This window comes from Rana temporaria, chromosome 2 (assembly GCF_905171775.1).
Source record: "Rana temporaria chromosome 2, aRanTem1.1, whole genome shotgun sequence".
In the NCBI taxonomy this organism is placed as follows: domain Eukaryota; kingdom Metazoa; phylum Chordata; class Amphibia; order Anura; family Ranidae; genus Rana; species Rana temporaria.
The window spans coordinates 16,205,649-16,344,751 of record NC_053490.1 but is presented as its reverse complement, the minus strand read 5'-3'; the positions used below and the strand labels follow the sequence as shown (position 1 = coordinate 16,344,751).

General features: G+C 47.2%; 2 protein-coding genes across 3 annotated transcripts; one reads left to right on the top strand and one right to left on the bottom strand.

Annotated features, from left to right (window-relative positions):
• The first annotated feature begins 29,743 nt into the window (after positions 1-29,743).
• Positions 29,744-104,373, top strand: HPX (hemopexin). Of its 2 annotated transcripts, XR_005747316.1 has the most exons (11): positions 29,744-29,852; positions 45,082-45,152; positions 48,533-48,610; positions 56,620-56,762; positions 61,559-61,712; positions 92,449-92,664; positions 92,860-92,976; positions 96,738-96,868; positions 101,363-101,516; positions 103,526-103,813; positions 104,297-104,373. XR_005747316.1 is itself a non-coding variant. In XM_040339878.1 (10 exons), exons 1-10 carry the CDS (start codon positions 29,761-29,763, stop codon positions 103,741-103,743), a joined length of 1,374 nt encoding a protein of 457 aa, XP_040195812.1. In that variant the 5' UTR covers positions 29,744-29,760; the 3' UTR covers positions 103,744-103,827. The 2 variants fall into 2 exon arrangements, 1 of the variants encoding a protein (XP_040195812.1); XM_040339878.1 differs by lacking the exon at positions 104,297-104,373 and having other exon boundaries at positions 103,526-103,827.
• A 9,604-nt stretch (positions 104,374-113,977) lies between these two features.
• On the bottom strand, positions 113,978-125,984 carry LOC120928850. The gene is made up of 2 exons (XM_040339877.1): positions 125,885-125,984; positions 113,978-115,249 (listed from the first exon to the last, which is right to left on the bottom strand). Exon 2 carries the CDS (start codon positions 115,224-115,226, stop codon positions 114,099-114,101), a length of 1,128 nt encoding a protein of 375 aa, XP_040195811.1. The 5' UTR covers positions 115,227-115,249; positions 125,885-125,984; the 3' UTR covers positions 113,978-114,098.
• Positions 125,985-139,103: the final 13,119 nt, after the last annotated feature.

Sequence of the window (139,103 nt, the reverse complement as noted above, 5' to 3'; positions counted from 1 at the left end):
GAGGACACGTGAGCCGTGTGTAGTATGATATGTCATGTATGATCGGAGAGGAGGAGGACACGTGAGCTGTGTGTACTGTGATATGTCATGTATGATCGGAGAGAGGAGGACACGTGAGCTGTGTGTACTGTGATATGTCATGTATGATCGGAGAGGAAGAGGACACGTGGATTTCTGTATGATCGGAGAGAGGAGGACACGTGAGATGTGTGTACTGTGATATGTCATGTATGATTGGAGAGAGGAGGACACATGAGCTGTGTGTAGTATGATATGTCATGTATGATCGGAGAGGAGAAAGACGTGTGAGCTGTGTACTGTGATATGTCATGTATGATCGGAGAGGAGGAGGACATGTGAGCTGTGTACTGTGATATGTCATGTATGATCGGAGAGGAGGAGGACATGTGAGCTGTGTACTGTGATATGTCATGTATGATCGGAGAGGAGGAGGACATGTGAGCTGTGTACTGTGATATGTCATGTATGATCGGAGAGGAGGACACGTGAGCTGTGTGTAGTATGATATGTCATGTATGATCGGAGAGAGGAAGACACGTGAGCCGTGTGTAGTATGATACGTCATGTATGATCGGAGAGGAGGACACGTGGATTTCTGTATGATCGGAGAGAAGGACACGTGAGCTGTGTTTACTATGATATGTCATGTATGATCGGAGAGGAGGACACGTGGATTTCTGTATGAACGGAGAGGAGAAGGACACGTGAGCTGTGTGTACTATGATATGTCATGTGTGATCGGAGTAAGGAAGACACGAGAGCTGTGTGTACTGTGATACGTCATGTATGATCGGAGAGGAGAAGGACACGTGAGCTGTGTAGTATGATATGTCATATATGATCGGAGAGAGGAGGACACGTGAGCCGTGTGTAGTATGATATGTCATGTATGACCAGAGAGAGGAGGACACGTGAGATGTGTGTACTGTGATATGTCATGTATGATCGGAGAGGGGAAGGACACCTGAGCTGTGTGTAGTATGATATGTCATGTATGATCGGAGAGAGGAGGACACGTGAGCTGTGTACTATGATATGTCATGTATGACCAGAGAGAGGAGGACACGTGAGATGTGTGTACTGTGATATGTCATGTATGACCAGAGAGAGAAGGACACGTGAGCTGTGTAGTATGATATGTCATGTATGACCAGAGAGAGGAGGACACATGAGATGTGTGTAGTATGATATGTCATGTATGATCGGAGAGGGGAAGGACACCTGAGCTGTGTGTACTGTGATATGTCATGTATGATCGGAGAGGAGGAGGACATGTGAGCTGTGTACTGTGATATGTCATGTATGATCGGAGAGGAGGAGGACATGTGAGCTGTGTACTGTGATATGTCATGTATGATCGGAGAGGAGGACACGTGAGCTGTGTGTAGTATGATACGTCATGTATGATCGGAGAGGAGGAGGACACGTGAGCTGTGTGTACTGTGATATGTCATGTATGATCGGAGAGGAGAAAGACACGTGAGCTGTGTACTGTGATATGTCATGTATGATCGGAGAGGAGGAGGACACGTGAGCCGTGTGTACTGTGATATGTCATGTATGATCGGAGAGAGGAGGACACGTGAGCTGTGTGTAGTATGATATGTCATGTATGATCGGAGAGAGGAGGACACGTGAGCTGTGTGTAGTATGATATGTCATGTATGATCGGAGAGGAGAAGGACACGTGAGCTGTGTGTACTGTGATACGTCATGTATGATCGGAGAGGAGAAGGACACGTGAGCTGTGTGTACTGTGATACGTCATGTATGATCGGAGTAAGGAAGACGCGTGAGCTGTGTACTATGATATGTCATGTATGATCGGAGAGAGGAGGACACGTGAGCTGTGTGTAGTATGATATGTCATGTATGATCGGAGAGAGGAGGACACGTGAGCTGTGTGTAGTATGATATGTCATGTATGATCGGAGAGGAGAAGGACACGTGAGCTGTGTGTACTGTGATACGTCATGTATGATCGGAGAGGAGAAGGACACGTGAGCTGTGTGTACTGTGATACGTCATGTATGATCGGAGTAAGGAAGACGCGTGAGCTGTGTACTATGATATGTCATGTATGATCGGAGAGGAGAAGGACACGTGAGCCGTGTACTGTGATATGTCATGTATGATCGGAGAGGAGAAGGACACGTGAGCTGTGTGTACTGTGATACGTCATGTATGATCGGAGAGGAGGAGGACACGTGTATTTCTGTATGATCGGAGAGGAGGAGATGGGCACTGAACCTTCTGTATGACTGTCGGGGAGAGGACACGTGAAGTTCTCATACTGGGGAGGGGGGGGAGGGGTTGCGGTATACGGACATGTGGCATGGTGGGAACAGATCTTAAACTCCACTTTAATATCCCCTCTGTATCCGTGTCCCGGGGTCACGACCTCCACCGCCTCGTAAAATTCCACGCTAAATTGGAAAAGAATGCTTTAAAAAAGAATGTGCACGCAAATCACACGTGGAGATGACACGCGTAAAGAGGACCTGTCAGTAGGACAGTCTCTATGAATACTCCGTGTACTGGACAGACATTTTCAGGCGCGGTCAGCAGTGGCATCCCCCGTATTCCTCCCATTCCTCTAATAATGGCACGCAGGGGCCACCATGTATGGAGGAAAAGAGCTCAGGGGCCCCGGGGGGCCGCTAATCCCCCCCGCGCCTGTCACACACATGTCGCTCTGGCCCAGCAGCACGAGGGACTAATAAAAGGATGTGGGATTCTAATATAAGAGCTGCGTGTGTGCGCCAGAGAACAGCTGTTCCTCCCGGGTGAGGGGGGTCCGCCTTTAACCCTCTCAGTGCTGCTCCGGACGAGACCCGAGACCCCACCTGTGGAGGGCCGAGACCCCGGAGACCCCACCTGTGGAGGGCCGAGACCCCATCTGTGGAGGGCCGAGCCCCGAGACCCCACCTGTGGAGAGCCGAGACCCGAGACCCCACCTGTGGAGGGCCGAGACCCCATCTGTGGAGGGCCGAGCCCCGAGACCCCACCTGTGGAGAGCCGAGACCCGAGACCCCACCTGTGGAGGGCCGAGACCCGAGACCCCACCTGTGGAGGGCCGAGACCCCACCTGTGGAGGGCCGAGACCCCACCTGTGGAGGGCCGAGACCCGAGACCCCACCTGTGGAGGGCCGAGACCCCGGAGACCCCACCTGTGGAGGGCCGAGACCCCATCTGTGGAGGGCCGAGCCCCGAGACCCCACCTGTGGAGAGCCGAGACCCCACCTGTGGAGGGCCGAGACCCGAGACCCCACCTGTGGAGGGCCGAGACCCCACCTGTGGAGGGCCGAGCCCCGAGACCCCACCTGTGGAGGGATGAGACCCCACCTGTGGAGGGCCGAGACCCCACCTGTGGAGGGCCGAGACCCGAGACCCCACCTGTGGAGGGCCGAGACCCCACCTGTGGAGGGCCGAGCCCCGAGACCCCACCTGTGGAGGGCCGAGACCAGAGACCCCACCTGTGGAGGGACGAGCCTGAGACCCCACCTGTGGAGGGCCGAGCCCAGAGACCCCAACTGTGGAGGGCCGACCCCCGGAGACCCCATCTGTGGAGGGCCGAGCCCAGAGACCACACCTGTGGAGGGCCAAGCCCCGAGACCCCACCTGTGGAGGGCCGACCCCCGGAGACCCCATCTGTGGAGGGCCAATTCCAGAGACCCCACCTGTGGAGGGCCGAGCCCAGAGACACCACCTGTGGAGGGCCAAGCCCCGAGACCCCACCTGTGGAGGGCCGACCCCCGGAGACCCCATCTGTGGAGGGCCGAGCCCCGAGACCCCATCTGTGGAGGGCCAATTCCAGAGACCCCACCTGTGGAGGGCCAATTCATCCTGGAGCATTCCCCCGAAGCCCCGGATTGTGGGCGGGAAGTCGGGAGCGGCACGTGTGCGGAGGATCTATAATCCTGAGGAGCGGCCATAATTCTCCCAGAAATACCAGCGCACATCTGGTCACCATGTCAGCCGTAAAATCGCCGAGATTTAGAGGCTCCTCCATTAATATCTCCCACTTGTGTCTTCCCGACACCTCTCCACTCACCCCTCACACCGGCCCCCTGCCCCGGGGCCCCTCTGCTATGTCCCCCCGGGGCCCCTCTGCTATGTCCCCCCGGGGCCCCTCTGCTATGTCCCCCCGGGGGCCCTCTGACCCGCAGTGTGTGGAGCTACCTCAGCATGGCGGACCCTCTGTGCAGGACGCGGTCAAGAGCGTCGCGTTAAACCTTCTACGGTACCGGCTCCTCTCCTGGACTGAAATTGCTTACTCTGATTTCACCGCACACTGTGAGCTTCTCACAATGTGCACTAGAAGCTGCAGCAAGTCAGAGAGACCCCGCCTCATATCCTGGCTGGAGGACGTCCAGCATCATCTAGTCATGGCTCCCCCCCTCCCATCTCAAATCCTCTCCCTCCCCAAATCACCCCCTCATAACAAAAATTCCCCCTCCCATCTCAAATCCTCTCCCTCCCTAAATCACCCCCTCCTAACACAAATCCCCCCTCCCATCTCAAATCCTCTTCCTCCACAAATCACCCCCTCCTAACACAAATCCCCCCTCCTAACACAAATCCCCCCTCCTAACACAAATCCCCCCTCCTAACACAAATCCCCCCTCCTAACACAAATCCCCCCTCCTAACACAAATCCCCCCTCCTAACACAAATCCCCCCTCCTAACACAAATCACCCCATCTAACACAAATCACCCCTCCCATCTCAAATCACCCCTCCTAACACAAATCCCCCTCCTAACACAAATCCCCCCTCCTAACACAAATCACCCCTCCCATCTCAAATCACCCCTCCTAACACAAATCCCCCTCCTAACACAAATCCCCCCTCCTAACACAAATCCCCCCTCCTAACACAAATCCCCCCTCCTAACACAAATCACCCCCTCCTAACACAAATCCCCCCTCCTAACACAAATCACCCCCTCCTAACACAAATCCCCCCTCCTAACACAAATCCCCCTCCTAACACAAATCACCCCTCCTAGCACAAATCCCCCCTCCTAACACAAATCCCCCCTCCCATCTCAAATCCTCTTCTACCCCAAATCACCCCCTCCTAACACAAATCACCCCTCCTAACACAAATCACCCCCTCCTAACACAAATCACCCCTCCTAACACAAATCACCCCCTCCTAACACAAATCATCCCTCCTAACACAAATCCCCCCTCCTAACACAAATCACCCCATCTAACACAAATCACCCCTCCCATCCCAAATCACCCCTCCTAACACAAATCCCCCCATCTAACACAAATCCCCCCTCCTAACACAAATCCCCCCTCCTAACACAAATCCCCCCTCCTAACACAAATCCCCCCTCCTAACACAAATCCCCCTCCTAACACAAATCCCCCTCCTAACACAAATCCCCCTCCTAACACAAATCCCCCCTCCTAACACAAATCCCCCCTCCTAACACAAATCCCCCTCCTAACACAAATCCCCCTCCTAACACAAATCCCCCCTCCTAACACAAATCCCCCCTCCTAACACAAATCCCCCTCCTAACACAAATCACCCCTCCCTTCTCAAATCCCGCCCCAAATTACCCCCTCCTAACACAAATCCCCCTCCTAACACAAATCCCCCTCCTAACACAAATCACCCCTCCCTTCTCAAATCCCGCCCCAAATTACCCCCTCCTAACACAAATCCCCCTCCTAACACAAATCCCCCTCCCTTCTCAAATCCTTTACCTCCCCCATATCACACCCCCCAGCACAAATCCCACCCATGTCAAATCCTCTCCCTCCCCAAATCCCCCCCCCCCCCTAGCACAAATCCTCTACCCCTTAAAATTCTGAGCATAAATCCCCTCTTTCCCCCAATCCCTCATCCTGACAGAAATCCACTCTCCTAGTTCTAATTCTCCCCTCCATATCACCCATTTTGGCACAATCCCCCAAAAATCCCCCACCGCGCCCAGGGCAGCCCCTCCTCCTGCCCACCCCTTGTCCCCATCCTGACTACCCCCTGACCCCGCCCCTCTCATTCATTGTCCTGACTAGGAACGCCCACACACTCCCCCAGACTGACAGCTAACCCATCAAGACATTGTGATATTTGCATAACTCCTCCCACTGCCTTCATCATTACTGGGGCCCGGGTGCGGAAGCTGTGCACAGTGCCCTGCTGGCTCCTCCCACCAGCCACGACCCGCCCGCCTTGCATAGAGAAGCACAGAGACCCAGCGATGCCGTCACATGGTACAAAAGGAGGCGTGTATTAGAAATGGAAAGGTTTTATTTAGAAAATGTCATCACATGTTTGATGGGAGGAGAAGGAGAGACCAAGCAAGGCCAACGATAGGCCGATTAAACTTCAGTTTATAAATATGAGTTGGGGGGAGGGGTCAGGGGGTGTTGGGGGAGGGGCCAGTGGGGTATTCTTCTCCCGCCCTGCACTGAGCTGTCGCGGGGGAATCTCCGCCTGTTTCCTATTACTGACACTCTTCCTTCCCCGATCTGTCTGACCCCCTCCCCCGGCAGGTAGCCGTCACACATCCCGCCGCATTCACCTCCACCGTACTGGAGATCCGTCCGTCTGCCCCTCACATCCGCTTCCTCCTGTGTCCAGATCACTTAGCCGGGCACAGGGTGGCAACATTCCGGGCAGTGGCGTCACTAGGGTTGGTGTCACCCGGTGCGGTAAAACACGGTTTCACCCCCCCTCTCTGTCTAGGCTGCCCAGCACCAAGCAGGCAGCGCACGGGGCGCACCCCAAACCAGCCCCTGTAAATGATAGTATGGGGCAGTATAGTGGCGGGTTAGGGTAGTATAGAGTGGTATAGTGGCAGGTTGGTGTAGTGGGGTGGTATAGGACAGGTTAAGGTGGTATAGGGCATGTTGGGGTGGTACAGGGTAGTTTGGGGTGGTATAGGGCAAGTTAGGGTTGCATAGGGCAGGTTGGGGTGGTACAGGGCAGGTTGGGGTGGTATAGTGCAAGTTAGGATGGCATGGGAAAGGTTGGGGTGGTACAGGGCAAGTTAGGGTGGCATTGGGCAGGTTGGGGTGGTACAGGGCAAGTTGGGGTGGTACAGGGCAGGCTGAGTGATACAGGGCAGGATGGGGTGGCACAGAGCAGGCTGGGGTGGCACAGGGCAGGCTGGGGTGGCACAGAGCAGGCTGGTACAGGGCAGGCTGGGATTGCACAGGGCAGGCTGGGGTGGCACAGGGCAGGCTGGGTGATACAGGGCAGGATGGGGTGGTACAGGGCAGGCTGGGGTGGCACAGAGCAGGATGGGGTGGCACAGAGCAGGCTGGGGTGGCACAGGGCACGCTGGGGTGGCACAGAGCAGGCTGGGGTGGCACAGGGCAGGCTGGGATTGCACAGGGCAGGCTGGGGTGGCACAGAGCAGGCTGGGGTGGCACAGGGCAGGCTGGGATTGCACAGGGCAGGCTGGGGTGGCACAGAGCAGGCTGGGGTGGCACAGAGCAGGCTGGGGTGGCACAGGGCAGGCTGGGGTGGCACAGAGCAGGCTGGTACAGGGCAGACGGGGATTGCACAGGGCAGGCTGGGGTGGCACAGGGCAGGCTGGGTGATACAGGGCAGGATGGGGTGGTACAGGGCAGGCTGGGGTGGCACAGAGCAAGATGGGGTGGCACAGAGCAGGCTGGGGTGGCACAGGGCAGGCTGGGGTGGCACAGAGCAGGCTGGAGTGGCACAGGGTAGGCTGGGGTGGCACAGAGCAGGCTGGGGTGGCACAGGGCAGGCTGGGGTGGCACAGAGCAGGCTGGGGTGGCACAGAGCAGGCTGGGGTGGTACAGGGCAGGCTGGGCATGTCAGCTAAAAAAAAAAAAACGGGATGGTGTCACCCCTCTAGCAGGTGTCACCCGGTGCGAACCGCACCCCCCTAGCAACGCCTCTGATTCCGGGGGAAGGGGGAACACGCTGCACCTTCTTCAGGGGCTTATCTGTGTCAGACATCTGTGAACACACAGCCAAGAACTGCACAGGCACCAGGGTTCCCATGTCTGACCTGGAATCTCAGTCCAGGAAGTAGAGGGTGACTCTGGATGATGCCTGAACAATGGTGGCGCCCACCATAAAGTGCGCAGGAGTTTCCAGGTCTGTACACCCGCTGTGCCCATTATGAGGGGTTCCCACCATCCCTGCTGAATATTTGTTACCTTACACACGATGCCCGGTACCCGGCAGACATTCTATGTATTATTACGTTGTGTGTGTTGTGAGCGCACTATGCACATGTGATGGATCGCTGTATACGATTGGCGGTCTGCGCAGCTGTCAGTGACAACGTTCTGGCGTTTTTTGGCGGCACGCCGAAGGGCGGGGGTCACACGCGAGGGTTTATTTACATTGCGATTATTCCCCTGACCGCCGTCTACTATGCCGTCCGGGAGACGAGGTCCAGCTGGATGACATTCCCTTTCCGTCAGCCAATCGGTGATAATGAACGGCGTTCTCCGCAGAAAGGCCGAATCAGAGACGCCGATCTCCCTGAACGGGAAACTGTCATTCGGTAATTAAATAAAGAAAACGAGAACAGGTTATCCAGGAGGGGGCAGCAGTGCTTCCTGAACACCTATCAGCTGCTGCTACACCACCCACCCTCTGAAAAGCGATCCACTCTGAGTAGCTTTTCAGAGGGTGTTAAGCTAATGGCAAATGTGAAAGAAGCCGTAAGCTCCCCATGCACTATACAATCTGATTGTACAACCTCCTTTATATCAACAATCAGTTATGTAGCGCAAGAGCCCGCCTGATTGGATACAAAGTGATTGGATAGACGACGATGTGGCCTCCTATTATACAGTTTTGGACATCTAAAGGAGATCGTACAATCAGATTGTATAGTGCATGCCCACCATTGGAGAAACTTAAAACGGAACTTCTAAGCTGCGCCGGCGTATCTTCTTTCTGTATTCAGAAAGCAAGATACGCCAAAATTTGGCTAAGATCCGACTGACGTAAGTCTCTTACGCCGTCGTATCTTAGTTGCATATCTACGCTGGCCGCTAGGTGGCGCTTCCGTCGATTTCCGCGTAGAATATGCAAATTAGGTAGATACGCCGATTCACGAACGTTGTTGCGCCCGGCGTATCTATATGCGTCATTTACGTTAGGCGTCGGACCGGCGTAAAGTTACCCCTGCTATATAAGGAGTACGCAATGTTAAGTATTGACGTCGGGACAGCCTCGAATTTTCCGTTGTTTGCGTAAAACGTTTGCGAATAGGGCTTTGCGTAAGTTACGTTCACGTCGAAAGCATTGACTATTTGCGGCGTAATTTGGAGCATGCGCACTGGGATACGTTCACGGACGGCGCATGCGCCGTTAGTCAAAAACGTCATTTACGTGGGGTCAGCCTTCATTACCATACAACACGCCCACTGCATGGAGAATTTGTATTCCGTGGGCTTACGCCGGACCGCATACGCTACGCCGCCTTAACTTAGGGCGCAAGTTCTTTCTGAATACGGAACTTGCGCCCCTGCTATATGAGGCGCAGCCAATGTTAAGTATGGCCGTCGTTCCCGCGTCGAAATTTAAAAATGTACGTAGTTTGCGTAAGTCGTCCGTGATTAGGGCTGGACGCCATTTACGTTAACGTCGAAACCAATGACGTCCTTGCGACGTCATTTAGCGCAATGCACGTCGGGAAATTTTAGGGACGGCGCATGCGCAGTACGTTCGGCGCGGGAACGCGCCTAATTTTAATGATCCACGCCCCCTACCCGGATCATTTGAATTAGGCGGACTTACGCCGGAGGATTTACGCTACGCCGCCGCAACTTTACAGGCAAGTGCTTTGTGAATCAAGCACTTGCCCGTAAAACTTGCGGCGGCGTAACGTAAATGAGATACGTTACGCAGCCGCATTTTTAAGCCAGTCTACGAAAAATCTGGCCCCAATTTCCTAGTCCATGGAATGGTGGCGCCACCTGCTGTCAACATATAGAGCTGCACCCTGATGAGAAGAGGAAGCTGGGCGGAGGTGATGGGTAACATTACAGGAAAGCCCGACCAGGGAAAATGCCAGCTCTAGGGATAAACAGACCATTTCAGGAAAATTGGCACAAATACAATTTTTTCATAAAAAAAAAAAATGTGGACTGCTATCCATCTCATATGTTTTTGTAACAATTTTTATTTTTTTTGCTGTTTTTGGAAGAAAATGTGAAATACATTACACACAAAAAAGGTACAATAAAAAGCACAAAAAATACACATATATACACAACCAGTAGCTAAAGACAGAGCAGTAATGGTAAAAATGAACCACTTCAGCCCCGGAAGGATTTACCCCTTTAATGACCAGGCCATTTTCTGCGATACGGCACTGCGTTACTTTAAATGACAATTGGGCGGTCGTGCGACGATGTACCCAAATAAATAGAGCACAAATAGAGCTTTCTTTTGGTGGTATTTTATCACCTCTGCAGTTTTTATTTTTTGCGCTATAAACAAAAAAAGAGCGACAATTTAGAAAAAAAATATATATCTTTTTTTTTACTTTTTGCCATAATACCTATCAACCCCCCCCCCCCCCAAAAAAAGAAAAAAAAATATTATTCATGAGTTTAGGCCAATATGTATTCTACAATAAGCGTATATTGATTGGTTTGCGCAAAAGTTATAGGCCCGGATTCACAAAGCACTTACGCCGACGTATCTCGAGATACGCCGCGTAAGTGTAACTATGCGCCGTCGTATCTGTGCGCCGTGCCCACAATCTGAGATACGCCTGAACATAGGCTTCCTACGACCGACGTAACTTGCCTACGCCGTCGTATCGTGGGCGCATATTTACGCCGGGCGCATTTGCCGCTCCCATAGATTTTCTATGCACATATGAAAATTAGGGAGATTCGCCGATTCACAAACGTAGTTGCGCCCGGCGCATCATATACGCGGTTTGCGTAAGTCGTACGTCCGGCGTAAAGTTATTCGCCATATAGGAGGCGCAACTCATGCAAAGGTATGGACCAGGGAACACAAGCCGTCGTATCTTTTGTCGTTTACGCTGTACGTGAATATGACTAGGCGTAGGTTTCGTTCACGTCATAGGCAGTGATCCGTCGTATCTTAGGCAGTTGTTCCAACGTGATTCTGAGCATGCACACAGGGATGCGGCCACGGGACGGCGCATGCGCCGTTCGTTTTAAGTACTTCTATGGCGCTTGGCCCATCATTTGCATGGAGTCACGCCTCATTAGCATGGCTCACGCCCACTTCCACCTACACTGGCTTACGCCGAGGAAACCCAGCGTATCTTTAACAGCGAGTGGGAGCAAGTGCTTTGTGAATCCAGTGCTTGCCTCTGTGCGCTGCGCCGGCGTAGCGTAAAAGAGATGCGCTACGGCGGCATAAATATGCGCCGATGTATGTGAATCCGGGCCATAGAGTCTACAAAATAGGGGATAGGTTTATGTCTTTTTTTTTTATTTTTTACTAGTAATGGCGGCGATCAGTGTTTTTTAGGGGGACTGAGACATTGTGGCGGACACATCGGACACCTAACTGACATTTTTTACACTTTTTTTGGGAACTGGTGACATTAACCACTTCAACCCCAGAAGGATTTACCTCATTAAGGACCAGGCCATTTTTTTGCGATACGGCACTGTTATTTTAACTAACAATTGCGCGGTCGCGCGACGTTGTACACAAACAAAATTGATGTCTTTTTTTTCCCACAAATAGAGCTTTCTTTTGATGGCATTTGATCACCTCTGCGTTTTTTTTTTTTTTTTTGCGCTATAAACAAAAAACTGCGACAATTTTGAAAAAAATATATATTTTTTTACTTTCTGCTATGATACATATCTCCAAAAAAACTATATATAAAAAAAATTATTCATGAGTTTTTGGTTAAAAAAAACCAAAACAATAAGCTTATATTGATTGGTTTGCACAAAAGTTATAGGGCCAGATTCTCATAGATCAGCGTATCTACGAGCGGGGCGTAGCGTATGCCATTAACACTATGCCACCGCAACTTACTGGAGCAAGTGCCGTATTCTCCAAGCACTTGCTCCGTAATTTGCGGCGGCGTAGTTTAAATGGCCCGTCGTATCCCCGCGTAAATCAAAGGGGGCGGCTTGTATTTAAATTAAGCGCGCCCCCGTGACGAACGAACTGCGCATCCGTAGTACGCTGCAAATACATTGGTTGTGACGTGAACGTAATTAACGCACTGCCCTATTCGCGACGAGTTACGTAAACGACGGAAAAACCTGACGCTGTCCCGACAGCCATACTTAACATGGCATACGGCGGACCGACGTAAGGTTACCCCTCATATAGCAGGGGTAACCTTACGCTTACGGAAACGACGTAAACTATGGCGAAGCGGTGCAAAAACGATTGGGAATCGGCGTATTGGCTCATTTGCATATGCAACGCTGAAATCAACGTAAAAGCCACCTAGCGACCAGCGTAGTATTGCATTTAGGATCTGACGGTGTAAGTGACTTACACCAGTCGGATCCTAGCCTAATTCTGGCGTATCTTGTTTTGAGAATACAAAACAATGATACGCCGGCGGGATTTTCGAATTACTCCGGTGTATCAGTAGATACACCGGCGTAATTCTTTTGAGAAACTGGCCCCATAGCGTCTACAAAATAGGGGATAGATTTATGACATTTTTATTATTATTATTTTTTTACTAGCAATGGCGGCGATCATTGACTTTTAGCGGAACTGCGACATTGCGGTGGACAGATTGTACACCTAACTGAAAGTTTTGACACTTTTTGGGGAACCAGTGACATTAATACAGTGATCAGTGCTAAAACTATGCACTGACATTGTACCAATGGTACTGGTAGGGAAGGGGTTAACATTGGGGCGATGAAGGGGTTAAATGTGTTCCCTGTTTGTGATTACTAACTGTATGTGACTGGGGAAACACACAGGAAGATAGATCCAGTGCCAATCCCAGTGGCGGCACGTCCCCCCCCCCCCCCCCCCCCCTCCTGTAGTCACAAAAAAAAAACGGGCCCTTTAAGAATTTTTTTTGCCTTAAAATGCGCCGCCCCCTCTGGCTCTCGCAAATAACATACATTCATGCATTGCATGAATGTATGTTGCTGTGGCCAGCTGACGCTGGTCTATTCAGGTGGCCGGATGTTGAGTGCCGGCCACCTGAATAATGGCAGCTGGTTGGCTGTGTGGAAGTGCCTATCAGAGCCAGACCCCCCGGCTCCCGGATGTCTTATCCTCCTCGGGACGTACGGGGGGTGTGTTCCTTGGATAAGACTGACGGCCGTCTCAGCCAATTAGGTTCCCCGATTCTGGTTATCGGTAACCTGATTGGCTGAAGCGTCACCAAGGCAGGAGAAAACATCGAGGGACGTGGAAGCAGAAAGGCAAGTGCATTTTACAGGGCACCGCGGCGACAATGGGCAGAAAGGCGACAAAGGGCACAGTGGCATCAATGGGCACAGTGGTGACAATGGGCACAGCGGCAACAATTAAAGGGCACAGTGACATGCACAATGGCAACAATGGGCACAGTGGCGACAATTAAAGGGCACAGTGGTGACAATTGGCACAGTGGCGACAATTGATGGCACAGTGGCTGCGTTTGATGGCATGGCACAGTGGTGACAATTGATGGCACAGTGGCTGCATTTGATGGCATGGCACAGTGACTGTGTTTGATGGCATGGCAGAGTGGCTGCATTTGATGGTATGGCACAGTGGTGACAATTGATGGCACAGTGGCTGTGTTTGATGGCATGGCAGAGTGGCTGCATTTGATGGCATGGCACAGTGGTGACAATTGATGGCACAGTGGTGACAATTGATGGCACAGTGGCTGCATTTGATAGGCACAGTGAGGCTGCAATTTTTTTGTTTTTTTGTTTGCGCTACCGACAGTGACATGTCACATTATAGATTAAAGTTGAGAAGCGGGGGAGGGGGTGTTCTGCTGTCGGAAATGACATCTCACATTAAAGTGAGAAGTGGGGGGTGCTGACTTCTTACCTCTTCTCCCATGCAGCCAGCGAGTTGAGAAGCGGAGTGAGGGGCCGAAAATGACTTCTCACCACTGTAGTAATTTGGGGGGCCCTCCGCAGCTTTTCGGGGCCCTAAGCGGCTTGCATAGTGAGCCTATAGGGCGGATCGGCCCTGGATAGATCTCAGTGTCATCCCCTGTCAGAACGGAGATCTGTCTAGTTTACTTCGGCAGATCCCTGTTCTGCCTCTGCAGGGAACAATCGCGCCGCCAGTGGACATCGTGTTCATTAGACCCGCTGATTGGCTTCCCCGCTGGCCAATCGGAGCGCGTGCGCGCCGCCGGCGGCACTCGCACGCCCACGGATGCTACTGCAAGAATCGCCGTACCGGTACAGTGATTTGTGAAGCTGAGCCACCTTACCGCAGTACATCTGCGGCGGGTGGTCGGCAAGTAGTTAAAGGTGAACTCCGGGATCTGCAAATATTGTCTAATGGCCAGATTCAGGTAGGGCAGCGTAACTTTGTGCGGGCGTAGCATATGGTATTTACGCTACGCCGCCGCAAGTGCTGTATTCACAAAGCACTTGCGTCCTAAGTTACGGCGGCGTAGCGTAAATGTGCCGGTGTAAGCGCGCCTAATTCAAATGAGGAAGAGGGGGCGTGTTTTAGGGAAATTAAGCATGACCCCACGTAAATGACGTTATCAACTACGGCGCATGCGCCGTCCGTGGACGTATCCCAGTGCGCATGCGTCGGATAGAATGCCTAAGATACGTCGAACACTGCCTACGACGTAAACGGAACTTACGCACAGCCCTATTCGTGTACGACTTACGCAAACGACGTAAAAAGATAGGCTTGTTCCGACGTCCATACCTTGCATGGGCTGTGCCACCTAGGGAGCAGCTTTATCTTTACGCCGGCGTATCTCTTACGTAAACGTAAACTAATTGCGACGGGCGCACGTGCGTTCGTGAATCGGCGTATCTTGCTCATTTGCATATTCGACGCGGGAAAACAGCGGAAGCGCCACCTAGCGGCCAGCGTAAATATTGCACCCTAAGATACGACAGCGTAGGAGACTTACCCCGCTCGTATCTTAGCCTAATTTAAGCGTATCTGGTTTCCAGAATACGCTTAAATTTACGACGGCGTGGATTCAGAGTTACGACGGCGTATCTACTGATACGCCGCTGTAACTCTCTCTGAATCTAGCTATAAATGCGTTGGTCATGTGTATTCTTCCTTGAATCCTAGTGTGCTTTTGTGTGTTTCTTTCAGATGTGTGCAGTCATCCAGTGTGAGGCTTTACCTCTGTGCAGGAGCTTCCTGTAATAAAGACCGGTCACTGCGGCTTGATCTCCTTGTGCAGGGTGACTGGTCTTGTCTCCACCCCCTCCTGTAGTTTTCTCCAGGCAGCCTGTAGTGGGTGGAGCCTGCTGGACCCCTCCCACAGCTCTGCTCTCTGCACAGGCTATATGCAGCCCGGCGATGATGTCATTGGGCCACATTCTCAGAAGAGTTACGACGGAGTATCTCAGGAAACTCTGTCGTATCTCTCTTTTTTGACCCGTGTATATATGCGAGTGATTCTTAGAATCATTTTCGCATAGATACGCTGAAGATCCGACATGTGTAAGTCACTTACACTGTTGGATCTTAAATGTAATTCGCCGCCGGCCGCTAGGTGGCGTTTACGTTCAGGTATCATTTGTTTATGCATATGAGCCTGATACGCCGATTCCCGAACAAAATTGTGTCGCGTAACCGTCCCACGTATGCCATGTTAAGTATGGCGTCGGGTCCACGTCGTCTTTTCCCGTCGGGTACGTCGTTTTCCTAAGTCGTTCTTGAATACGACTTTACGTCAATGACGCACACGTCGGCGTCATTGACGTTTTCCGTCGAGAACTGGAGCATGCGCACTGGGCTATTTTAAGCCCGGCGCATGCGCAGTTCGAACGGCACGGGGGCGCGCTTAATTTAAATACAAGCCGCCCACTTGGAATTACGCGGGGAAACGCCAGGGCCTTTTACACTACGCCTCCGCAAACTACGGAGCAAGTGCTTGAGGAATATGGCACTTGCTCCAGTAAGTTGCGGCGGCGTGGTGTAAATAGCTTACGCGATGCCGCCGCATAAAGTACAAGAATCTGGCCCATTGCTACTTTTGTATTTGGGTTTGTAAAGGCGTTTGGTGCACACAACATGGATTTATATCTCTGTGGTAATTGAAGGAAAATATTTGAATGAAATGTTTTGTGCCCAGAGTTTAGCTTTGAATTAAACGATGACTGTGGATACATTACACAGTTGTTAGTATTGTTCTTTAGCTCCATAACGCCCTTTTCCGGGAGCAGTTAGTGTACTTTGTGTTGGTTCACTTTAGTTCCTCCAGCTTCCTGATCCCCTCCTGGCACACTGGCCCACTTGTTGGGCTCCAATTCCTGTAATTTTCTAAGAGTAAATGCCAAATCCGGGAAACCGCTGTGTACAGAGCACCGAGCCGCGCCAAAGAACACCAGCCAGAGGAGAGTCCAATGGGGCACAGATAAAAATATCTCAACCATTACATCACTCTCCTGCCAGGATCAGAAATTGGTTCTGGTGGGTTGGTGGACATCAATGTGTGACCAGGTGAGCTTCTGATGATCATTGATGAATCTACATTCCCAGGTCCGATCTGCCCTATAGGCTCACTATGCAAGCCGCTTAGGGCCCCGCAAAGCTGCGGAGGGGCCCCCCCAAATTACTAGAGACCCCGCCTGGTGAGAAGTCATATCTTCGGCCCCTCACCTCGCTTCTCAACTCGCTGGCTGCATGGGAGAAGAGGTAAGAAGTCAGCACCCCCCGCTTCTCACTTTAACCACTTAAGACCCGGACCTTTAGACGCGGGAACGACGGCCATACTTAACATTGCGTACGCCACCAGATAGCAGCTTTAACTATACGCCGAAAAAAGCCCGAAGGGAAACGACGTAAAAGAATGCGACGGCCGCTCGTACGTTCGTGGATCGTCGGAAATAGCTCATTTGCATACTCGACGCGGATTACGACGGGAACGCCACCCAGCGGACGCCGAAGAATTGCATCTAAGATCCGAAGGCGTACGAAGACGTACGCCTGTCTGATCTAACCCAGATTTCGTCGTATCTTGTTTTGAGGATTCAAAACAAAGATACGACGCAGGAAATTTGAAAGTACGCCGGCGTATCAGTAGATACGCCGGCGTACTTTCTTTGTGGATCTGCCCCTATGTCTTTATGAAGCTGGCCACCATCTTTGAGATCAGGAGCTGACATTGGATGAGAAGACCAGGCTCACATTACAGGCGTGTACTCACCATGCTAACCTCCATATAAATTTGGAGGTGGGTGGCCAGGAGGTTGGTAAAAATACAGATCAATAGGCCTGTTTTTATTGCCCCCCCTATCAGTGTGAACTAATGCCTTGTACACACGATCGGAATTTCCGATGGAAAAAGTCAGACGGAATTCTTTCATCGGATATTCCGACCGTGTGTATACCCCGTCGGAATTTAGAAAGAGAACGGAAATTCCGTTTGTCCGTAGGGAACTCCAACTGAGAAAAAAACATGCATGCTCAGAATCAAGTTGACGCATGCTCGGAAGCATTGAACTTAATTTTTCTCGGCTCGTCGTAGTGTTGTATGTCACCGCGTTCTTGGCAGTCGGAATTTGGTGTGACAGTGTGTATGCAAGACAGCTTGAACGGAATTCCGTCGGAAAAATCAGTTGGAATTTATCCTGACGGAAAATCTGATTGTGTGTACAAGGCATTAGCCTAACATTACCCTTCACTGGAAATGCCTGGACTCTGTGGTCAGGAGGACAATTGTTTGGCCATATTTATACAGTGTGGGCTAGATTCAGAAAGACTTACGACGGGCGTATCAGTAGATACGCCATTGTAAGTCCGAATCCGCGCCATCGTATCTTTAAGCATATGCTCAAATTGAGATACGCTTAAATGTTGCTAAGATACGACCGGCGTAAGTCTCCTACGCCGTCGTATCTTAGTTGCATATTTACGCTGGCCGCTAGGGGCGTGTACGTCGATTTATGCCGAGAATATGTTAATGACGTAGATACGCCTTTTCACGAACCTACGCTCGCCCGTCGCATGTAAGATACGGCGTATACGTAAGGCGTTTTCAGGCGTAAAGATAAACCACCAAAAAAATGGCGCAGCCAATGTTAAGTATGGACGTCGGAGGGAGCTGCGGTGGCTCAACGCGATTGGCACTGCGCTGACAAGCCATTCACCTCTGTCTCGGCTACATGTGAATTTGAGTTTGGTGGTCTCAGCCCGACTCCCGGTGGGTGTGCTATGCGAGGTAAGCCTGCGCTTAGTACGCCCACCCCCCTCCCACAAAAACCACCACACTTACACGCACTCGAAATTGAGTTAACATGCACGCACTTTGACCACGCGGTCTCTAAAAAGAGAGGCGAAGGACTAACGGGGCTGGTTGAGCGGGCTAGATCCTCTCACTCCCTTATAGGGAGTCCCTCTGCCCCGTTGGGCTTCAAAGCGGAGCAGGAAGGGCGGGCTGTGTGGGAGGACCCCCTCACACACCCACCATTGCCACCCGGGGCATGGAGAAAGGTGGCAGATTGCCTCTGGGGGAGGCCTGCCTACTTCCAACTCCTGCAGTCCAGCTCCTCTCTCGAGCACACGCACAAAAATACACTTAAAAAAAAAAAAAAAAAAAGTCAAAAGTATGGACGTCGGATCAGCGTTGAATATTCCACGTTTTACGACGTTTGCGTAAGTCGTTCACGTCGAAAGCATTGAGTATTTGCGACGTAAGTTTGAGCATGCGCACTGGGATACGTCCACGGACGGCGCATGCGCCGTTCGTTAGGCGCGTCATTTACGTGAGGTCACAATTCATTAGCATACAACACGCCCACTACAGCCTACTTTGAATTACGCAGGGCTTACGCCGGCCCATTTACGCTACGTCGCCGTAACTTAGGACGCAAGTTCTTTGTGAATACTGTACTTGCCTCTCTTACTTACGGCAGCGTAGCGTATACGAGATGTGCTACGCCGACCTAAAGAAGCACCGCCGTACGTGAATCTACCCCTATGTATATGAATGTATTGCTGCAAAAACATAAATAAATAAATCTGTATATACAATACCAGAAAGGGGTTGGTGGTTGGTATAAGGAGCAATGGGGCTACTCAGGTGATACTGATGATAGTCAATGGATAAGGAAAGGGTGCAGAAGACCTTTATTAATCAGGCAGACTGTAATGTGCAAAGCTTTTAATCACTAAAGTTATTCTGGAGATTAAAGTTTTATGAACTGGGTTCATTGTGTGCCTGGCTGCGACACTGAGAGCCAAACACGGCAAAAACATCCCGGGGAGGAACAGCGAGGAAAATCCGCATTGCAGTCACCCAGGTGGAAAGGTCAGCGGCTTCCAAAATCAAACAATACAATCATTGTGCAATGCTGGCAATCGCCGGGAACTCTGATCAATATCGCAAACACTGCGCAGGGGGAGGGGGCTAGATATGAATGGGGGAACAGCACACTACAATACTAATATCAGCCCTCAAAATTTACACTCGCCTGCTCGCATTCTGCGAGTAAATTTTGAGGGCTGGCGAGCAGTGCCGATCCTGACCTCCCTGGGGCCCTAAGCAAAATGACATGGCACATTAAAAATGAGAATCGGGGGGGGGGGGGGGGGGGGGCGCTGACGACAGTGACATGTCACATTAAAGAAAGTTGAGAAGCGGGGGGAGGGGGTGTTCTGCTGTCGTAAATGACTCAGCCAGCGAGTTTAGAAGCGGGGTGAGGGTGCGACTTCTCACCAGGCGGGGCCTCTAGTAATTTGGGGGGCCCTTTGCAGCTTTGCGGGGCCCTAAGCGGCTTGCATAGTGAGCCTATAGGCAGGATCGGCCCTGCTGGCGAGTGTGGGCTGCCTGGGAGCAGGGGGGGGCGAGCAAGGAGAGGAGAGTCGCGTCACCGCCAGGTTGTTCAAAGCGCAGGGAACTTTACAGCTTTCAATTCAATAGCTGTGTTCCCTGCCGCGAGCGTCATATAGAGCCCCTCCCCCTTGTCCGGGCACTTTGATAGACAGATCACCCATCCCAGGATTGGACGGTTGATCTGTCTATCAAAGTTTCCCGGGCAAGGGGGAGGGGCTGTATATGACGCTCGCGGCGGGGAACACAGCTATTGAATTGAAAGCTGTTGCCCGCGCTTTGAACAACCAGGCGGCGGCGGCGGCTCCTCTCTCTTACCCAGCACAGGTAGGCTGCGATATGGGGACATATGGCTGCGATATGGGGACATTTGGCTGCACTGGGGACACGTGGCTGCACTGGTAGACATGGGCAGGCTGCATTTTTGGGCACGGATAAAGTTGTTGTTAATATTTATTTTTAGAACTTAATTCTGAATAAAACATTTAAGTGTCATTTCATGAGATCATTTATGAGGGCGTGTCTAGGGGGGGGGGGGGTAGGGGGCGGGGCATGGTAGGGGTTGGGCTGGGCAACTGGTGGAGAGTACGCCTTGAGGCCTGGTTAGTAGCTAAAGACTTGAAATTTTGAGCCCTGCTAATATTAATAGTAATTGTTACCGTATTTATCGCGGTATAACGCGCTCCCGCGTATACCGCGCACCCCTAAAGTTGCTCTCAAACCTGTGGAAAAAAAGTTTTTTTTGTACTTACAGTTTTGGTGTCTTGCGTGACGTCCATCGGCGGCCTCGCCGGGTCTGGCGTCCTTCTGCGGCTTCGGGTGTCCTCTTCGTCGGGTCTGGCGTACTTCTGCGGCTTCGGGTGTCCTCTTCGTCAGGTCCGGCGTCCTTCTGCGGCGTCCTCGCGTCCTCCCCGCTCGTTTCCTGCGCCGAGTTTGAATACTGCGCCGACATATACAGAGCGCAGTACACTCGTGTATTGTCGGCAATGCTCGACAACTCTCGCGCTGACGTCCTGTACGTTCAGGACGTGAGCGCGGAAGGAGCCAAGACTGCCCGACTATACCCGAGTGTACTGCGCTCGGTATATGTCGGCGCAGTATTCAAAACTCGGTGCGGGAAAGCGGGTATCGGCGTATACCGCGCACCCATGATTTTGCCCTGATTTTCAGGGCAAAAAAGTGCGCGGTATACGCTGATAAATACGGTAATTGCTAGGATAGGGGGTAGTACAGTTTTGCAGCACTTGACTTGTGGGAGCATTATCCACTAGGGTGCATAATCTCTGACATTAGAGTGTTAGCTCCTCTGGTACAGAGACTGATGTGCCAATAAGGAGAAAAGAGGAGTTTGGGACTTTATATGAGGCACGGTGCTTGTGCCTCCATCCCTAATTGCTGAGATACATGGGAGAGGGGTTTGGGACTTTATATGAGGCACGGTGCTTGTGCCTCCATCCCTAATTGCTGAGATACATGGGAGAGGGGTTTGGGACTTTATATGAAACATGCAGCCAGGGAGGCATCACAACATGAATGTGAGTTGTGGCCATATATATTGCATAGTAACATAATACATACAAAAATGTAAAATAGGTAGAATTTATTCCATGTATAATACATAATAACATGGTAGCATAACAGCATAGCAACATATTGGTTCACAATGATATCAACATATAAAACACCAAACTCATTATTGCGTGTCTCCACAATAAAAAATAAATAAAAATGATTTGAATTGGTAAAATCCAGTAGAACATAAATGTTGGTAACAATCTTGAGATGTAACCAAAGGGGTATCTAATAGCTCAACGCGTTTCATGGCTATCTTCCACTCGTCAGGAGCAGATGCAGATGCAGGATAAAGGAGTCTATAAAAATGTTAAAAATCAAATATTCAATTGAGAACGTGGGAAAGAAAGATGCATAGGTGAATCCCCCACTCATACTTACAGACCAACTATGAGTCTGGGCACAGGCCTGAAAAGCTGGAGGCAAGAAGACAAGACAGCCAAGCAGCGCCAATCTATAGTGCAGCAATATAAGTAACACATTTAATTGAGTAGTATTGCACTCACTGGGGTAGATTCAGGTACATTTGTGCATTTTTTACGGAGTCGCAGGGCAACGTTTATGCCCTGCGCCCCCGCAAATTTTCTGCGCTACCCGCGATTCACGGAGCAGTAGCTCCGTAAATTGCGTGGGCGCTCCGGCAAAATGCCCGGCGTAAGCGCGCGCAATTTAAATGATCCCGTAGGGGGCGGGAATCATTTAAATTAGGCGCGTTCCCGCGCCGATCATAGAGCGCATGCTCCGTCGGGAAACTTTCCCGACGTGCATTGCGGCAAATGACGTCGCAAGGACGTCATTTGATTCAAAGTGAACGTGAATGGCGTCCAGCGCCATTCACGATTCACTTACGCAAACTACGTAAAGTTCAAATTTCGCGACGCGGGAACGACGGGTATACGTAACATTGGCTGCCCCTGCTAATAGCAGGGGCAGCCTTACGCGAAAACCGCCGTACGCAAACAAAGTAAACTGCGTACGCAGGGCTCGCGTAATGTTGTGAATCGGCGTTAGTATGCAATTTGCATAATATACGCTGAGCACAACGGGAACGCCACCTAGCGGCCATCGCAAGAATGCAGCCTAAGATATGCGGGCATAAGAGCCTTATGCCACGCATATCTTAGGCTGCAGTCGGCGTAACGAGGTTCCTGAATCAGGAGCATTTGTTACGCCGGCGCAAGTAAGCAATTGCGCTGCGTAACTATGGTTACGCAGGCGCAATTGCTCTCTGAATCCGGGCCACTGAAAATAGGATAAAAGTAGGCACATCTTTATGAGTATCAGATGGACGTCAGAGATCCAGAGCAGTATCCAAGCAGCGTTGTGGGGTCTTGCTCGGCAGTGCCAGTGGTTTCCGGTTTCCCGGGCTAGACGTTAAGGGCGCAGGAGGAAGCCGTCATGCAGGATGAAGGAAAAAATACCCCTAGGGGCTTTGAGTTGCAGCAATGGGTGAAAGTAATAATAAAGATGGAATTTGTAAAAAAAAGTATACATTTTATTGAACTAAACAATAATGTAAGGTAAAAAGCACCATCTAAAAAGGACATGAGCTCTAAAGGACATCAATAGAAACTAGTACATGTGTATAAAGACAGCCATTGTCAAATTGTACAATACTGTATACATTTACTATGGGCGCAAAACCCAATGCGTTTCGACCTTTGTAGTAATAGCGGTCTTCTTCAGGGGGAGAAAAAGATTTGCGAACATAGATTCTATAATAAAACATATGTGTATCAGTGAAAATTGTTACAAAACAATCAACAAAGAGAGGAAGATACACACCCACGTGCATGTATACCGCGCATACGTGTGCATGATCCTCACACATGCATATAGTCATCATTGGTTATGGTTGTAGAATACATACCATGGTGGATGTCGGGAGCCGGGACCAGCGATCTGCCGGTGAACCACGCCACCAGGAGCAAACCCTACCAAGGGTCCAGACAGGAGAGAGCTCAGTCCTCTCTGAAGCTGCACTGATAGGACTGAAGGTGTAGAATTATGTGTGTCACAGCCTAGTGACCGATGGCAGATTGAACCAGGCAAATTTCCCTGCCCAAGCTGCTACAGCGCCGAAAGAAGTTCTTTCCCAGCCATCCACATGCCCAGCGGTTGAATGCTAGCTTAGCTAAATTGCTAGCACTTCAACTGCTGCCTTTTCAGTTGGTAGATTCTGCCCCTTCCGTGAGTTTGTGGAATGTGCGGTACCTCAGTGGCAAGTTCCCAAACGCCACTTTTTCTCACGGAAGGCGATTCCGGCTCTCTACCGCCATGTGAAAGGCAATGTCCATGCCTCGCTGGACAGGGCAGTCAGTGGTAAGGTGCATATTACCGCTGACTCATGGTCCAGCAGGCATGGACAGGGACGTTACCTATCTTTCATGGCCCATTGGGTGACTCTGCTGGCAGCTGGGAAGGACGCAGGACAAGGTACAGTAGTGTTGGAGGTTGTTCCACCACCACGCCTCCAAAATGCTACTACTGGTTGTGACACACCTCTCTCCTCCACCCCCTCCTCTTCTTCCTCTGTTGCCTCTTCCTCTGCCAATGTATCCTCAGAACCAGAGGTGCTCCGTAGGCGTTCAAGGGGCTACGCAGGTACGCAGGCAAAGAGATGCCATGCGGTGCTTGAGCTGGTGTGCTTGGGGGACAGGAGCCACACTGGGGCAGAGGTTCTGTCAGCTCTGCAGGGGAAGGCTCAGAGGTGGTTGACGCCACGCCAGCTTAAAGCGGGGGTTCACCCTATCAACGCAAAAAAAAAAATTTTTTTTTCTTTTACCATAAAATCAGGCATTGTAGCGCGAGCTACAGTATGCCTGTCCCGATTTTTTTACCCCCGTACTCACCTTGTACTCGTACATCGAAGATACCGGGGAATGGGCGTGCCTATGGAGATGGAGGATGATTGACGGCCGGCTCTGGCGCGTCACGCTTCTCCGGAAATAGCCGAAATAGGCTTGGCTCTTCACGGCGCCTGCGCATAGCCTGTGCGCAGGCGCCGTGAAGAGCCGAGACCTACTCCGGCTGTCTTCGGGGAGAGTGACGTGCCAGGGCCGGCCGTCAATCATCCTCCCTCTCCATAGGCACGCCCATTCCCCGCGGGAGCCGAAATCTACAATGTACGATTACAAGGTGAGTCCGGGGTTAAAAAAATCGGGACAGGCATACTGTAGCTCGGGCTACAATGCCTGTCTCGATGGTAAAATCAAGTCAGTGAGGGTGAACTACCGCTTTAAGCCAGGAATGGTGGTTAGCGACAATGGCACCAACCTCCTCTCCGCCCTGCGACAGGGACAACTGACCCATGTGCCCTGTTTTGCTCATGTCCTTAATTTGGTGGTGCAGCGGTTCTTGGGCAGGTAACCGGGCTTACAGGATGTCCTGAAGCAGGCCAGGAAAGTCTGTGTGCATTTCCCACTGTCATATAATGCCAGTGCTCGGCTGGCAGACCTACAGGGGGAATACAACCTGCCCAAGAACCGACTAATCTGTGACATTACGACCAGGTGGAACTCTACGTTGGCCATGCTGCAGTGGCTGCACATGCAGCAGAGGGCCATCAATGAGTATCTGTGCCAATATGGCAGCAGAACTGGGTCAGGGGAGCTTGTTTTTTTTCCCCACCACAGTGGGCCATGATCAGGGATGCACATTGCATGCACTGTCCTGTCACCATTTGAGGAGGCCACGACGATGGTGAGCACCGACAGTGCATGCATCAGTGAGACTGTCCCTCTAATTCACATGTTGGAGCACACGATGCATGGAATAATGGACAGGGCCCTTGAGGCAGAACAGAGGGAGGAAGAGGAGGACTTCCTTACCTCTCAAGGCCCCCTTTATCCAGACAGTGTTCCTGCTTGCCCACCTAGCACACAGGAGGAGGAGGAGGATTGTGTCAGCATGGAGGTGGAGCCTAGCACTCAGCATCAGCAGCAGTCTTCAAGGGATCAATTACAGTCCCAAGGAACCCATGGACTTGTACGTGGCTGGGATGAGGTGGCTGCGGATCCTGTCGCCCTCAGTGACCCAGAGGACTCTGCACCGAATGCCCCAGCAAACCTACGTTGTATGGCCTCCCTGATCCTGCAAAGCCTGCGGAAGGAGATCCTTGTATTCGTGCTATCAAGGAGAGGGATCATTACTGGCTGGCAACTGTCCTTGATCCACGTTACAAGAATAAGGTTGTGGACCTTATCTTATCGGCACAGAGGGAGCAGAAGATTAAACATCTTCAGGAGGCCTTGCAGAAAGGTCTGTGCAACGCATTCCCAGAGACTGGGGGGTTACAAAATCCTGGTCCTGGACAACGGCTTCGGTCAGTCACAGAAGGAGCGGTGGAGAAGGTGGCCGTCTGACCGATGCGTTCAGACAATTTTTTAGTCCGCAGCCCCAAGGTATGACCGGTTCCAGCAACCAATCGCCAGCGTCTGTTTTACATGGTGCGGGAATACCTAGGGGCAAGTTCAGACTTGGACACCTTTCCCACCGAAAATCCTCTGGCTTACTGGGTCTTGAGGATGGATCACTGGCCAGAGCTTGCACAGTATGCAATTGAGCTACTGGCTTTTCCTGAATCCAGCGTTCTTTCAGAACGCACATTCAGTGCTGCTGGAGGCTTTGTAACCGATCACAGGGTGCGCCTCTCCACCGACTCGGTCGATCAACTGACCTTCATAAAAATGAATCAGGCTTGGATCAACACCAGCTACCAAGCACCTGATGCTGATGTAACTGAATAATTTGTTTTGAAATGTCAGATCCCTTCAAGACTGTCTATGCTGATGCTGAGTGACTATACTGTTATGCTGAGTGACTATCCTTTTCCTCCTCAATGATCATGCTGATAGCGTGTAAGAACATTTTTGGTTCTGGGCAACGCCACCAGTGCCTAAGGCCCAATTTTTCTGCCCCTGTTTAACAGGGGCGTGTAATTACAATTTTTGATGCAATACTTTGCAGCGGGCTCATTCCTGCGCTCCAACTAGAGTATCTGTAAGGTGTTGCAGTGTTGTGGCACCAGCACCACCACCAACAAAGGCCACATTTTTCTGCCCCTGTTCAACAGGGGCATGTAATTACAATTATTGATCTAATATTTCACAGCAGGGCCCATTCCTGTGCCCACCAAGAGTAACTGTGAGGGCTTACAGAGTTGTGGCACCACCACCACCACCAACAAAGGCCCAATTTTTCTTCGGTCAGTTTAAAGGTTCTGGTGAGAACCGAACCGAACGGCTCATCCCTACTGGACTGTTTCTTGAGTCTGGGAACCTGTGAAAATTTGGTGTGCCTGGCTGTGCAGGGTGGGGGATCCAATTCACCAGCGGCTCCTACGTGGGGTGTGGTACCATAATAATAATAATAGTGTGTGACTGTGGGAGACATTAGAGCGTAAGAGCCTCTGGTGCAAAGATTGATGTGACTGGCTCAGTACTTTGTGTACAGCACTGCGGTACATGTCAGAGCTATATAAATGTATAATAACAATAGTATCTGACTGTGAGGGGACATTAACCACTTCCCGACCGCCGCATGTAGATATACGTCGGCAGAATGGCACGTACAGGCACATCAACGTACCTGTACCTGCCTGCCTAGACGTGGGTCGGGGGTCCGATCGGGACCCCCCCCCCCCGCTACATGCGGCGGTTGGGTTCCCTCGTCGAGCGATCTGGGACGACGGCGCGGCTATTTGTTTATAGCCGCTCCGTTGTGATCGCTCCCCGGAGCTGAAGAACGGGGAGAGCCGTATGTAAACACGGCTTCCCCGTGCTTCACTATGGCGGCTGCATCGATCGAGTGATCCCTTTTATAGGGAGACTCAATCGATGACGTCATTCCTACAGCCACACCCCCCTACAGTTGTAAACACACACTAAGTGAACACTAACTCCTACAGCGCCCCCTGTGGTTAACTCCCAAACTGCAACTGTCATTTTCACTATAAAGAATGCAATTTAAATGCATTTTTTGCTGTGAAAATGACAATGGTCCCAAAAATGTCTCAAAATTGTCCGAAGTGTCCGCCATAATGTCGTAGTCACGAAAAAAATCGCTAATCGCCGCCATTAGTAGTAAAAAAAAAATAATAAAAATGCAATAAAACTATCCCCTATTTTGTAAACGCTATAAATTTTGCGCAAACCAACCGATAAACGATTATTGCGATTTTTTTTACCAAAAATAGGTAGAAGAATACGTATCGGCCTAAACTGAAGGGAAAAAAAATGTTATATATGTTTTTGGGGATATTTATTATAGCAAAAAGTAAAAAATATTGAATTTTTTTCAAAATTGTCGTTCTATTTTTGTTTATAGCGCAAAAAATAAAAACCGCAGAGGTGATCAAATACCACCAAAAGAAATCTCTATTTGTGGGGAAAAAAGGACGCCAATTTTGTTTGGGAGCCACGTCGCACGACCGCACAATTGTCAGTTAAAGCGACGCAGTGCCGAATTGTAAAAACCCCTTGGGTCATATAGCAGCATATTGGTCCGGTCCTTAAGTGGTTAAGGGGGTTGTAAACCCTCATGGTTTTTCACCTTAAAGCGGTAGTTCACCCTCTCGTACTTGATGTTACCATCGAGACAGGCATTGTAGCGCGAGCTACAGTATGCCTGTCCCGATTTTTTTAACCCCGTACTCACCTCGTAGTCGTCCATCGTAGATTTCGGCTCCCGTGGGGAATGGGCGTGCCTATGGAGAGGGAGGATGATTGACGGCCGGCCCTGGCACGTCACTCTCCCCGAAGACAGCCGGAGTAGGTCTCGGCTCTTCACGGCGCGTGCGCACAGGCTATGCGCACGCGTCGTGAAGACCAAGCCTATTTCGGCTATTTCCGGAGAAGCGTGACGCGCCAGAGCCGGCCGTCAATCATCCTCCGTCTCCAGAGGCACGCCCATTCCCCGGTATCTTCGATGGACGACTACAAGGTGAGTATGGGGGGAAAAAATTCGGGACAGGCATACTGTAGCTCGCGCTACAGTGCCTGATTTAAAGGTAAAAGAAAAAAAAATTTTTTTTTCCTGTCGATAGGGTGAACCCCCGCTTTAATGCATTCGAAAGCATTTAATCTGACTTTTTTCTCAACCTCCTCCTGAGATGACCCAGGCTGCTGGGAAGGGAGGGGGGCAGATACTGACTCAGACATGACAGATCCTGAGACAGGGGTAGCACTGGGGCAACCATGTGAAGCCATTTTCTTACCCCCCATCCATACTGTCGCGGTTGTTCTGGCATCCATCCTCTGGCTGGTAGTGGCACAGGCACTTATCTTCATCTGTTGCAATCTCTCCTCATTCTCACACTTTTCTCTGAACACACCGCTGCTCTCCTTCAGAGAGGCGAACAACTTCTCCTGCTTTTTCAATGCCTCTTCCAGAGACTTCAGACTTCCCTCTTACTGTTTCCAGACTTACTGTACAGGGATTTATTTTTCCTGAGATCTTCTTTCATGACAGCAAGTTTCTGTTCCTCCTTAGCAATGCGGCACAGTCTGTTCACCACTCTATCCTGGAGCACTGGTAAGGACTCCTCTTGCATAGGGACATGCCCAGGATCCACTGCAGCTTGAGCACATGGTGTAGGCCTCAGTGCCTCTGGAGAGAGCCTTCACCTTCGTCTTCCCCAACATGGTCCATGCTTGCCTGGGAAAAGCCTGCTGGACAGGCCCCAGGATTGCTGCTTCTCTCAGTTGAGACCAAAGCAGAATGAGCCAACAGCACCCTGCAGAACAGCACCACCTAGTGGAGAAGCTCAGAGACTGATGTGACTGGCTCAGTGCTCTCTGTACAGCGCTATGGTATATGTCAGAGCTATATAAGTGTACAATAATAATAATGTGTGACTGAGGGGGACATTAGAGTGTGAGCTCCTCTGGTACAGAGGCTGATTTGACTGTCTCGGTGTTCTCTGTACAGCACTGTGATATATGTCAGAGCTATATAACTGTATAATAATAGTGTGTGACTGAGGGGGACATTAGAGTGTAAGCTCCTCTGGTGCAGAGGCTGTACCCTTTCCAGAAGGAGTTCAGTCCTCATATTTCTTTGATGACAGGTTCCCTTTAAATGAAGTGATGTAGACTATGTCAGTGTGCCTAGCAGGGGGAGGCGGTGGGGGTTTTGTTTTCCCAGATTGAGTAATTTGGGACAGAGATTGTGTCTCAGGTGCTGCCAGGAAGACATTGTGCAATGTCCATCCACCTGTATAAATCCCTCTGAGCGATATGCGGACAGTCACAGCCACAGTCACCATGAGGGTCCCCATCACACTGTGCTCCCTCCTGAGCCTCCTCTGCCTCTCTGACACCTATCCACTGTGAGTATGCTGCGTGAGTGTGTGTGCTATATTCTGGTGTTCTATAGCTCAGCTATGTGAACTCTTCCTGTACTCTGTGTGTCACCCTTCACATATAGATGATTTATTGGTGAATGTTGAAAATGGTGTTTGTGTTTGGGAAACGAGCTCTAAGGCTCGATTCACACCTATGCATGTTGCTTTTGAGCGTTTTTGCAATGCTTTTTGTGGTGCTTGCTGCGTTTTTTGATGTGTGTTTTTACCGCGATTTAACCGCGATTTGCGTTGGTTTTTTTTTTCTTTGCCAGTAATTTTTTTTTTTTTACATTTCCTTTAACTACTTGGTAACCGCCCTATAGCCGAAATACGGCTACAAGGCGGTTCCCTAACTCTAGGAGGGCGTCAATATACGTCCTCCCAGAGAGTCAGAATTGCGCGCCCGAGCGGGCGCGCACACGCGATCACCGGCGCTCGCTGGGTCCACGGGACCCGCAGCAACACGGATCGCGGTAAGGAGCCAATGGAAGCGGCTCCTTACCACGTGATCGCGCCGTCCAATGACGGCGCGATCACTTGTAAACAAACCGGCGTCATGTAATGACGCCGGTTCCTCCCTCTCCTCTCTGTACCGTTCGGTACAGTGTGAGAGGAGAGGGAGGGGGGGGGGATCGGGCGGCAGCAGCAGCCGCCGCACTGTGGGCTGGATCTGTGACAATTGCAGTCACAGATCCAGCCATCCCTGCGCAATACTCTGCAATAAAAAAAAAATGATAAGCGCTAAAGTAAAGTAAAGTGCAATACTCTGCAATACCCCCCATACTCTGCAATACCCCCCATACTCTGCAATACCCCCCCCATACTCTGCAATACCCACCCCCCATACTCTGCAATACCCCCCCCCATACTCTGCAATACCCCCCCCCCATACTCTGCAATACCCCCCCCCATACTCTGCAATACCCCCCCCCATACTCTGCAATACCCCCCCCCATACTCTGCAATACCACCCCATACTCTGCAATACCCCCCCCATACTCTGCAATACCCCCCCCATACTCTGCAATACCCCCCCCCATACTCTGCAATACCCCCCCATACTCTGCAATACCCCCCCCCCCCATACTCTGCAATACCCCCCCCCATACTCTGCAATACCCCCCCATACTCTGCAATACCCCCCCCCCCATACTCTGCAATACCACCCCCCCCCCCCATAGTCTGCAATACCACCCCATACTCTGCAATACCCCCCCATACTCTGCAATACCTCCCCATACTCTGCAATACCCCCCATACTCTGCAATACCCCCCCAATACTCCGCAATACCCTCAATACTCCAATACCTTGCAATACGTCGCCTATGGGGATTTTTAAGTAGCAACGTTTGGCGCAATTTCACGAGCGTGTGCAATTTTGAAGGGTGACATGTTGGGTATCTATTTACTCGGCGTAACTTCATCTTTCATATTATGCAAAAACATTGGGCTAACTTTACTGTTTTTTTTTTTTTAAGCACAAAACAGTTTTTTTTTTAAAAACACGCGTTCAAAAAATTGCTGCGAAAATACCGTGCAAGATAAAAAGTTGCAACAACCGCCATTGTATTCTCTAGGGTATTTGAAAAAAAAGCATATATAATGTTTTGGGTTTCTATGTAATTTTTTAGCAAATAAATGATGATTTTTACATGTAGGAGAGAAATGTCAAAATTGGCCTGGGTGCTCCAGAACGCCTGATGGTGCTCCCTGTATGTTGGGCCTCCGTATGTGGCCACGCTGTGTAAAAGTCGCACACATGTGGTATCGCTATACTCGGGAGGAATAGCAGAATGTGTTTTGGGGTGTAATTTGTAGTATGCATATGATGTGTGTGAGAAATAACCTGCTAATATGACAGAAACTAGATTTTTTTTTTTTTTTTTACAGAATTTTCAGTCTTTTTTCTTTTATAGCGCAAAAAATAAAAACCGCAGAGGTGATCAAATACCACCAAAAGAAAGCTCTATTTGTGTGAAAAAAAGGACAAAAATTTCAGATGGGTACAATGTTGTATGACTGAGTAATTGTCATTCAAATTGTGAGAGCACCGAAAGCTGAAAATTGGTCTGGTGATTAAGGGGGTTTTCGTGCGCAGTGGTCAAGTGGTTAACAACCAGCTATAAACAGGTTTAAAAAAAAACGCAAATCGCGGCAAAATCGCGGTACTTGCGTTTTGGATGCAGTTCCATTGAATTCTATTGCATGCAAAACGCTTCTTTTTGCAGGAAAAAAGGTCCCTGACCCTTTCCAAAAAACGCAGAGGCACAAAAAAGCATTGATGTGAACATGTTCCATAGGAAACCACGTTAAAAAATTTCCCTGCATTTCTGCAAAATGCATCAAAAAAAGCATTAGTGTGAATGGAACCTAAAGGGGTGCAGGCCTTGCAATTTTCCTCATTATAGCTTTGCAGGTGCAGCAGCTGGTTGATAATTAAGAAACCCCTCCCATTAGAGTCACTTTCCCAAATGGACACAGACAAACACGTAGGGCTAGATTCATAGAGAGTTACGTCGTGGTAACTCTGAATCTACGCCGTCGTAAATTTAAGCGTATTCTGGAAACCAGATACGCTAAAAATTAGGCTAAGATACGAGCGGCGTAAGTCTCCTACGCCGTCGTATCTTAGGGTGCATATTTACGTTGGCCGCTAGGTGGCGCTTCCGTCGATTTCAGTGTAGAATATGCAAATGAGCTGGATACGCTGATTCAGAAACGTACGTGCGCCCGGTGGAATTTTTTACGTCGTTTGCGTAAGGCTTTTTCCGGCGTAACATTGCTCCTGCTATATGAGGAGCAACCAATGTTAAGTATGGACGTCGGGCCAGCGTTGAATTTTGCGTCGTTTACGTTGTTTGCGTAAGTCGTTCGTGAATAAGGCTTTGGGTAAATTACGTCCACGTCGAAAGCATTGACTATTTGCGACGTGATTAGGAGCATGCGCACTGGGATAGTTCACAGGCGGCACATGCAGCGTTCGTGAGAAACGTCATTTACGTGGGGTCATGTTTTATTTACATAAAACACGCCCACCTCTTCAGAATTTGAATTTGGCGCGCTTACGCCGGCAGATGTACGCTACGCCGCCGTAACTTAGGGCGCAGGTTCTTTGTGAATCCAGCCCCAGCCTCACTAAGTTACGGCGGCGTAGCGTATCTGAGATACGCTACGCCCGCACAAACTTACGGCGGGCTTTATGAATCTAGCCCATAGTGATTTCCTTCAGAATAACAAAAGGTAGGAATCTGCAACAAAGTTTGTCAAAATCCTTGTAATGTGCAGAGATCACCCAGAAGGGGAATGTTTTTTTCTCGACAAAAGTGGAGTTACACTTTAACCACTTCCATACCGGGCACGTATGCACCTTCCCGCCCAAGCCAATTTTCAGCTTTCAGCACTGTCGCAATTTGAATGGCAATTGCGCGGTCATGCTACACTGTACCCAAATGAAATTTTTATCATTTTGTTCCCACAAATAGAGCTTTCTTTTGGTGGTATTTGATCACCTCTGCGATTTTTTTTTTTTTTTTTTTTTTTTTTTGCGCAACAACTAAAAAAAGACCAAATTTTTTTTTTTCTGTTAATTTTTTTGTAAATAAGTAAGTTTTCTTCTTCAATTATGGGCACTGATATGGCGGCACTGATGGGCACCGATGAGGTGGCACTGATGGGCACAGATGAGGTGGCACTAAAGGGCACCGATAGGCGGCACTGATGGGCACCGATAGGCGGCACTGATAGGCGGCGCAGGTATGCGGCACTGATGGGCACTCATAGGCGGCACTTATAGGCAGCACTGATGGGCACTCGTGGGCAGCACTGATGGGCACTTATGGGTGGCACAGATGGGCACTGATAGGTGGGCACTGGGCATAGATGGGCACTAAGAGGTGGCACTGATGGACACTGGGTGACACTGAGGGGTGGCACTGATGGCATTGCTGGGCATCATTAGTCAGTGCCCATGTTGCCAGTCAGTGCCCATTTGTGGGCACTAATTGGCATTGATTGTATTAAATGTTGTTTTATTTTATTTATTGATTTTTTTTTATCAATCTGTGCTCTATTGAGCACCGGGGGGCACTCCCTGGTGGTCCAGTGTGGCGATCAGAGGGGGGGCTGCGCTGATAAACAATCAGCGCGAACCCCCCCTGTCAGGAGAGCCGCCGATCGGCTCTCCTCTACTCGCATCTGTCAGACGCGAGTGAGGAAGAGCGGATCAACGGCTCTTCCTGTTTACATCGTGATCACCCGTGGTTGGACACGGCTGATCACGTGGTAAAGAGCCTCCGCCGGAGGCTCTTTACCGAGATAGGAGATGCAGGGTGTCAGACTGACACCCCGCATCACCGATCGCCACGCTGCGCGCTCCCACGGGCGCATCGCCAGCATTAAATCCTGCAGGACATCAATAGACGTCCAGTCAGGATTTCAGAACCACTTCTCGGACGTCCATTGACCGGGCGGGAAGTGGTTAAAGCGGAGTTTCACCCTGAAATTTATTTTTAGAATCCTCTAAACCTATAAAAAACATTTGTCGGAAAAAAAAAATTTTTACGTACCAGAATCGCACTGTTGCTAGGTGGTGGCTCCTAATCTGCCACTTCCTGGTTCACGGACCTCTTCGTCACTTCCTCCCTGGCCTTTGCTCCTGGGAAATGATGTGTCATCGTTTCTCAGGAGTCTGTGGGCGGTACTGTGATCAAAAATCGCATTATTTCCTGACAGGAAATGACGCGATTTAGGGCGGATCACAGCGATAACATGTGTTTATCTATGTTGCCATAACAACGGGGCGGACGTCCTTCTATTTACATTCCCCGCGCGCGCCGCCGAGGGCGCGCAGCGGGGAAAAACTGTGCCCGGCGTGTCACCTGATTCCGATGCGCGTGTCTGGCGACCGCGATGTCCGCCAGTTACCCGCGATTGGCAGTGACAGAGCAGGGACGTGGAGCTCTGTGTGTGTAAACACAGAGCTCCACGTCCTGTCAGGGAGAGAGGAGACCAATGCTGTGTCCACATAGGGTCACAGATCGGTCACCTCCCCCAGTCAGTCCCCTCCCCCCACAGTAAGAATCACTCCCAGGGAATACATTTAACCCCTTGATCGCCCCCTGGTGTTAACCCCTTCCCTGCAAGAAACATTTATACAGTAATCGGTGCATATTTATAGCACTGTTCACTGTATAAATGTGAATGGTCCCAAAATAGTGTCAAAAGTGTCCGATACGTCCGCCGCAATATCGCAGGCCTGACAAAAATCGCAGATCGCCCCCATTACTAGTAAAAAAAAAATCATAAATCTATGCCCTATTTTGTAGGTGCTATAACTTTTGCGCAAACCAATCAATATACGCTTATTGCGATTTTTTTTTTTTACCAAAATTATGTAGAAGAATACGTATCTGCCTAAACTGAGGAAAAAAAACTTTTTTTTAAAAAAGAATTGGGATATTATTATAACAAAAAGTAGAAAAGAAAAAAGAAAGCTCTATTTGTGTGAAAAAAATGATAAAAATATCATTTGGGTACAGTGTTGCATGACCGCGCAAATTGTCATTCAAAATGCGTCAGCGCTGAAAGCTGAAAATTGGTCCGCCAGGCACGCGCATCGGCATCACAAAGCACTTGCCTCTTAATTTACGGCGGCGTATCGTAAATGGGGCCCGCGTAAGCGCGCCTAATTCAAATGAAAGAATTTGCGCCGTAAGTTACGGCGGCGTAGTGTATCTCTCGCGGCGTAACGGCGTGTAATTCAAATCGGCGTGTAGGGGGGTGTGTTTCATTTAAATGAAGCGCGTCCCCACGCCGAACGAACTGCGCATGCGCGTCCCTAAATTTCCCGCCGTGCATTGCGCTAAATGACGTCGCAAGGACGTCATTGTTATGACGTGGACGTAAATTACATCCAGCCCCATTCACGGACGACTTACACAAACAAAAAAAAATATTTTCAAATTCGACGCGGGAACGACGGCCATACTTAACATTGCGTACGCCACCAAATAGCAGCTTTAACTATACGCCGAAAAAAGCTGAACGGAAACAACGTCAAAGAATGCGACGGCCGCTCGTACGTTCGTGGATCGTCGGAAATATCTAATTTGCATACTCGCCGCGGATTACGACGGGAACGCCACCCAGCGGACGCCGAAGAATTGCATCTACGTTCCGAAGACGTACGCCTGTCGGATCTAACCCAGATGCCGTCGTATCTTGTTTTGAGGATTCAAACTAAAGATACGACGCAGGAAATTTGAAAGTACGCCGGCGTATCAGTAGATCAATATACACTTTTTTGGATTTTTTTTTTTTTTTTTTATCAAAAATATGTAGCAGAATACATTTTGTCCAAAATTTATGAAGAAATTATATATTTTTTAATTATTTTATTGGATATGTTTTATAGCAGAAAGTAAAAAATATATTTTTTTCTCGTGCGACGTGGCTCCCAAACAAAATTGGCGTCCTTTTTTCCCCACAAGTAGAGCTTTATTTTGGCGGTATTTGATCACCTCTGCGGTTTTTATTTTTTGCGCTATAAACAAAAAAAGAGCGAAAATTTTGAAAAAAAAAATCAATATTTTTTACTTGTTGCTATAATAAATAGCCCAATTTTTTTTAAAAAAACTTTTTTTTTCTCAGTCTAGGCCGATACTTATTCTTCTACATATTTTGGTAAAACAAATAAAAAATCGCAATAAGCGACTGGTTTGCGCAAAAGTTATAGTGCCTACAAAATAGGGGACAGAATTTTTTATTTTTTTGTATTATTTTTTTTTTACTAGTAATGGCGGCGATCTGCGATTTTTATTGGGACTGCGACATTATGGTGGACACATCGGACACTTTTGACACATTTTTGGCACCATTCAAATTTATACTACGATCAGTGGCCCAGATTCAAAGAGATCTGCGCCATATTTGCGGAGGCGCAGGGCAACGATTTTGCCCTGCGCCCACGCAAATATTTTGCGCTGCCCTCGATTCACGGAGCAGTAGCTCCGTAAATTGTGAGGGCGCGCTGGCAAAATTGCCCGGCGTAAGCGCGCGCAATGTAAATGATGCCGCCGGGGGCGGGAATCATTTAAATTAAGCGCGCTCCCGCGCCAAGCGTAGAGCGCATGCTCCGTCGGGAAACTTTCGCGACGTGCATTGCGGCAAATGACGTTGCAAGGACGTCATTTGCTTCAAAGTGAATGTGAATGGCGTCCAGCGCCATTCACGAATCACTTACGCAAACTACGTGAAATCCAAATTTCACGTCGCGGGAACGGCGGCTATACTTTAGCATTGGCTGCCCCTACTATTAGAAGGGGCAGCCTTACGCTAAAGATGCCATACGGAAACTACGTACCTTGCGTACGCAGGGCCCGCGCAACATTGTGAATCGGCGTAAGTATGCAATTTGCATACTATATGTTGACCACAATGGGAGCGCCCCCTAGCGGTCAACGCAAGAATGCAGCCTAAAATCTGCGTGGCATAAGAGCCTTATGCCACGCAGATTTTAGGCTGCAGTCGGCGTAACGAGTTCTCTGAATCAGGAGAACTCGTTACGCCGGCGCAAGTCAGCAATTGCGCTGCGTAACCTATGGTTACGCAGGCGCAATTGCTTACTGAATCTGGGCCAGTGCTATAAATATGCACTAATTACTGTGTAAATGTGACTGGCAGGGAAGGGGTTAACACTAGGGGGTGAGGAAGGGGTTAAATGTGTACCCTGCATAGTGTTTCTAACTGTGGGGGAAGGTGACCGATCTGTGTCTCTATGTACAAGGGATACAGATCGGTCTCTTCTCTCCCTGACAGGACGTGGAGCTCTGTGTGTTTACACACACAGATCCACGTCCTTGTCTGTGTAAACGTCGATCGCGGGTGCCTGGCGGACATCATTGCGGCCGCCAGGCACACGCATCGGCATCTCAGTGATGCGGCGGGCACGCGTGCGCCACCGTCGGCGGTGCTCGCGCGCCCCCCATCTAGTGTCCACAACTGGAATTACAAAAAAAGTATTGGCCTTCACCCGACAGCCGCATACAGCTGTTCACTTTTTTTTTTAAGTGTAGACCCCCCCCCCTTTTTTGCTCGCGCGCCCCCCAGTGGCTGGAGGCCGGAGGCAGTCTATAGACGTATATTTGGACGCAATTCGCATCCACACTGCGGCCGTATAAAGTCATACGGCCGTCAGGAAGTGGTTAAGGGAGACCCCATAAAAGGAGGAGAACCTGACCAAAAAGGCTAAATGCCCAACCCCCCCCGCCATAACTTTCAGGTGGGGTTTCCACCTGTTTGGGATTCACCCTGACAGTCCGGGTATTGAAACGTGTTCAGATTTCAGGCGGACCAAAATCCAGACACATTATTCAGGCCAGGCTGTGGCTCCCCAAGTAACCAAGATAGTCACGCACAAATCTGTTGCTGTCCGGGAGTTGCGGGCAGTTGTCTGGGGGGCTTTACTGGGGGGCAGGACAATGATGTCAGCAAGAGCAATTTGGCCACACCCACTGTTCACTGCGGCACGCTATGCGCACTGCATTACTATTCTCCTTGGGGCACCCAAAGTAGGGTGACCACATTTCCAAACTGCCATTCAGGGACACCGCCCTCCTTCACAAAAATTTGCCAATTTTAAAAGGTTATATGCAAGTAATTGGCCATAATAGGGGTATGGGGGTTCCGGGTACTGCCTTGGGGGACATGTATCAATGCAAAAAATGTTCTTAAAAATTTTCAGGAGCAGTAATTCTAATTATGCTTAAAGTGCAACAAAAAAAATGAACAATTCCTCTAAATATAGTGCCTGGGGGGGATCCCCTTAGTCTGCCTGTAAAGTGGCGCATGTGTACCATGTATGGAACCTGCTGAAGCAAAAAAAATACATTTCTAAAAACACAAGTCAAATCACATTTAAATTTGACTCACCGTTGCAATTGCATGCATCCGGCTATTGAACAAAAAAAAGCACAAAAAACATAGTGCCCCCTCCCCCTAGTCCATACCAGACCCCCTCGGACTCTGCCCCCCTCCCACCCCAAATCACCTTGTCCCCATCTTACCCTGGCTGGTGGTTGTGATGGCATGCAGGTAGGGGAATTATCAGAATCTGGAAGCCCCCCAAAGGGTCTGGAATGCACTAGGGGAGGGGGGACCTGCTTTTACTGCGCTCTGGTTGGGCGCAGTGCATTGCAGGGCATTTGGCGGGGCGAACACCCTGGGTTTGGAAACAGACAGTTTCCACCTGTCGGCTCATCAGGTGGCTGTGTCAGTTTCATTCCGGGACACTGTATTGACCTGGATTAAAGGTGCCCGGGACCCGGGACAGAACTGCAAAATGCGGGACTGTCCCGGGCAATCTGGGACACATGGTCACCCTAACCCAAAGGTGTCCCAGGCCTCTAAAGGGTTCGGGTTTGGCTTGAAGAAAAGGTAGCAACCCTACTTTCAGGTCAAGCCCGGGAACCTACACCCTACTAATTGGGAAGTAAAATGCATCATGCCGTGCAAAAAAAAACATAAAAAAATGGGGGTAAGAAATAAAGAAGTGCTTCGGTGACAATGTACAGACTTGTGTACTTGCATGAATTTCTTGTAGATGTGTGTAGGACATCTAGTGTCCACAACTGGAATTACACAAAAGTATCGGCCTTCACCCGACAGCCGCATACAGCTGTTCACTTTTTCTTTGTAGACACCTCCCCCCCCCCCTTTTTTCAGAGCTACAAGCTAAACCAACGGAATTTTAATCTCTGCTTCTACAAGACGGCCCCCTCTGTTACACGTGGTCTTCCAACTATACTCAATGCTGCTGCCAGCGTCATCTCCAGATCTACCTTCTTAAGCCCCGTACACACGGTCGCAATTCCCAACAGAAAAAGTCCGATGGTCTGGAATTCCGTCCGTGTGTACGCTCCATCTGACTTTTTCTGAATTCCGACAGAAATAGATCATTGAGAGCTGGTTCTCAATTTTCCCGTCTGAATTTCCGACTGACTTTTTCCCGTTGGAAATTCCGGGGGCATCAGGCCCAGGTCTGGGAACTTGAGCTCCATGATTCTACCCCACCCCCCGATTGGCTGAAATGTTTCACCTTAACCCATAAACTTTCTTTAGCTACTAAACTAAGGTGACTAGGTTTTTAAAATGAAATCCGGGGACATATTTTTACTAGTAATGGAGGCAATCAGCGACTCTCTGCCCATCGCCGCCGCCACCCGCCTTTACAGCCTGTCAAGATTTATAGCTGGATTCAGATAGCTTTACGCCGGCGTATCAGTAGATACGCCGTCGTAACTCTGAATCTACGCCGTCCTAAATTTAAGCGTATTCTGGAAACCAGATACGCTTAAATTAGGCTAAGATACGAGCGGCGTAAGTCTCCTACGCCGTCGTATCTTAGGGTGCAATATTTACGCTGGCGCTTCCGTTGAGTGCGGAGTAGAATATGCAAATGACTAGATACGCCGATTCAGAAACGTACGTGCGCCCGGCGCATTTTTTTCGTTTACGTACGGCTTTTTCTGGCGTAAAGTTAGTCGAACAAATAGCTGGCCTAGTCAATGTTAAGTATGGCCGTCGTTCCCGCGTCGAAATTAGAAATGTTTACGTTGTTTGCGTAAGTCGTCCGTGAATGGGGCTGGACGTAATTTACGTTCACGTCGAAACCAATACGTCCTTGCGGCGTACTTTGGAGCAATGCACACTGGGATATGTCCACGGACGGCGCATGCACTGTTCGTAAAAAACGTCAATCACGTCGGGTCACCAAACATTTACATAAAACACGCCCCCCTCATTTGAATTGGGCGCGCTTACGCCGGCCCCATTTACGCTACGCCACCGTAACTTAGGAGGCAAGTGCTTTGTGAATACAGCACTTGCCTCTCTGACTTACGGCGGCGTAGCGTAAATACGATACGCTACGCCGCCTGAAAGATGCGCCGCCGTTCCAGAATCTAGCTATTACTCTCTGGGCTCCGGCTACTACTGGGTGGGGTGCGGAGGAAGATCACTCCTCCAGGGAAGGCAAGGAGATAAACAGGCAGGCGGCTGTCTGGGACCTGAGCCAAGGCAGAACAACATGTGAGCGAAGCTGAAGAAATATTCCCTCCGCTCCGACCAGGACATGATCATCAGAAAGGGGCACATATAATGGAAAAAATACACCCCACCCCCCTAAGCTAGTAGGAGCGGTGGAGCCGGGGGGGGGGGGGGGTGTAATTCAGATTTTTTTATTATTATTATTCTGCACTGACTGTCCTTGAAATTGCCCCAGCCCCTGTCCAAATCCAATCCGGGGACAAAACCGGGGACAGACTTGGTCCGGGGAAAGTGTCCTCAATCCGTGGATGTCTGGTCACCCTACACTAAACACCAAGAAACGGGATTCAGATGGTATAGGTGTTGGTTGGTTATGCTCCATATCAGATACTTGTTGGCCATGTGGTTCCTCCAAGGGTACTGTGACCCACACGTGGTGGGAATGCCCCTCTATCAGATCCTTCTGGCAGCATATCTTCGAGCTTTACTACAATCTGATGGCAACCTTCATACAACCCTCACCTAAAATAGCTCTACTGTCAATACTTCCTGAATCCTTCAAATCCATTAAAAAAAGGCGTCATTATTATTATACAGGATTTATATAGCGCCAACAGTTTGCGCAGCGCTTTACAACATGGGGGTCCTTAGACATTTCTTATCCGCAGCTAGAATGGTCGTACCTCCCCATTGGAAGAGGACCGGCATACCTTCTCTTAGGGAGTGGTCCATGTCAGTTGACTCGATCAGAGACCTTGAACAGCTGTTGGTGCAGGAAGCTAATCAATGGAGGTGTGTCCATAAAGGGCGCAGGAGCGCCGCCCCTCTCTCCTGTCACCCCTCTATCACCATAGATAGATTCATGCATAGTAGTAGAACATCCACCAGATATCACAAATATGTGTTTACCAGATGAGAATGACCCTCTAATTAAAGAGAAGTCAAACAGGCATCAGTGTTATAATTTCACAGGCATCCCCTCTTAGGTGGTCCACACATGGCTAGATATGACAGAAATCCTCAGTACCAATAGATGGCACTGATGTCCATGATCACCCCTCCATCCTCCAAATACATACAGGAAAGGAGAGCAAAAAGCCAAACATAAAACCATAAAGGCAATTTTATTAAGAATATTTTTAATGTACTAACATTTAAAATACTGTAAAAGCACTTTTGAATTGCAAACAATGAGAAAATGGCTTCCGGTAAATTTCTGGGGACGTGATGAAGTCACAGAAGGCTCCTCCCTACATGTTTTGTCACATCTGACGTCACCCGGGACAATGCTCAAAACGTCTATGGCCACCATTGGGAAGATTTCCCCTTGCTGCTGAGAATATATTACCAGACAGGAAGTGAGGGGATCTCTCCAATAGCAGCACCGACGGAAATAGTTTGTTTAACGACTTCCGGACCGCCGCATGTACATATACGTCGGCAGAATGGCACGGACAGGCACATTGGCGTACCTGTACGTCCCTGCCTAGACGTGGGTCGGGGGTCCGATCGGGACCCCCCCCGGTACATGCGGCGGTTCCCATGGCTGTCCGAGCGATCTGGGACGACGGCGCGGCTATTCGTTTCTAGCCGCCCCCTCGCGATCGCTCCCCGGAGCTGAAGAACGGGGAGAGTCGTATGTAAACACGGCTTCCCTGTGCTTCACTGTGGCGGCTGCATCGATTGAGTGATCCCTTTTTTAGGGAGACTCGATCGATGATGTCAGTCCTACAGCCACACCCCCCTACAGTTGTAAACACACACTAGGTGAACCCTAACTCCTACAGCGCCACCTGTGTTTAACTCCCAAACTGCAACTGTCATTTTCACAATAAACAATGCAATTTAAATGCATTTTTTGCTGTGAAAATGACAATGGTCCCAAAAATGTGTCAAAATTGTCCGAAGTGTCCGCCATAATGTCGCAGTCACGAAAAAAATCGCTGATCGCCGCCATTAGTAGTAAAAAAAAATAATTAATAAAAATGCAATAAAACTATCCCCTATTTTGTAAACGCTATAAATTTTGCGCAAACCAATCGATAAACGCCTATTTAGATTTTTTTTACCAAAAATAGGTAGAAGAATACGTATCGGCCTAAACTGAGGAAAAAATAATGTTTTATATATGTTTTTGGGGGATATTTATTATAGCAAAAAGTAAAAAATATTGAATTTTTTTCAAAATTGTCGCTCTATTTTTGTTTATAGCGCAAAAAATAAAAACCGCAGAGGTGATCAAATACCACCAAAAGAAAGCTCTATTTGTGGGGAAAAAAGGATGCCAATTTTGTTTGGGAGCCACGTCGCACGACCGCGCAATTGTCTGTTAAAGCGACGCAGTCCCGAATCGCAAAACCTGGCCTGGGCATTTAGCTGCCTAAAGGTCCAGGGCTTAAGTGGTTAAAGAGAAGTCAAACAGGCATCAGTATTATAATTTCACAGGCATGCCCTCTTAGGTGGTCCACACATGGCTAGATATGACAGAAATCCTCAGTACCAATAGATGGCATTGATGTCCATGATCACCCCTCCATCCTCCAAATACATACAGGAAAGGAGAGCAAAAAGCCAAACATAAAACCATAAAGGCAATTTTATTGAGAATATTTTTAATGTACTAACATTTAAAATACTGTAAAAGCACTTTTGAATTGCAAACAATGAGAAAATGGCTTCCGGTAAACTTCTGGGGACGTGATGAAGTCACAGAAGGCTCCTCCCTACATGTTTTGTCACATCTGACGTCACCCGGGACAATGCTCAAAACGTCTATGGCCACCATTGGGAAGATTTCCCCTTGCTGCTGAGAATATATTACCAGGCAGGAAGTGAGGGGATCTCTCCAATAGCAGCACCGACAGAAATAGTTTGTTTAACGACTTCCGCACCGAGAATGGCACGGACAGGCACACTGGCGTACCTGTACGTCCCTGCCTAGACGTGGGTCGGGGGTCCGATCGGGACCCCCCCGGTACATGCGGTGGTTCCCATGGCTGTCCGAGCGATCCGGGACGAGGGCGCGGCTATTCGTTTCTAGCCGCCCCCTCGCGATCGCTCCCCGGAGCTGAAGAACGGGGAGAGCCGTATGTAAACACGGCTTCCCCATGCTTCACTGTGGCGGCGTATCGATCGTGTGATCCCTTTTATAGGGAGACACGATCGATGACATCAGTCCTACAGCCACACCCCCCTACAGTTGTAAACACACACTAGGTGAACCCTAACTCCTACAGCGCCACCTGTGGTTAACTCCCAAACTGCAACTGTCATTTTCACAATAAACAATAAAATTTAAATGCATTTTTTGCTGTGAAAATGACAATGGTCCCAAAAATGTGTCAAAATTGTCCGAAGTGTCCGCCATAATGTCGCAGTCACGAAAAAAATCGCTGATCGCCGCCATTAGTAGTAAAAAAAAATAATTAATAAAAATGCAATAAAACTATCCCCTATTTTGTAAACGCTATAAATTTTGCGCAAACCAATCGATAAACGCTTATTGCGATTTTTTTTTTTACCAAAAATAGGTAGAAGAATACGTATCGGCCTAAACTGAGGAAAAATAATTGTTTTATATATGTTTTTGGGGGATATTTATTATAGCAAAAAGTAAAAAATATTGCATTTTTTTCAAAACTGTCGCTCTATTTTTGTTTATAGCGCAACAAATAAAAACCGCAGAGGTGATCAAATACCACCAAAAGAAAGCTCTATTTGTGGGGAAAAAAGGACGCCAATTTTGTTTGGGAGCCACGTCGCACGAGCGCGCAATTGTCTGTTAAAGCGACGCAGTGCCGAATTGTAAAAACCCCTTGGGTCATTTAGCAGCATATTGGTCCGGTCCTTAAGTGGTTAAGTAAAGCAGAGGAAGATTAGAACCCCTGTCAAATTTTTATTGCTGTCATGTCCCTGTTGCAGATTTCCTGGTAAAATCGTTGTCACCATTACAGGAAGTCGGAGGATATCTCTGTAATGGAGTCCAGAATAGAAGTAAAAACCCCAATAGGAGTTCTAAACCTTCACCATTCTATTGAACATTTCAAATAAAATAAAAATTGTATAGAGATTGTATAGTCAGGTTGTACCATGTGTAGACTCCTTCATGCATGCAAGTAGGAAGTGCACAGTACAATTATGAGCCAACCATAACATCACCTTTTCATTCCAGATTAAAAGGCCGGCACAATGACACCGGAACCAACTTGTTTCATTCTCCTGACCCCGCCCACAACGTCACAGGTAAGTCCCGTTGCCTTCACACCGGGAGGGTAGGCATGATTTCCAAGGTCATCGTTGGGTGATTTTGATGTACACAAAATACGGCAAATGTTTGTCACATTTGTACAGCAAGTTATTTTTTTTATATATATATATATATACATAGGCCCGGATTTACGTAGGTGAGCGCATCTTTGTGCGGGCGTAACGTATCCTATTTACGTTACGCCTCCGCAACTTTGAAAGGCAAGTGCAGTATTCTCAAAGCAAAGTTGCGGCGGCGTAGCGTAAATAGGCCGGCGTAAGCCCCGCCTAATTCAAATGTGGAAGATGTGGGCGTGTGTTATGTAAATTTATTGTGACCCCACGTAAATGACGCTTTTTACGAACGGCGCATGCGCCGTCCGTGAAAGTATCCCAGTGCGCATGCTCGAAATTAACCCGTAAAAAGCCAATGCTTTCGACGTGAACGTAAATGACACCCAGCCCTATTCGCAAACGACTTACGCAAACAACGTAAAACGTGAAAAATTTGACGCTGTTCCGATGTCCATACCTAACATTGGTACGCCTCATCTACGCCTCATAGGGCAGGGGTAACTTTACGCCGGAAAAAGCCTAACGTAAATGGCGTATCTGTACTGCGTCGGCCGGGCGTACGTTCGTGAATAGGCGTATCTAGCTGATTTACATATTTCTAGGCGTAAATCAGCGTACACGCCCCTAGCGGCCAACGTAAATATGCAGTTAAGATACGACGGCGTAGGAGACTTACGCTGTTCGTATCTTAGTGAAATTTTGGCGTATCTGATTCTTTGAATCAGGCGCCAAGATACGACGCCTCAGAGATACGAGGGCGTATCTGGAGATACGCCGTCGTATCTCCTACGTGAATCCGGGCCATAGACCTTAAAGTGTTAAGTTTGATCCTGGAAAGCATCGGGCAATAATTTTTTGGGGAAAAGTCGATGGATGTATGGCCAGCCTATCACTCTTACCTTACAGTACTGGGGTCCTCAGTTTGACTGAAACCAAGGACATTATCACAATGGCGTTTGTAGCACCCCCTTGTTTGTTGGTTTCCTACCTGAAACATTCCGGTTAACTGGCATCTGACCAAACTGGTCCTGTTCTGTCTCTAGGACAGATAGCAAAACCTTCTTATCTTATAAACTTCAGATGCCATATTTCTTTGATCTCAGTTTATTAGAACAAGCCAGGTGAAACTACAAAATAACAGAAATAGATCTCAATAAGTACACTATTGCACACAATACAGCATATATAAACAACGATATACAATACAAGATGAGATAGTAAAAACATATAGGCCCGGATTCACATACATTGACGCATATTTATGCCGCCGTAGCGTATCTCCTTTAACGCTACGCCGACGTAGCGCAGAGAGGCAAGCACTGGATTCACAAAGCCAGTGCTGCCAAATCTGCGCTGGGTTTCTTAGGCGTAAGTCGTCGTAAGTGGAAGTGGGCGTGAGCCATGCAAATGAGGCGTGACCCCATGCAAATGATGGGCTGAGTCTCAAACAGAAACGTATAATGAATGGCGCATGCGCCAACCCAGTGCGCATGCTCAGAATCACGTCGGAACTACTCCATAAGATACGCCGGATCACTGCCTACGGCGTGAACGTAACCTACGCCTAGTCATATTTACGTCCTACGTAAAATACGTCGGCTTGTGTTCCCTGGTGCAGCCATTTGCATGGATGCTGCTGACTTACACCTCCTTTATGGGGCATAACTTTACGCCGGACGTAGGACTTTACGCGCACTGCGTCGGACGGACGTATGTTCGTGAATCGGCGTATCTCCCTCATTTGCATACGTGAATAGAAAATCAACGGGTGCGCCAAATACGTCCATCGTAAATATGCGCCCACTCTACGCCGTCGGTCGGATGAAGCCTATTTTCAGGCGTATCTTGGTTTCAGAGTCCGGCGCATAGATACAACGGCGCATATTTACACTTACGCGGCGTATCTCGAGATACATCGGCGTAAGTGCTTTGTGAATCCGGGCCATACTATTTAAGTTCTCTAAGGGGTGATGGCGATAGATTGAGCAAGACGTGCCCTGCTCCCTGCAGTGTCTTCTCAAAGCATGGTTTACTTCCTGTGAAGATTCTACCCAGAATTACCTGCTTACTAACAACTTCCTTAACTACACACACAGTGGGGTAGATTCAGGTAGCTTTTACGGCGGCGTATCTCCAGATACGCCGCCGTAATTTGCAATCTGCGCAGGCGTATCGTTACGCCGATTCTCAAAGGCAGATACGCTAAAAAAATAGGCTTCCTCCGCCAACGTAACTTGAATGCGGCGGCGTATAATTGTGTGCAATATTACGTTGGCCGCTAGGGGCGCTTCCGTTGTTTTCGGCGTAGAATATGCAAATTACCTAGATACGCCGATTCACAAACGTACGTACGGCCAGCGCAATTTATTTACGTCGTTTACGTTAGACTATTTCGGCGTAAGGTTGCTCCTGCCATTAGGTGGCGCAGCCAATGTTAAGTATGGACGTCGTTCCCGCTTCGAAATTTGAATTTATTACGTCGTTTGCGTTAGTCGTTCGCGAAATAGGCCTGGACGTAATTTACGTTCACGTCGAAAGCAATGACGATTTGCTTCGGAATTTCGAGCATGCGCACTGGGATTTTTTTTAAAAAAACGTAAAATACGCGGGGTCAACCTAATTTAAATAAAACAGGCCCCCCTCAACATCATTTGAATGACGCGCGCTTACGCCGGCCCCATTTACGCTACGCCGCCGTGAGTTAGGAGGCAGGTGCTTTGTGAATACAGCACTTGCCTCTCAAACTTACGGCGGCGCAGCGTAAATACGATACGCTGTGCCGCCGTAAGAAGGGGCGCAGCTACCTGAATCCAGCCCAGCGAATCAAATAACAGAACTGAAGCAATACCAGAAAAGAACACTAGATGGAGCCTGCACTCCACATATGATTGTCTTATGTAAATTACAACACAGATACAGGTAATCAGAATATAAGTCTGGTGGTCCCATTATGTCTATCCCCTGGAGAGCTTTTTTTCAAAGGGGTTCAGCCTTCTCTGTACTGCGCTATGGAAGAGGTTGGCACCATATACATTTGGGGAATTAACATGTTTAGATGTGGCTCCTCCTGTACACATGGGGAGGGGAGTGAATATCACATGCACTATTTTATTCTATCAATGTGTGCTGAAGCTTACAGTGGGCAATGACGATCTTCACTGGTGAAACGCCAGTTGGATCGTTTGGGGTTCGGGTAAGAGTCTATGGCACAGCATGGAAAGATATCGTTGTTACATTGTATTTAGATTGTGGTTACGTTGCAATCTTAGGCCTCACTGTTGGCTCTCTGTGTCCTCCCCTAGGTTTGGCCGACCGTTGCACGGATGAAGGATTTGGTGCCATGGCACTGGATGATAAAGGAGTCATGTATTATTTCAGAGGTAACCGACTGCCACCCGTCAATGTGCTGATTTCTGTTAATGAGATGTGCTCTGTGTGGTACAAGCAAGGAGTGGCATGGGGCATCTCAGAGCTGTCTATCGGATCAGATGGGTAAAGTGGAATTCAGTTAGCATCCCTGCTAAAGGACTGTTGAGCTATTGATATTAAAGAAAAAAATATGGGCCAGATTCTCAAAGGGCTTACGACGGCGCAACGCCATGTACGCCGTCGTAAGTCCTAATCTGGGCCGTCGTATCTAGAACTCTTAGAATCAGTTACGCATAGATAAGCATTAGATCCGACAGGCGTAAGGCTCTTACGCCGTCGGATCTTAAATGCAATTTTTTTTTTGCCCGCTAGGTGTCGCTTCCTTCGTTTTCCCCGTCGAGTAGGCAAATTAGCTAGATACGCGAATTCCCGAACGTACGCGCGGCCGACGCAGTGAAGTTACAACGTTTACGTTAGGCTTGTCCCGGCGTAAAGTTGCCCCTGGGTATATGAGGCGCAGCCAATGTTAAGTATGGCCGTCGTTCCCGCGTCGAAATTTGTAAATTTACGTTGTTTGCCCGTGAATGGGGCTGGACGCCATTTACGTTCACGTCAAAACCAATGACGTCCTAGCGACGTCATTTGGAGCAATGCACCCTGGGATATTTTACAGACGGCGCATGCGCAGTACGTTCGGCGCGGGAACGCGCTTAATTTAAATGCTCCACGCCCCATACCCGGCTAATTTGAATTAGGCGGGCTTGCACCGGGTGATTTACGCTACGCCGCCGCAACTTTACAGGCAAGTTCTTTGAGAATAAAGCACTTGCCTGTAAAACTTGCGGCGGCGTAACGTAAATCAGATACGTTACGCCTGCCCAGTTTTGCGCAATTGTACGAGAATCTGGGCCATAGTGTATATATATACCCCTCACATTTTTGTAAATATTTTATTATATCTTTTCATGTGACAACTAGTGTTGCTCACGAATATTCGTATTGCGAATATTCGGCTCGAATATGGCATATTCGAGTATTCGCGAATATCTCGAATTTCGCGGCCAATATTCGCAATTCCGAATATTCGCATTTTTTCAATTTTATTTTTAAAACAGATCACATCCTATCGACGTCTAAAAGCATTGCTTGTATGATTAGAGACCCTGGGCCGAGTAGCTAAGCTGAGGCGATCCTTTTATGTTGCCGAATATAAAAAAAAAAAAAAAAAATTCGCTAATGCGAAAATGATTGCGAATTTTTGATAACTGTGGTAGGAGAACTCTGATTGGCTCTGATGCAAAAGAAGGGCGGAGAAAGTATTCTCGAATATTCGGAAATCGAATATTCGGAATATTTTATCAAAAAAAAAAATGTTGTGAAATATTTTGACAACTGTGGTAGGAGAACTCTGATTGGCTCTGATGCAAAAGAAGGGCGGAGAAAGTATTCGCGAATATTCGGAAATAGAATATTGGTGATATTTTATCGAAATTTCGCGAATGCGAAATTGATTGCGAGATTTTGACAACTCTGATTGGCTCTGATGCAAAAAAAGGGTGGAGAAAGTATTCGCGAATATTCGATTTCCGAATATTCGCGAATACTTTCTCCACCCTTCTTTTGCATCAGAGCCAATCAGAGTTCTCCTACCACAGTTGTCAAAATATTTCACAACATTTTTTTTTTTTATAAAATATTCCGAATATTCGATTTCCGAATATTCGCGAATACTTTCTCCGCCCTTCTTTTGCATCAGAGCCAATCAGAGTTCTCCTACCACAGTTATCAAAAATTCGCAATCATTTTCGCATTCGCATTAGCGAAATTTCGCAATTTTTTTTTTTTTTTTATAAAATATCACGAATATTCGATTTTAGCGAATATTTCACGAATATTCGGCTATATATTCGTGATATATCGCGAAATCGAATATGGCGTATTCCGCTCAACACTAGTGACAACACAAACACTGAAGAAATTACACTTTGCTACAATGTAAAGTAGTGAGTGTACAGCTTGTATAATGCCGCGTACACATAAACGTTTTTCATGTCATGGAAAAAAACAAAGTTTTTCTCGACGTGAATCCTCTCAAGCCTGCCTTGCATACACACGATCGTGATAAAAAATGCTCGAGCAAAGCGCGGTGATGTACACCGCGTACCACGGCACTATAAAGGGGAAGTTCCATTCGAATGGCGCCACCCTTTGGTCTGATTATGCTAATTTCCCATGTCATAACTTGCTTCTGAGCATGCGCGTTTTTTTTCCCCGTCGTTAAAGCGTGCACACGACCGTTTTTCACGAATAGAGAAAAACTACGACGTGAAAAAACGAAGAGAAAAAATTGAGCAGGTTCGAAATTTTTAATGCCCATTTTTCTCGTCGAGAAAAATGCTCTGGAGCCCACACACGACCGTTTTTAACGACCAATTTAAAAAAAAAAAAAATTCTCGTCATGAAAAATGGTCGTGTGTACGCGGCATAACAGTGTAAATTTGCTGTCCCCTCAAAATAACTCAACACACAGCCAATAATGTCTAAACCGCTGGCAACAAAAGTCAGAACACTGCTAAGTGAAAATGTCCAAATTGGGCCCAAAGTGTCAACATTTTGTGTGGTCACCATTATTTTCCAGCACTGCCTTAACTCTCTTGGGCATGGAGGTCACCAGAGCTTCACAGGTTGTCACTGGAGTCCTCTTCCACTCCTCCATGATGATATCACGGAGCTGGTGGATATTAGAGACCTTGCACTTCTCCACCTTCCGTTTGAGGATGCCCCACAGATGCTCAATAGGGTTTAGGTCTGGAGACATGCTTGGCCAGTCCATCACCTTTACCCTCAGCTACATTAGCGAGGCAGTGGCCGTCTTGGAGGTGTGTTTGGGGTCATTATCATGTTGGAATACTGCCCTGCGGTCCAGTCTCTGAAGGGAGGGGATCATGCTCTGCTTCAGTATGTCACAGTACATGTTGGCATTCATGGTTCCCTCAATGATCTGTAGCTCCCCAGTGCCGGCAGCACTCATGCAGCCCCAGACCATGACACTCGCACCACCCTGCCTGACTGTAGGCAAGACACACGTGTCTTTGTCCTCCTCACCTAGTTGCCGCCACACACGCCTGACACCATCTGACACCAAATACGTTTATCTTGGTCTCATCAGACCACAGGACATGGTCCCAGTAATCCATATCCTTAGTCTGCTTGTCTTCAGCAAACTGCTGGCTTTCTTGTGCATCATCTTTGGAAGAGGCTTCCTTCTGGGACGACAGCCATTCAGACCAATTTCATGCAGTGTGCGACATATGGTCTTAGCACTGACAGGCCGACCCCTCCCCCACCCCTTTAACCACTTAAGCCCCGGACCATTTTGCAGCTAAATGCCCAGGCCAGGTTTTGCGATTCGGCACTGCGTTGCTTTAACAGACAATTGCGCGGTCGTGCGATGTGTCTCCCAAACAAAATTGGCGTCCTTTTTTCCCCACAAATAGAGCTTTCTTTTGGTGATATTTGATCACCTCTGCGGTTTTTATTTTTTGCGCTATAAACAAAAATAGAGCGACAGTTTTCAAAAAAATTCAATATTTTTTACTTTTTGCTATAATAAATATCCCCCAAAAAAATATATAAAAAAAAAAATTTCCCTCAGTTTAGGCCGATACGTATTTTTCTACCTATTTTTGGTAAAAAAAATCGCAATAGGCGTTTATCGATTGGTTTGCGCAAAATTTATAGCGTTTACAAAATAGGGGATAGTTTTATTGCAGTTTTATTAATTTTTTTTTTTTTACTACTATTGGCGGCGATCAGCGATTTTTTTCGTCACTGCGACATTATGGCGGACACTTCGGACAATTTTGACACATTTTTGGGACCATTGTCATTTTCATAGCAAAAAATGCATTTAAATTGCATTGTTTATTGTGAAAATGACAGTTGCAGTTTGGGAGTTAACCACAGGGGGCGCTGTAGGAGTTAGGGTTCACCTAGTGTGTGTTTACAACTGTAGGGGGGTGTGGCTGTAGGTCTGACGTCATCGATCGAGTCTCCCTATAAAAGGGATCACACGATCGATGCAGCCGCCACAGTGAAGCACGGGGAAGCTGTGTTTACATACGGCTCTCCCCGTTCTTCAGCTCCGGGGAGCGATCGCGACGGAGCGGCTATAAACGAATAGCCGTGCCGTCGTCCCGGATCGCTCCCCGAGGGAATCCGCCCGCCGCACGCAGCGGGGGGGGGGGGGTCCCGATCAGACCCCCCACCCGCTAGAAGGCAGGGACGTATATATATACCCCCATCTGCCTGTACGTGCCATTTTGCGGACGTATATAGTCGTGCGGCGGGCGTTAAGGGGTTAACCTCTGCAGCAATGCTGGCAGCACTCATACGTCTATTTCCCAAAGACAACCTCTGGATATGACGCTGAGCACGTGCACTCAACTTCTTTGGTGGACCATGGCGAGGCCTGTTCTGAGTGGAACCTGTCCTGTTATATCGCTGGATGGTCTTGGCCACCGTTCTGCAGCTCAGTTCCAGGGTCTTGGAAATCATCCTTTAGCCTAGACCAGGGGTCTCCAAACTTTCTAAACAAAGGGCCAGTTTAATATCCTCCAGACTTTAGGAGGGCCGAACTGTGGTTATCGGGAGTAAAAAGTACCCTGGCATCAGTGGGGGTAAACAATGCATCTTTGGTATTAGGGGATATCAGTGGGAGGAATAGTGCCCCATCACTGGTGTCAGTGGGATTAATAGTGCCCCCTCACTGGTGTCAGTGGGATTAATAGTGCCCCATCACTGGTGTCAGTGGGATTAATAGTGCCCCATCACTGGTGTTAGTGGGATTAATAGTGCCCCCTCACTGGTGTCAGTGGGGTTAATAGTGCCCCATCACTGGTGTCAGTGGGATTAATAGTGCCCCCTCACTGGTGTCAGTGGGATTAATAGTGCCCCATCACTGGTGTCAGTGGGAGGAATAGTGCCCCCTCACTGGTGTCAGTGGGATTAATAGTGCCCCATCACTGGTGTCAACGGGAGGAATAGTCCCTTATTGTTGGGGTTAGTGGGATTAATAGTGCCTGATCGCTGGATTCAATGGGAGAAATAATGCCCCATCATTGGTATCAGAGGGAGGAATAGTGGGCCAGATTCAGAGAGAATTACGTTACGCTGCGGCGGAGTAACGTATCCCTTTTACGTTACACCGCCGCAGGTTTACAGCGTAAGTGCCTGATTCATAAAGCTCTTACCTGTAAACTTGCGGCGGTGTAACGTAAAATCGTTCGGCGCAAGCCCGCCTAATTCAAATGGGGCGGGCACCAAACGTTCTGCGCATGCTCCGTTAGGAAATTTCCCGACGTGCGAAATTACGGTGCCCCAACGTTTTTTTTGAACGGCAACGTGCATTACGGCGTTTCGCCTAGAATTGCATCCTAAGATCCGAAGGTGTAAGTCAATTACACCTGTCGGATCTTAGGGCTATCTATGCGTAACCTGATTCTATGAATCAGTCGCATAGTTAGGACGGGCGGATCACAGAGATACGACGGCGTATCAGGAGATATGCCGTCGTATCTCTTTTGTGAATCTGGCCCAGTGGCTTGTATCAGTGGAAGAAAAATGTCCCCAAGGGCCGGATAAAGGCAAGCAAAGGGCCGCATTCGGCCCCAGGGCCGCAGTTTTGAGACCCCTGCCCTAGACCATCTTTATGTGGAGCAACAATTCTTTCAACAATTTTTTTCAGGTCCTCAGAGAGTTCTTTGCCATGAGGTGCCATGTTGAACTTCCAGTGACCAGTATGAGAGAGTGAGAGCGATAACACCAAATGTAACACACCTGCTCCCCATTCACACCCAAGACCTTGTAACACTAACAAGTCACATGACATCGGGAAGGGAAATTGGGCCCAATTTGGACATTTTCACTTAGGGGTGTACTCACTTTTGTTGCCAGCGGTTTAGACATTCATGGCTGTGTGTTGAGTCATTTTGAGGGGACGGCAAATTTACACTGTTATACAAGCTGTACACTCACTACACAACATTGTAGATACAAAGTGTCATTTCTTCAGTGTTATCACATGAAAAGATAGAAGAAAATATTTACAAAAATGTAAGGGGTGTACTTACTTTTGTGAGATACTGTGGCCCAGATTCTCGTAGATCGGCGTAAAAATGGGCGGGCGTAACGTATCTGATTTACGTTACGCCGCCGCAAGTTTTTCAGGCAAGTGCTTTATTCACAAAGCACTTGCGTGTAAAGTTGCAGTTAAGATCCGACGGCGTAAGAGACTTACGCCTGTCGGATCTAATGGATATCTATGCGTAACTGATTCTGATGCCTCGTACACACCATCACTTTATGTGATGAAAAAAAACGACATTTTCTGTGAAGTAAAAAATGACGTTTTTGAAACTTCAATTTTCAAAGACGAAGTTGCCTACACACCATCGTTTTTCTCACAATGTTCTAGCAAAGCGAGGTTACGTTCTCACCACTTTTTCCATTGAAGCTCGCTTTATAACTAGCTTCTGGGCATGCGCGGGTGAAAAAACTTCGTTTTAAACGACGTTTTTTGCTACACACGGTCAATTTCTGTAAAGTAAAAGTTGACGTTTTGAAAAACGACACATAAAATTGAAGCATGCTTCAATTTTTTTTGGTCGTTTTTTAGAAGACATAAAACGACGTTTTCCCCCACACACGGTCAATTAAAGTGACGTTTTTAAAAACGTCATTTTTTTTCATCACATAAAGTGATGGTGTGTACGCGGCATGAGAATCAGGTGCATAGATACGACGGCCCAGATTAGGATTTACGACGGCGTACTCCGATTTCGGAAAATTCGGAAATGAAAAAATTCGGAAGTACGAAAAAAATGTAATTCGGGATTTCGGAATTTCTAAAATTCGGAAATTATAAAAATCGAAAATTCCACAATTTCGAAAATTCAAAAAAAAAAATTTTTTTCGAATTTTTAAAAAAAAAATTTTTTTCGAATTATAAAATTTTCCATTTTCGAAATTTCGAAAATGAAAATTCGAAAATGAAAAATTTCGAAAATGAAAATTCGAAAATGAAAAATTTCGAAAATTCATGAATTCGAAATTTCGAAAAAAAAATAGAAAATTGAAAATTTCGAAATTTGAAAGTAAAAATTTTGACAATTCGAAATTCGAAATTTCGAAAATTGAAAAATCGAAAATGAAAAATTCGAAATTTCTAAAATTGAAAAATTCGAAAATAAAAAATGAAAAATCAGAAATTTCGAAAATTCTGAATTTCTAAAATTAAATTGAAAATTTCGAAATTCGAAAGTAAAAAATTTGAAAATTCGAAATTTTGAAATTCGAAATTTCGAAAATTCGAAAATTGAAAAATTTGAAAAATCGAAAATTAAAAATTCAAAAGGAAAAAAAAATGAAAAATTCGAAATTTCGAAAATTTAAAAATTCGAAAAACAAAAAATGAAAAATTCTAAATTAAAAAAACGGAAATACGAAATTGAAAATTTAGAACAATTTGAAAATGAAAAATTAAATTCAAAATTTTGAAAATCGAAAATGAATAATTCGAAAATGAAAAATTCGAAATTTCTAAAATTGAAAAATTCGAAAAAAAAAATGAAAGATTCGAGATTTCTAAAATTCTGGATTTTTAAAATAAAAAAAATCATTTTTCGTATTACGAAAATTCCGAAATTTGGAAATTAAAAAATTCGGAAATTCGAAATTTCGCAAGTCCGAAAATTCGGAAATTGAAAAATTCAGAAATACGAAAATTCGGAAATTCGAAATTTTCGGAAGTCCGAAAATTCGGAAATAAAAAATTTGTGAAAACGAAAATTCGAAATTAACGAATTTCCGAATTTTCGTTAAAAAACGAATTGCACATGTCTGCGCCGTCGTAAGCCCTTTGAGAATCTGGGCCTGTGTGTATATATATATTCTTATTATATAATATATATTATATTACTTCAAGGCTTGTGTATTGTGTGACGTGCTGAATTTCCCGCAGATGACTTTGTGTGGTTGGGATTTCATGGTCCTGCGAAGTGGATAAACGAGACCTGGCAGGGCATTCCCGGATCTATAGATGCCGCATTTCGCAACCACAACCAAGAGCACCCTCTGGAACATCAAAGAATTTACCTGTTCAAGGTGAGTCTGGACACCGCAGCGCACTCCACACAGCCTGTATGCTACGCGGCACTCACCCTAGAACTCATCTCTTCTCTCTCTCCATACCACAATCTGACTCCCGATTGCAGGGACAGGTCTGCCACATTGATCCCTGATATGCTGCACCTTCACATACCGGTTTATTTTCATTTTGGATCCTATAATCCTCACCAGCGCCAACCAATGGCCATAATGGGGTATTTTCCTGATTGAGCTACTTCAGGACAATACTGCACTAGATAGCCACTAGAAGGTAGTAATTTATTACAGTTGGGCGAATGCATGATACATCCATGCAGTTTTTTTATATATATATATATTCTGGCCGCGATTCAGATCCAATGTCGTATCTTTGAGCGGGCGTAACGCATCTCCTATGCGCTACGCCGACGTAACATTGAGAGGCAAGTACTGTATTCAGAAAGCACTTGCTCCCAAAGTTACGTTGGCGTATCGTAAATGGGCCGGCGTAAGCCCCGCATAATTCAAAGTAGCAAGGCAGTGGGCGTGTTGTATTGTAATGAAGCGTGACCCCATGTAAATGCATGGCCGATCGAACGGCGCATGCGCGCGCATGCTCAGAGTCACGTCGCAAATACTCCCTAAGATACGTCGGCTCAATGCTTTGTTGACGTGAACGTAACCTACGCCCAGCCCCATTCACGTACGACTTACGCAAACGACGTAAAATACGACGCTGTTCCGACGTTTCCGACGTCCATACCTTAACGTGACTTACCCCTGCTTTATGAGGGGTACACTTACGCCGGACCGACGCCTTTACGTAAACGGCGAAGCTGAATCTGACGGGCGCAAGTACGTTTCTGAATCGGCGTATCTAGGTCATTTGCATATTTGACGCGTAAATCTACGGAAGCGCCCCTTGCGGCCAGCGTAAATATTCACCCAAGATACGACGGCGTAGGAGACTTACGGCGCTCGTATCTTGGCCAAATCTATGCGTAACTGATTCTAAGAATCAGGCGCATAGATACGACGGCTCACATTCGGACTTACGACGGCGTACGTGGAGATACGCCGTCGTAAGTCCTTTGAGAATCTGGCCCAGTATATATATATATATATATATATATTATAATATATAAAGATTGTGTATTTCTAGCTAAAACCTAGGAACTAGGGGCCATATCCTCAAAAGGGATACGCCGGCGTAAGCCGTCGTATCTCTGGTTCTAACTTTGGAACTGATCCACAGAATCAGTTTTCCAAAGTTAGGACGAAGATCCGACATCTGTAAGGGACTTACACTGCCGGATCTTAGGATGCAGTACCGCATCCGCCGCTGGGGGCATTTCGAGTCGAAATGCCGCTTCTGGTATGCAAATTAGCACTTAGGGCGATCCTCAAAGCTTTTCAGCTTCGTTTTTTCGCCGTAAGTTTTAGTTTGCAAGTGTAAAATTAGGGCTGCTTTTACATGGTGTAAAGTTAGCAACACCATGTAAAAGCACATTCAAGCGACGGCATTTGGTATGCATTCCCGAGGGAGAACTCCACGGCAATTTGTAAAATCAAAACCGGCATGGGTTCCCCCCCCCAGGAGCATACCAGGCCCTTAGGTACGTAGGGGGTCCCCCTACAATCCATACCAGACCCGTATCCAAAGCACGCTACCCGGCCGGTCAGGAATGGGAGTGGGGACGAGCGAGCGCCCCCCCCCCTCCTGAGCCGTGCCAGGCCGCATGCCCTCAACATGGGGGGGTTGGGTGCTCTGGGGCAGGGGGGCGCACTGCGGGCCCCCCCACCCCAGAGCACCCTGTCCCCATGTTGATGAGGACAGGACCTCTTCCCGACAACCCTTGCTGTTGGTTGTCGGGGTCTGCGGGGCGGGGGCTTATCGGAATCTGGGAGTCCCCTTTAATAAGGGGGCCCCCAGATACCGGCCCCCCACCCTAAGTGAATGGATATGGGGTACATCGTACCCCTACCCATTCACCTGGAGGCAAAAAGTAAAAGTTAGTAAACACACAACACAAGGGTTTTTAAAATAATTTATTAGTCTGCTCCGGAGGCCCCCCCTGTCTTCTTTATTAGCTCTATTACCAGGGGGGGGCTTCTTCTTCCGCTCTCCGGGGGTCTTCTCCACTCTCCGGGGGGGGTTTCTTCTTCCGCTCTCCGGGGGTCTTCTCCGCTCTCCGGGGGTCTTCTTCTATCTTCGCCGCTCTCCGCTGTTGACTCGGCGCACCCCGGTTCTTCTGCAGATGTCCGGTGTCTTCTTCTTCAGCGCTGGCTGCCTGCTATCTTCGTGTGTTAGCTCAATTACTAGCAGGCAGCCAGCGCGGTCTTCTGTGACGTCATCTTCTTCTCTTCTCTTCTTCCGATGTTGACTCGACGCCTCTTCTCACTGCAATGATGGAAGCGCGCCTTGCATCCCATTTATATAGGCATCACCGTCCCATCATGCTCCGGTAGGTACCCACGTGATGGGTGCACGTGGGTAGGCACCCACCACGTGGGTACCTACCGGAGCATGATGGGACGGTGATGCCTATATAAATGGGATGCAAGGCGCGCTTCCATCATTACAGTGAGAAGAGGCGACGAGTCAACATCGGAAGAAGGGAGAAGAACCTGACGTCACAGAAGACCGCGCTGGCTGCCTGCTAGTAATTGAGCTAACACACGAAGATAGCAGGCAGCCAGCGCTGAAGAAGAAGGCACCGGACAGCTGCAGAAGAACCGGGGTTCGCCGAGTCAACAGCGGAAGAGGGGAGAAGATAGAAGAAGCCCCCCCCCGGAGAGCGGAGAAGCCCCCCCCGGAGAGCGGAAGAAGAAACCCCCCCCCCCCGGAGAGCGGAGAAGACCCCCGGAGAGTGGAAGAAGAAGCCCCCCCTGGTATTAGAGCTAATAAAGAAGACAGGGGGGGCCTCCGGAGCAGACTAATAAATTATTTTAAAAACCCTTGTGTTGTGTGTTTACTAACTTTAACTTTTTGCCTCCAGGTGAATGGGTAGGGGTACGATGTACCCCATATCCATTCACTTAGGGTGGGGGGCCGGTATCTGGGGGCCCCCTTATTAAAGGGGACTCCCAGATTCCGATAAGCCCCCGCCCGCAGACCCCGACAACCAACGGCAAGGGTTGTCGGGAAGAGGTCCTGTCCTCATCAACATGGGGACAGGGTGCTCTGGGGTGGGGGGGCCCGCAGTGCGCCCCCCTGCCCCAGAGCACCCAACCCCCCCATGTTGAGGGCATGCGGCCTGGCACGGCTCAGGAGGGGGGGGCGCTCGCTCGTCCCCACTCCCATTCCTGACCGGCCGGGTAGCGTGCTTTGGATACGGGTCTGGTATGGATTGTAGGGGGACCCCCTACGTCGATTTTTCGGCGTAGGGGGGGGTCTCCTTACAACCCATACCAGACCTAAGGGCCTGGTATGCTCCTGGGGGGGGAACCCATGCCGGTTTTTTCTTTGAAAATTGGCATGGAGTTCTCCCTCTCAGGAATGCATGCCGAGCGACGCTGACAATTTGTCTTTTTTGTTTTTGTTTTCCCGGCGCTTTTTTTTTTTCACCCGTCGCAACTTTAGTGTCCCGTCGCAATCCACAAAGCCCGGCGTAAATTACGTTCACGCGCTGCACGTCGGGAAAATTACGTCACACGCATGCGCAGTACGGCCGGCGCGGGAGCGCGCCTCATTTAAATTTTAAACGCCCCCCGGAGAGGAGGACCGCCTTGCGATGGAGGCACTTAAGTTACACCGCTCAAAATTTCTAGGTAAGTGCTTTGTGGATCGGGCACTTAGGTAGAGATTTTGCGGCGGTGTAACTTAAATGTCAAAAGTTAAGTTACGCAGGGTTTTTGTGGATCAGGCCCTAGGGGCCTGATCCACAACGAGCGGGCTTAACTTAAATATTCGGATTTAAGTTACACCGCCGCAAAATCTCTACCTAAGTGCCCGATCCACAAAGCACTTACCTAGAAATTTTGAGCGGTGTAACTTAAATCCGTTCGGCGCAAGGCGTTCCTAATCTAATGGGGCTAGTCCCATTTAAATTAGGCGCGCTCCCGCGCCGGACGTACTGCGCATGCCTCCGATGCGATTTTCCCGACGTGCATTGCGCGAAATTACGTTGCGCCGAGTTTTGTGAATCGCGCCGGGTAAAAAAATTTGCGTCTGGAAAAAAAAGAGATGCGGCAGGAAATTTTTTATTTTTTTTTAAATTTGACAGCGTCGCGCGAAAGAAGGGTCTACTTTTATAAGGTGTACTAACTTTACACTTTGTAAAAGCAGCCCTAATTTTGTGACAGCAAACTAACACTTACGGAGAAAAAATGAAGCGTAAAAGCTTTGTGGATCTCCGTAAGTGCTAATTTGCATACCCGACGCTGGATTTCGCCGAGAAATGCCCCCAGCGGCGGCCGCGGTACTGCATCCTAAGATCCGACAGTGTAAGTCCCTTACACATGTCGGATCTTCTGCCTATCTATGGGAAACTGATTCTGTGGATCAGTTCCATAGATAGAAACAGGGATACGACGGCGTATCCCTTTTGTGGATCTGGCCCTAGGAAAGGTAAAATATAAGCAGATTAAACCTCAGCTTTTAGGACAGTTAGAGAGAGGGGGTCTCCTCAGCGGGGACCGAGATCGAAATAGGGGTTCTTACCCTTCCACACACCATCCGAGGTTTGTGGTGCAGTTCAGCCCCTCCAATCCCTGAAGACTTCCTGATATATCATGGAGATGTCACACATTCTACCCTTACGCTTCCTTTCTGATCCCCCCAATATGTCCGTGCTCCTCTCGATGTCTTGCAGGGCTCAAAGGTTTGGAGTTACTTGGAAGGGAAACTGGTGGCCGGCTTTCCGCGGCTCATTAGTGAGGAGTTTCCAGGAATTCCGGACGATCTGGACGCCGCTGTAGAATGTCACAAGGGGGAATGCAGGACGGACAGCGTCATATTTTTCAAAGGTGAGAACGATGATGTGGGGCAGTTGGGGATTTTAGATAATCTTTTAAGTGGATCTAAGCACGACAACAAAAATGTTATATATTGCAGATTACCAGTCCTTAGGCCCCCATACACACGATAGAATCCATCCGCTGAAAAATCCCAGCGAATGGGTTTCAGCGGATAGATCCTATGGTGTGTACACTCCAGCGGATCTGTTTCCGTGGATATTTCTCCCCTGGGATGGATTCCAGCAGATGAATATTTGCTGACATGCAGAACATATCCATCTGCTGGAATCCATCCCAACGGATGGATCCGCTGGTCTGTATAGACTCACCGAATCCATCCGTCCGAAGGGATCCCCCGCATGCGTCGTAATGATTCGACGCATGCATGGAATTCCTTATATGACAGCGTCGCGCACATCGCCGCGTCATAAACGCGGCGACGGCGCGACACGTCATCGCCAGAGGATTTTGGCGCGGATTTCAATGCGATGGTGAGTACACTCCATCGCAGAGAAATCCGCTGAAATCCTCGAGAGGATTTATCCGCGGAAACGGTCCGTTGGAACGTATTCGCGGATAAATCCTCTCGTGTGTATGGGGCCTTAGATGTAGTGGCTGCATTCGTTTTCCTTTTTCCGGCTTTTTCACCTTTTTTTTTCACCTGTAATCCTTAGACAAGAGATAGACAGAAGGGGAGGCTGCCCTGGGCACTGTGGTATCATGTGAAGTGTGTGTGTATGGGGGGGGGGGGGTTCAGCAAGGGGATTGGGTGGAGGAGATTTGTGTGTGGAGGGGGCATGCAGGTTATTGCTTGTTTTTTTTCCTTTGTTTAAGGGGGGGGGATTTTTTCTGACATGATACACATACACCTGGGGGGTCCGTTTTAGAATGTTTGCCCCGGGCTTTAAAAGACCTTGTCCCGGCACTGCCTGCCAGTAGAACACTAAGGCCTCGTACACACGACCGAACATGTCTGCTGAAACTGGTCCGTCGGACCAGTTTCAGCGGACATGTTCGGTCGTGTGTACGGCCGACCGGACAATTTTCCGGCGGATCGGACAGGTTTCCAGCGGACAAATGTTTCTTAGCATGCTAAGAAACATGTCCGCTGGAAGCCTGTCCGTCGGACATGTTCGGTCGTCTGTACGACTCACCGGACATGTCCGCTCGGCCAAAAGCCCTTGCATGTGTCAAAGTGATTCGACGCATGCGTGGAAGCATTGACCTTCCAGGGTCGCGCACGTCGCCGCGTCATCGTCACGGCGACGGCGCGGCCACGTCACCGCGTATCGTGTCCGCGCGGATTTCTGTCTGATGGTGTGTACAACCATCAGACAGAAATCCGGCAGCGGACATGTCCGGTGAAAACGGTCCGGCGGACCGTTTTCACCGGACAGTCCGTCCGTGTGTACGAGGCCTTAGGATGACAACATTCACTGTACCGTTTCTGTGCAGGAGCAGCATTTTCGCCATAGAACGGGACGTATGTCAGGGCTACAGAACATCTTCCTGTCACCTCATCCCCATTGGATCATGCTTTGCTGGGGTTTTTCGCCTTCCTCTGGAGGATTGTGTATATGGGATTATATTTTTATTGAATTTTTTTTGGTTGAACTAGATCAGCGGTTCTCAACCCGGGGGTCGCGACCCCCCGGGGGGTCGTTTGGCAATTTGCCGGGGGTCGGGAATGCTAGTCCAAACTGTAACGCTGGCCGAGACGGACCCGAAATTACTGTTTACGCCTGAGTCTGTCCGTCTCGGCCAGCAAGACGTCACTTCCGGGAGAGGAGAACAGTGCGGAAGTGACGTTCCGTCGCCGCCATCATGGTACTCTCGTCCGCAGTAAGGCTGCAGTTAGAAGTCAGCAAGCGGAGTTAACCAGAAGTGACGCCGCCGCCATCTTGGTACCCTCGTCCGCAGCAAGGCTACAGTTAGAAGTCAGCAAGCGGACATCTTTTTACACCCACCGAAGTCTTGCAGTTTACACGTATTTTTACCAGTAAACTGAGCTTATATACTATATAACAAAGCAAAAAACCCTAAGGTTGGCGCTGCGCTGAATTAATTGAGTGATTAAAGGTGTAACAAGAAATTAATAATTGTGTTAGTGAAGAGCAGCTAGCATTAAATTGTGTACCACAATCTTACAAACATAAAAACAAAAAAAGGAATGCAGCGCTAATAAATGATGAATCAACAATATGAGTGAATAATTGATGATGTTAGCATAAAAAATGAAAAAAAATATATATTATCTCCCCAAAGAGTAAACAAATTGAGAAGTAAAAAAGAGAAAATCACCAAGCTGTAAAAAATCCAGAAATTAGTGAATGATTGCACTTGATTTTCTCATAAATATCCCACAAGTGAAAAATGTGAAAAAACTAAAAAAAGAAAAAAATGACACAGAAAGTCCAAAAAAAGTTCCATAAAGGTTTCCAAGACGGTGAGGATAGAGTGATGAGAGATGAAATTTCCACACTACACCCGTGCCTGTAAGAATGCCTGCTTACCGAAATTAAAGACTGTATCTCACCAGTCTCATAAAGCCTCTGGGAATTGAGGTATCCCACAACCCATCCACCTGAATGATCAGAAGGCTCAGCATAGAATCCAAACGGAACCGTGGATAATGAAAGAGAAAAGGATTCTCATAGCGTATAACGTTTTAAAATCACAATACGTATTTATTAAAGGTTGCACTTACAATTAAGTAGTGTATATTGAGCAGTAACAAGCAATCACAAAAAGAAATCCTCCTCCGTTGCTTCAGTACTGCGATGCTTCCTCGCTACCAGGACTCACACACCGCTGGCGTTCAGAGCGAAAGCGCGATGACGTCACAGCAACCCGACGATCGTTTCGTCTCAATAGGACATCTACGGGGGTTTGGCCGGATGGCGACGTCAGCGCGTGCAGTGTATAAATAGCAGAGGACTCCATCTTTAAGATGGGAAAGACATGCAAAGGCCCTAGTATGCAACTAAGGGAAAAATAATGTAATTGGTAGCGGGAAAGAGAGGTCATTCCGATCATTGCATATAGCTAATCGGTCAAAATAAATTCCTATAGTATAAATTCTTATAACATATAAGAAAAGGAACGCGGAGGTGTGTTTTTCAAATGGTAGGATAGCATCGGGTAGCAACAACTGAATCTAAACGGAGAGGATCAATGATATGTCTTAAATTAATACAATGTAAACAGTTAATATGCATTCTGGTTTACAAATTATATATGCTTTAATTACAGTTTAGATTAAATAAAAAATTATGTAGTTAATACAACGGTATATTAACAAGTCCATAAAGGACTGTATATAGACATGCTTGCCAGTGCTTGATCACCGGAATGCATATATTACTCATTGGGGCATCAAATTTGCTTTTGCCGTACCAAAACAGAGTGTAACAGTGACTAGTGTGCCGGTGTTCAATCACCGGAAAGTATGCAACAATCAGTACGGCATCAAGTTAACTGCAACCATACAGAAGTATAGTGCACGCCAATATTTATCAACAACATACATGAGTATAATAAATTATTAATAATAAAACCATATAAAATTAACCCTAAATTAATCATGGGTCACATAATTTTTTAAAAAAATTAATTAGAAAAATTGTTAAAAAAATTATTAGATAAAAACATTTATATTAGGAATTATTAAGGAAACAATTAATATCCCAATCGACATTTAGTCCGAAGGGAACGAAGGATTTTAAACAAAAAATCCAGCGAGTTTCTAACCTCGATATGGCACGAACCATATTGGTACCTCTCCAATGAGGGCGGATGTTATCAATAGCAAAAAAGCTGGTCCCCTTCAGATCTCTCCCATGGTATTTGTCATAATGCTTAGAAAGATTATGTTTTGGGAACCCGCTCTTAATCCTACCTATATGTTCACCAAGGCGGATATGCAGTTCACGTTTAGTGCGACCCACATATTGCTTCGAACATGGGCACTGTATCATATACACCACATACTTTGTCGAACAGGTCATAAATGATTCGATCTCATGTGTTTTCCCAGTGACTGTAGATTGAAAATTCGTACATTTTCTTTCCTTGAAGGAATTGACCTTACAAACACTACATTTCCGACATGGAAAGAAGCCCTTCAGAGATTGGAAGAAAACTAGATTTTTAGGGGGGTCAATGACGTTGGGTGCTAAGTTCTGCCTTAGTGAGGGTGCCCCTTTAAAAATCAGGAGTGGATTCTCAGGGATATGTGCCCCCAGGATCCTATCACTTCTAAGTATATCCCAATGCTTCCTCAGGATTTTTTTAATTGAAAAGTGCTGGTTGGAGTATCTCGTAGTCAACGACCAACTGAATTTGTCCGAGGGAATAGCATTTATTCTATTATTCCTTGTCAGGAGGGAATTTCGATCCATCTTTTCCACTACAGTGATCGTCTCGTTAATCTTCTCCTCTTGATATCCTTTATTTAAAAATCTTGATTTTAAAACATTAGATTGTTCCTGGTAGTCAACAATTTCTGTACAGTTCCGTCTAATGCGCTGAAACTGACCCTTAGGTATTGCTGTAAGCCAGGAATTATGATGACAACTCGTGGTAGGGATAAAGGCATTCCGATCGGTCGCTTTAAAAAAAGTGTTGGTACTTAATTTTCCATTTTTTATAAATATATTTAAATCCAAAAAATTAATATGAGAGATACTGATGTCATGCTGTAGAGAGATTCCTCTATCATTAGAGTTGAGTCTAGAAAAAAATCCCTCTAAAGATGTAACGTCACCCTCCCATATCACTATCACGTCATCTATGTAACGTTTCCAAAGGCGCAATTGTGGCGGGGCCTGCACATCGATCACATCTCGCTCCCAGTAAGCCATAAATAAATTGGCTAGACTAGGAGCGAATTTTGCCCCCATCGCTACACCACAGATTTGAAGAAAGAAAGTGTTTCCAAACCAAAAATAATTGTGGGTAGCAGCAAATTGTAATAACTCTAAAATAAACTCCTTTTGTAAATGAGGTATATTAGATTCCTGATGAAGATAAAAACTGACTGCCTCCAGACCTTGTTGATGGGAGATAACAGTGTAAAGAGAGGCCACATCCGCCGTGGCCAGAATATAACCCTCCTTCCATTCAAAATTCTTCAAAAGATTCAAAACTTCAGTGGTGTCACCTAAATAGGCTGGAGTGGCTTTCACCAGTGGTTGTAAAAAATAATCTACATATTTGCCTATTCTGGCGGTGACTGAATCGATGCCGCTAATAATTGGGCGGCCGGGGGGTTTAACCAAATTTTTGTGAATTTTGGGTAAGTAGTATATCACAGGTACACGTGGTATAATTGGTATAAGATGGGCATGCTCTTTTTTATTAAGGATCCCTTTTTGGAGGCCTTGATCAATGATGTTAGCTAATGCCTTCCTATATTTAGCTGTTGGATTAGAGGGCAAAGCCATATAGGTTAGAACATCAGACAGTTGACGATTCATTTCCTCTATATATTGGGACTTATCCAATATAACGATGCCCCCACCTTTGTCGGCAGGTCTGATTATTACATCTTTCCGCTGACATATCTTTTTAATATTAGTTTCAATTGAGAAAGCACTCCTGGGTTTAGTGACTTTCAAGGACAGAAGGTCCTTAGTAACAAGTTCCTTAAATACTTGTATAGCTGGAGCCACAAAACCAGGGGGGTTGAATAATGATGCATTCTTCAAATTGGTATGCTGGATAGGGACATTAGTAATCGGTGTGCCACTATCCATGGAGGCTTCAGAACGTCTCATCAGTGATGAAGGAATCTTGTGAATAATTTGAGTACTGTTCCCTATCGGATTTAAAATGAAATGTCTCTTAATATTCATTTTTCTAATAAATTTGTTAATATCAATAAAAGTTTCAAATTTATTGAGTTGTCGGGGGGGGGGCGAATTTGAGGCCCTGACTTAAGATACTCTGTTCGCCCACTGTTAAGGAAGCTGAACTGAGGTTAAAAATACCAGCTAAGTCCGTTAGTTTCCTCTCTTTGGCCCGGATTCGCCTCCCCCCTCTGAGGCCTCTCTGACGTCGTACTCTTTCTTGCTTTGGCTCCGTGTCATGGGAAAAAAACGTGGTGGATTAGTGCTATCAGATTCACACGGTGAGTCCACATAATAGTCTCTTTGGAATGGTGGCTCATTCGGATACTGTGAAATAACCCCATTCTCTTCCCAGGGATCTAAGTGATAATTAGAAAGGGGAGCAAACCGGTTATCCAGGGGGATGTAACTAGGAGTGTGATTACTCGCCTCCCCCTTATGCTCTCTGTAACTCTGTATTACCGGTTGTAGATGCCAACGATCTCGTGGATCTATACGAGTGTCTCTGGAATCATTGGTATAATTGGCAACCCTTTGTTGATATGGTCTGAAATGCCAACTTCCTTTGACTTCTCTCCTTTGGTCCATTGAGCTCATATATGGTTGGGGTTCTCTAGATGGTTGAGAATCTCTAGGGACATAGTAGCCGTTTTGCACATTATCCCTATAAGAGGAATCCCTTACAAGAGACGGTATCTTGGGACGTGCTCCTTTAGGAGGGCCTTGGGAATGAACCTTTTTAACTGGTTTATGTGTTTTGGGCGGAGCTAGGACATTATTGGTGTATTGATTCCTAATATTAGCTGAACCTTGTGGTGGTAGCTGTGGGGGGGCTCGATTGGAATTGGAAGGAATGGGTTGTGAAGTTGGGGCTGCAGTAACGGTCTTAACGTTATCAGTGTTCTCCAAAGTTGTTTGCCATTTGAAAACTACTTTGTTGGAATAATCAGAGAGATCACGATTGAATTTTTTCTTTTTCTTGTTTTTTTGATCCAGACCTTCCTTTTCTATAATTTCTTTTAATTGCTCAGATTTAGTTGAGTATATCTCCTGTTCTTTGAAGATATTGAGTTTAGTTCGTACTGACCCGATTTCCTCATTCAATGATTTTAGTTTGGTCTGTTTTTTATCTAAAAGGAACTGGAGAAATTTAACCCCTATCTCATTGAAGTAGGTATACCAGCCCTCAAGATCAGTTTCTCCTTTTTGGGGAGCCACTTCCCACCTAAGGCTGCGGGGTACCATTTCTTTTTCAACATAATGTTCAAGATAAGCAATGTCCCAAATGGTATGCAGCTCGGATATGAGGAGATTTTTAAGCCTCAAAAACAAGCCACCCAGGGCATCCGTTTGCTCTGTGTTTCCATCAAACACACCATCTAAGTTTATGCTATATTGTGATCTAAAATCAAAAATATCCATAATAAATGCTGAGCAGCAGCGTCTAAGTACAAATACAAGTAAAACAAAGCAAAAAACCCTAAGGTTGGCGCTGCGCTGAATTAATTGAGTGATTAAAGGTGTAACAAGAAATTAATAATTGTGTTAGTGAAGAGCAGCTAGCATTAAATTGTGTACCACAATCTTACAAACATAAAAACAAAAAAAGGAATGCAGCGCTAATAAATGATGAATCAACAATATGAGTGAATAATTGATGATGTTAGCATAAAAAATGAAAAAAAATATATATTATCTCCCCAAAGAGTAAACAAATTGAGAAGTAAAAAAGAGAAAATCACCAAGCTGTAAAAAATCCAGAAATTAGTGAATGATTGCACTTGATTTTCTCATAAATATCCCACAAGTGAAAAATGTGAAAAAACTAAAAAAAGAAAAAAATGACACAGAAAGTCCAAAAAAAGTTCCATAAAGGTTTCCAAGACGGTGAGGATAGAGTGATGAGAGATGAAATTTCCACACTACACCCGTGCCTGTAAGAATGCCTGCTTACCGAAATTAAAGACTGTATCTCACCAGTCTCATAAAGCCTCTGGGAATTGAGGTATCCCACAACCCATCCACCTGAATGATCAGAAGGCTCAGCATAGAATCCAAACGGAACCGTGGATAATGAAAGAGAAAAGGATTCTCATAGCGTATAACGTTTTAAAATCACAATACGTATTTATTAAAGGTTGCACTTACAATTAAGTAGTGTATATTGAGCAGTAACAAGCAATCACAAAAAGAAATCCTCCTCCGTTGCTTCAGTACTGCGATGCTTCCTCGCTACCAGGACTCACACACCGCTGGCGTTCAGAGCGAAAGCGCGATGACGTCACAGCAACCCGACGATCGTTTCGTCTCAATAGGACATCTACGGGGGTTTGGCCGGATGGCGACGTCAGCGCGTGCAGTGTATAAATAGCAGAGGACTCCATCTTTAAGATGGGAAAGACATGCAAAGGCCCTAGTATGCAACTAAGGGAAAAATAATGTAATTGGTAGCGGGAAAGAGAGGTCATTCCGATCATTGCATATAGCTAATCGGTCAAAATAAATTCCTATAGTATAAATTCTTATAACATATAAGAAAAGGAACGCGGAGGTGTGTTTTTCAAATGGTAGGATAGCATCGGGTAGCAACAACTGAATCTAAACGGAGAGGATCAATGATATGTCTTAAATTAATACAATGTAAACAGTTAATATGCATTCTGGTTTACAAATTATATATGCTTTAATTACAGTTTAGATTAAATAAAAAATTATGTAGTTAATACAACGGTATATTAACAAGTCCATAAAGGACTGTATATAGACATGCTTGCCAGTGCTTGATCACCGGAATGCATATATTACTCATTGGGGCATCAAATTTGCTTTTGCCGTACCAAAACAGAGTGTAACAGTGACTAGTGTGCCGGTGTTCAATCACCGGAAAGTATGCAACAATCAGTACGGCATCAAGTTAACTGCAACCATACAGAAGTATAGTGCACGCCAATATTTATCAACAACATACATGAGTATAATAAATTATTAATAATAAAACCATATAAAATTAACCCTAAATTAATCATGGGTCACATAATTTTTTAAAAAAATTAATTAGAAAAATTGTTAAAAAAATTATTAGATAAAAACATTTATATTAGGAATTATTAAGGAAACAATTAATATCCCAATCGACATTTAGTCCGAAGGGAACGAAGGATTTTAAACAAAAAATCCAGCGAGTTTCTAACCTCGATATGGCACGAACCATATTGGTACCTCTCCAATGAGGGCGGATGTTATCAATAGCAAAAAAGCTGGTCCCCTTCAGATCTCTCCCATGGTATTTGTCATAATGCTTAGAAAGATTATGTTTTGGGAACCCGCTCTTAATCCTACCTATATGTTCACCAAGGCGGATATGCAGTTCACGTTTAGTGCGACCCACATATTGCTTCGAACATGGGCACTGTATCATATACACCACATACTTTGTCGAACAGGTCATAAATGATTCGATCTCATGTGTTTTCCCAGTGACTGTAGATTGAAAATTCGTACATTTTCTTTCCTTGAAGGAATTGACCTTACAAACACTACATTTCCGACATGGAAAGAAGCCCTTCAGAGATTGGAAGAAAACTAGATTTTTAGGGGGGTCAATGACGTTGGGTGCTAAGTTCTGCCTTAGTGAGGGTGCCCCTTTAAAAATCAGGAGTGGATTCTCAGGGATATGTGCCCCCAGGATCCTATCACTTCTAAGTATATCCCAATGCTTCCTCAGGATTTTTTTAATTGAAAAGTGCTGGTTGGAGTATCTCGTAGTCAACGACCAACTGAATTTGTCCGAGGGAATAGCATTTATTCTATTATTCCTTGTCAGGAGGGAATTTCGATCCATCTTTTCCACTACAGTGATCGTCTCGTTAATCTTCTCCTCTTGATATCCTTTATTTAAAAATCTTGATTTTAAAACATTAGATTGTTCCTGGTAGTCAACAATTTCTGTACAGTTCCGTCTAATGCGCTGAAACTGACCCTTAGGTATTGCTGTAAGCCAGGAATTATGATGACAACTCGTGGTAGGGATAAAGGCATTCCGATCGGTCGCTTTAAAAAAAGTGTTGGTACTTAATTTTCCATTTTTTATAAATATATTTAAATCCAAAAAATTAATATGAGAGATACTGATGTCATGCTGTAGAGAGATTCCTCTATCATTAGAGTTGAGTCTAGAAAAAAATCCCTCTAAAGATGTAACGTCACCCTCCCATATCACTATCACGTCATCTATGTAACGTTTCCAAAGGCGCAATTGTGGCGGGGCCTGCACATCGATCACATCTCGCTCCCAGTAAGCCATCTGAAGGGGACCAGCTTTTTTGCTATTGATAACATCCGCCCTCATTGGAGAGGTACCAATATGGTTCGTGCCATATCGAGGTTAGAAACTCGCTGGATTTTTTGTTTAAAATCCTTCGTTCCCTTCGGACTAAATGTCGATTGGGATATTAATTGTTTCCTTAATAATTCCTAATATAAATGTTTTTATCTAATAATTTTTTTAACAATTTTTCTAATTAATTTTTTTAAAAAATTATGTGACCCATGATTAATTTAGGGTTAATTTTATATGGTTTTATTATTAATAATTTATTATACTCATGTATGTTGTTGATAAATATTGGCGTGCACTATACTTCTGTATGGTTGCAGTTAACTTGATGCCGTACTGATTGTTGCATACTTTCCGGTGATTGAACACCGGCACACTAGTCACTGTTACACTCTGTTTTGGTACGGCAAAAGCAAATTTGATGCCCCAATGAGTAATATATGCATTCCGGTGATCAAGCACTGGCAAGCATGTCTATATACAGTCCTTTATGGACTTGTTAATATACCGTTGTATTAACTACATAATTTTTTATTTAATCTAAACTGTAATTAAAGCATATATAATTTGTAAACCAGAATGCATATTAACTGTTTACATTGTATTAATTTAAGACATATCATTGATCCTCTCCGTTTAGATTCAGTTGTTGCTACCCGATGCTATCCTACCATTTGAAAAACACACCTCCGCGTTCCTTTTCTTATATGTTATAAGAATTTATACTATAGGAATTTATTTTGACCGATTAGCTATATGCAATGATCGGAATGACCTCTCTTTCCCGCTACCAATTACATTATTTTTCCCTTAGTTGCATACTAGGGCCTTTGCATGTCTTTCCCATCTTAAAGATGGAGTCCTCTGCTATTTATACACTGCACGCGCTGACGTCGCCATCCGGCCAAACCCCCGTAGATGTCCTATTGAGACGAAACGATCGTCGGGTTGCTGTGACGTCATCGCGCTTTCGCTCTGAACGCCAGCGGTGTGTGAGTCCTGGTAGCGAGGAAGCATCGCAGTACTGAAGCAACGGAGGAGGATTTCTTTTTGTGATTGCTTGTTACTGCTCAATATACACTACTTAATTGTAAGTGCAACCTTTAATAAATACGTATTGTGATTTTAAAACGTTATACGCTATGAGAATCCTTTTCTCTTTCATTATCCACGGTTCCGTTTGGATTCTATGCTGAGCCTTCTGATCATTCAGGTGGATGGGTTGTGGGATACCTCAATTCCCAGAGGCTTTATGAGACTGGTGAGATACAGTCTTTAATTTCGGTAAGCAGGCATTCTTACAGGCACGGGTGTAGTGTGGAAATTTCATCTCTCATCACTCTATCCTCACCGTCTTGGAAACCTTTATGGAACTTTTTTTGGACTTTCTGTGTCATTTTTTTCTTTTTTTAGTTTTTTCACATTTTTCACTTGTGGGATATTTATGAGAAAATCAAGTGCAATCATTCACTAATTTCTGGATTTTTTACAGCTTGGTGATTTTCTCTTTTTTACTTCTCAATTTGTTTACTCTTTGGGGAGATAATATATATTTTTTTTCATTTTTTATGCTAACATCATCAATTATTCACTCATATTGTTGATTCATCATTTATTAGCGCTGCATTCCTTTTTTTGTTTTTATATACTATATAAGCTTCATATATAAGCTCAGTTTACTGGTAAAAATACATGTAAACTGCAAGACTTTGGTGGGTGTAAAAAGATGTCCGCTTGCCGACTTCTAACTGTAGCCTTGCTGCGGACGAGGGTACCAAGATGGCGGCGGCGTCGATTCCGGTTAATATAATAGACGGGTTGCTGATGCTGACGGAACACCTGAGGTAACCTGAGGTACTTTGGCAAGCCAGGCACAGGGGGCCAGATTCACAATAGAGATACGACGGCGTATCTCCTGATACGCCGTCGTATCTCTGTTTTAGGGTCGTTCTAACTATACGACTGATTCATAGACAGGGCCGGACTGGCCTACCGGGAGACCGGGAAAATTCCCGGTAGGCCGCCTGCTGTCCATCAAAAAATTGTCAGCTCAGATGCCTGTGGGCCACAGCGGCGGCCGCACTTTTTAATTATACGCCTGCCCGGCCCCTCTCTAGTGTCATGTCTCTGTCACATCACATTGTCGTGTATGTATAAAAAGCAGCGGCGGGCCGGCCGCCGGCGGGTTTCGGCCGCCATGCTCGCCGCTGCACTTTCCTTCCTTTTCGCGCTGACTGCCTGGAGCCGTGGAGCGGCGAGCATGTCACGTGTCTGAGGGAGGGGAGGAGCCGAGCAGGAGAACAGCTCTTGTTCCATCTACCCGTGCGGCGCCAGCACCGCCCAGTGCAGAGTCACGTGTGAAGGCAGAGCGCCCGCAGAGGAGATCTCAGGAGAAGAAGTGAACGCTCGGCCACCCCTGGAACATAAGGTGAAAATCCATACTGTCTGTATCTCGACTCTCTCTCTCACCATATAACGGTGCACCCCCCCCCCCCCCCCGGGCCCCCCCCCTCCTCTCTCTGTCACCTACCTTTGCTGCCCCTGGAAATTGTAAACTAATTTCAGAGAGGAGAGGGGGGGGGGGGGGGGCACCGTGCAATGGTGGTGTGAGAGAGATTATACAGTTTACAATTTGCAGGGGAAGAAAAGGTAGGTGCAGAGAGGGGGGGGGGGTTGACCATGCAATGGTGAGAGAGATTATACTGTCCAGATTACAATTTGCAGGGGCAGCAGAGGTGACAGAGAGAGAGAGAGAGGGGGGGGGGGTTGCATGGTGCACCCCCCTTTCTCTGTCACCTCTGCTGCCCCTGCAAATTGTAATCTGGACAGTATAATCTCTCTCACTATTGCATGGTCAACCCCCCCCCCCCCTCTCTGCACCTACCTTTTAAATGCCAAAAAAACACAATAATCTGCCTGCGCTTAGGACCGTGAATTGGGCTGCTGCCCCCCCTGGAAAAAAGTGGCGGCTGGTGCTCAAAATTTTTTGGGGGGCGCAAATGAGAAAAAAAATGTGCCCATCAAATGCAGCCACTGTGCCATCAATTCGCACCACTGTGCCATGCCATCAAACGCAGCCACTGCCATGCCATCAAACGCAGCCACTGTGCCATCAATTCGCACCACTGTGCCATGCCATCAAACGCAGCCACTGTGCCATCAATTGTCACCACTGTGCCATGCCATCAAACGCAGCCACTGCCATGCCATCAAACGCAGCCACTGTGCCATCAATTCGCACCACTGTGCCATGCCATCAAACGCAGCCAATGCCATGCCATCAAATGCAGCCACTGTGCCATCAATTGTCACCACTGTGCCATGCCATCAAACGCAGCCACTGTGCCATCAATTGTCACCACTGTGCCATGCCATCAAACGCAGCCACTGTGCCATCAATTGTCACCACTGTGCCATGCCATCAAACGCAGCCACTGTGCCATGCCATCAAACGCAGCCACTGTGCCATCAATTGTCACCACTGTGCCATGCCATCAAACGCAGCCACTGTGCCATCAATTGTCACCACTGTGCCATGCCATCAAACGCAGCCACTGCCATGCCATCAAATGCAGCCACTGTGCCATCAATTGTCACCACTGTGCCATGCCATCAAACGCAGCCACTGTGCCATCAATTGTCACCACTGTGCCATGCCATCAAACGCAGCCACTTTGCCATCAATTGTCACCACTGTGCCATGCCATCAAACGCAGCCACTGTGCCATCAATTGTCACCACTGTGCCATGCCATCAAACGCAGCCACTGTGCCATGCCATCAAACGCAGCCACTGTGCCATGCCATCAAACACAGCCACTGTGCCATGCCATAAAATGCAGCCACTGTGCCATGCCATCAAACACAGCCACTGTGCCATCAATTGTCACCACTGTGCCATGCCATCAAACGCAACCACTGTGCCATCAATTGTCACCACTGTGCCATGCCATCAAATGCAGTCACTATGCCATGCCATCAAACACAGCCACTGTGCCCTTTAATTGTCGCCACTGTGCCCATTCATGCCGCTGTGCCAATTGTCCCCACTGTGTCACTGTCCAGACATCCATCCACCTCGGAGCTTTATATTATAACCTGCTGGGACTTGTAGTTCTCCATCTTCGCCTGGGCTCAGGTGCATGCAATCCACACCCATCCACCTCAGAGCCTTATTGTATGTTTAACCTGCTGGGACTTGTAGATCTCCATCTTCTCCATGAGCCCCAGGAGAAGATGGAGAACTACAAGTCCCAGCAGTCTTACTAAAATTACAGGCTCCGAGGTGGATGGGTGGGCATCAGGCAGTCCACCGCTGATTTTGAGTCAATAAAAAATGAGGCGATGGGATGAGGCAATGCCGCAATGGCATGGCTTACCTTCCCAGCTCCGCTGGGGCAGTGTAAACGACGGAGCTTTCCCACGTGACGTCACTTCCGTTTTTCGTCTGTAAGACAAATCCCGGAAGTAACAACAATAGTAATGCTCCCGGCACCCATAGTGGATACGGACGCATGAGAAGCTATTCAGCACTGTGCAATGCGCCCAAAGGCGGGATAAAAGCCCGCAAATGAAGCGCCACGTCTGCAATCTAAAGATTGCATTGACGTGTCGCTTCACAGGGCAATGGTGGCCGGCGCTCAATCTAATTTTATTAAAGGACTTCTTTTTTTTAAAGGGGCCATTGAAAAAAAAAAAAAAAAAGTATTATTATTTTATTTTTTATATTTTGCCTACAGGAGGGGGGGCCGCGCCCGGGCGCCCCCTATGGGCGGGCCGCCACTGCTGGAAACCAATCCCCTAAAAGGGGTAGGTGAACGTGATAGAAAGTATATAGTCCAATTGCAGCCTCAGGTCTAAGGCTATATGATGTCTGACCGGTAAGACCGCATGAAGGAGATCACATAAAAACATAAAACACAATAGTCTCTAGTGGGAGAAGTTCTATTGATTCCAGTCAGGGCTTATGGATGCAGGTTCTTGCAGTGAGGAAAGGTGTTCCTATACAGCTGATACAGCATTCGTGGTGGTCCCGGTGCTCCCCCACAAGGGTCCCCACTCACCAGATCCAACTCCCCGCCAGGGGTACACAGCATGTAGTAGGTATAGTGGAAAACTGGAAAGCCTATACTACATCCTGTGTCATATCTTTACATAATACACTCTTCAAATGTGCTTTTAAATGTTTTTCCTTTTGATGAAAAAGAAAATAATGACGTTATGCTGTGGGGCTGGTATGAAATTATTTCCAGGGCTGGTTTTCATTCCCAGTCCGGCCCTGTTCATAGAATCAGTAACGCATAGCTAGCCCTAAGATCCGACAGGTGTAATTGAATTACACCGTCGGATCCTAGGATGCAATACTTCGGCCGCCGCTGGGGGGAGTTTGCGTCGTAAACCAGCGTCGGGTATGCAAATTAGCAGTTACGGCGATCCATGGAGGTTTTTCCCATCGTTACGTCGTCGCAAGTTTTAGATTCCCGTCGCAAAGATAGGGCTGCATTAACATGGTGTAAAATTACTCCACCATGTTAAAGTATGCCCGTCTTTCCCGTGTCGCTTTTACGCACGTCGCGATTCTCAACACGTCGGCGCGTCGTAATTTCGCGCAAAGCACGTCGGGAAACTTGCGACCGGAGCATGCGCAGTACGTCCGGCGCGGGAGCGCGCCTAATTTAAAAAGTACCCGCCCCATTTGAATTGGGCCGCCTTGCGCCGGACGTGTTTACGATACACCGCCGCAAGTTTCCAGGTAAGTGCTTTGTGGATCGGGCACTTAGACTGAAAACTTGTGGCGGTGTAACGTAAACGCGTTACGTTACGCTGCGCCGCAGGTACGAGAATCTGGCCCTAAATACCGGTAATTAAGGCATTTTTGTACTGTTTGTCACAGCAGTGTAATTAATACATCGATTTTGATTAAATAAGTCTGACATGACTGTGAAAAATATAATTGTGGTACAATACATATCATTTATATATAAATGTCCCAGTTGGTTCCTCAAAAGTGTTTATTCCGTGTCAGTGCTAGATACATGTTTGGGTGCTATACACTTTGAATATCTAGCACTGACACGGAATAAACACTTTTGAGGAACCAACTGGGACGTTCATATATAAATGATATGTCTTGTTCCATAATAATTTTTTTCTTGCATAGCCACGTCATGTTGGACTTAAAGCGGAGTTTCGCCATTTTTTTTTTTTTTTAAGTCCAACATGACGTGGCTATGCAAGAAAACTAATATGGAACAAGACATATCATTTATATATGAACGTCCCAGTTGGTTCCTCAAAAGTGGTTATTCCGTGTTAGTGCTAGATACATGCTTGGGTGCTATACACTTTGTAAACAATTTTACTGTTGGGGGTCCCCACAACTTGGGAAATTTCATCAAGGGGTCACGGCACTAGAAAGGTTGAGAACCACTGAACTAGATGTAACTATATCAGATACCTGGGAACAATGAATATCTATCTCTACCTTTCCAAAAATTTGTCTGACCAATGCCAAGGTGCTACATTCCTGATACTGTTTAAGGAAAATGGGTATTTCTTTTTCGTACCTCCATGGGACACAGAGCTCTTGTTAATTATTTAGTGGGTTATAGCTCACCATCAGGTGATTGCAGGGGCGGACTGACCATTGAGGCACTCGGGCTCTGCCCCAAGGCCCCATGCCACTAGGGGGCCCCATCAGGGTTGCCAGGCTCATTAAAACCATGGACAGTATGTAAAAATCTGTGTTTTTTTTTTTTACATCTGTCCCTGATATGTCCAAAACCGACATGCTTTTGATGTGAAAATCCTGAGATTTTAGCTGCCCCGCCTCTGTAATGCCTCCTGGCTTGGTGGCCATCTGTTAGTCCGGTCCCCATAATCTTCTATTGCCCCGGGGCCCCATGAGTTGTCAGTCCGCCCCTGGGTGATTGGACACTGGCACCCCCTAATTAGAAGAGAAGTTCCCCTCTATATAACCCCTCCCATATGGAGAGAACCTCGTTTTTTTCGCCAGTGTCTAAGGTGTTGGTCACGGTTAAAGATGTGCTAAGAAGAAAGCTCTTCTGAGGGATCCCTCCGGGGGTCAAGGAGCTGTACAACCGAATCCATTTAAGAGGGCCAGAAAAAAAAAAAACAAAATGGATGATACCCGGGCCTTGTGGAAGAGCGAGGTTTTGCCTGTAATGTCTCTCTTGTAGGACTGGGCTCTGGGATCCAGCACTTTGGGCACGTATTTAAAAATGCGCAAAGGTTTCTGGCAGAGTCTTCTACAGGTCCAAGGAAGAGGTATCCTTTAAATAGGAACCCTGAACCCTGAAGGTTGGCACAACACAGCATGCCATGATTGGGTGAAGGTTGGATCTGTCTGATCTTCAGCAGTATCCTGCGGCGGGGATAAGGTAAGTGAAGAAAATCCTGAGGACAGATGCACACTGTTGGGGTCAGGAGTGCACCTCAGGGAGAATGGTTTCCGGTTCCGGGGGGAGTGGCCTGAGCATGGAGGAGTGAGGAAGCGTGAGAGGAGCTCCTAGCGGGATCACCGCATGCACCCGATAGAGGACCGACATTGGACATTGGAAACAAGCTAGCAGAGCGGGCACTCCAGAGCGCCTATCCCAGTGTCAGAGACGAGCGGCTGTACACGCTGTTTTCGCCGCGCTGCGGCTGCTGACGAACGAGGGACGCAGGCCAGCTGAGTTGAGTGGCAGGGAGCGGAGCAAAACAGAGCGCTCACTGCAGAGTGCCTATCATAGTACTTACCCCGGTGAGCAAGCCCTGTAGCGGTGTACGGGGGGCCGGTGCTGAAGAGCGGACCTTCCACATCAGAGAGCGGGTCAGTACTGGCACATGTCGCGCCGTGGAAGAAGACCCGGAAGAAGATCCCGAGTATCAAGCACCCCAGCACACTCCTACATTACCCGCTATCTCAGGGCTCAGACGGACGCGACGCTGCAGTCGCTGGAGGACACCAGGGAAAAAGGCAATAACACGAAGGATCCCTCAGAGATGGCTGCTGCAGGACATGCTGTAAGGGGTAGACGGGACTCTATATTGGAGGTAATATCTACTGCACCAGCGGCGACATCTATGCTGAATAAAGGTATGCCTAAGGGGGGAGAACCCTCCACTGAAGTGGTGGCTAACAGGATGGGGGAGGGGATGATATGCCTGGAGTATAGTAATAAGGTCCCACAAACCCAGGAGAACAAGGGACAAGAGACTATATCAGACATGGAGCAGCTTAGAGCGCTTATTCAGGCACTCCCCACAAAGGAGGACATACAGACTCTAACTAAAACTATTATGAATACACTAAGAGAGGAAATAGAAGTAGTGCGTGCTGGAGTGGAAAGGGGTGAACATAAAATGATAAACTTAGAGGTGCAAAACAGCAAATTGGAGCACAGACTGCTGAATATGGAAGGAGAGCTTATGAGACAGCATCAACAGTTGGCTGCGTTACAGTTACACAGTGAGGAGGCTGAGGATAGAAGCAGACGAAATAATATCCGCATTAAGGGGGTCTCTGAAAACTTGGAAGGCCCGGCCCTGAGAGAGGCGGCCGTGACCATATTTAATTTAATTTTGAATAGACCTGCTGATACATCAATCGAGCTGGATCGGGTCCATAAAGTCCCTGCTTTTCGCCATCCGGCCCAAGGGGGCCCTAGAGATGTGGTCTGTAGAGTACACTTCTTTAGGGTTAAGGAAGATATTATGCGGGCAGCCTGGAAGGAGGGAGTGATAAAATGGGAGGGTGGGGACATACAGGTCTATCCAGATCTTTGCAGGCTCACAAAATGGAGAAGACGTTTGTTAAAACCCCTTTTGGAGTATATTCGCCTTAAAGATGCCACGTATAGATGGGGATATCCTTTGGCAGTAATCATAAAAAAAGAAGGGCAGAACTTTAACTTAAGGTCCCCTGCCCAACTAAAAGAACTATTTCAGTTCTTGGGTGCTGAGCCCATAGACGTGCCGAACTGGTTAGATTCACCCATAACAACGGACAGATATTAATCCAAACTGACAAAGGAGACTATCACCATGCAGGAAGTACAAGAACAGCGTCCCCATAGAGGAATAAGAGGAAAATGGACAGTTTTTTTTTTTTTTTTTTTTTTTTTTTTTCTCTTGTCCTGCCCGGACATGAGTGCCGCTTGTATTGGGGGTTCTTCTTTTTTTTCTTTTTTTTTTTTCTTTTTTTTTTTTTTTTTTGTTGTTGTTGCTTTTTTTCTTTTTGAGGAGGGGTGGAATGTTGGATTAAATATACACTGAATGATATATAAAGTAAGAGGGCGGCGTTAGAGGCGTTGGAGGGGTGTAGGTAAAGCATGTATATATAAGCTATATAAGCCATACAAAGGTTGGCACAATGAATGGTGTATAGATTTTTCTTCTTTTTCGGTTCGCTTCATTGTTATTTTTTTTATGAGCTATCTGATAGATGGAGGCTATACATCACATCATGTACCGATATAAGGAGGCTATTCATATAATGTACCATATATATATAAAGGAGCGGCAGAGGTGAAGGAACAAATGTCTGCCTGAGAGGGATAGGAAGGCTCCACCCCCCCACTTTTTTTTTTTTTTTTTTTTTTTTTTTTTTTTTTTTTTTTTTTAAGTAGAGGGGAAGGGAGGGGTAAAGGGAAGGAGGAGGGAAGGGAAAGGGAGAGGGAGAATAAAGGTGCAGAAACACTTCCCCAGGGGGGAGAATAGGCAGAAGAATTAAAACGCCCTCTCTGAGGCCCAACAGAAGGGAGGGGGGAAGGGGGGGGCACGAGGTGTCTCTTTTTTGTAGTGGGGTGGGACGTTTGGGGAGGATGGGGGTAGTACCCTTTTATAGGGGGGATGGATCCCTGCTATGTTAGGGGGGGTAAAAAGGGGGGGCATAAGTGCCATTAAGGAGGGGGGGTAAATAGGAATGGGGTCACAAATAATGGGCACACATAGTAAAGTCGTCACAGACACTAAAACTGACTGCAATCGCGGTCACAATGATAAGTGGGGTGTATTCCCACCTTTTTTTTTTTTTTTTTTTTTTTTTTTTTTTGGCTCTAAGGGGCGTGAGAATAGTATCACTATATACACAATTACACGAATACACGAATATGGAGGGGTGGACACGGGGGAAACAGAAGTGGTAGGAGGGGAATAGGGGGGGAGGGAAAGGGCCAAGGAGGGCAAGAGCAGGGTGGGGAATGGAAATAAAAGTTTAAAAGATTAGCTATCAGGGGCTAGTAAACAAGAATTCCCTTCTTTTTTCTTTCTTTTTCAAGCATACCCCCGATATCTGTCTATGAGGTTCAAGAAAGAAAATAGGGCTTGTATATTGAACTACTGAGCATTGAACAATTGAATGGAATATTGAATAATTGTATATTGTATATAGATGTTAAGGGGCTGTTTATAGAAGTTGGTATGCATAAGATGGAGGGTGCAAATAGGCTAGATGTCTTCCCCTACCCTAAATATGCTAAAGAAGGAAGTCTGATTTTTTTTTTTTTTTTTTTTTTTGTCTGCTGTAGTGAAATGTAGAAGTGTAGTAGGTAGCTATTGGGGGTCCGGGCACGGTCGGGAGGGGTGAGATATAATTATGAGGGAGTGAGGGGAGGGGAGGGGAGGAGGGGAGGAGAGATAGCATTTTCTTTTTCTTTAGGAATCTCCTTCTCTTCCTCCCTTCCCTCGCCTTCTTCTATTCTTTCTTGCTGTATTCCTTTTTTTTTTTTTTTTTTTTTTTTTGTGTGTTCTGCCCAAAAGACTGGGAGATATCTCCCAGTGGGGCTACTTCTATCTTTACGGGAGAGCGCTGAGAATAAAGGGGTGATTCTGAAGCGGAGGTGAAGGGATATAGGATAAGGCTAGCATTAGGCCAATGGGAAATGTCTAACGGGGTGCGTGCGGGATAATGCGGGGGAGCTCTGGACTCGCTACCCTCGCTCTCTTCTGTACATACATTCTCCCCACTAAAAACGCTTCTCCTCCAATTGGAGGTAAACCGGAAGCGTTAAATAAAGGGATAGGGACTTTTTTCTCTGATCCCTTTTTTTTTTTTTTTTTTCTTTGCCCCCTCCGCGCCCGCAGTGGTTGGTCCCCAATACTAGGGGAGACACGAGAGGGGGGCGGAAGGGTAACTACTCGGGCACTTGGACGAGTGACTAGTTCTCGAGGTACGGGGGAAAGGGAGGGGGGGTTGTTTTTTTTTTTTTTTTTTTTTTTTCGTCGTCTGTCTCTCTCCCCTTTTTCTCCCCCTTGCACCGTAGTTTTTATTGTATATTACTGGTTCCCTTTGTGAGGTATATCAGACTAGAAAGGCGATAAAATGGACATAATAAATTTCACATCATATAACGTCAAGGGCCTGAACCGCCCAGAAAAACGTACTAAATTAATGGCAGAACTCAGTAGAATCAAAGCTCAAGTAATCTTTTTACAAGAGACACATTTCAGAAGAGATAAAATTCCAAGACTGGGCAACCAAAGGTATCCGACAGTGTACCATGGTGCCTCCCAAACATCCAAAGCGAACGGGGTGGCAATTATGCTCTCAAAACAAATGACTTGGAAAGAATCAAACGTAATTACGGATGACGTAGGAAGGATGTTAATAGTGACAGGAGAATTAGGGAATCAAAAAGTTACTCTGGCGAATCTGTATTTACCCAATGAGGATCCTATATCTACACTGGAAAAATACTTGGAAGTGGTACAACAAAACAAGGAAGGATTTCTAATTTTGGGGGGCGATTTTAATATAGCCCTGGATCCAGCAATAGACGTGTCAAAAGGAGTATCTCATATATCTAATATAAAATTACGCAAAGCAAGGCGTCTACTTAAAGATACACAGTTAATAGATAGCTGGAGGATAATGCACGCGTACGATAAGGATTATAGTTTTTTTTCTGCAAAGCATAAGACATACACAAGGTTAGACTATATTTTTTTAGATCAGAACATTCTCTCTAGGTTACGAGATGCAGAAATAGGATCTTTCACAATATCTGACCACGCGCCAACCAACTGCAGCATAGAATGGGGTGAGAGAGGCCCACGAGAATGGAACTGGAGAGTGAATGAGACACTCCTAAAAGATCCGGAATATGAGAAACAGATAGCCCAGGAACTTGATAACTTCTTTTCTACTAACGATCGGGATGAAACGCTGCCTATGAGTATATGGGAAACACATAAATGCTACCTGAGAGGAGTGCTTATTTCACTGGGGGCACACAGAAAACGTACTCAGAGTGCCAAACTCGATAGTCTGCTGGGGGAAATCCAATCGTTGGAAACGGTACATAAGAAACTACAGACGCATCAGATAGGAGAGAAACTGGCGAGATTGCGGGAAAAACTAAATCTTATGTTAACGGATAAAGCAAAAGCTACACTGAATAGGTGTAAAAGAACTTATTATGAATATGGGAATAAACCCAGCAGACTATTGGCAAATGCACTCAGAGACACGAGAGCCCGCAATCAGATCGAGCAAATTAAAACACAGGGGAATGGGATGGTGAGCTCTACACAACAAATAGCGGAAGCATTTAGAGAGTATTATTCAAACTTATATAATCTAGAAAAGCAGTGTTTAAGACCAGATCTAGTGGAAAGAGAAGAAGTTATCAAGGAATACCTAGCGTCCTCAGAAATGCCAAGGATACCCAAAGAAAGCGCAGAGAAGATAGACGGCCCGATTACTGTAGAAGAATTTGTGGGAGCACTGGGCGCCTTAAAAGCGGGAAAGGCGCCAGGACCCGACGGTTACACATTGCGATATTATAAAATCTTCGCGGAAAAACTGGCACCTAGGTATGTAGCGGCATTTAACTCGATCCGCGATGGACAGAGGATGCCGGCAGAAACCTTGATGGCAGAGATTGTAGTGATCCCCAAGGAAGGGAAAGATCCTGCCCAGTGCGCCAGCTATCGGCCAATATCTTTACTGGATGTTGATTTAAAGATTCTAGCGAAGATTTTGGCCGATAGAATACTAACATATATTCCGTTATTGATACATCCTGATCAAGTGGGGTTCACCCCGGGCAGAGAGGGTAGAGAGAACACTCAAAGGGTAATAAGCACAATATACCTTGCCCAACAACGCCATAAGCCTGCAGTTCTGATATCCGCGGATGCAGAAAAAGCGTTCGATAGGGTGGAATGGGGGTATTTAAAAGCAATGTTATCATATATCGGACTGGGGAAGGGTGTACAGAATTGGGTCACAAGTTTATACTCTTGCCCATCGGCAAGAGTTAGAGTCAATGGGAAAAAATCAGACCCCTTCCCTATTCATAATGGTACCCGGCAGGGCTGCCCGCTATCCCCAATTATATTTGTTCTTTCGCTGGAGCCTTTTTTAAGAATTATAAGAGCAAATAATGATATACGGGGTATCCGGGTAGGGGAGGTGGATTATAAGGTGGCAGCATATGCCGATGACCTACTGTTCACTTTAACATCCCCGATAACATCGCTTCCATGCTTATTAGCAGAAATAAAAAGATACGGAAAAATTTCCAATTTCAAAGTAAATTATAACAAATCAGAAGCAATGGGAGTTGAAGTGGACAGTGGATTGCGGCAACAATTAGCCAGTAATTTCCCTTTTAGATGGACGGAATCCCATGTAGAATATTTAGGGACAAAAATACCAAGAAATTTGGGCAGGCTTTATGAACTAAATTTTCTACCCTTATTAAAACAAATAAAACTAGATCTACTAAGGTGGGACAAAGAAACCTTTTCATGGTTTGGCCGAATAAACATAGTCAAAATGAATATTATGCCTAGACTACTCTATTTATTTCAGACTCTTCCCATAACACTCCCTAGGGGATTTCTGAAAGACTTAAGTTCTAAATTTACGAAGTTCATATGGGCAGGAAAACCGGCCAGAGTCCGGAGGAATATATTGATCTTACCTAAAGAAAAAGGAGGAGTGGGCCTACCAGACCCTATGGGGTATTACGAGGCTTCTCATCTTGCACGAGTTGTGGACTGGTGCTCACTCCAGACAAACAAACCCTGGGTGAACCTGGAACAAGAAGTAAGCAATATCCCTATAGAAGGAATGGCGTGGCTGGATTTGAAAAAAATATCCCAGTCTGCAAAGAAACATCCCATGATAAAGGCCACACTTAGAGTTATCAGAAGGATAGCTATGAGATCGAATCTGGTGAAGTGTATTGGCCCTATGACACCCATTCTGGGAAACCCGAGCTTTGAGCCAGGTATAAGAGACCGACAGTTTAAAAACATAAGACGGAAGGGAGCCAGTAGGTTGATACACTTTACGAGAGAAAACCATGTAATGCAGAGGGAAGATTTAGAGAGGGCATATGGAGATGATATAGATAGTTGGAGACAAAATCAATTAAGAACGTTTCTAAGCTCTCTGAAGATTCATGAGGCAGAAATAGGAAGCCTCTCTAAATTTGAGGAAATCTGTTTGAAAGGGGAACCAATGAGACACATGTTGTCTTATATGTACAATATTTTGACTGAAGTTAACGCCCCACAAGAGCTCGTCTTTATGCAGGCATGGGAAAAGGATCTGGGCATCAAGTTTACTGAGATACAGAAAAACAAGATTTTTGCATTCACACATAAGGCCTCAATTGCATCTAGGTACCAGGAGGGGGGGTACAAAGTCCTGACAAGGTGGTATAGGACACCATCAATACTAAACCGGCTCTTCCCTAATACGCCCAAAGTCTGCTGGAGATGCCAGAAGGAAGAGGGCACTATGATACACATATTCTGGGACTGTCGTGTGATAAGAGAATTCTGGGAGATGGTCTCGGAGACGGTCCTGGAAATCACCGGGATTGACCTGGGACATAGACCCGCGGCATTCTTGTTACTCGACATTCCCATAGCAATGGAAAAATATAAACAATCCCTAATACGCCATCTGATAACCGCTGCGAAGGCCTGTATACCAATCTTATGGAAAAACACCTCGTCCCCAACCAAATCGCAATGGCTATGTAGAATAAACGAGATACAGATGATGGAGAACCTCACAATGGGAATACAGGAACGAGAGGAGACCTACTGGAGGGTATGGACTCCATATAGGGAATACAGGGAGCGGAGCGGCTAGGGGGGGAAGAGGGGAGAGACCACGGCCGACTGTAATCTTTTTTTTTTTTTTTTTTTTTTCTCTTCATTTGATTCTATTTTATTTTATTTGTGGTGGGAAGGGGGGGGAGGATGATTAACAATCTCGGAGGCTCAGGACTCCTCTCTGAAGATGGTATAAGAAGACCGTGGTTATATACAAGAGAGGAGACCGGGGCAGTAGAAGGGGGATCAGAAGGGGTACAGGAGGTCGCAATATAAAGCATAAGAAATGTTAAGATAAGGAGTGCAATGTATGTTGTAAAGATGAAGCTGTACCTAGTCTGATTTATATGTAGAAAACAGATATAAAATAAAGAATTATAAAAAAAAAAGAAAATCCTGAGAAAAATCTTAAGGATTTTCTTCTGTGAGTAAAGGGACAAACCTGGTGTTTTACCAGTGTGAGCTGGTCTGTTTTGTTCGCCTCACTTTTTCCACTTCATTCAGTCAAGTTGAGAGGGGCCCCTCGTAGTCCGGGTCGCATGGCACTCGTTTGGAGGATCTCTCTCTCTCTTTCCCTCATCACCACCATTCCCATACACGCGTGCGCACAGGGGGCGTGCTTTTGTAAGCTAGAACAGTGGGAAAGCAGGAAGGGGGGGGTGGTTGCCGCTGGCGTGCACGTGCAGCACACACGCCGGCCCAAAGTACAGGCGCAGGGCGGGTGTTTAAAGCTCCAGACGCCAGAGCTCTGTAAAGCAAGAAGGACACAACAGCTTTGGGGCACGTAAGCACCTCTGTGTGGAGTGGATTCAGGCATACCCATAGATACCTACTCAGCATCAGGCTGTGCAAATTTAGCGGCATTTTAGTTTATTGCTGGACTAGCTCAGCAGTGGTGCACCTGTGTTTAGCAGCTTTTTAGCTTAGGACTATGTCTCCCCATAGAAGGGGTTCAGGGGCTGGGAAAAAGGGCACTAAGGTATCGCCATCTGGATCTGGGGGTCCTAGACATGCCAGCCTGATCTCATCCTCCCCTGAAAGACCTGAGGCAGCCGCACAGGATGAGCCATGGCCCCTGTCAGGCTTTGCAACCTCTCCCAATATTTTAGCTCCTGTATATGTCACTGGGGACTCTTTAGCAGCAGCATTGGAGGGTTTAGAGGGAAAGATAGCTGCTTTAATCGCAGCATCCTCGCAGAAAAGCAGAAAGCAGGATAGGTCCCCTCCCGCTGCTTTAGATCCAAAGCAGGGTACTCTTCAAAGGTCAAATCTCTAAGAGATTTGGTCTAGGTAGTAAAAACGAGGAAGGAGCCTTCCATTCGCCTTTAAGTGAGTGAGAAACTTATATAGCGCAACGCCTGCGAACTGAATCACCTCTGGGCGCATGAAGCTGTTAGGGAAAATGGTGGCCTTTTTCGAGGCTGTTCCTTACGCCCAGTTTCATTCAAGACTATTGAAAAACAGCATTCTGTCCGCTTGGAACAAGAGAGTTTAAGCCTTGGATCTGCCAATGCGGCTGACATATGAGGTGGTTGCTGGCCAAGAATTTGCAGAAAGGAAAATCCCTTCATCCCAGTTACCTATAAGGTTGTATCAACTGATGCCAGCCTTATGGGGGGGGGGGGCAGTCCTGGAAGAGGCTACGGTCCAAGGAAAATGGTCCAAGGCCGAAACGTTCCTGCCCACCAATGTTCTGGAGATCCGGGCAGTGCATTTGGCCCTCAGGGCCTGGACGTACAGGTTACAGGGTTGACCTGTCAGGGTACAATTCAACAATGCTAAAGCAGTAGCCTATATCAATCATCAAGGGGGCACCCAGGGGCCGGAATGCCCAAAGGGAGGTGAACCACATTCTGATTTGGGCGGAAAAGCATGTTCCTTGCCTTTTTGCAGTCTTCATTCCGGGGGTGGAGAATTGGCAGGCGGACTATCTGAACCACCAGCAGCTGTTTCCAGAGGAGTGGTCTCTCCACCGCGAGATATTTCTAGCCATATGCCATAGATGGGGTACCCCGGATATAGATCTACTAGCGTCCAGGTTGAACAGGAAGTTGGACACTTTTGTATCAAGGACAAGGGAACTAGAATGCGAATCGGATGCGTTGGTAATTCCTTGGGATCAGTTTTCTCTGATCTATGCGTTTCCTCCGGTTCCGCTCCTACCGCAACTTCTTCGCAGGATCAAGACAGGAAATAAACCAGTGATTCTGGTGGCTACAGCTTGGACCAGAAGACCCTGGTACACAGATCGTAAAGATGACAGTGGGAACGACTTGGGTTCTCCCACTACGCCCAGACCTGCTCTCGCAGGGACGGTATTTCATCCTTCCTTACGAAGGAAGGTCTAAATTTGACAGTTTGTCTGTTGAGACCTACGTCTTGAAGAAGCATGGACTTTCGGGTCCAGTTCTCTTTACTCTGGTCAATGCTAGGAATCCGGCCTCCAGGCTCATCTATTACAGAATCTGGAAGGCATATGTTTCCTGGTGTGAATCCAGGTGTTGACATCCTCGAAAATAAGAACTGGTAGAATTCTTGCCTTTCTACAGTTGGGGGTAGAAATTAAGCTGGCCTTGAGCACCATCAAGGGTCAGATCTCGGCCTTGTCAATAATTTTTCAAAGGCCGCTTGCCTCTCACTCTGGTTTGGACTTTTATTCAAGGGGTGTTGAGGGTAAATCCTCCAGTTAAATCTCCCTTGTGCCCATGCAATTTGAATTTAGTTTTGGCTGTTTTACAAAGACAACCTTTTGAACCAATGCGCCATATTCTTTTGGTCCTGTTGACAAGAAAATAGTTTTTTCTTGCTGCTATATCCCCTGCTAGAAGGGTATCGGAATTAGCGGCTTTTTCCAGTAAAAAGCCATATTTAATTATTCACAAAGACAGGGAGGTGTTGCATCCCCACCCAACTTTTCTGCCTAAGGTGGTTTCAGGATTTCATCTGAATCAAGATGTGGTCCTACCATCCTTTTGTCCAGATCCGCATTCTGCGGAAGAAAAAATATTGCACACTCTGGATGTAGTAAGAGCAGTCAATCGGAAAGCAACAGCTCAGATACGAAAAACTGATGTTTTGTTTGTGCTGCCAGAAGGTCCCAGAAAAGGCCAGGCAGTGTCAAAATCTACTATCTCTAAGTGGATTCGGCACGTTATTATCCAGGCCTATGGTTTAAAGAAGAAAATTCCTCCTTTTCATGTCAAAGAGCACTCGACCAGAGCTGTAAGTGCTTCATGGGCAGTGCATCACCAGGCCTCCATGGCTCAGATCTGCAAGGCTGCAACCTGGTCTTCATTCCATGTGTTCAAAAAATTATATCAGTGGATGTAAGGGGGCATGCCGATACCATCTTCGGGCGCAGTGTGCTGCAGGCAGCAGCATAGGTCCTCACGTCCGATGGCGGTCTGTTTTTTTGATCTGTGTCTCCCTCCCCTCAAGTTAAGCTTTGCTCTGGAACATCCCACTAAGTAATTATCAAGAGCTCTGTGTCCGGTGATGTACGAAAAAGAAAATAGGATTTTTTAAAACAGATTACCTGTAAAATCCTTTTCTTGGAGTACATCATGGAACACAGAGCTCCCCGCCCCTCTTATTGGGGATTTTTATATATGTTTTTTGATATTGCTTTACTACAAAAACTGAGGTACTCTCCATATGAGAAGGGTTATATAGAGGAGAACTTCTCTTTTAACCACTTCCCGACCGCCGCATGTACATATACGTCGGCAGACGTACAGGCACGTCCCTAGACGTGGGTCGGGGGTCCGATCGGGACCCCCCCCCCCGCTACACGCGGCGGTCGGGTTCCCTCGGGGATCGATCCGGGACGACGGTGCGGCTATTTGTTTATAGCCGCTCCGTCGCGATGGCTCCCCTGAGCTGAAGAACGGGGAGAGCCGTATGTAAACACGGCTTCCCTGTGCTTCACTATGGCGCTGCATCGATCGAGTGATCCCCTTTATAGGGGAGACTCGATCGATGACGTCATTCCTACAGCCACACCCCCCTACAGTTGTAAACACACACTAAGTGTACACTAAATCCTACAGCGCCACCTGTGGTTAACTCCCAAACTGCAACTGTCATTTTCACAATAAAGAATGCAATTTAAATGCATTTTTTGCTGTGAAAATGACAATGGTCCCAAAAATGTGTCAAAATTGTCCGAAGTGTCCGCCATAATGTCGCAGTCACGAAAAAAATCGCTGATCCCCGCCATTAGTAGTAAAAAAAAAATTTTTTATAAAAATGCAATAAAACTATCCCCTATTTTGTAAACGCTATAAATTTTGCGCAAACCAATCGATAAACGCTTATTGAGATTTTTTTTACCAAAAATAGGTACAAGAATATGTATCGGCCTAAACTGAGGGAAAAAAAAATTATATATGTTTTTGGGGGATATTTATTATAGCAAAAAGTAAAAAATATTGAATTTTTTTCAAAATTGTCGCTCTATTTTTGTTTATAGCACAAAAAATAAAAACCGCCGAGGTGATCAGATATCACCAAAAGAAAGCTCTATTTGTGGGGAAAAAAGGAAGCCAATTTTGTTTGGGAGCCACGTCGCACGACCGCGCAATTGTCTGTTAAAGCGACGCAGTCCCGAACTGTAAAAACACCTTGGGTCTTTAGGCAGCATATTGGTCCGGTCCTTAAGTGGTTAATTAGGGTGTGTCAGTGTCCATTCACCTGATGGTGAGCTATAACACACTAAGTAATTAACAAGAGCTCTGTGTCCCGTGATATACACCAAGAAAAGGATTTTACAGTTTTTAAAAATCCTATTTTTTTTAGTCACGAAATAAAACAACAAATTGTTAAAAAATTACAAAAATATTTTATTGATCATTAGATAAAATAAGAAACTCTATTAAAAACTATTTGGCAGATAAATAGCTTGATTTTTTTTTTTCAATACATAAAGACACCCTTTATTTCTTAATATACAAAAATTTGATAAATAACCAAAACCCATTACAACATATTTAACCAGTTGACAATTCCTTTTTTGTCTCAGAGACTCTAGTGCAAAATCTTTGTGCTGAGTTCCTGGGTCTGCACACCTGTTGTGCCCATTTTGAGGGGCATCCACCATCACTGTACTGAGTTCCTAGGTCTATAGATCTGTTGTTTACATTATGAGAGGTTCCTGCCATCCCTGTGCTGAGTTCCCAGGTCTTTACACCTGCTGTGCCCATTATGAGGGGTTCCCGCCATCTTGCTTTTGGGAGTGTTCAAGACATACAGTGTAAAAAAAAAAGACAAGAGGGGATTTAAGGACAAGCTGGGCACCCAGTAAGAAGGCCCAGTGGGCTACACCTATAACTAATTTCCATTTTTGGATGGACAAACTTTTTATATAGTCAACTGTATTTATTATCTGTCACATTTTAGTCAGTTTCTTCCTCAGCAATGGGATAGTGTATATTTATCGGTGTCAGAAGTGGTGCTAACGCTTTCTCTTGCCTCTTGCCCAGATGGCAAGGTCTATGTATACAGCTCTAAGGAGGACCCGGCTGTGAAGCAGAAGACCTGGGCCAATCTAGGATCTTGTACAGCGGCTGTCAGATGGATGGAGAAATATTACTGCTTCAATGGCATCAACTTCACCAGATTCGATCCAGTGACTGGAGAGCGGCTATCTCCCCGACCAATGGACACGCGAGACTATTTTGTGCAATGCCCTGGCAGAGGTGAGATGAGGAGATTAAGAGGATCCAAAATGATCTTGTTTAAACATGTCCCTTTTTTTTTTTATGCCAGGCTCTCAATGGACCAACTATGAATAATGTAGTTCTATTTGTTGCTAAAGTAAGCAGACAGTACAGAGAGTCGTGACCCCCACCAAGATATCACCTCTCACGTCTTGTCTGCTTCTCTTCCAACAGGACATGCACATAGTGCCCGGCAGAATGCTACCCATATGGCCCTCGTGAATCGCTGCAGCAATCGTCCGTTTGAAGCTTTAAGCTCAGATGACAAGTCCCGAACGTACGCCTTCCGAGGTGAGATCTCTCTTACATGTGCTGGGTGTCAGTAGATCATTAAATATGATTTATCCTGGATTACTAGACATCTTCTGTCTGAGGGGGAGTGCATTACTTATGGTACCTAGCTCTGAACATTTGTAGAGGTCTCCTGTCCTGAGTGGGTGCAGATCAACAGGTTCTCTGCCCTGAGTGGGATTGGATCACTTACTGTGAGTAGATCACTAAAGGTCTTCTCTCCTTACTGTGAGTAGATTACTAAAGGTCTTCTCTACTCAGTGGGTGTAGATCACTAAAGCTCTCTGGTCTTTAGTGGGAATAGATCACTAGAGGTCTTCGGTCCTCCGTGGGCATAGATCACTAGAGATCTCTGGTCCTCAGTGGTCATAGATCACTAGAGGTCTCCTGACCTTAGTGGGTGTAGATCGCTAGAGGTCTCCTGTCCTCAGTGGGCATAGATCACTAGAGATCTCTGGTCCTCAGTGGGCATAGATCACTAGAGGTCTCATGTCCTTAGTGGGTGTAGAACGCTAGAGGTCTCCTGTCCTCAGTGGGCATAGATCACTAGAGGTCTCTGGTCCTCAGTGGCCATAGATCACTAGAGGTCTCCTGTCCTTAGTGGGTGTAGATCACTAGAGGTCTCCTGTCCTCAGTGGGCATAGCACACTGGAGGTCTTATCTCCTTAGTGGGTGTAGATCACTAGAGGTCTCCTGTCCTTAGTTAGTGGGAGTAGATCACTAGAGGACTCCTGTCCTTAGTGGGAGTTGATCACTAGAGGTCTCCAGTCCTTAGTGGGTGTAGATTACTAGAAGCCTAATCTCCTAAATGGGTGCACATTACTAGCAGTATTTTGCCCTGAAAATAGATAGAGGTCCCCTGTCCTGAGTAAAAGTGGACCACTAGATTGTCCTGAATTTCTAGAAGTCTCCTGTCCTGAGTAAAAGCTGGTCACTAGATTGCCCTGGATCACTAGAGGTCTCCTGTCCTAAGTGAGAATAGATCAGGAGAAGCCTTGTGTACTAACTCCTGAGTGAGACAAGATCACTAAAGATCTCCTGTCCATAGTGGGTGTAGATCACTAGAGTTCTCCTGTCCTTAATGGGTGTAGATCACTAGAGGTCTCATCTCCTTAGTGTGTGTATGTCACGAGAGGTTTTCTATCCTTAGTGGAAGACAGAAGTAGATCACTAGAGGACTCCTGTCCTTGGTGGAAGTTGATCACTAGAGGTCTCCTGTCATTAGTGGGTGTAGAATACTAGAGGCCTCGTCTCTTTAGTTAGAGCTCATTACTAGCAATATTTTTGCCCTGAAAATAGGTAGAGTCCCCCTGTCCCGAGTGAAAGTAGACCACTAGATTGTCACTAGTAAAAGCTGGTCACTAGATTGCCTTGGATCAAGGTCTCCTGTCCTTAGTGAGAGTAAATCAGAAGTCTTGTGTCCTAACTCCTGAGTGAGAGTAGATCACTAGAGGTCTCCTGCCCTGAGTGAGAGCACATTACTAGTGATATCTTGCCATAAATATACAGTAAATAGAGGTCTGCTATCTTGGGCGAGAGCAGATCACTAGAGGTCCCCCAACCTGAGTAAGAGTAGATCATTAGAGGTCTCCTGTCCTGAATGAAAGTAGATTACTAGAGGTCTCCTGTCTTGAATCAGAGTGGATAACTGAAATTAGTATACATGTGCACAGAAATTTTTTTCGTTTTTTTTTGTTCTGTTTCGTATCGTTCCATAGGTTCGATCCCGTTCGTTTTTCGTAAGACGCCCGTTTTCCTGTTCGTTCCCGTTCGTTTTTCGTACGACGCGATTTTTTCGTATTCCGATCGTTTCGTATTTTGGTTACCGTTTTATTTTCGTACATGCGGGATGGTTCGTTATTCTGTTTAATTCATGTTCATTACTTGTTAGACAATAATTTTCGTGAATTTTTGTCATTTTGTACTTTCGTAAATATATTGCAGGATTCGCTGCACTTTCAACACGCGGCTCATCCATATTAACTATTGTTAAGCCCCATACACTTGGTCAGACTTTTTTAACAACAAACATAAAAACGATCGTTTTACCGAACGTTCGTTCGTTTTTAAACTCCATCAGAAAACCATTTTTGGGTTCCAGGTTCAAAAGTCTGGCCAACTGATCTCTCCCTTCAGACGAAAATCCACAGAAAAGTTTATTTGGCTTTACTGTACTACTCAGCACAAAAGAGAAGCTGCTTCACTAACTACACTCACTGCCCATTCAAATAAACGAAAATGACATCTTATAACAAAAGATTTGCATTCTGTATTTTGAAACCAAATTACGAACAGAAAAAAGGAATTCAGAATACAGAATACAAATCTTTTGTTATAAGATGTCATATGAACATAAAAACAGAAAAAGGAATCAAACAAAATACAGATTGAAAATATTTTGTTAGATGTCATATGAACATACGACTGAAAATCAAAATACGAACAGAATAAGGATTCAAACAAAATACAGAATGCAAGTCTTTTGTTATAGATGTCATATTCGTTCTTTTGCCGTTTTCGTTTTGTCGTATTTTCGTCGGATCGTTCGTTCGTATTTGCGGTTGTTCGTTATGCAACTCATTCGTAATCCCGTTCGTATTTTGGTGCTTACATTTTTTCGTATGTACACATTATTCTGCGGGTATGAAAATGAACATTTTCGTACGAAAATAACATTCGTACGAACGGGAATGCACATATCTAGAAATTAGGTCATTATAGGTCTTCTCTCTTGAATGAGAGTAGATCCCTAGAGTTCTCCTGTCCTAGTGGGAGTAGACCACTAGAGGTTGCCTATCTTAAAGCGGGGGTTCACCCTATATAAAAAAAAAAAAAAAAATTTTTTCCTCTAGCATTAAATTCGGCATAGTAGCGCGAGCTACAGTATGCCTATCTGTATTTTTTTATCCCCGTACTCACTGTGCTATTGTACATTGAAGATTCCGGGGAATGGGCGTTCCTATGGAGAGAGAAGGTGATTGACGGCCGGCCCTGGCACGTCACGCTTCTCCGGAAATAGCCGAAATAGGCTTGGCTCTTCACGGCGCCTGCGCATAGCCTGTGCGCAGGCGCCGTGAAGAGCCGAGACCTACTCCGGCTGTCTTCAGGGAGCGTGACGTGCCAGAGCCGGCCGTCAATCATCCTCCCTCTCCATAGGCACGCCCATTCCCCGCGGGAGTCGGAATCTTCAATGTACAATAGCACAGCGAGTACGGGGATAAAAAAATACAGATAGGCATACTGTAGCTCGCGCTACTATGCCGAATTTAATGCTAGACTGATGTTAAGGAGGGTGAACCACCGCTTTAACTGATAGTGGATCACTAGAGGATTCCTGTCCTGAGAAAGAGTAGAGTACTAGTGGTCTCCTGTCAAGAATGAGAGTAGATCACTAAAGGTCTCCTGTTCTGAGTGAAAGTAGATCACTCGTGGTCTCCTGTACAAATGAGAGTAGACTTCTAGAGGTCTCCTGTCCTGAGTGAGAGATATCATGATTTAGGTATAAGATGTGCTTCTCTTAAAGCATATTTAAACCCAAGAGCAAAGAGTAATATATTCACTTCAAGACACCTCTCCTTCTCCTCCTCTCCATGACATTGGGTGGATGTGTTCTGTCATAAAAAAAGATAAAAAAAAAAATACTAACTGATAACATTCAGCAGAGGGAGAAAGCGCAGAAATATATTTGATTATATTTTTATAGATTCTTTTTGTGATTGGTGTAAAGATTTGATGACATAGAATCTTCTCCCTCTCGGCAGGTGGCTTTTACTTCTGCCTGGACACCAGAAAGGACGGCTGGCACGCATGGCCTCTTGGTCACACATGGAGGACCCTGGAAGGAGTGGTGGATGCTGCTTTCTCATACAGGAACCATATGTACTTTATGCAGGTGAGTCTGAGTGTCCTCTATCAAATGACAGCCGTTCAAAGTTTATCAACCAATATGGTTAAAGTACAACTGTACCTTTGGTAAAATTCTCCTTTCAATGCATATCTTCCCCAGAGTGCTGCTGACCCGGTCTAGCACTTAATTTAGTCCCCATTCCAGCAACTGTACCTATGGAATACTTCTACATTAACTCTGGTTGGGCCAGTGGCGGCTGGTGCTCAAAATTTTTGGGGGGGGCGCAAAGGAAAAAAAAAATTGCAGTCTCACTGTGCCCAAACGCAGCCACTGTTACATGCCATCAAACGCAGCCACTGTGCCATCAATTTGCACCACTGTGCCATGCCATCAAACGCAGCCACTGTGCCATCAATTTGCACCACTGTGCCATGCCATCAAATGCAGCCACTGTGCCATCAATTTGCACCACTGTGCCATACCATCAAATGCAGCCACTGTGCCATCAATTCGCACCACTGTGCCATGCCATTAAACGCAGTCACTGTGCCATGCCATCAAATGCAGCCACTGTGCCATCAATTCGCACCACTGTGCCATGCCATTAAACGCAGTCACTGTGCCATGCCATCAAATGCAGCCACTGTGCCATCAATTCGCACCACTGTGCCATGCCATTAAACGCAGTCACTGTGCCATGCCATTAAACGCAGTCACTGTGCCATCCATTGTCACCACTGTGCCATGCCATTAAACGCAGCCACTGTGCCATAGATTGTCACCACTGTGCCATGCCATTAAACACAGCCACTGTGCCATACATTGTCACCACTGTGCCATACATTGTCACCACTGTGCCATGCCATTAAACGCAGCCACTGTGCCATCCATTGTCACCACTGTGCCATGCCATTAAACGCAGCCACTGTGCCATCCATTGTCACCACTGTGCCCTTTAATGGTCGCCGCTGTGCCAATTGTCCCCACTGTGCCCTGTAAATTGCTTCCCCCCCACCCCCCCCCCCGCCCGGCACTTGCCTTTACTGGTTTTAGGCATCCACGTCCCACGATGTCTTCTCCCGCCCTCGATGACTGACAGGCGTCTCAGCCAATCAGGTTACCGGTAGCCAGAACCGGCCAACCTGATTGGCTGAGACGCCTGTCATCTTATTCAAGGGGCGTACAGTCTGTGCGCTCCGAGAATAAGTTTACGGGACCCGAGGGCTGTATTGGGAAAGCCTATCAGAGCTGTTGGCTTTGATAGACATTTCCGTACAGCCAACCAGCTGTCGTTATTCAGATGGCCGGACATGAGCGCCGACCATCTGAATAACAGCGAAAATAACATAGATTCGTGCAATGCATGAATCTATGTTATTTGACTCAGTGGCGGTGAGAGCCAGAGGGGGCGGCGCCCCAGCGCCCTCTATGGACGAACCGCCACTGGGTTGGGCTCAGGGCCACATGACCACTGCCATGCATTGTTTTCAGGTCTTGTACTCAATGGCTATCATGCGACTAAGATTCCAGCTCCATTTCATGAAAGAATATTGAAATTTCAGTGGTGCCCTGTGCATATAAAGAGTAGAGTCTCCAATGTGCCATCAAAGCTGCCCAGAGCATGGAGATTGACGTGAACTGATTGGCCAATGTCTATCTCCACCTGGAGATCTCCAGAAATTCATTGCAGAAGGACAAGCTGGACACTCAGTAAGAAGGTACATGCACTCGGAACCACTACATGTCATGAGGTCTGCTCCTCTACTGGGAGTTTTGAGAAATTAAGGTAGCGACTGGGTAGAGGAACAGTCTCCTGAATGAAGCTACTGACCATTTCTTTTCAAACAAAAGTTCAATTTTGACCAGTGACCAATGTGTGGCTTATATTATATCCCTCTAACTTTTCTTCAGTGAGGAAAAACCTGCCTCCACCCTTCCTTTGGCACCATCCATTCCACATTCCACCATCCTTCCATTACCACAAAAAGTTAACCCAACATGCAGGCAGCTGTACAATGCTAACCATTTTACACAAAGTCATGCAGTTGTCTTATTCGGCTCTTAAATTTTGTTGGGAGACGGTACAGATTTAATATGTATGCATTTATGGTGCCTTTTGTATGTAGCACTACCCCTATAGGTGTTGCAGGTGACAGGGTTCCCCACTGCTGCTCAGCCAGGCCACAAGTAACTTCCACATTTTCTCAAGACACAAGGAACAGTCTTTAAGCTTTGTTTTTAAGTTTTATCGGGGGTAATAATTTGGATGGGTATAGGAATTGTGGGATGCCCAACTTGATAGCAACAAAACCAGGAACAACTTCCTCCCTATATACAGCTTCAATTGATTTGTCTCCTTTACTCTGTACAACTCTATTTGATTTCTCTTCCTTGGTCTGTACAGCTCTGATCGATTCCTCTTTTAGTAGCTAACAGTCTCTGTTAGATCAGCAACAGCCCGTTAGGCTCGATTCATCTATGCATGTTGCTTTTGAGCATTTCTGCAGTGCTTTTTTACTGTGCTTTCCACATTTTTTTAATTGCGTTTTTACCGCAATTTGCATTTAACTTTTTTTTTCTTTTTTACATTCACTGTATATAGCCGGTTTCTAAGAAGCAGGCTGGGAAGCCGTCCACCACTTCCTTAGCAACTGTTGAGTCATCAGGCTTCTCCGCTGACAGCCGAATGTAAAAATATTTTTGGCAGCAAACAAAAAAATTTAAAAAAAATGACGTGGGGGCCCCCCAAAACCAAACCCTTTGGTCTGGTACAGATTTAGAGGGGATATCCCATGGCAAAATAAAAAAGAATGGAGTGGGACCCCCCCAAAATCCATACCAGACCCTTATCTGAGCATGCAGCCGGCTGGTCAGGAAAGGGAGGCCGCATGCCCTCAACATGGGGGTAGCTTTGGAGCAAGAGCCTCTTCATGACAACCCTGCTCGATGGTTGTGGGGGTCTTCGTGCGGGGGAATTTTTCAGAATCCAGAAACCACTGTTAAGAAGGGACCCTCAGATTCTGCAAATGAGTATGAAGTGCGCCGTAGACATCGGCACTCGTCTCTTTTGTAAATATCTCCTAAACCGTGGAGGTTTAGGAGATATTTACTGCACCAACAGGTAAGCCTTAATCTAGTCTTACCCAGAGGCGTATCTAGTGAAAATGGCGCCTATGGCAAGCACTGAAACTGCGCCCCTGTCAAAACATTGGAAACCTTTCAGATAACCAGGGACAGGGAGGGATGCAGTGCGACGAGGACATAGAGGGACACTGGGGACCACTGGCGGCTGGTGCTGAATCTTTTTTTGGGGGGGCGGCGCAAACAAACTGAAAAAAAAAAAATCAATTGCAGCCACTGTGCCATCAATGGCCAGTCATAGGCCGTCATGGGGGCACCTGTCACGCCCCTTCCCGGGCCAAGTAGCAATATTAGCAATTGCTGTGCCGGCGCCGCGCTTCAGCAGGCCGGCCGCGATGCCGGGAGCTACATTAGTGCGGGAGGCGGCCACAGGAGGACGGGTGGGGGTTTTTCCGTGCAGGGGGTAGCTTTTTGCCACCCCCCTCCCCATGGCGCCCATGGCACTTGCCATGGCTGCCATACCCTAGGTACGCCACTGGTCTTACCTGTAGGTAAAAGTGGTTTACAGGGTGTACAACCACTTTAAGAAACACCTTCTTTCACTATGCCCATTAATCATTGAGTCACCATGACACTCTTTGCTTGGTACATGTTCTTCAACCCACAGAAATCTGTCCCTACCATGATAGAGCCAGTTGGCTGTATTTGCCCCCAGCCCAAATGTTCCCAGTCCTCCCCTGATTTGGATATAGCGAAGACAATTCTCCATTCATCCTTTTTGTCAGTCTGATCATTTTCCATCCATTCAGTTAGTCACAATGTTGCCTTTTCCCTTGGTCCTTCTCCCCTCCTTTTTGGGCTCCTTCATTCACCCTATGGACTCCTCTCATCGTCCTTTTTTGTAATCCTTCATCCTCCTCATGGAAACCACCTTACTTCCCTATGGAATCCTCCTCACCTTTCCATGTTGAACTTCTTCATTCACCCCATGGACTCATTCTTACCTCCTGGTTTTGAACTCCTTTATTCCCCTTGTGGACTCTTCCTCACCTCCCTTTATTAGACTCCTTCATTCACCCCATGGACTTCTCCTCACCTCCCTTTGTTGGACCCCTTCATTCACCCTAACATTGACTATTTCCTATGAGCTAGCTAACAATGTTCAAGCTTTTAAAAGGCATTTGTTTCCTTATCAGTAGGGTTGTCCCGATACCGATACTAGTATCGGTATCGGGACCGATTCAGAGTATTTGCGGGAGTACTCGTACATGGCTGCATAAAAAAAGTATCGGTACTCGTACTCAGTCCTAAAAAAGTGGTATCGGGACAACCCTACTTATCAGGTATAATGCCCATCTAAAAAGCTTGCATTACCTCAAGTCCAAACCTTCAGCATGCTATATGTATAAAGCTGTGACATGTCATGTGACTTTCTATCTTCATCTTCCCTCCCCCCAGGGGTCACAAGTGACCATCTACTCAGCTGATCAGATCTACATCCCAGTTGCCGGATATCCAAAGCCCATCCAGGATGAGTGGGAGGTCCCGGGGATCACAGCAGTGAATGCCGCCTTCACCTGCCCCCATTCCAGTGACCTATATCTCATTAGAGGTAAGCGTCTCATTGCAAACACTGGGCAGATAGGTTCTTTCTGTGTGCACAGGTGGCATTGTCTTTATATGCTTCCTGCAAAATATATAAGTACCTCTACTTGCCAATTGCCCTAATCAGTAATATGGACACCACCAGAGTGTCTCTACCAGACCTGCAAGTAAGATTCTGTTTATGCATGTCTGCTTGGATATGTTTTGCCATGTGTGCCAGCCTTGTTGGACTTTCACTGTTTCATTGTGCCTACAGAGCCGCTAGTCTAAGCATCGGTGTGTTTCCTTTACCTGTATAAGAGGCTAGGTTTTGCGCAGTGGACTGTTTTGTTTGTGAGCAATCCATTAAGGATCTAATCCCTAATAGGGACTGGTAGTGTTCTTCTAAGGATCTGGTAACTGATGGGGACTGGTAGCAATCCAGTAAAGATGTAATCATTGACAGGGACTATTGGTGATCCAGTAAGGATGAAATCGTTGATGGGGACTTGTAGTGATTCTGTAAGAATTTTTGATGGTTATTTATTTGTAGTTATCCAGTAAGGGTCTAATCACTGATGGGGACTTATAGTTCTCTAGTAAGGATTCAGTAATTAATGGTGACCTATGTCACTGGTGATGATCTAATTATTGATGGGGACTTGTAAAGATTTAGGGCCAGATTCTGAAAGGACTTACGACGGCGCAGCGCCATGTACGCCGCCGTAAGTCCTAATCCGACCTGTCGTATCTATGCGCCTGATTCTTAGAATCAGTTACGCATAGATATCCATTAGATCCGACAGGCGTAAGTCTCTTACGCCGTCGGATCTTAACTGCATTTTTTTTTTACCACTAGGTGCCGCTTCCTTCGCATTCCGCGTCGAGTATGCAAATTAGCTAGATACGCAAATTCCCAAACGTACGCGCGGCCGACGCAGTAAAGTTACGACGTTTACGTTAGGCTTTTCCCGGCGTATACTTGCCCCTGCTATATGAGGCATAAGTGCGGCGTACCAATGTTAAGTATGGCCGTCGTTCCCGCGTCGAAATTTGAAAAAGTTACATCGTTTGCGTAAGTCGTCCGTGAATGGGGCTGGACGTCATTTACGTTCACGTCGAAACCAATGACGTCCTTGCGGCGTACTTTGGAGCAATGCACACTGGGAAATTCCACGGACGGCGCATGCGCCGTTCCGCAAAAACGTCAATCACGTCGGGTCACAGTAGTTTTACATAAAACACGCCCCCCTGATCCAAATTTGAATTAGGCAGGCTTACGCCGGCCGATTTACGCTACGCCGCCGCAACTTACGGAGCAAGTGCTTTGAGAATACAGCACTTGCCCGTCTAAGTTGCAGAGGCGTAACGTAAATCTGATACGTTACGCCCGCACAATTTTACGCGGCTGTACAAGAATCTGGCCCCAAGTACGGATCTAATAATTAATGAGGGCTTACAGTTATCCAGTAAGGGTCTAATCATTGATAGGGACCTATTGTGATTTACCAATGATCTGGTAATTGATGGGAACTGGTAGCGATCCAGTAAGGATCTAAACGTTGATGGGGGCTGGTAGTGATCCAGTAAGGATCTAATCGTTGATGGGGGCTGGTAGTGATCCAGTAAGGATCTAATCGTTGATGGGGACTGGTAGTGATCCAGTAAGGATCTAATCGTTGATGGGGACTGGTAGTGATCCAGTAAGAATCTAATCAATAATGGGTATTGGTAGTGATCCAGTAAGGATCTAATAATTGATGGGAACTGATAACCATTCAGTAAGGATCTAGTCATTGGTGGGGACTGGTATTCAGTAAGGATCTAGTCATTGGTGGGGACTGGTATTCAGTAAGGATCTAGTCATTGGTGGGGACTGGTAGTGATGCAGCATGAATCTAAATATTAATAGGAACTGGTAGTGATTCAGTAAGGACTTAAACCGTTGATGGGGACTGGTAGTACTCCAGTAAGGATCTGGTCATTGATGGTGATGGGATAGGCTTGGTGTGGGAGCTCACCTTCTCTCTTCTGCAGGCAACAGAATGTTCCTGGTGGACCTGAACACTCGGAAGCAGTCTGGAGCAGCCAAAACAATCATTCACTCGGAGGTGGACAGTGCAATGTGTAATGCTCATGGACTGTACCTCTTCCATGGTCCTTCCTATTACCACTACAAGGATGCAGAGGAGCTGCTAGCTGCCACAGAGGCCCCTGCCGCTGGGAACATCGCCTCCTACTTTTTGGACTGCTAGAGGAGAGCGAGGAGCCCACATCACCCGTCACAGATCTACACAGCGTGCATATGGAGTTATTACCTGGTTATTTAAAGGGGAGTTCCACCCACAATTTCACTTTTTAAATATAAATACCCCTGTAATACACAAGCTTAATGTATTCTAGTAAAGTCAGTCTGTAAACTAAGGTCCGTTTTGTTAGGTTGTTACAGCATTTAGTTTATAATCTAGAAATAGACAGTGGCCATCTTAAGTGTGGGCATCATGAAGCCAGACTGTATGACTTCCTGGATTTCAGCCTTGCATATCTCGCACATGCTCAGTGCTACACAAGCAATGTAATAGGTTTCAGTCAGGTTTGCAAGGACTACTGGGAAATGCCTATCCCAGAAACCCTTGCGAATAGCCTTGTGACTTAATTGCCTAGGCTAATAAGGAGGAGGAAGTAATGAAGGATTACAAAATAAAGGTATTTACAAGCAACAAAATAAATAAAAATTGTCCATTCTGAACACTATGAGATTAGGGCATGCAGCACAGACAAACATAAAAAAAATGGGTGGAACTCCACTTTAACTGTAATACTGAGAGACATCCAACAGTAGTTTTATTACAAGGAATGCCTAATAAAACGAAAAATAAAACAAGTATTGTCTATAGTGCTTCTTTATTAGCAAGAACCATTAGTGCTAAATGCAAGAAAAAAAAATGTATAATAATAATGTAAAATACACTAAAGCCCTGTACACACGATCGGTTTGTCTGATGAAAACGGACCGATGGACTGTTTTCATCGGACAAACCGATCGTGCGTGGGCCCCATCGGTTTGTTTTCCATCGGTGAAAAAAAAATAGAACGTGTTTTAAAATCTTCCTATGAATAAAAAACCGATAGAAAAAAAACGATCGTCTGTGTGGAAGTCCATCGGTCAAAAATCCATGCATGCTCAGAATCAATTCGACGCATGCTCGGAAGCATCGAACTTCATTTTTCTCAGCACGTCGTAGTGTTTTACGTCACCGCGTTGGACACGGTCGGATTTCTTTCTCGTACATCACGGGACACAGAGCGGCATATTCATTACTATGTGGGTTATATGGAGTACCTTCAGGTGATGGACACTGGCAATCTCAAACAGGAAATGCCCCTCCCTATATAACCCCCTCCCATAGGAGGAGTACCTCAGTTTTTACGCCAGTGTCTTAGGTGTTGGTCATGGTTTAGCTTGCCTCCACATCCTTGGGATTAAGGTGGGCTAACCGGTTCTGTCCAAAGGCCTCAGCGCTAAAGTGGTCAGTAACCGGACCCCAAACCAAAGGGGTATAGCCCATAATGCTTTTCTTTTTAGAGAGCTGGACCCTGGGCCCAGAACTTAGAAACCTTTGGGGGCCTAATGTTTCTGTTGCCAGAGTGCTATATGGGCCCAGGACAGTGGATCCTTCATAGGAACCCAGGGCCTGAAGGTCAATGCCCCACGGAGATGGGGGAAGATTGGGCCTCTTGCTTTGCAAAGTCCTGCGGCATGGAGCAGGTAAGTGAGGGGAAACTTGCGGAACTTGGTTCTTAGCAGGTTTTTCTGGGGGGTTCACAGGGGACATGCCTAAAGTTATGCGCTGCATCTGGCAAAGTAAGTCACATGTCTTAAAGATAGGATGGCTCTATGTGTATTCCCCATAAAAGGTGAACTCCCTGGTAGTATTGTAAACATTGAGAAAGAAGCCTGTGTGTGTGTGTGTGTAAAGAGAGCTGTGCTTACCTGCAAAGCCTCCAGGCGATTGCTGCCATGGTTTTTCCTCCTAGCCTGGAGACAGGACAAACTGCCTCCTCGTGTGGTCTCCTTCCCCCCACCCCCCCCCCGCCGGCGGGCGCGCGCGCGTCCCCGTGATATGGGCGCAATTTCGCGCCGTTAGCTGAGGGGGGAAGGGCGGGCCAGCATGTTAAAGGAAGGGGCGGCCCTTCCATTTGTTCCCAGCTCAGTGTATGCTGGAACTGAGAGAGGAAGAGACCAGAGCGGCAGCACGGGGCGCCGAGGACACACAGTGGCCGAAACAGATATTACAGTCTTCAATAAGACTGTCCTGGAGCCTAGAGTTAGGCTGTTCTTTTCTATCTCAGCAGTTTTTTGGCAATACTACTAAGGGGGACAGAATGTTTTTTCTCTCTTGGGTTTGAAAAAAAAAAAAGAAAAAAAAAAACCATTAAAGGGAAAGAAGGCATTTTTTTATCCCCCAAACGGGTTTTTGGGCAATAACTATTTATAGTTCCAAACACCAATAAGTTAGCGGGCGTACCTCGGTATTGTACCATGGCGTCTGGTTCAGAGGGTACAAGAGGTGGGGATTCCCCCAGAGAGTCTGAGGTCTCGGACAAAGTTATGCCGCTGCTTTCCCGAGAGGGAGCCTTGATGGGACCATCGGGATCTGGGGCTGGCACGGGTCAGTCCAACCCTAGGGTGGTCACGGACGAGGTACTGTCCACCTCCTTAAAAGAGATGGAAAAAAGAATGGAAAAGATGATAGCCAAGGCTATGCGGGGCAGAAAACGGAATAGATCTCCGTCGCCCGAGCGTGGACCCTCAGAGGAGGAGGTCCTTTCCGCAGGGGAATTGGACGACCTCTTGGACAAGGACCAAGCAGGTTCGGGGATCGAGGATCCGGATACAGGGGAGTCTGGGGCAGCCTCCCAAGGGGAGAGCTGGTGGGTTCAAGCCTTAACGGACTTGGTCCATAGTGCATTCAACTTGCCAGTACCAGATCTCCAAGTATCGACTGTTTCAGCTTTGGGCTCACTAAAGGCGCCTCAAAACAACGCAGTTTTTCCGATCCATCCTCTGCTAGAGGAAGTTATGTTCCAAGATTGGACCAAGCCAGATAGAATCTTTTTACCACCTAAAAGATTCTCTGCCTTATATCCTATGGAAGATAAATTTTCCAAGAGATGGGCAACCCCGGCGGTGGACGCAGCCATCTCATGTGTTAACAAATCTTTAACATGCCCTGTAGAAAACATACAGGTGTTCAAGGATCCGGTTGATAAACGCTTGGAAGCACTACTTAAAAGCTCCTTCACTACTGCAGGGGCAGTAGTGCAGCCAGCTGCGGCTGCGATTGGGGTTGCACAAGCATTATCGGATCAAACTAAGCAGATGCTTAAACTTATTCCTGCCCAGCAGGCAGAAGAATTTTCTGATGTCCCTAGGGCCATACGCTTACGGTAGATGCGATTAAGGATTCTATCCAGCAAGCGTCACGTTTATCGTTATCCCTTATCCATATGAGAAGACTCTTATGGTTAAAGAGCTGGGAGGCCGAGCCCCCATGCAAGAAGCTCCTGGTAGGGTTCCCCTTCCATGGAGGACGACTCTTCGGAGAAGACCTGGATAAATACATTCAGACCATTTTAAGCGGCAAAAGTACTCTTTTGCCAACCAAGAAAAAATTTCAGGGGCCTGCGTTTAAACGACAGCACTCCCCTGGGCAGGGGCCCTCTAATGCCAAACAGTATCGACGGCCTCCTGCAAGATCAAACTTTAACTTCAACAACAAATCGCAGGGACAGGCCGCTAGAGGCAAGAAGCAGTGGTTTCGCAAACCAGCAAAACCAGCCCCCAAGCCGACCTTATGAAGGGGCGCCCCCACCCACGAGGGTGGGGGGAAGGCTGCATCTCTTTTCAGAGGTTTGGGAAGCCAGCATTCCCGACAGATGGGTACGGTCTTCCGTGGCTACGGGCTACAAACTAGACTTCCTAAAGTTTCCTCCTCCTCATTTCCAGGAGTCAAGGGTTCCAAACGATCCGGAGAAGGGAGCCGCATTAATGACGGCATTGAATCATCTACTCTCCCAGGAAGTAATAGTAGAGGTACCAGTCCTAGAACAAGGGCTGGGTTTCTACTCCAACCTATTCATCATCCCAAAGTCCAACGGAGATGTCAGGCCAATTTTGGACCTAAAGATGGTAAACGCATACCTAAAGGTCCGCTCATTTCGGATGGAATCCGTGCGGTCAGCAGCTGCCACACTCCAGAAGGACGACTTCATGACATCCATAGACATAAAGGATGCCTACCTTCATGTTCCAATTTATCAGCCACATCAAAGATTTCTACGCTTTATGGTGGCTTCGCGTCATTTCCAATTCGTGGCGCTTCCCTTTGGGTTGGCTACGGCCCCCCGGGTGTTCACGAAGGTCCTAGCTCCAATCCTAGCCAGGCTAAGGATCCAAGGGGTCACGATCCTAGCATACCTGGACGACCTCCTAGTCATAGATCACTCGTCTCCTGGCTTGGAACGAGCAGTGGCCCTCACGGTCCAGTACCTCGAGAGGTTCGGCTGGGTCCTAAATCGAGAAAAGTCAGCATTCCAGCCCACAAGGCAGTTGGAATATCTCTGCATGAGGTTAGACACAGAACAACAAAGGGTGTTTCTACCTCTGATAAAGGTCAAAGCCATCAAGGTTTTAATCCTACTGGTTCTAAGCAAGAAAGAACCGACTATTCGCCTATGTATGCGGTTACTAGGCAAGATGGTGGCCACATTCGAGGCGGTACCGTACGCCCAGAGCCACACTCGCATCCTGCAGGCAGCCATCCTGTCAGCATGGAGCAGGAGGCCACAGGCCTTAGATATCCCTTTGCCGCTCTCATCAAGAGTCCGACAAAGTCTGTGTTGGTGGTTAGACCCTCAGAATCTAGTGAAGGGGAAGTCTTTCAGCCCAGTGGCTTGGAAGATAGTAACCACAGACGCCAGCCTGACGGGCTGGGGAGCAATTTTGGATGGTTGCACTCGCCAGGGTACTTGGGCAAAGCCAGAGAGGCAGTTGCCCATCAACATCTTGGAGCTCAGAGCTGCTCGACTAGCCCTCAGGGCTTGGACGTCCAAATTGCAGGGGTTCCCGGTGAGAATTCAATCAGACAATGCCACGGCCGTGGCATACATAAATCACCAAGGGGGAACCAAGAGTCAAGCCACTCAGAGAGAGGTGAGCTTGATTCTCCTGTGGGCAGAGGCTCATGTGCCCTGCATATCGGCAATATTTATTCCAGGAGTGGACAACCTTCAGGCGGACTTCTTAAGTCGCCAGACTCTATTGCCGGGGGAATGGTCTCTACATCCACAAATCTTTCAAGCACTCTGCCAAAGATGGGGAGTGCCGGACGTGGATGTCATGGCATCGAGACTCAACAAGAAGCTAGACAGGTTCATATCCCGCTCAAGGGATCCGATGGCCTGCGGAACCGATGCGCTGGTTTGCCCTTGGCATCAGTTCAAACTTCTTTATGTATTTCCCCCGCTCCAGTTACTACCCCGCCTGCTGCGCAGGATCAGGGTCAGGGGAGGGCTGGCAGGGGGGGCAGGGTGGAAATCTCCCCCCGGGCTGGTGACACTATGCACAGCCACCGGCCGCCAGTACACAGACTCTGATGTAAGGGGGGCCTCTGTGCGGACTCTGATGTAAGGGGGGCCTCTGTGCGGACTCTGATGTAAGGGGGCTCTGTGCGGACTTTGATGTAAGGGGGGCCTCTGTGCGGACTCTGATGTATATGGGGTCTGTGCGGACTCTGATGTAAGGGGGGCCTCTGTGCGGACTCTGATGTAAGGGGGGCCTCTGTGCGGACTCTGATGTAAGGGGGGCCTCTGTGCGGACTCTGATGTAAGGGGGCTCTGTGCGGACTCTGATGTAAGGGGGGCCTCTGTGCGGACTCTGATGTATATGGGGTCTGTGCGGACTCTGATGTAAGGGGGGCCTCTGTGCGGACTCTGATGTAAGGGGGCCTCTGTGCGGACTTTGATGTAAGGGGGGCCTCTGTGCGGACTATGATGTAAGGGGGGGGCTCTGTGCGGACTCTGATGTAAGGGGGGCCTCTGTGCGGACTATGATGTAAGGGGGGGGCTCTGTGCGGACTCTTATTGTAAGGGGAGCCTCTGTGCGGACTCTTGTGATCATGAAAAATCTTAGACTGTTTTTCTCGATATATCACTTTTCCACGCTCTATGGGCCACTTGACTGGACTTGCCCCCCAGGCCTAAGGCTGCCAGCCCTCCCCTGATCAGGGTGGAGCACATACCAGTCATCCTGGTAGCTCCAGCATGGCCCAGAAGGGCATGGTATTCACTAATCCTGAAGATGGTAGTGGGAGACCCTTGGACTCTTCCTCTACAGCCAGACCTGCTATCGCAAGGTCCGATCCTCCACCCTGCCTTACGGCATCTAAATTTGACGGCCTGGAGGCTGAATCCCTGATTCTCAGGGGTAGAGGTCTGTCTCAGAAAGTAATCTCTACCCTAATCAGAGCCAGGAAACCGGTCTCTAGGGTGATTTATTACAGGGTCTGGAAGGCCTATGTAGGCTGGTGTGAGTCCAAGCGATGGCTTTCTCGCAAGTTTACCATCGATAGAGTATTAAGTTTTCTCCAGCTAGGAGTGGATAAAGGACTGGCATTAAGCACAATCAAAGGACAGATTTCAGCTTTGTCAGTGTGGTTTCAGCGGCCGCTGGCCACCCACTCGCTAGTTAAGACCTTCCTTCAAGGGGTCTTACGTATTAATCCTCCAGTTAAATCCCCGCTTTGTCCGTGGGATTTAAATCTTGTTCTGTCAAGTTTACAGAAACAACCTTTTGAGCCGTTGGCTGAAATTCCTTTGGTTTTACTGACAAGGAAGTTAGTATTTTTGGTCGCCATAGTTTCCGCCAGAAGAGTATCGGAACTGGCAGCCTTATCCTGTAAGGAACCATATCTTATTTTACATAAGGACAAGGTCGTTCTCCGCCCTCATCCTTCCTTCCTACCAAAGGTTATATCCAGTTTTCATCTAAACCAGGATTTGGTATTACCATCCTTCTTTCCTAAACCTACTTCCAGAAAGGAAGGGTTGCTGCATACCTTGGATATTGTCAGGGCCATGAAGGCCTATCTTAAAGCTACAAAGAAGATCCGGAAAACAGATGTGTTGTTCATTTTACCGGATGGGCCCAAGAAGGGGCAGGCAGCTGCAAAATCCACCATCTCAAGGTGGATTAAACAGTTAATCACTCAGGCCTACGGCTTGAAGGGGTTGCCTCCTCCGTTATCATTAAAGGCTCATTCTACTAGGGCCATGGGCGCCTCCTGGGCAGCACACCACCAGATCTCTATGGCTCAAGTTTGCAAGGCGGCAACCTGGTCTTCTGTCCACACGTTTACAAAATTCTACCAGTTGGACGTAAGAAGGAATACTGATACAGCCTTTGGGCAGGCAGTGCTGCAGGCTGCAGTTTGAGACCCTCGGATTCCGGGGGCTCCCTTTTGAGTTAAATTTAAAATTTAAAATTATTTTTTCTCAACTAAGTTGGATTTATTATGATTTGAGTATATCTCTAAATTAAATCCTTTTGTCTTTGGAAGATGTTCTCCCTCCCCTCATTGTAAGCATTGCTTTGGGACATCCCACATAGTAATGAATATGCCGCTCTGTGTCCCGTGATGTACGATAAAGAAAAAGAGATTTTTAATACAGCTTACCTGTAAAATCTTTTTCTTGGAGTACATCACGGGACACAGAGCTCCCACCCCTCTTATGGGGACCATTTTGGGAGGCATACTGCTTGCTACAAAACTGAGGTACTCCTCCTATGGGAGGGGGTTATATAGGGAGGGGCATTTCCTGTTTGAGATTGCCAGTGTCCATCACCTGAAGGTACTCCATATAACCCACATAGTAATGAATATGCCGCTCTGTGTCCCGTGATGTACTCCAAGAAAAAGATTTTACAGGTAAGCTGTATTAAAAATCTCTTTTTTTGACTGATGGTGTGTAGTAGGCAAGACTGATGAAAGTCAGCTTCATCGGATATCCAACGAAAAAATCCATCGGATTAACACTAGAACCTCTGTCTACTTGTTATCTGAAATCTGCTGCAGACTGAAGGAGGCATTTCTGATGGTGTGCACCACTCTGCACATTGGCGTCCGCTCCATAGGGCAAGGGGGGGCAATTGACCCCCCTGGAAAATCGAGAAGGTGTTGAAGAGTATCGCGGGCGCGGGCTGTCTGAGCGGTCCCGGGCCGGATGTCACACAGACACAGCGAGCAGAGTGAAGCTGCCTCCCCCTCCAGTGTTTATGTGTACACATGGGGAGGGAACCTGCTGTGACCCAGCCATGATGATGGCTGATCTGAGGTACTGAATGGGATGGGGGAGGGGAGGTCCATCTGTGCTGAAAGGGGGGTTTGTGCTGAATGGGGGTCCATCTGTGCTGAAGGGGAGGTCTGTGCTGAATGGAGGGGTCTGTGCGGAATGGGGGCTGTGCTGAAGGGGGAGTCCATCTGTGCTGAATGGAGGGGGTCTGTGCAGAATTGGGGGTCTGTGCTGAATGGAGAGGTCTGTGCTGAAGGGGGGTCTGTACATTCTCTAGGCTATATTTATATGGGCATGGAGTGAAGCTGAATTATCTCAATAGCAATTTTAACACTGCAGACTGGCCGCGTTATCGGTAAAGCGCCGCTTTACCATCGTTTTAGCTGCGCTATTCAGCCGCTAGTGGGGCGCTTTTAACCCCTGCTAGCGTTTGAAGAAAGGGTTAAATGTGTATCACCGCTGCGGAAGCGCCCATGATCTCTGCATCATTACACCATTGCACGGTGCTGTAGTGATGCCCCTCTAGGGGGCAGATCTGTGACACCCTGCATCCACAGTATGTCCTCAGTCAATCCAGAGGACTGAGGACATCTTGTGGTGAGAAGTAATAAGTGTGAAGAGCAGCATTGCAGTGGAGGCGAATACTACAGCCATAGATGGGGGGCTATTTAAAAAAATTGAGATTTAGGCACTAAACCTTATTTCTACATTGAGCTCTGTGTTAATCTCTCTACCTGGAATTTTTTGGGTTCTTCACCATAATCAGTGGGCACTGGTTGTTTCTCTGTTATAACTGTTCCTGATTTAGCTCATGCAGTAGTCTGCCATAATACAATAAAATGCAATGAAAAGATTTTTACGCCAATTTTATAAGATTGTTACACACATGCACGATACAGAGCAGATACACAGCTTTGTGTTGTTTCCATTTTATGACATCTCAGACGGTCACATGACATATATAATACGTCAAGACTGGTTTCCAGAGCACTCTAGAAACCAGGAGAAAGTAAGACTTTATTAATTCATCATATACAGACGCTGACCAAAGTACCGTATTTATTTGAGTATAACGCGCACACGCGTATAACGCGCACCCCTAATTTTCAATTAAAAATCGGTATAAAATCATTGTAATTGCCAAAAATCATTTATTGTATTTATTGTATGTCCAGCCATGTCCCCCGTATGTCCAGCCATGTCCCCCGTATGTCCAGCCATGTCCCCCGTATGTCCAGCCATGTCCCCCGTATGTCCAGCCATGTCCCCCGTATGTGCAGCCATGATGTCCCCCGTATGTGCAGCCATGATGTCCCCCGTATGTGCAGCCATGATGTCCCCCGTATGTGCAGCCATGTCCCCCGTATGTCCAGCCATGTCCCCCGTATGTGCAGCCATGATGTCCCCCGTATGTGCAGCCATGTCCCCCGTATGTGCAGCCATGTCCCCCGTATGTGCAGCCATGTCCCCCGTATGTGCAGCCATGTCCCCCGTATGTGCAGCCATGTCCCCCGTATGTCCAGCCATGTCCCCCGTATGTCCAGCCATGTCCCCCGTATGTCCAGCCATGTCCCCCGTATGTCCAGCCATGTCCCCCGTATGTCCAGCCATGTCCCCTGTATATGCAGCCACCTACTGTTAATCACCGCGGCGCGGGAACATTACAGACAGCGTTCGTTTGAACAGCTGTTTTCCCTGCCGCGCATAGACACTCCCCCTTGCTCGCGATTGGACAGATCCATCCAAGGGGGAGTGTCTATGCGCGGCGGGGAAAACAGCTATTCAAACGAAAGCTGTCTGTAATGTTCCCCGCGCCGCGGGGATTAACGTTGTAGCGGCGTTGGTGGCGGCGGCGGTAGCAGCGGTGGTGGCGGCGGGGGGAGGGGGGAAGTATTCTAGTATCGGCGGTATTAGCGGGAGTACGAGTACTCCCGCTAATACTCGGTATCGGTCCCGCCACTGTCATCCCACCCCAGTCCTCGTGTATAACGCGCACCCAAAACTTTTTTTTTTTTTTTGGGTATAAAATTTTGCGCGTTATACTCGAATAAATACGGTAATAGTATTAATAAGCCAACTCTCCCTGTTGGAGCTCTCTATACTTCCCCAACCACAGCTGTAATAATAATATGAGTCTCATTCTTCCTGCTGTACTCTTTTGTAGAGTGAAAAGACGTCAGTGCACCCTCACTTTTTCTGAACCCCCACTTCCAACCAAAACTGAAATTAACTTTTGGACAGATTTACCATGCATCACTCAGGCAAAGATACAAACAGTGCCACTTGCCATGCGGTGCTTATACTCATGGAGGACATAGGAGGCTATGGGGAAATTTCCCGCCATATCTAGTTTTCCCGGCACCGTATGAATGGTGACTCCACTGCCCAGACCGGTCTTCAGTTTGTTCAGCATGCGCTCAGCCAGGTACTGTTTGGCATAGCTGGGATCAGCCTCAATGTTGGCATAGACATCAGGTGGTGGGTTTGGGAGTTTCCACTCCAGTTCCCCAATGAGCTTATTGATCTTCCCCTTATCTAGAGAGACCGGGCTTTCACTGTAGCTCATGACCACCTGTGTGCCGCATTCCCCACTTACTGAGATGTAGTTCCCATGGACCAGGACCCCAACTGCCTTATCGGTTTGTGGGTGGGAGACCATTACTGCCCAGCGCAGCCAATCGTAATTCTTCTCCATGAGTTTGTGTATGGCAGTGGCTTTTTCATCATCCGGCAAGGCCACATTTAGTGGTAGGTACTTTTCCACGTCTTCTTGGGCTTGGGACTTGAAGTAGGAGGCGCAGTCTCTGGAAGTGTCCTCCATTCTTTTATAAAGAGCGGCCATTTTGTCTGTCCATCTGCCCATCATGACCTGGGTATCCCGCCCGGTCAGAGAACCATTAACAAAAAGGCACAGGAGACCTGTAGCTAGGACAAAGTTGACCTGCTGGCAGAAGGCAATCATCTGCCAGCGACGTGGGTGGTTGTCTCGTATCACCTGCTGCAGGAGGGTCACGTGGTCCGCCAGCACGGAGATGCCCAGCAGGCGGTTATAGAGGGAGTTGAGCTGGCGGTCAATCTTGTAATCAGTTACGTATTGCAGGAAGACTTCCTTCTCTTTGTCTTTGTACAGTTTCCCTGCCCGGACCACTGTAGCCAGCTGCTGGTACACCACCGTGATGCTATCTTCACATTTAGTGACATCGGAGTCTCTCATTAACCCCTTGCCTGCAGCCAGCTGCCGGTCGATGGACTCCAGGGTCTTCTTAACAAACTCTATTTCATCGGCGGTAGCGGTCTCATTGATCTGAGCAATGAGTCCCAGGACCACCGAGTTCACTGACTGGAGGAAGCCCACTGACTCCCATGCCTTCGCAAAGACCGCCATCAGAGAAGCACAGTGTGTGAAATCTGTATGGGAAGAAGACAAAGAGAGTAATCAAATACTAATTCAGCCATGTCTAAGGCCATTCAGGGCTCCTTCACATCTGTTTTTGTGCTTTGAGGTGTGTTGCGTTAATGCATCCAATTAATTCTGAATGAACTATCAACACACTTAAAGTGGGGGTTCACCCGAAAAAAAAAAATTAACATTAGATTGAGGCTAATTGTGGAAAGCACAATCGGGTGTTTTTTTTTTTTAAATCAATACAGTACTTACCGTTTTAGAGATAGATGTTCTCCGCGGCTTCCGGGTATGGTCTTCGGGACTGGGCGTTCCTATTTGATTGACAGCCTTCCGACCGTCGCATACAGCGCGTCACGAGGTGCAGAAAGAAGCGTTGCGGCTCTATACCGCGCCTGCGCACCGACGTTCGGCTACTTTCGGCAACTCGTGACACGCAGTATGCGACGGTCGGAAGGCTGTCAATCAAATAGGAACGCCCAGTCCCGCAGACCATACCCGGAAGCGGCGGAGAACATCTATCTCTAAAACGGTAAGTAGTGCATTGATTTTAACCACTTGAATACCGGGCGCATGTAAAATGACGGCTTCACAGTGGCTCTGGAAACTCAACAGGACGTCAATTGACGTCCTGGATTCCTCCGGCTACTGGGGGGCGCGCGCGCGCCCGGCGCATCCCCGAGATGCCGATGCGCGTACCTGGCAGTCGCGATGTCCGCCAGGCACCCACGATCAGCAGTGACAGAGCAGGGACGTGGATCTGTGTGTGTAAACACAGAGCTCCACGTCCTGTCAGGGGACAGAGGAGACCGATCTGTGTCTCTTGTACATAGGGACACAGATCGGTTACCTCCCCCAGTCACCCCCCTCCCCCCACAGTTAGAACACACCCAGGCTACACATTTAACCCCTTCCTCACCCCCTAGTGTTAACCCCTTCCCTGACAGTCACATTTATACAGTAATTAGTGCATATTTATAGCACTGATCGCAGTATAAATGTGAATGGCGCCAAAAATGTGTCAAAAGTGTCCGATGTGTCCGCCATAATGTCGCAGTCCCAATAAAAAAATCGCAGATCGCCGCCATTACTAGTAAAAAAAAAAAATAATAATAATAATAATAATAATAATTCTGTCCCATATTTTGTAAGCGCTTATTGCGATTTTTTTTTTTTTTTTATTATTTTTTTTTTTTTTACTAAAAATATGTAGAAGAATACGTATCGACCTAAACTGAGAAAAAAAAAATTTGGAAAAAAAAATTTGGCTATTTATTATAGCAACAAGTAAAAAATATTGAATTTTTTTTTCAAAATTGTTGCTTTTTTTGTTTTATAGCGCAAAAAATAAAAACCTCAGAGGTGATCAAATACCACCAAAAGAAAGCTCTATTTGTGGGGAAAAAAGGACGCCAATTTTGTTTGGGAGCCACGTCGCACGACCGCGCAATTGTCAGTTAAAGCGGCGCAGTGCCGGAAGCTGAAATTTCACCCGGTCAGGAGGGGGGTATATGTGCCCGGTATGGAAGTGGTTAAAAAAAACACCCGATTCTGCTTCCCACAATTAGCCTCAATCGAATGTTACAAATGTGTTTTTCGGGTGAACCCCCGCTTTAAATGTTTGAAAAGCTGCTCCTTTGTGCACCATAACACATAACATGCATTACCATCATATTTCTATTTTCATTGGGGTGAAATGTAGGGGTCCTGCGTTAAGCTGGGGTGTCCCTAACTAAATGTAATTGATTGGTTCTGCCTGCAGTTGTTAAGTGTTCTCCAGTACATAGAGTTAGAAGTTATAATCTATTGGGTTATGAATATTTATTCTGCCTTGACCAATCACTGGGGGAGGAAGAGGATGTCTGTTTAGAAGGTTCCTCCAATCATTATCCTGGTGTCCCATGTCCCTGGGTGTGTTCTAATTGTAGGGGGGGTGGCCTCACTAGGGGAAATGACTGATCGCTGTTCATACATTGTATGAACAGAAGATCAGCATTTCTCTCCCTGACAGGACGGGGAGCTGTGTGTTCACACCCACAGCTCCCGGTCCCCGCTCTGTAACGAGCGATCGCGTGTGCCCGGCGGTGATCGCGCCCGCCGGGCACGCGCACGGGAGTCGGGGGAGAGCGGGGGGAGCGCCCCCTAGTGGCATGCGCGAGAGCCGAGCATGTCTGCTGTTATCTTACATAGAACTCCCTTCCTAAATGTGCCCCTCTGCAACTAGTTTCACTTTGGTACCAGGGACAAAATTTCACCAACAAAAGGATTAATCCCCACCCGTGCCATGACCCTGTCCCATGGAAGTGCCCTTGCTGGCCTCATAGTCTTATAAAAAAAAAAAAACTTCTAAACAATAAAGGGGAAATCAGTTCAAAGCAAAATGATAGTTTTCTAGAACCTTTTGTGACCTGATCACCAATCCTTTATCTCCCCTGAAGCTGAACTGAAATTTCTCATTCTGATTTCATTGAACTTTTCACAGTGTACATTAGAAGCTGCAACAAGTGAGATAGAACCTACGGGCCAGATTCTCAAAAAAGCGCCTATCTATAGGCCGGCGTAGCGTATCTCAGATACACTACGCCGCCGTAACTTAGTGAGGGAGGTCCCGTATTCTCAAAGAACTTGGGCCAGATTCACGTAGCTCAGCGGATCTATAGATCCGCTCGATCTACGTGAATTAAGATCCGCTCCCGCAAGTTTAGGAGGCAAGTGGCTAATTCACAAACAACTTACCTCCAAACTTGCGGCGGCGGATCCTAAATCCCCCGGCAGAATTAAAATTCCGCGGCTAGGGGAGTGTACTATTTAAATCAGGCGCGTTCCCGCGCTGATTTAAATGCGCAGGCGCCGTCCGGGGAATTTCCCGGCGTGCATTGCTCCCACTGACATGACTAGGACGTCAGTGGTTGCGACGTGAGCGGGACTTGCGACGTGCGTGTTCGTGAATCGGCGTACGCAAACGACGTAGGAAAATTCAAATTCGACGCGGGAACGCCGGCTATACTTAACATTGGCTGCGCCTGATAAAAGAAGGGGTAAGTATACGACGGGAAAGCCGCTATGGAAACGACGTAAGAACACATATTATTTATCGTAAATCAGCGGGAACGCCCCCGGCGCCATTTTTAAATTGAAAAAAAGATCCGATAGTGTAACACTGTCGGATCTAGCCCTATCTATGTGTATCTGGTTCTATGAATCAGGCGCATAGATAGGACCAGTGTAAGTCAGAGATACGATGGTGTATCTGTAGATAATACACCGTCGTATCTCTTTGTGAATCTGGCCGCTTGCGCCCAAAGTTACGGCGGCGTAGTGTAACTGTGCCGGCGTAAGCCCGCGTAATTCAAAGTAGGCTAGTGTGGGCGTGTTTTATGCTAATGAATCGTGACCCGACGTGATTGACGTTTTTAACGAACGCCGCATTCGCCGTCCGTGAACGTATCCCAGTGCGCATTGCTCCAAATTACGCCGCAAATAGTCAATGCTTTCGACGTGAACGTAAATTACGTCCAGCCCCATTCACGGACGACTTACGCAAACGACGTAAAATACGACGCTGTTGGTACGTTTCCGACGTCCATACCTAACATGACTTACCCCTGCTTTATGAGGGGTAACTTTACGCCGGCGTAAACGACGTATCTTGCTACGCCGGGCGCACGTACGTTCGTGAATCGGCGTATCTAGCTAATTTACATATTCGACGCGGAAATCTACGGAAGCGCCACCTAGCGGCCAGCGTAAATATGCAACTAAGATACGACGGTGTAAGAGACTTACGTCGCTCGTATCTTAGCCGAATTTATGCGTAACTGATTCTAAAAGATACGACGGCTCTCATTCGGACTTACGACGGCGTACGTGGCGATACGCCATCGTAAGTCCTTTGAGAATCTGGGCCTACATCTTTTCTTGGCTGAAGAAGGCAAAATTGAATAATATTAGCCTTTCTCCTATCCAGGTTGGATGCTCTTCATTCAAAAGTATAGCATGAATCAGGAAAATACGACATTGTGGCCACTAGATGGAGCTGACAATCGACAAAGGCCCGGATTCAGAGAGCAATTGCGCCTGAGTAACCATAGTTACGCAGCGCAATTGCTTGCTTGCGCCGGCGTAACAAATGCTCCTGATTCAGGAACATCGTAACGCCGACTGCAGCCTAAAATCTGCGTGGCATAAGGCTCTTATGCCACGCAGATTTTGGGCTGCATTCTTGCGATGACCGCTAGGGGGCGCTCCCATTGTGCTCAGCGTATAGTATGCAAATTGCATACTAACACCGATTCACAATGTTGCGCGAGCCCTGCGTACGCAAGTTACGGCGTTTCCGTACGGCGTCTTTAGCGCAAGGCTGCCCCTTCTAATAGTAGGGGCAGCCAATGCTAAAGTATACCCGCCCTTCCCGCGTCGTGAAATTTGAATTTCACGTCGTTTGCGTAAGTGATTCGTGAATGGCGCTGGACGCCATTCACGTTCACTTTGAAGCAAATGACGTCCTTGCGACGTCATTTGCCGCAATGCACGTCGGGAAAGTTTCCAGATGGCGCATGCGCTTTACGATCGGCGCGGGAACGCGCCTAATTTAAATGATTCCCGCCCCCTGCGGGATCATTTAAATTGCGCGCGCTTACGCCGGGCAATTTTGCCGGCGCGCCCTCGCAATTTACGGAGCTACTGCTCCGTGAATCGAGGGCAGCGGCGCAAATTTGCGGGGGCGCAGGGCAAAATCGTTGCCCTGTGCATCCGTAATTTATGCGCAATTCTTACTGAATCTGGGCCAAAGGAAATACAGTGGAACCTTGGATCACGAGCCTAATCCGTTCCAGGAGAATGCTTGTAATCCAAACCACTCGCATATCAATGCAAGTTTCCCCATAGAAGTCAATGGAAACAAAGATAATTTGTTCCACATTGACTTCTATTGCATGCAATATTGCATGTGGCCCGTGGTGGGGGCGCTAGAGAGACTCGGAAATACTCGGAGACTGCTCAGTTGCACTCGGAAACCCTCAGAAAGGCTCGGAAACACAGTGGCCCGGATTCACAGACATCGGCGCATATTTATGCCGCCGTAGCGTATCTCTTTTACACTACGCCGGCGCAGCGCACCGAGGCAAGCACTGGATTCACAAAGCACTCGCTCCCACTCGCTGGTAAAGATACGCTGGGTTCCCTCTGCGTAAGCCAGCGTAGGTGGAAGTGGGCGTGAGCCATGCTAATGAGGCGTGACCCCATGCAAATGATGGGCCAAGCGTCATAGAAGTACTTAAAATGAACGGCGCATGCGCCGTCCCGTGGCCGCATCCCAGTGCGCATGCTCAGAATCACGTCGAAACAACTCCCTAAGATACGTCGAATCACTGCCTACGACGTGAACGTAACCTACGCCTAGTCATATTCACGTACAACGTAAACGACAAAAGATACGACGGCTGTGTTCCCTGGTCCATACCTTTGCATGACTTGCGCCTCCTATATGGGGAATAACTTTACGCCGGACGTACGACTTACGCAAACCGCGTATATGATGCGCCGGGCGCAACTACGTTTGTAAATCGGCGTATCTCCCTCATTTGCATATGTGCATAGAAAATCTATGGGAGCGGCAAATGCGCCCGGCGTAAATATGCGCCCACGATACGAAGGCGTAGGCAAGTTACGTCGGTCGGATGAAGCCTATTTTCAGGCGTATCTCAGATTGTGGGCACGGCGCACAGATACGACGGCGCATAGTTACACTTACGCTGCGTATCTCGAGATACGTCGGCGTAAGTGCTTTGTGAATCCGGGCCAGTATTTCCAAGTACTTTGAGGCGGCTTCGAGTGTCATCGGCACACCCGCAGAGGCTTGAATCCTGCTCGAGACAACACTCGCAAAATGAGTCAGGATTTTTTTTAAATAATAGCTGGTATTGCGAAATGCTCGTTACTCGCAATCTGAGGTTCCACTGTAAATACTTTTTATGATCATCAGCTCCATCTAGTGGCCATAATGCGGTGTTGCGTCACTCTATTCAGTAAGAATTACTAAGGGCTAGATTCAGGTAGGTGCGCGCATTGTTACGGCGGCGCAGCGTAACGTATTTACGCTACGCCGCCGTAAGTTAGAGAGGCAAGTGCTGTATTCACAAAGCACTTGCCTCCTAAGTTACGGCGGCGTAGCGTAAATTGGGCCGGCGTAAGCGCGCGTAATTCAAATGAGGGTGAGGGGGCGTGTTTTATGTTAATTCTTAGTAACCCGACGTGATTGACGTTTTTCCCGAACGGCGCATGCGCCGTCCGTGGAATTTCCCAATGTGCATTGCTCCAAAGTACGCCGCAAGGACGTCATTGGTTTCGACGTGAACGTAAATTACGTCCAGCCCTATTCGCGAACGACTTACGCAAAAAATTCAAAATTTGACGCGGGAACGGCGTCCATACTTAACATTGCGTACGCCTCATAATAGCAGGAGCAACCTTACGCTGAAAAAGCCTAACGTAAACGACCTAAAAAAATAGCGCCGGGCGTACGTAAATTTGTGAATCTGCGTATCTGGCCCCGTACTCACGACCAAACATGTCTGCTGAAACTGGTCCGCAGACCAGTTTCAGCAGACATGTTTGGCCGTGTGTTGGCCCGAGCGGACCATTTTGGGACGGATCGGACAGGTTTCCAGCGGACAACTGTTTCCCGGACTTGTTTTAAAACAGTCCGCTGGAAACCTGTCCGCCCGGACATGTACGGTCGTCTGTACAGACCTACCGTACATGTCCTGCCGCCCGCATCCCTCGCATGCGTCGAATGACTTCGACGCATGCGTGGAAGCATATTTAAGGCGGCCCGCCCACGTCGCCGCGTCATTGTCGCGGCGACACCGCGTCATCGACGCGGCGACACCGCGGACACGCCCCGCGTAATGTTTACGCGCGGGCTTCTGTTCGATGGTGTGTATAGCCATCGAACAGAAGTCCCCGGGCAGTCCCCGGCCAGACATGTCCGATGGAAACGGTCTGCAGACCGTTTTCATCGGACATGTCCTGCCGTGAGTACAAGGCCTTAAGGTCATTTGCATATTCTACACCGAAAACGACGGAAGCGCCACCTAGCGGCCAGCGTAAATATGCACCCTAAGATACGACGGTGGAAGAGACTTACGCCAGTCGTATCTTAGGCTAATGTCAGCGTATCTTGCTTTCTGAATACAGAAAGAAGATACGCCGGCGCAGCTTTGAATTTACGCGGCGTGTCTCGGAGGTAAAGCGACGCTTATTCTAGCGGCACTTTGCCGTAAATTTCGTGGTGCTATTCGGCCGCTAGCGGGGCGCTTTTACCCCCCGCTAGCGGCCGAGAAAGGGTTAAAGCCACTGCAAAGCACCTTTTGCAGAGGCGCTTTGCCGGCGGTATAGCCGCGGTGCCTATTGATTTCTATGGGCAGGGGCGGTGGAGGAACAGTAAACACACCGCTCCTTCACCGCTCCAAAGATGCTGCTAGCAGGACTTTTTTTTTACCGTCCTGCTAGCGCTTTGCAGGCGATATTTTTAGCGTTATAGCGCCTGCAAAGCGCCCAAGTGTGAAAGGGGTCTAATATGCAGACTGCTAGTAGAACTAGAAACCACAATGCTGCGTATGAAATACAGCTGCAAATATGGAACAGCAAAAAAAGAAAAAAATCATGTCAAACAACTGATTTCAGGGTAATGTTGCAGCAACCTCTCTAAAGCTGGCTAAATATTATAGAATTCTCTTGTACAATTTTATTTTAGCTTTACCAAAATTAGGGTTGTCCCGATACCACTTTTTTAGGACCGAGTACAAGTACCGATACTTTTTTTCAAGTAGTCGCCGATACCGAATACCGATACTTTTTTTAAATGTGTCCCCAAATGCAGCCATGTCCCTCACATATGCAGCCATGTCCCTCTAGCCATGTCCCCCACATATGCAGCAATGTCCCTCTAGCCATGTCCCTCACATATGCAGCAATGTCCCTCACATATGCAGCAATGTCCCTCTAGCCATGTCCCTCACATATGCAGCCATGTCCCTCTAGCCATGTCCCCCACATATGCAGCCATGTCCCTCACATATGCAGCCATGTCCCTCTAGCCATGTCCCTCACATATGCAGCAATGTCCCTCACATATGCAGCAATGTCCCTCTAGCCATGTCCCTCACATATGCAGCAATGTCCCTCTAGCCATGTCCCCCACATATGCAGCCATGTCCCTCACATATGCAGCCATGTCCCTCTAGCCATGTCCCTCACATATGCAGCCATGTCCCTCTAGCCATGCCCCTCACATATGCAGCAATGTCCCTCACATATGCAGCAATGTCCCTCTAGCCATGTCCCTCACATATGCAGCAATGTCCCTCTAGCCATGTCCCTCACATATGCAGCAATGTCCCTCTAGCCATGTCCCTCACATATGCAGCAATGTCCCTCTAGCCATGTCCCTCGATGCGGCGGCGCGATGCGGTGGCAGCGGCGGGGGGGGGGGAAAGTATTCTATTTAGGTATTGGGGGTATTTGCGCGAGTACGAGTACTCCCGCAAATACTCGGTATCGGTCCCGATACCGATACTGGTATCGGTATCTGGACAACCCTAACCAAAATCATATAATATGAGGTCACACCCAGTGTTGCCAACCGTCCGTATTTTTACGGACAGTTCGTAAAAAACAGGCACTTTTTTACCCCGTTTGTAAATGTCCGTGGTTACGGGACAGTGCCAGTAAAAATAGCCGAGATCGGTTTGGCTTGGAACTGCGCATGGAGATTGGAGGCAGAAGTTGATGGTGGCTGCGGTGGCACCACAGAGGGGGATGGAGGCAGGGGGAGATAGTGGCACCGCAGAGGGTGGGGGATGGAGACAGGGGTTGTTGGTGGCACCGCAAAGGGGGATGGAGGCAGGGGATGATTGAAGGCAGGGGGGCTGGGGGAGATTGGAGGCAGGGGGAGATTGGTGGCAGGGGTTGTTAGTGGCTGGGGGTGATTGGAGGCAGGGGGTGATTGGAGTCAGGGGGTGATGGTGGCACCGCAGAGGGTGGGGATGGAGACAGGGGTTGTTGGTGGCACCGCAGAGGGGGATGGAGGCAGGGGACGATGAGGGCAGGGGGTGATTGGAGGCAGGGGGTGATGGTGGCACTGCAGAGGGGGATGCTGGCTTCGCAGAGTGTGGGGACGGAGACAGGGGTTGTTGGTGGCACCGCAGAGGGGAGGCAGGGGGCCTAGGGGAGATTGGAGGCAGGGGGAGATTGGAGGCAGGGGGAGATTGTGGCACCGCAGAGGGGGGTGAAGGCAGGGGGTGTCGGTGGCAGAGGGGATGGAGACAGGGCTTGTTCGTGGCACCGCAAAGGGGGGTGGAGGCAGGGGATGATTGGAGGCAGGGGGGCTGGGGGAGATTAGAGGCAGGGGGAGATTGGTGGCAGGGGGTGTTAGTGGCTGGGGGTGATTGGAGGAAGGGGGTGATTGGAGTAAGGGGGTGATGGTGGCACCGCAGAGGGTGGGGATGGAGACAGGGGTTGTTGGTGGCACCGCAGAGGGGGATGGAGGCAGGGGACGATGAGGGCAGGGGGTGATTGGAGGCAGGGGGTGATGGTGGCATCGCAGAGGGTGGGGACGGAGACAGGGGTTGTTGGTGGCACCGCAGAGGGAAGGCAGGGGGCCTAGGGGAGATTGGAGGCAGGGGGAGATTGTGGCACCGCAGAGGGGGGTGAAGGCAGGGGGTGTCGTGGCAGAGGGGGATGGAGGCAGGGGGTGGTGTGACTAAATAATTTGCCCTTATTATATCGAAAATAACAAAAATATGTTTTTTTTTTACCTTAATATCTACTTAAATCACATTGCTATTTGCCTAGCGTACTTGTTTGTAGCCTAAATACTGAAATTTGCACCTAAAAATGTAATTTAGTAACTTTTGTAAAATGCCAGTAAAAACGTGGCTGCGCCAGTAAATTTCGGGTGTCGTGCCAGTAAATTTCAATCTGGTAGGTTGGCAACACTGGTCACACCTAAACACTTTCATATTGTATGCCATCGGGCCGGTCCTTGCACTACAATGTTGAAGGTACATCTAAAGGAAATTGAACAAAAAAAAAATTGTATAATGTGTAGCCAGCTTAAGAGTGACCTGTTGGTTCCACTAGGAATTGTGTGTTATAGAAGAGGAAAGAAAATGAAGTGTCAGCTCAGTGTCCCGGTGACCTCCACCTGACCAGGAAATTCCCTTGTGATAAAATGAGCGCATTGTACAGAATTCTCACCATACGTCCCACATACAGTACATCTCGTCTCATGCTTTGCTATACAAGCGCTTTGGATTACAAGCATGTTTCTGGAAGGAATTATACTCGCAATCCAAGGTTTTACTGTATTATGTTATGCATTGTTATATTGTGTTATTTTGGTTTATGATAAAGCTTTTTGTTATGGTAAATACAATACAGTACAAGCATAATACATACAGTATTACATGGTCTTAATTATAATAATTCACATACACTCTACATTTCCAATCACACATCCACTGTCTCCATCTCTATAAAGTCCTATAACATTCTGCAAGTGAAATCTTATTATTATATTATATAAATTATTATATGAGATTGTATTATATTGTTAAAATGTATTGTACACTTTGTACCTGTATTGTAGGAGGTCCGTCCTTCTCTCGTCTGTCACTTGTTCTATGCTCTGATTGACTCTTATCTGCATCTTATCAGAGCTCTGTATCATGTGACCAGCCACAAATAATAGCCTGTGCTCCAATTGGCCACGGGGGCCCCGGGACACACATTGTTGGGGAGGACACTACAAAGTCACAGGATATGGTACTGTCCTTGTCATACTCTTATATGGGTCCTTCTCCCTGTAAAGGTCTACTTCCAGTCTACAGGAAGGTGACCCATCTGGATGCACATTGACCCTTCCCTTAACACAGGGTTTGACAAATTTGCTTGGATTCTAGGAGCCAGCTAAAAAAGTTAGGAGCCAAAAAACGCGCCCCGTCCCGACGAGCTTGCGCGCAGAAGCGAACACATACGTGAGCAGCGCCCGCATATGTAAACGGTGTTCAAACCACACATGTGAGGTATCGCCGCGATTGGTAGAGCGAGAGCAATAATTCGAGCCCTAGTCCTCCTCTGTAACTCAAAACATGCAACCTGTAGATTTTTTTAAACGTCGCCTATGAAGATTTTAAAGGGTAAAAGTTTGTCGGCATTCCACGAGCGGACGCAATTTTGAAGCGTGACATGTTGGGTATGAATTTACTCGGCGTAACATTATCTTTCATAATATTAAAAAAAAGGGGGATAACTTTACTGTTGTCTTATTTTTTAATAAAAAAAAGTGTAATTTTTTTTTCCAAAAAAGTGCGCTTGTAAGACCGCTGCGCAAATACGGCGTATAAAAACGATCGCCATTTTATTCTCTAGGGTGTTAGGATAAAATATATATATAATGTTTGGGGGTTGTAATTAGAGGGAAGAAGATGGCAGCGAAAATAGTGAAAAATGACATTAGAATTGCTGTTTAACTTGTAATGCTTAACTTGTAATACCAACGGCCACCACCAGATGGCGCCAGCTCACACATCTGGTGGTAATAACTTGTAATACCAACGGCTCACCACCAGATGGCGCCAGCTCACAAAAAAAAATTTTTTTTTTTTTTGCCCACCTTCCAAGCCAAGTCGCCAGGACGCTATTTCTAGTCGCCATAGCGACCGGGATTTGTCGAGCCCTGCCTTAACATATTCAATTCAGACCTCTCTTCAGGCTGGAATGATGATACAAGATAGCCAGTAAATTCAGAAAAAATATGTTTTGGATGGAAAATGTAAGAATTGGGTCTATGCAACATGAGGACCCCACCGACCACCAGCAATTTATGTTGGCGGAATGTTGCATGGCCAAGTGACCCTTCACGGAGTAATGAAAAACAAATAGGATCAGACTAAAGGCCCATACACACGATCGGACTTTGACAACAACGGTCCGACGGACGTGTTTTATCGGACAATCTGACCGTCTGTATGCTCCATCGGACAATTGTTTTCGTTTTTTCAACGGTCAAATGTTCGCTGTGCATGCTGTCAAACTTTCCGACAACAAATGTCCGATGGAGCATCATTCGATCGTGTGTGCGCAAGTCCATCAGACTAAAGTCCAAAGTATAAACAGGCATGCTCCGAACCAATGCTAAAGATCAAACAACAATAGCAGAAGTTGGCCAAAGGGTGGCGGTAAAGAGCTGAAAAACCATGTGATTTGGTGAATGTTGTCTGTCGTGTGTATGCATACCAAGTTCGCGGTCAATGCCCCTTCGAACCAAAATCCTCGGAACAGTCCGATGGAAGTCCGATCGTGTGTACAAGGCGTTAGAGATATCCTGCAAGCTCCTAAGTTTTGGGCTGAGCACACATACATATGCCGGGTACACACGAGAGGATTTATCCGCGGATACGGTCCTCCGGACCGTTTCCGCAGATAAATCCTCTGAGGATTTCGATCCGCTGGATTGTACTCACCATCGTATCGAAATCCTCGCCGAATTCACACCGCGGTGACGTGTCGCGCCGTCGCCGCGATGATGATGCGGCGACGTGCGCGACGCTGTCATATAAGCAATTCCACGCATGCGTCGAATCATTACGACGCATGCGAGGGATGGGTTCGGACGGATCGATCCGGTGAGTCTGTACAGACCACCGGATCGATCCGCTGGAGCAGATTCCAGCGGATAGATTTCTTAGCATGTTAGGAAATTTTTATCCGCTGGAAATCGGTCGGCCCGAAATATATCCGCTGGATCGTACACACCAGCGGATCTATCCGCTGAAACCGATCCGCGGATCAATTTCAGCGGATCGATCCTCTCGTGTGTACGGGGCCTTAGAAGTAGAACACTTAGGGCCAGATTCTTAGAGGAGATACGACGGCGTATCTCCAGATACGCCGTCGTATTTCTGCGTCCGGCCGGTCGTATCTATGCGCCTGATTCTTAGAATCAGTTACGCATAGATATCTGTTAGATCCGACAGGCGTAAGTCTCTTACGCCGTCTGATCGTAACTGCATTATTAAACTGACCCCTAGGGGCGTGTACGCTGATTTACGCAGCGAAATATGTAAATCGGCAAGATACGCGAATTCCCGAACGTACGCGCGGTCGACGCAGTACAGATACCCCGTTTATGTTAGGCTTTTCCCGGCGTAAAGTTACCCCTGCTATATGAGGCGTACATGCGGCGTACCAATGTTAAGTATGGCCGTCGTTCCCGCAACGAAATTTGAAAACTTTGCGTCGTTTGTGTAAGTCGTCCATGAATGGGGCTGGACGTAATTTACGTCCACGTCAAAACCAATACCTCCTTGCAGCGTATTAGGAGCAATGCACACTGGGAGATTTCCACGGACGGCGCATGCGCCATTTGTGAAAACGTCAATCACGTCGGGTCACAGAAGATTAACATAAAACACGCCCCCCTGTCCCACATTTAAATTAGGCGGGCTTACGCCGGCTGATTTACGCTACGCCACCGCAACTTACGGAGCAAGTGCTTTGAGAATACAGCACTTGCCCATCTAAGTTGCGGCGGCACTGAACGTAAATCGGATACGTTACGCCGCCGCAAACATACGCGCTCCTACCAGAATCTGGCCCTTAGCCTTTACTCTGGCCTGCCATGGGTCTCAATATACTCATAGGCATAGGATAACAGTATGATGGAGACCCATCTGATTTTTTTCTTTTTAGGCTGAGGCAATGATACAAGATAGCTGTTAAAAAAAAAATTGGGAAAAAATAAAATACGTTTTGTAGGAAAAATTTGAGAACTGGGTCCATGCACTATGGAGATCTGACCGAACCACCACCACTGTGTGTTGGTGGAATGTTGCACGGCCAAGTGACCCTTGGAGGATTGGAAAACAGACAGGACCAAATCAAGAGAGATCCTGCAGGCCCCCAATTTTTGGGTTGAGCATGGAGTCAACAGGCACATATTAAGACCTCTTGGGACCCATCGCTGGTGGGCCAAGGGTCTAAATGTCCCCGTAGGCATAATAAAACAGTAAGATGGTGATCTATCTGGATGCACATTGACCTGACATGTTTAGCCCAGACCTCTCTTCAAGCTGGGATGATGATACAAGATAGCCAGTATTAAAACAAAAAATGTTTTGGAAGAAAAAAAATTAGAACTGGGTCCACGTAACATGAGGATCTCACTGACTCGCGCTACCTTGTGCTGGTAGAATGTTGAACGGCCAAGTGACCGTTGGAGCAATGCAAAACAGACAGGGCCAGACTATTAGGTAGATTCAGAGAGATGTGCTTAACTTTGCGGCGGCATAGCTTAGCCTGTTTAGGCTACGCCGCCGTAAGTTAGCTAGGCAAGTACTTGATTCTCAAAGTACTTGCCTGCTAAGTTACGGCGGCGTAGCCTAAAGCGGGCGGGCGTAAGGGCGCCTAATTCAAATCTGTCTAAGGGGGCGTTTTTTTATGTTAATTGGGCTTGAGCTTACGTTTCTGACGTTTTTTTTAACCACTTGCCGACCGCGCACCGCCGTTCTACGTCGGCAAGTTGGCTCTGCTGGGCAAGAGCACGTAGTATAACGTCCTCTCTCTCAGCCGCCACCAGGGGCGCGCACGCGCGCCCCCCGGCTCCCGTGCGTGTGCCCGGCGGGCGCGATCGCCGCCGGGCACACGCAATCGCTCGTTACAGAGCGGGGACCGGGAGCTGTGTGTGTAAACACACAGCTCCCGGTCCTGTCAGCGGGGAAAACGCTGATCTTCTGTTCATACAATGTATTAACAGAGGATCAGTGTTTCCCCTAGTGAGGCCACCCCCCCACAGTAAGAACACACCCAGGGAACATAATTAACCCCTTCCCCGCCCCCTAGTGTTAACCCCTTCATTTTTATAGTAATCCAATGCATTTTTATAGCACTGATCGCTATAAAAATGCCAATGGTCCCAAAAATGTGTCAAAAGTGTCCGAAGTGTCCGCCATAATGTGGCAATACCGAAAAAAAATCGCTGATCGCCGCCATTACTAGTAAAAAAAATATATTAATAAAAATGACATAAAAATACCCCCTATTTTGTAAACGCTATAACTTTTGCGCAAACCAATCAATAAACGCTTATTGCGATTTTTTTTTACGAAAAATAGGTAGAAGAATACGTATCGGCCTAAACTGAGGAAAAAAAATGTTTTTTTATATATTTTTGGGGGATATTTATTATAGCAAAAAGTAAAAAATATTCATTTTTTTCAAAATTGTCTCTCTATTTTTGTTTATAGCGCAAAAAATAAAAAACGCAGAGGTGATCAAATACCACCAAAAGAAAGCTCTATTTGTGGGAAAAAAAGGACGCCAATTTTGTTTGGGAGCCACGTCGCACGACCGCGCAATTGTCTGTTAAAGCGACGCAGTCCCGAATCGCAAAAAGTACTCTGGTCTTTGGGCAGCAATATGGTCCGGGGGCTAAGTGGTTAAACTGCGCATGCGCCGGGCGCCTACATCTCCCAGTGTGCATTGCGGCTAAGTACGCTGCACGGGCCTATTGATTTCGACGTGGACGTAAACGACGTAAATCCCAATTCATGGACGACTTACGCAAACGACGTAAAAATGTCAAATTTTGAAGCGGGAACGGCGGTCATACTTTAACATTACTATTCCATCTACAAGATGAAATAACTTTAGGCCTGATATTGCCTTACGGAAACGGCGTAAATGTACTGCGGCGGCCGGGCGTACGTTCGTGAATCGGCGTATCTACTAATTTGCATATTCTACGCTGACCACAATGGAAGCGCCACCTAGCGGCCAGCCTCAATATTGCAACCTAAGATAGGACGGCGCAAGCCGTCTTATCTTAGATATGTTTAAGCGTATCTCTGTTTGAGAATACACTTAAACATAGGTCGGCGCAGAATCTACTGATAAGCCGGCCTAACTCTTTGTGAATCTACCTACTTGGGAGATCTTGCAGGCACCCAAGTTTTGGGTTGAGTGTTGAGTTAACAGACACATACTTAGAACTCTTATGCCGCGTACACACCATCACTTTATGTGATGAAAAAAAACGACGTTTTAAATCATGAAATAAAACGACGTTTTTGAAACTTTTTTTTCAAAAACGACGTTGCCTACACACCATCGTTTTTTCAAAATGCTCTAGCAAAGCGTGGTTACGTTTAGCACTCTTTTCCATTGAAGCTAGCTTCATAACTTGCTTCTGAGCATGCGCGGGTTTAAAAACGTAGTTTTAAACGTCGTTTTGCCCACACACTATCATTTTAATTGACACAAAAAACGACGTTTTGAAAAACGACACAAAAAATTGAAACATGCTTCAATTTTTTTTTTTTCGTTTTTCACAAGACATAAAACAACATTTTCCCCCACACACCGTCATTTTAATTGACGTTTTTCAAAACGTCGTTTTTTTTTCATCACATAAAGTGATGGTGTGTACGCGGCATTATGCCGCCTTCTGATGTGATGGAAGGACCTCTGATGTGAAGTGGGCTTCTGATATGATGGAAGGACCTCTGATGTGATGGAAGGACCTCTGATGTGAAGGGGGGCTTCTGATGTGATGGAAGGACCTCTGATGTGATGCAAGGACCTCTGATGTGAAGTGGGCTTCTGATATGATGGAAGGACCTCTGATGTGATGGAAGGACCTCTGATGTGAAGGGGGGCTTCTGATGTGATGGAAGGACCTCTGATGTGATGCAAGGACCTCTGATGTGATGGAAGGACCTCTGATGTGATGCAAGGACCTCTGATGTGAAGTGGGCTTCTAATGTGATGGAAGGACCTCTGATGTGATGGAAGGACCTCTGATGTGAAGTGGGCTTCTGATGTGATGGAAGGACCTCTGATGTGATGGAAGGACCTCTGATGTGAAGTGGGCTTCTGATGTGATGGAAGGACCTCTGATGTGATGGAAGGACCTCTGATGTGATGGAAGGACCTCTGATGTGATGGAAGGACCTCTGATGTGATGCAAGGACCTCTGATGTGAAGTGGGCTTCTGATGTGAAGTGGGCTTCTGATGTGATGGAAGGACCTCTGATGTGATGGAAGGACCTCTGATGTGATGCAAGGACCTCTGATGTGAAGTGGGCTTCTGATGTGAAGTGGGCTTCTGATGTGATGGAAGGACCTCTGATGTGATGGAAGGACCTCTGATGTGAAGGGGGGCTTCTGATGTGATGGAAGGACCTCTGATGTGATGGAAGGACCTCTGATGTGAAGTGGGCTTCTGATGTGATGGAAGGACCTCTGATGTGATGGAAGGACCTCTGATGTGAAGGGGGGCTTCTGATGTGATGGAAGGACCTCTGATGTGATGCAAGGACCTCTGATGTGATGGAAGGACCTCTGATGTGATGGAAGGACCTCTGATGTGATGCAAGGACCTCTGATGTGAAGTGGGCTTCTGATGTGATGGAAGGACCTCTGATGTGATGGAAGGACCTCTGATGTGAAGTGGGCTTCTGATGTGATGGAAGGACCTCTGATGTGATGGAAGGACCTCTGATGTGAAGGGGGGCTTCTGATGTGATGGAAGGACCTCTGATGTGATGCAAGGACCTCTGATGTGATGGAAGGACCTCTGATGTGATGGAAGGACCTCTGATGTGATGCAAGGACCTCTGATGTGAAGTGGGCTTCTGATGTGAAGTGGGCTTCTGATGTGATGGAAGGACCTCTGATGTGATGCAAGGACCTCTGATGTGATGCAAGGACCTCTGATGTGAAGTGGGCTTCTGATGTGAAGTGGGCTTCTGATGTGATGGAAGGACCTCTGATGTGATGGAAGGACCTCTGATGTGAAGGGGGGCTTCTGATGTGATGGAAGGACCTCTGATGTGATGGAAGGACCTCTGATGTGAAGTGGGCTTCTGATGTGATGGAAGGACCTCTGATGTGATGGAAGGACCTCTGATGTGAAGGGGGGCTTCTGATGTGATGGAAGGACCTCTGATGTGATGCAAGGACCTCTGATGTGATGGAAGGACCTCTGATGTGATGGAAGGACCTCTGATGTGATGCAAGGACCTCTGATGTGAAGTGGGCTTCTGATGTGATGGAAGGACCTCTGATGTGATGGAAGGACCTCTGATGTGAAGTGGGCTTCTGATGTGATGGAAGGACCTCTGATGTGATGGAAGGACCTCTGATGTGAAGTGGGCTTCTGATGTGATGGAAGGACCTCTGATGTGATGGAAGGACCTCTGATGTGAAGTGGGCTTCTGATGTGATGGAAGGACCTCTGATGTGATGCAAGGACCTCTGATGTGATGGAAGGACCTCTGATGTGATGGAAGGACCTCTGATGTGATGCAAGGACCTCTGATGTGAAGTGGGCTTCTGATGTGATGGAAGGACCTCTGATGTGATGGAAGGACCTCTGATGTGAAGGGGGCTTCTGATGTGATGGAAGGACCTATAATGTGATGCAAGGACCTCTGATGTGAAGTGGGCTTCTGATGTGATGGAAGGACCTCTGATGTGATGGAAGGACCTCTGATGTGATGGAAGGACCTCTGATGTGAAGTGGGCTTCTGATGTGATGGAAGGACCTCTGATGTGATAGAAGGACCTCTGATGTGAAGTGGGCTTCTGATGTGATGGAAGGACCTCTGATGTGATGGAAGGACCTCTGATGTGATGGAAGGACCTCTGATGTGATGGAAGGACCTCTGATGTGATGCAAGGACCTCTGATGTGAAGTGGGCTTCTGATGTGAAGTGGGCTTCTGATGTGATGGAAGGACCTCTGATGTGATGGAAGGACCTCTGATGTGAAGTGGGCTTCTGATGTGATGGAAGGACCTCTGATGTGAAGTGGGCTTCTGATGTGATGGAAGGACCTCTGATGTGATGCAAGGACCTCTGATGTGAAGTGGGCTTCTGATGTGATGGAAGGACCTCTGATGTGATGGAAGGACCTCTGATGTGAAGGGGGCTTCTGATGTGATGGAAGGACCTCTGATGTGATGCAAGGACCTCTGATGTGAAGTGGGCTTCTGATGTGATGGAAGGACCTCTGATGTGATGGAAGGACCTCTGATGTGATGGAAGGACCTCTGATGTGAAGTGGGCTTCTGATGTGATGGAAGGACCTCTGATGTGATGGAAGGACCTCTGATGTGATGCAAGGACCTCTGATGTGAAGTGGGCTTCTGATGTGAAGTGGGCTTCTGATGTGATGGAAGGACCTCTGATGTGATGGAAGGACCTCTGATGTGAAGTGGGCTTCTGATGTGATGGAAGGACCTCTGATGTGATGCAAGGACCTCTGATGTGAAGTGGGCTTCTGATGTGAAGTGGGCTTCTGATGTGATGGAAGGACCTCTGATGTGATGGAAGGACCTCTGATGTGAAGTGGGCTACTGATGTGATGGAAGGACCTCTGATGTGATGGAAGGACCTCTGATGTGATGGAAGGACCTCTGATGTGATGGGGACTTTTGATGTGAAGTTAATTTAATCATGAAGGTTGGGTGCATTGTCCCAGGCCCAGTGTTCCCGTTGATAAGCAGCATTTACAGCTTTTACATTTTAGACTGAGGTGCCTTGACATTGACTTTAAAAGGTTGAGAAGCACGGCCCTAGTAGGACACTGGTTGGTAATCCTTCAGCACTCAATCCAAAGTATATGACACTTTGTACAATGTGTTTTGGCTCGCAAATTTGCACGCATGTCAGCAAAGTGCGCTGTGATGCCATCAAGCGTTAATGGCACTGCCATGCACCTGCAATAGGATGTGCCTTTTCTGTCCATGGCAGGAACATGTGTGATTTTGTATGCGTTCCTGCAATACATGAATGTGAACCTAGCCTTCCTATACAAGTTGTGATCGGGTAGTAAGGGGAAGTGCCCGGTGCTGACTTTGTATTCAATGTCATTTGGCACCAGCCAAAGCCAACAAGATAACCTGCCTGTAGTGCGGAGGAGATTACACTCTAATCTTAACTCTTCGCTGTCACCTTGAGCGTGCGGCGCGTCCAACAGCACTGTACTCCATGGCCATGTTCTATGAAGGTTGTTGTTGTCTGCAGCCTTATCAGTGACCAGTTTACAAGTGTTGGCTGCTTCTAAAGAAGTGTCCCTGAACATTGATATCTCAGCATGTCTAGCCAAACACCTAAGACCCCATGAATGGTGGGCGTTTAACCTGTGCGGATCCAATCCCAGCGTTTTAGTGCGCCCGGGAATCACAGACTGTCAAAGTCTATGGCAGGCTGCAATATGCAGCAGCTGAATGCTGTACTGGGCAGTTCTCACATTTAGGGCTGGACACACACTATGCAATCTCTAGACAAGATCCTTTAAGCCTAGTACACACAATGAGATTATTGGACGCGCAGCATGTCAGGGGATGTTTTTTTTTACAGTGGAGGATGTCGGCAGCGGCAGCCGCCGATTGGCTGTTACAGGCCCGCTGGTTGGCTGCCGCGCTGGGTGTACCAAGATGGCCGCAGGTCCGGAGCTAGGCCAAAGCCGCAGCCTTTCCTGATGCTGTGACCGCGGCGGCAATCCGTGGATTGCCGCCGCGGTCACAGCATCAGGAAAGGCCGCGGCTTCGGTCTAGCTCCGGAGCCGTGGCACCGCTAGCGGCCATGTTAAATATCGGCCTAATTTGGAAAAAAATCGGCCGATGCCGATTTCTCCAAAACGGCCAAATATCGTCCGATATATCGGTCGACCTCTACTCCATATCATAAAAACAAATAGGTTGCTAAAGTACGAAAATTCTCGTATGACAGAATAAAAATTCGGAAGTGATGTCATGTGTTGGAGTGTGTTTGTATTGTATTTTTGGACGAAAACTGTACTGATTAACCCCTTGCCGCCGAGCGTACGCACATATGCAGCCTCGGCTATCGGGGGTTATACCAGGATGATGCCCGCAGCTGCAGGTACTGTTGTTTAGAGCAGGCGATTGGCTATCCAGGCATAACAACCGATGCGGCTAAAAGCTGCTCTTACTGACTCCCGTCCCACTGGTCCACGATGCGCCACCTCCATAGGTGTGCACCCTAAAGCTCAAACACACGCACATGTCCTGCTCATCAAAGTGTTAATCAGTGAACATTGATAATAAACTAAAATTGAAACAAAGTGCTAAAAAATATAAAAACATCAATAATGAATAAAAACGTTCAGCCAGCAAGTGGCAAGAAAAAAAAAAAAAAAAAAAAAAAAAAAGTGTGCACAAAAATAGCTGCAAAAGTCAGCAGGCAAACATAAATATGAAGCCTAAATCAGTCCTGGAATAATAGGCTAACAATACAGCCTTTATACGTGCATAAAAATGTAGGAAGTTCCATAAAGACAAAAATAAATATAAACTTCTCCAATAGTGATAAACAAATGTTTAAAATCTTCTCATGTGGGTCTTCAAATAATGTGGGCTCACAATGCGCTTACCTTCCCAAGGTAGTAATCAAGCCTTGATTAAATGGATATCCACAAGGGGTGTTGTTGAATCTGCAACTAGCTGTGGATGTTCAGGGCGTCCTGTATAATCCAATGTTTGTAGGCTCCAGATTTCTATTTGGCAGCGGTGGTGCTCAGCATGGGGAAATAAAAAAGGTAGCTTCCCATAGTGTAGTAAACCAAGGCTAATTTATTGGTAAAAACGCTAACAAGTGCATTTTAAAAGATCAAAGAAAACGAAACTAAGAAACAGCTGATGACAGCTTACTGATGTATTGCTTCAAAAATCAGTCCGTCCCTTACATGTTACACCACGTCACGTGGCTTCATCAGAGGACCACGTGACGTGGTGTAACATGTAAGGGACGGACTGATTTTTGAAGCAATACATCAGTAAGCTGTCATCAGCTGTTTCTTAGTTTCGTTTTCTTTGATCTTTTAAAATGCACTTGTTAGCGTTTTTACCAATAAATTAGCCTTGGTTTACTACACTATGGGAAGCTACCTTTTTTATTTCCCCATGCTGAGCACCACCGCTGCCAAATAGAAATCTGGAGCCTACAAACATTGGATTATACAGGACGCCCTGAACATCCACAGCTAGTTGCAGATTCAACAACACCCCTTGTGGATATCCATTTAATCAAGGCTTGATTACTACCTTGGGAAGGTAAGCGCATTGTGAGCCCACATTATTTGAAGACCCACATGAGAAGATTTTAAACATTTGTTTATCACTATTGGAGAAGTTTATATTTATTTTTGTCTTTATGGAACTTCCTACATTTTTATGCACGTATAAAGGCTGTATTGTTAGCCTATTATTCCAGGACTGATTTAGGCTTCATATTTATGTTTGCCTGCTGACTTTTGCAGCTATTTTTGTGCACACTTTTTTTTTTTTTTTTTTTTTTTTTTTTTCACTGGCCACTTGCTGGCTGAACGTTTTTATTCATTATTGATGTTTTTATATTTTTTAGCACTTTGTTTCAATTTTAGTTTATTATCAATGTTCACTGATTAACACTTTGATTACTCAGTCATATTCATTGCGCTCGTCACTTTACCTTTCACTATTTTATTGTATTTCTATTTGATATTTATACATTATTAGATTGAGCAGCATCATCACTTTTAGTTCATTACTATTATTTTACTTCACATCTTAAGCTTTACTAGGTAGGCGCAAGAGCACCCTCACTTTATCATGTCCTGCTCATCGCACACGTGACACACCACCAGAAGAAGGCGAGCCCGGCGCGATCTTCGAGGCTGGAGCATCAGCATCCCGCACGCTTAAACCTAATTGCAGTACTGGGAGAAAGCAAGGGGGAAGCAGGCTCCATCTTGGGGATGTTCCTCCAGTCCTTCTAAGAACTGAGAGTGCCTGAAACTGCTGGGGGGAGGTAAAAGAAGGAGATTCGTCCCAGTAATGTGCACGTCATCCATGATAGTTGGCAATAATGGGTGATTATTAGGGTGTGCCCAGGCACACCTGGCACACCCTGTGCGCACGCCTATGGCCACCTCCGACGCCTAGCCTTGACTGGAACGAAGCCGTAAACGGCTTTGATCCAGTCTCCTTAATGTAAACACGGAAGCGACGTCACAACGGTTTACTCGGCTGGCAATGGCACCGGATTTAAAAAAATATACAGTATTCGGCGATCTGAATACTTTGAAGTGTAAAGGAAAGATTTGGGGTCTTTTAGACCTCCGATCCCTCCATAAAAACACAATTTAAATATTAAATAAAAAAAAAAGAAATAAGAAAAAAAAAAAAATGTAAAGCGCCCCCGTCCCTGCGAGCTCGTGTAGCAAAGAAAACGCATACAGAAGTCACGCCTGCATATGTTATCTGTGTTCAAATCACACGTGTGTTATCGCCGCGATGGCCAGAGCGACACGGTAACCGTGTCGCCTATGGAGGTTTTTAGGTACAGTAGTTTGTCGCCATTCCATGAGTGTGTGCAATTATAAAGCGTGACATGCTTGGTATCTATTTACTTGGCGTAACATCCTCTTTCACATAATACAAAAAAATTGGGCTAACTTTACTGTTTCATTTTTTTTTTTGACAGATCCATGGTCCTGCTCAGTTACTGGGCAATCGCGGGTGCCATTGGCGCGCCCCCTATTGACTTTGGAAGGCGCAACGTCATATGACGTCCGCCCAGAACAACAGGCTATTCCTCCCGCCGTCATTTGATGGCGGGCGGTAGAGAAGTGGTTAAAGTGGTTGTAAACCCTTACATACACTTTCACCTACAGGTAAGCTTAGATTAAGGCTTAGCTGTAGGCGCTGGACGGCGATTTCTTCTGCACATGTGCCGGAGTTAGAAAGGGCGCGCTGTGCCGTTTCTAGCTTGGGTCATGCCTTGACTGGCG

Excerpts from the sequence above, each read along its gene's own strand:
- LOC120928850 (XM_040339877.1), bottom strand. The coding sequence starts at position 115,226 with ATGGCGGTCTTTGCGAAGGCATGGGAGTCAGTGGGCTTCCTCCAGTCA.
- HPX (XM_040339878.1), top strand. The coding sequence starts at position 29,761 with ATGCGGACAGTCACAGCCACAGTCACCATGAGGGTCCCCATCACACTG. Across the intron at positions 45,153-48,532 it reads CCCCGCCCACAACGTCACAG|GTTTGGCCGACCGTTGCACG; the intron begins GTAAGTCCCGTT and ends GTCCTCCCCTAG. Across the intron at positions 96,869-101,362 it reads ACCATATGTACTTTATGCAG|GGGTCACAAGTGACCATCTA; the intron begins GTGAGTCTGAGT and ends CCCTCCCCCCAG.